Consider the following 144179-nt stretch of genomic DNA (forward strand, 5'->3'; position numbering starts at 1 on the left):
TTGTGGCAGCCTCTTAGATACTGGAACACTGTTATTATGTCACCCCTAGTCCTTTTCATATTTGACTTAATCAATTGCAAAGTGATCAGCTGTTTTGTAGCTTGAGAGAAAATTGCATTGAATTAGCTTATGGACAACTGTTTTAGAGCCAACATCTCAGAAAAATTTAAACGTAACAAAATAAAGGCCTGACTTGAATTCTATTGACATCAGGGCTAGGAGGAAGAGGCCTCTACTTGTGATTCTAAAGCACCATGTAAAAACAGCTTACAGTATCATTTTCTATTTTGTGCTGTTTAATTGGGACATACTCTATTTTCCTCTGCAGTATATCAAAAATTGGAAAATAATATAAATACTAGATAATGAAGCTAGGTACTTTACTGGCATTCAAACAAATCCATAGGAAAAGCACTTCTGTGTAACATCCTGAAGATCACAACAATATTCCTCCATCAACATATTAACAACATGAATACATGGCAATGAAAGTAGTGTAGAATATGTTATATACTTAAACATATTCCCACTCCTTCATAATCTCTTCCATTAGTTGCTGCATGGACATTTGCTGCTTCCTTTTTACCAATTTTAGAGTAGCAGACAAGCTATTCTCAATGCCTGGGAGTACAGTATTATATCAAGTCTCTTCCACAGACACAGATATATTGAAATGAAATGTTTATTAGTTGTGTAAAGCAAAAGGGTCACCATTTTTACTAAAAGAATGAAAGTCACAATAGATGTTTATCACACCTTTAACTAGGTGTACTTTTAACTGGCTGGATACTGCAGTGGGGAGGCAGGTATAATAAAGGAAGAGTTATATGGTGATACAGATTTCAGTAGAGAAAGGGGAAATTATTCAATTAGAAATATTGGGACAAAAATTCCAACTATGAAAACGGAACAAACACATTTAGGGGAACACTACTGTACAGGAAAGGTAGCAACTGTAGAAAAACAAAGATTTGAGTGCAGTCCAACACAACAATTGTGTTCCCATGTCTCCCAATTTTCCACACTCAGTTTACTAGTCCACTTTGACTGCTACTTTTCAAAGTTTGATTTTGAACTCTGTAGGCTGCACAGTAGCAGAAGTCCCCGAGGATTTGAAGAGTGCCTTCAAGATGGTGTCAGGATCCACTTCAGCTGGAGGATTTGAAGATGTTCCTGTGCTTGTCCGACGTGGTTCAATTTCTTTCTTCACTGAAGGAGTGTCACTTAATCGACTAGTTACAAGAAATAACATTATATTTAGTCTCCTGACAGAATGTAGACTCAATCAATAGTATTTATTTTTTTATATAATGGAAGAAAAAAGAGGAACAATATTAGAAATGCTAAAAGCTCCAACATTGAGTCATAATCGGAAATGAAATGGTTGCTATCAATTATAATGCTGAACTCAAATAGTTTTTATATTTTCAGGCTGATAACTTATCAGCAAAATTTATTTACATCTTACATTTATATTCTGTCCTTAAAGATCTTTAATTTTATGAACGTAATACACTTACAGCAAAATAGGCTGGTCTGATGTGATGACATTTCCATTAATGAAAAGATTACATTTCATTGGTTGTCCTAGTGAGAAAAAAACATAACATCAAAAAGATGCAATGCTTTAAAGTATTACTATTAGAATCGTTGCTAAGGTTGCACAAATTCTGGAAAATCATAATCTGGATCATATTCATTCTTTCACTTTTTCCTCACTTTATATTCAGTGTCAGAAGCATTGCTTCCATGATTTTTCTCCTCTTGATAAATAAAAAGAAAATTAAGAATTTAGAAATTTAGAAAATTAAGAAAATTTGAGAAATTTGAGAAATTTCTGTTAATTTGAGAAATTCCAACTGCAAAAATCTGTATTCTAAAATCCTAGTAAAATAGAAATCTTTTTTATTGTTTGATTCTTTGCTTTCCTGAAAATGTTTGAAGTATTTTGCAACAAAGCAAGAAAAAAGAAAGAAAAGCTCAACCTTTCATATGAGGTTCATGCTCACCATCCAAACATCTGTTGTTGTATTTCTTATATGCAGTGATGGCATCTTCCTTTTTCACAAACACAACTTCAGCCATCCCGGGGTTCACTAGACGAGCTCGCTTTAGGGCACCACACACACAGAACAATTCCTGAGGAAAAAGTTGTTGTTTTGGAATAAAGAATATAGTATTGCCATAGCTTTAAACAAGACAGGATAGCAGCAAGATACTAGATTTAGATACTACCTAATGCATGTCTCTTCCAGTTTTTGCATTTATGAAGTCTTGTTATCAGTAAATTAAATTTGTGGTAACAAAACATCTAGTAGTGAAGAGTTTCTGCATAATAGCAAATAAAAAGGTCTATGAGTGAGATACTAGAGCATTGCCTGCATGTTATAAATGTTCTAGATTCCTTAGATTTTGAAACTACTGTATACTTATATAGTGTCAAGCTTACAACAAACTGAAGAATTCTAGGCTTTTGTACTTCAGTGTCACACAAATAAAGCTTTTCTTGGAACTATTACATTCCTTCTGGTGTTTAAATCATTGTACACTTGAAATATCTAAGGGATGAAGGAGACCAAGTTAAGTAGGTTACTAGTCAGCTTTTGATAAAAAGTTCTAGTTTTTCAAAAACATGTCCCTTATTACACTGTTTAATGGAAACATTCAGAAAACAGGCTACAGGCACTCCTTGACTTATGACTGTTTATTTAACAACATTTCAAAGTCACAACAACCTTGAAAAAAGTGATTTATGACCTATCCTCACACTTATGACAGTTGCATCAACCTCAAAGTACATGATCACAATTTGGGTGCTTGGCAACCATGTTGCACATACAACCAGTTGCAGCATCATGTGATCATATGACTGCGATTTGTGACTTTCCTTGCCAGTAATAAGCATCAATAAGCATCGACTTATTATCAACAATAAGCATCAACTGGGGAATCTGGATTTGCTTAATAACCACAGGATTTGCTTAATGACCATGTGATTTGCTTAACCATGGTACAAATGGTCATAAAATTGGGTCCAATCACATGGTGATTTGAATTATGACAGCACCAATCTATAATGGAAATTCTGGTCCCAACTGTATTTATAAGTCAAAAATTATCTGTACTCTCAGACTTGAAAAACATACAATACTCACAACAATATCCTCTTCTGTAACACGGGGGTGTAAATTATTCACAGTCATCTTAGTACCCTCTAAAGGACTAAAGGCTGGCTATAATAAAAATAAGGTAAACATCAGCAATAAATAGAGGAAACATCAGTGATGTAATAATGCACAGAAGCAAAGTGAAAAACTAAAGTCTACAGTTAAATTTCTACAATTTCAGAATGCAGGTAGTACTTAATTTACAACCATTTGTTTAGTGACCGAAGTTAAGACGGCATTGAAAAAAGTGATGTATGACTTTTTTCACATGTTCATTGTAGCATCCCCATGGTCACATGATCAGAATTCAGATGTTTGATCATTGGCACGTATTTATGACAGGTGCAGTGCCCTGGAGTCATGTGATGACCTTTTGTGACCTTCTGACAAGCAAAGTCAATGGGGAAGCAAGGTTCACTTAATAACCATGTTACTAACTGAAGAACTGCGATGATTAAGTGATTCACTTAACAATTTTGGCAAAAAGGTCATAAAATGGGACAAAATTCAGTTAATAACCATCTTGCTTAACAACAGCATTTTTGGGATCAATTGTGGTAGTAAGTTGAGGACTACCTGTATTACCCCTAATATCCAACCACCATATAAAGCATATTCAGTCAGCAAAAAGTTATATTGGATTCCACAAATAGCTCATGTTATATATAATTTTACACTTTGGTTGGGGTGGGGGAGAGCCCATTCATAATTGTGAACCACACAGTTATCAGTGGCATAAAGGAAACTGCCATGTCAAAAAATGGAGCAAGACAAAAACTAAATGCAATTTAATTTAATTTAATTTAAACACAATTCAGCATAATTAATATAGTTCTCTGGAATTCTCTAGGAACAGTACCCTGGAGGTGCTTTGGTGACCTCATGTTTGCATCTGTATTTGGGAAAAGGACATAATATATCTGTTCACCTTGTTTTAGACTAAAATTAATTTTAATTTTTTTTTACAATTCTATGGACAGCAAACAAAGACTCCAAACCTTCAACTCACCTCAACCACTGTAGGCTCTTTAGGAGGTTCCTCCTTGGTCACTAAGGTTCTAGACATGTTTGTGAGGGTCTTTGTTCGGATGGGGGAAGACGGAACTGGGGGAGCTGTATATGCATCATTCTGGACAACTTTTGTAAGAGGGACTGTCTTTGACAGAGAAAACTTGTTGCCACTGTGTCCAGCCTAAACAAACAAAACATAAAAAATTAGAAATGCCAGAAGCAATTACTTTTCTTCCAAACACCAAAAGCCAAATAGTATTACATAGCAAGATCTCTCCTGTCAGACAATTTAGCTGCAGGAACAAACTCATGTGGCCAAAAATGGATGAAAGGATGAGATAATCTACCCCCTGGTATCATATTTTGATCTTTGAATTTGATTCTTTCCTCTGGTGTCCTGTAGTTATTCTTACCATTTTATTGTTATTCTTTTATTTGTTTTAATTCTGTTATTTTAATCTTAATATGTAAGCCATCTAGAATTACATCAGCACTTGAGGTGGCATACAAGTAGGTAGGAAGATAGAATAGTAAGCAAACAAAATGACTTAAGTACAGATCACTAATTTTGGTTGAAACCCACAGCCTATTATTTATCACAATAATTCCTTTAAGGCAACCAATACTACTACGGTATAAGTAGGTTTTTTAAAACTATAGCTTCTTTTACCCTGAACAGAATTAAGTGACACATGACTAGTTAGATTGACCATGGACACTGAGACTTCCTTTCATGCTTTTGCTTAACTTTTGAAGGACCTTTGACCATATTTCATAAAATATGATTCTTAAGGTAAATAATTAAAGCATTTGTAGTCTAGTTCAGCAAACAATGATGACTTCCTTTCTGCGCTTTTAACTGATAAAGAGATAAAAATGAAGCAAAATTTTTTAGAGATCATTCTGTAATTGACTAGCAACATACCTTCCATTGTCTTATCAAAATATATTGACTGGGCTCCTGCATGATATTAACTTATAATATAGTTTATTAGTGGCTTTGCACAATGCATGAATCTCAACATGATCAATCATTTATAATATGCACCTTTTCATCATAATAATATGGACTTTCAAGACAACATCAGAAATTATATCCCAGAACTGTGGGATATAGGCCAAGCCTAATTTTTGGGGTGGGGATAAATATACGCCCTCCCCCGAAAATAAGCCCTCCAGCAAGCGCGGCTGTTTTTGCCATGGTTTACGGCCACTTCTGCAGCAGGAGGCCAAGTGATGCGCCCCATGTGCCTTGTGGCGGCCTTCCGAAGGGTACTGTAGCAGCAGCTATCCACAATTTGTTTACCCTTATTTCATCCCGATTGTACTGGGCCACATGGGTCAGGACGAAATAAGGGTTAACAAATTGTGGATAGCTGCTGCTATGGTACCCTTCGGAAGGCTGGCGCGAGGCGCGAGTCTCCTGCTGCAGAAGTAGCTGCGCCCAAGGAGTGCTTTTGGGAGAGAAGGCAAAAGGGAAGCGATCCCTTGCAAACTCCCGCCCTACTCCCGCCTCTCCACCGGGCGACTCCCAGCAGCCCCAAACGCCCAAAGTCCGTGCCTGCCTGGCTCCTTTTTCCACAGTGCCCGGCTCTTTATTGAGGGGGATGAGGGAGAAGCAAGAGGCATGGGGCGAGACAGGGCTCGCTCTTCTTGCCGTCTCTTCTCCCACTCTCATTGGGCATGGCAGGGCTTCCTGTCCCTGCCCAAATTGGATGCAATTTGGGGATGGCAAGTGGGGAGGGATGGGGCTGGGGAGACATGAAATGTGTCTTACCTGCCTTGTAGCTCTGTCGCATGCCTTGCCGTTGTCTGGAGGCAAACACGTTGTAGGGTAAAAGAAACCTCGCGAGTTCAATCAAACTTCTCAAACTCGCGAGAAGTTTGGTTTTACCCTACAATGTGTTTTCCTGCAGACAACGGTGAGACACGCGACAGAGCTACAAGGCAAGTAAGACGCGCGTCTCTTGTCTCCGTGGCCCCACCCCTCCCCACCTGCCATCCCCAAATTGCATCCAATTTGGGTGGGGGGGGAAGCTCTGCCATGCCTGGCGAGAGGGGGAGAAGAGATGGCAAGAAGAGTGAGCCCTGTCTCACTCCATGCCTCTCGCTTCTCCCCCGCTCTACCTGCCATCCCCCTCGAAAAAGAGACAGCGGGAAAGAGCAGAAGCCAGGCTGCTATTACCATTGGGGTGTGTGGAGCACTCTTTCCTGTCTTGCAGCTCCGTCGCGTGTCTCGCCGTTGTCTGCAGGCAAACATATAGGATAAAAAAAAACCTCGCAAGTTCAATCAAACTTCTTGAACTCGCGAGAAATTTGGTTTTACCCTACGTGTTTGCCTGCAGACAACAGCAAGACACGCGACAGAGCTGCAAGGCATATAAGATGTGCATCTCGCGTCTCCCCGGCCCCACATGCCACCCCCCTCAATAAAGAGCCAGGTGCTCTGGAAAAGGGAGCTGGGCGGGCGCAGGATTTTGGTGTCTGGGACTGCCGGGGTTTGCCCGGCAGAGAGGTGGGAGCGGGGCGGGAGTTTGCAGGCGAGGGGGATGGATGGATGGATGGGAAGCGGGCAAATGCCCAGCGAACAGCTGACGAGCGACTGTGTTGTGCTGCTACAGCAGCGCAACACAGCAGAAGCCATGAGGTGGCCACACTCGCTGTCTCCTGTACCCCCAAAATAATAAGACCCCCCCCGATAATAAGGCCAAGCCCTTATTTTGGGGTTCAAAAAAATATAAGTCAGGGTCTTATTTTTGGGGATTTTGATTTTAACAATGGAGACTGACAAAACTAGGTGTGGCGTAGTTAACAAAGACAGGAAGCTGATGCACTACGCTTGGATCAGACATTTTAAAAGTTTTAAAGGGACATACAGAAATTCTTTACTTTGAACTGATGAACCTTGAAATAGAGCACTTTGGACAGAGAAGAAAAGGAAGAAAAGGAAGAATTAAAGTGGATAAATTTAAATGTGACTAACTGAAATGTAAAGTTTAAAAGCCTATGTATATATATGATAAAGTTTAAAAGCCTAAGTATATATGATTTTTGGATAAAAACAGGAAGGGTTGTGAAATAATAAAAATAGAAAATAAGAGGTGGCTATTAAAATAGTGGATGATATCAAGGGGATAAAAATAATGAAGAATATATTTTGAGGCAGGAAAATTTTAAGAAAATGTACTGTTTGATGTAATACGTTTTAATTTTAATTTGCAAACAAATGTTAAACTGACGAATAAGGATTGATTGAACAAAATACAAGATACACAGATGTTAGTGATTAGTCTTGAATTAAGGCAATACAAGTTGGAAATGATGACTATTATGAAATATACTGAGATTTAAATTGAAAGAGCAGGATGGAAAAATGATATAAACAGATAATTATATTACAGTTAAAATGTGTGGGATGGATACCAACTAGATAAGAGTTTGAGACTCGGTGGAAATACGTTGGAAATTAATTCAAAATGCTGGAAACAGCCATACAAATAGGAGGAGAGTTGGAGGAGACTATGCTGGTAATCAGCCAAACAATGGAGGGAGTCAAGGAGGAGACTATGCTGGAAATCAGACCATAAAATGCTGGAAACAGCCAAACAAATAGGAGGAGAGATGGAGGAGACTATGCTGGAAATCAGCCAAACAATGGAGGGAGTTAAGGAGGAGACTATGCTGGAAATCAGCCCACAAAATGCTGGAAACAGTCAAACAAATAGGAGGAGAGCTGGAGGAGATTGAGGAACTATTCTAAAATCAACTAAATAGTTCGTGTTTAACAAGCTGAAAGACAGTTAAATATTAGAGGGAGATATAGTGGAAAATATATTAGAAATTGGAGTAAATAAAATATGCCTTTGAGAGAAACCTGTGTAATATGTAAACTGGGAGAAAAAAAATCTAAAGTAAACTGATTTGAGGATAAGGGTCAAAGGATTAAAATTAGATAAAATATTGTTTTATAAAATATAATAAAAATGGAGTGGTATTGAATTGAAACTAAGAATAAATGGTGATAAAATTGTAAGGTAAACACTTAACAAGAGGTTAGAATATTATAAAAATTATTTTGATATGGTTTATATAAGATATAAGGTAAAGAACAATAAAGATATATTTAGAATTGTTAAGCAGATGTAAAAATGAGTGAAACTGAATTTGAAACTAATTTTGGATAGATATAATGGATTTATATAGATGAAAATGTGAAATTTGAGGTAAAATTGGTTTTTTCTTAAGTTTTGAATTTCTTTTTTATCTTCTTTTTTTTTCTTTTTTTGTTTATTTATAAAAGATGTAATGGAAATTGTGAATTGAGCTTGTGAAAGGAATGTAAGCGTGGTAACCATCTATGACCGGATCAAGATTTTTGCTCTTGAAAGTTATGTTTTTATGTTTAAATTTGAAAAAATAAATAAAAGACAGGGTCTTATTTTTGGGGAAACACAGTATCTTTCACCAGAATGATGAAAAATAGATGTAGTTTGCAATACAATGGAATCTGGACAGATTTCAATTACTAGCTACTGTATTTTTCGGAGTATAAGACGTACCAGAGTATAAGACGCACCTTAGTTTTTGGGGAGGAAAATAAGAAAAAAGCTGACTGGCAGGTGTGGAATAACCCCAATCAGCTGTTCCCAGAGGTGAATTTTAGCAACAGGTTCCTTGGTTGTGAGCTCTGTGCCTTGCTTTTTTTTTGCTTTTTTTTCTGCCTCTGAAACTTCTGAAACTCTGTTTCAGAAAAAACATTTTTTCCTGCCTCTGAAAGTCTCCAAAACAGAGCTTCAGAAAAAAAGCCTCTGAAGCTCTGTTCAGGGGCTTTTTTTCTGAAGGTTCGTTTCTGATGCTTTTTTCAGCCTCTGAAACCTCCGTTTGAGAAGCTGGATGGGGCTACATTCGGAGTATAAGATGCACCCAGATTTTCACTCCCTTTTTTTGGGGAAAAAGGTGCGTCTTATACTCTGAAAAATACGGTAGTTCAAAAGATGAAGAGAGAAATTAATGCCACATTAATTCTATGAGGCTCTACATCTGCCACAGATATAGGTAATTGTCATCTTGTCCTAGAATAGGTGCAAAAAAATGTACAAATTTGAAAGCTGGAATGAGAATGTTCATCCAATATGAATAGAGAGAAAGCATATTTATCGTACATAGGTACAAAGGCAGAAAAGAAAGATGATTACAAAATGCAGATCCTTACTGCATTGTTCAGGAAGCTGTCAGTTGCTGTGATTTTCATCTGTTTGTTGGGAAAGGGAGATACAGTTTCATCATCATCCTCTGTATCGTATAGGCACTAAAACAGAAAATAAATGGATATAATTTTTATAATGGAAATAATTAACTGAATATTTCACATTATAGCTGCAAAATGGATATCTTAAAGAGACAGGATTGTGTTGAAGTAACAACTAACTGCAACAAGTAAGCTGTTATGGACTTTAATTCTACTTCTAGCTATCAAGAATATGCATGTAGTGATCTTTTTAAACTTATACTGTATACGTTAGGGCACAAATTAATCAACCAATTTTTCTGAGTATAATACTTGTCAGAGGTGAAACAGACATGGAGATATCATAATTCTGAAGAAATTTTTGCCGCATATGAAGGCTATTTTAATACACAAATATAAACTTTTCCGTGCATGTATTGCTTACTTACTGAAATGCTTCAAAACTGTTTGATCAGGTAATATCCAAAACTATTTAGAAACCCAGGAAAGCGTGACAATACTTACAGTGAAACAGAAGATGACTCATTTATGCTATAATTCACATTTTAAATGACAAACTGATTATTGTATTAATTGGACTTTTACATTTATGATGTGTAGTTTCTGAAATGGAGATAGGTCATGGAAGAGGAGTGTTTATGAACAGGATTGGAACCCCAATGTGGGCAGGGGAGCAACCTTTTTTCTTCTATTGATTACAAGAAACATTTCATAATTAATATATTGCTCTTACAGATGATTTGCGCTTTCCATTCAATGAAAATAATGTTGAAGGCTGAGCTGCTTCTTACTGTTTTTCCCTTACTATGGTTGCTATGCAACAGTCTGTTCTACATAGTATCCTAAATTCTCAAAAACGAAGGCTTACATTCTCAAAAACAAGTATATTAAATGCAAAGGTATTTATTTACTTGTGGTCAATTCTTTTCAATACTTAACTAAGCATTATTTTGTGAAATGATAGCAGGTAAGCCAAAGAGTAGCTGAGTCAATATCTTCCATTATCTCTTGGCCATTAAGTATCATAATAGTGAAGAATGGCAATATTTAAGAGTCTGATTGAGGCAGTATGGAAAAACTAACTGAATTAGCAGAAGTTATCTTGCTTATATGTTGCAAGCCTTAGGAAAATACAGAGAACTTGCTAAATGTAACTATGAGCTTAATGACCTATGTGCTAGATAATTCCTGTAAAGGAACATATTGCAAGAAGTGTCTACCAAAGATAACAGATGGTGTAAGATAATACCCTACCCACATATGGGAGATGTAGTAAGATAACCAATTATGAAAACTTCTCCTTTCTATGTTATGTTTTGCTCTGATATAACTAGATAAAAGTAACGCCTCAGGTGGGGCTGGGGTTGCAAAATGTATAAAAATCACACCTTGGGCGTAGCCCGGGGTTCAGGATTTGACATGTTAATGCTCTGAACCTTTGCGCAAATTAACCTGTTTCTCCAGTGATGGGATTCAAGTAATTTAACAACCGGTTCTCTGCCCTAATGATTTCTTCCAGCAACCAGTTTGCCAAACTGCTCAGAAAGTTAACAACCGGTTCTCCCGAAGTGGTGCGAACTGGCTGAATCCCACCACTGGCCCTCTCCAACCCTTCGTGGTCTTGTGTCCTGAATTGGTAACAGGATTTGCTGCAACATATGGTACTTATAGCCAACCCCTATCCCAGGGAACTCTGGGCAAGAAATATTTCAGTGTGGAAGTTATCATACAGAAAGCTTGTCATTTCACCCATATCCCATCAATCTCATGAAGAGAGGGAACTTTTGCCAGACCTCTTGATGAGTCGATTGGAGCAGAAGATTTGGCTCTGCTGAGCCATTTCCTGATGTGTCCTAACACTGCAAAACTAAAGATACCATACAGCTGAGATGCACAGATCTATACAGAATAACTCCAAAGCAGATGCTTCCAATGATTTGTCAACATTGTACACGTAGTAGCAAAATGTATAAAAATAGGTTGAACTGATAGTTACGTAAAGACACGCACCTGTTTGTGAGTATGATTATTCACAATGTTGACCTTCATACCTGCAGAATGAGCATGTGATGGAATTGTAGCTTTCTGCTGTTATTGGGGTAGGAGAAGAGGAAAAAGATAAAATCAGCAAAGGATATATCAACTTCTGGAGTTAATTCAAGGAAGATTACAAAAATGTGAATTGTTAATTCTTTAGTGCTTCTAATAACAGACCAATTACTTCTTTACCAAATTTTTGAAGCATTATTAAAATGCATTATTCTACTATCTCCTCCACTAACTGTAATAAAAGGCTTTTAAATGTGATCTAGAAATTAAGCAAATAATGTTGTACTATTAAAAAGGAAAGCATAATTGCAGCAATTGCTTTGTCCCATAATTGTGTTCTGCTTCCAAACTTTTTGTAAAGGTTCCCAGAGAAGGCTCAATGCTTTATAGAATCATTACCCCAGCTTTCTCTGACTTTTATTCAGATATTTGGAATCAGCCTGGTTTCATTTGTGAGATATGATAACAAAACTCTGGAAAAATCACTGTACATTTTACTTCTAACTCAATGGTATCAGACTGATTATTAAAAATAATTGCTTGGTTTTTAAAACAAATTCTACAGTCAGAACTCAATTTATTTACCATGATCTATCAGCCTCTGTGGAGCAGGCTGTTGCTTCTGCGCTAAAATGGAACTTAAAAAGCAATTTGTTTGACTCCACATTTTTAAGTTGATAATTTCTGGATTACAAGTGAACAAAGAAGGAAGAATTAGATGACATTTTAACATGTTGTAGAGTGCCCTAAGCTTGATTATCTGGCACAGAGACAAAGAAGATTGGGATGCTTCTAGCATAAAACTGGAGAAGAAAGACACAAGTGCTAAACTAATCCCTTCTTCTGCTGATAGCAGGTGAGATGGCATGATACCTCTGGGAAGTTAAGATACCTCTCCAAGCATTTCGATATGTATGTATATGCATATGCTATCAGCTCTGTGTACAATATACCACAGTTTCTCTGGGAAAACTGAAAATTACTGAACAATATAGCTTGTGAGCCAGATGGCAGGCTGATGCATTTGTTTCAACCTGCTATCTTCATGAGTAGTACAATACTCAATATTTACAGAATATCTTTTCTGCTTCAAGAGATAGTCTAGCGTCCCTTTTCTCTTTTATGGTGTGCTTAGTGAAGTAAACAGAACCATCAAGTGGCATCTTATCTCAAACTCATAAAAAAAATGCCTCATTGAGTGATAGCACCCAGGCAACCTTGGCTGGTTGTAGGAACTAAACAGAGTTGATTGTGATCAAAGTTGTCAAAGAAAAAAAATCTGGGAAATGCAAAACTATCAGCTAGGTTTTTACAAAGACATGTTACTTCCATATACTGCCAAAAAACCTGCATAGCGGCAATCACCAGAAGCCTAGTTCAACTCAAGGAATCTTAATTTTTTTTTTAAAAAAAAATAAAGCACAGCTTTGTTTACACAAGATACAACATAAATCAATGCTTTATATAAATTTTCATATAACCATAAGGGTATGAACTCGGACTTCCGGTTGGTGAATCCCAGCGAAATGGCGCTGTGACAGCGATCGCTGCTTGCAGTGCCACTTTTTTGTTGCGTTTTGGGGTCCCTTCGAGGCGTGGGAGCTTGGAGAGCTCCGCGGACGATAGCGGGGTGTCAGCAGGCAGAGCGGTGAGGAGCAAGCACTCTCTGCTGGACCGACTACCGCTGTCAAACTAACGCGGCGCGTCTGCTTTAAATGGCAGACTTGAAGCTGTGATAGCCAACAAAAGACAGGAAGCAAGAAGATTTCGGTGAAGTTGGTGCCTATTATCATTCGTATTACTCTCCCTTAAACACGCTCGGAGTGAGTTCAATTGGATTGTGCTGGCTGCGTCTGATAAGAAGGATCCTGGAAGGAATTGGCGGCGATTGTGAGGTTGGAGGAGATTGGTGGGAGATGAAATCGCAGACGTGCTGGTGAGACTGAGGACATTTTTAGAAAGGGAGACGGAGCCTTCAGTGGATTGGATTGATACTTTGTTTCGAGCAAACAAACTTTGGAAAGTTAAGAGTGTGGAATAGACAAATTGAATAAAGGAACTGGATTTTGGAAGTGCGGTAGCTGTCAGGACTAACAATAAGATTGTCTCGAGCTGAGAGACTGAGGAGCACTTGGGGAAGATAACGTGGCTGATGAAATCTGAATGACAATGCAAATGGAGAGTGATTGAACTTAAGAGCAACGCGAAGCAGATCACACAGCAAAGCGTGCCTGCTGCATCATTGTAAAAGAATTTTTTTTTATATTTTTTGGTTGCTTTTCCCTTCTGCTCTTTTATGACTGAGAGAAGTTATTGAGCAATTAATCAACTAATCAATTAATTAATCAACGAGTTGGGCAAATAACAACAACAAGGAAAAAAAACATTAGAAAATTTATATATCTATAAGTATATATCTATATTAATATTATATATATTACATATTCCATTTTAGATAATCTAAATTAATTGTGAACTTATTTAAAATTTATTAAGTACTTTTTAGATTTTTTATTAAGGAATTTATATACGCTATAATCTTTTATATTCTATAATTGGATTTTTCCCTTTCTTCTTCTCCTTTCTTCTTTCAATTATTGATTCTTAATTTTGATTAGCTCTTTATAACTTAAAATATTGAATATTGAATATTGAGATTGCATAATTAATTATTTATATGTGTACTTAGATTGCTCAAGAGATATTAGAAAGTCACCAGTGCTTAAGTGTTAAATAAGAGTAGGTAAAGATAATTTGCTTAAGTAGTGGTAGCAGGTGAGAGGGTTATCTTAGTTCAAATTAGTTTAATTATTAATTGATCAATAAGCGACTTATTACAAGATAGGTTTGTGCAATAGATAAAAATTTGAATTATTGATTTATTGTATTACTAAACAATATTGAATAGTGGAACGGAAGGGAACGATTTAATATAAATTCATTTGATAGAGGCAGTTAAATATTGGTGGATGACAATTTGGAAAAACATTGAAAATATAATAAGAAAACAGAAAAAGATATTAAAAGAGATGAGCTTCTCATCCACGGTGACAAAAACAGGAAAGAAAACATCCTCAAATCCCACGATCACAACGACATCACCTGCTACACAGAAATTGACTGAAGGTTTCTCTAAAATGGAGAAATCAGGAATGCTACCCACAATGCAAGCAATGCAATCAACATTGACAGCAATACAGGACACGATGATTATGTTACAAGAAAAAATGTCTAGTAATCATACTGAATTGAAGACAGATATTAGGGCATTAGATCAAAAAATGATTGGTATACAGGAATCGATACAAACTAATACACAGAAGATTAAAAAGATGGAAGTTAAAATGGAACAACAGGAAAAAAATTTAGATACGGTTGACCAAAAACTGATGGAACAGAACAGGGAATTGGCAGACTCAATTACCCAATTGGAAATGGATCGAGCCTCCTTCTATCTCCGTTTCCAAAACATTGCGGAAGATAAGGAAGAAGATCTGTGCCAGGTGATGGCAGAATTAATTGCTGGGGTGTTGCAACAAGATAAATTGGATATTATAAAGGAAATTGACGAGGCGTACAGGGTCCAGACAAATTATGCACGAAGAAACAAATTGCCAAGGGAGGTGCATATAAGATTCGCAAGGAAGAAGGTAAAGGATAGTCTCTATAGTGTGGCAAGAGATGAGCCAATCATGTATAAGGGAAAGGAGGTGATCATACTTAAACAAATCCCAAGGAGGGTAAGGGAGATAAGGAGAGATTATAGGTTTTTGGCTACTCAATTAAACAAAAGGAATATTCTCTTCAGGTGGATCTTACCAGAAGGCATGTGGATCACATGGCAAGGGAATAAAGTTAAGATAGATAGCTTAGTAGCAGCTCAAGAGTTCCTGGATCAATTACGAGCGTCTGAAGAGGATCAAAGTAGTAAAGAGGAGTTAGAGGTGGAAACATCGAAAGAAGAAGTAACCCAGCAGATAAGAGAGAAAGAAGGGATATCGAAGGAAAAGGAGGAGGAAGATAAGGATAGTAAGGAGACAAAGAAAGACCAAAGTCCACAAAGAGTCACACGTGCCAAGAAGTATTAGGATAGTATACAAAAATTAAGAGATGGATGATTGGAAATTGATATCGGTTAACGTAAATGGCCTAAACGATAACAAAAAGAGGAAATTTTTTTTTACAAAATTAGCTAAACAAAATATGGATATAGTGTGTCTTCAAGAGGTCCATATTAAAAAGGAAAATCAAAAATATTTGGAATATAAGAAATTGGGGAATCTTTATGCATCCCTAGCTGATAAAAAGAAAAGGGGAGTAGCATTGTACATCAAGAAGGAAATAAAAGCCGAACTAAAATATGCAGACCCGAAGGGAAGGGTATTAATGGTGGAAGTTAAAAGAGGCAACTGTCCAATCTTATTAATAGCAATTTATGCCCCGAATGAAAACCTAGGAGACTTTTATAAAAAATTAGGAGAGAGATTAAGCATGATGGATAAGAGCAAGATTTGCATAATTGGCGATTTTAATGGGGTAATAGATTCAAATAGAGATTATAAGGGGACCAAAGGTAAAAAGAAAAAGAGGAAAAATTTACCAAAACCATTCTTTGATATGGTAGAAGAATTCAATCTAGTGGATATTTGGCGGGTTCTGCACCCATATCAGAGGCAGTATACATATTATTCTAATCCTAAGAAATCTTGGTCTAGGATTGATATGATGTGGATAAGCAGAGATATAGGGTTAGATATTAAGTCAACAGAAATCATGCCCAACATTTGGGCAGACCATAATCCATTAGAGGTTAAATGGGAATGTACGCACAAGAGAAGAAATACAAGATGGAGATTAAATAATCAATTTCTAAAGGACAAGCAAAATGTTGAGAAAGTAAAAAAAGAATTAAATTTATTTTTTGAAGTAAATGAAAAGCAGGCAACATCTCGAAGTATCATATGGGATACAATGAAAGCGTACGTAAGAGGACTAGCAATATCGTATAGTGCACACAGGAATAAGGAAAGAAGAGAGAGGCAGAAGGCACTGATAGAAGAATTAGGGAAAGCCGAGAGGGAACTACAACATAAACCAGATAATAAGGATGTTAAAGAAAATTGGATGGTTATACGGCACAAATTAAACGTAATAGACCAAGAGGAATTGGCGTACAAAATGAAACGAACCAAACAATATTATTTTGAAAATGCAAACAAACCGGGCAGGTGGCTGTCCTATAGGTTAAAAAAAGAAAAAGAGAAAGGCATAATTCATCAATTGGAAGACCCGGAAGGCCACCTCAACAATAAACAGGAAGATAAATTGGAGATTGCCCGAGAGTATTATGCGGCTCTGTATGCGGAAGAACAAATTCCTAATGAAAAGGTGGTCCAATACTTGTCAAAAGAAAGTCTTCCAAAAATCGGGGAAGAGGATAAAGAAATACTTAATAAAGAAATAACGATGACAGAATTAAGAATGGTAATATCAAAACTTAAAAAGAATAAATCCCCAGGCCCAGATGGACTTCCAGGGGAATTTTATAAAAATTCGGATTTGGGAGAAATTTTGTTACCAAAGTTGTTAGAAATTTATAATGAGGCCCTAACAGAATCCAAAATTCCAGAATCATGGAGAGAGGCGTATATTACTCTCCTCCAAAAAGAAGGAGAAGACCCAAAATTAATTAAAAATTACAGACCGATATCCCTCCTGAATACGGACTACAAAATCTATATGGGTATTTTAGCAGGAAGGCTAAAAATAATTTTGAATAAATTAATACACAGTGACCAAAATGGATTCCTCCCTGGGAGGCAAATCAGGAATAATACAAGGATGATAATAGACATATTGGAATACTATGAGGAACACCCGAACAAAGAAATGGCATTGGTCTTTGTCGACGCCCAAAAGGCATTTGACAATCTTAATTGGCAATTTATGAAACAACAAATTATCCAAATGGAATTCGGATCAAATTTTGTCAATACGATATCCACAATCTATCAAAAACAAAAGGCTAATATATTACTGAATGGAGAACTAACTAAGGCTTTTCAAATTAGAAAAGGGGTCCGACAAGGGTGCCCTCTATCCCCACTTCTATTTATCTTAGCACTAGAAGTATTCTTGAGAAAGATTAGGAACAATAATGAAATAAAGGGTCTGACAATCAGAAAAGAGATATATAAGACACAGGCATTTGCAGATGATGTGGTATTAATCATGGAAGAACCATTAGAATCAGGCACTAAAATTCTGGAAGAATTGGGCAATTACGGGGAGGTAGCAGGCCTTAAATTAAATAAATCCAAAACTAAATTATTAACAAAAAATATGACGGAGGCAAGGAAAAAAGTACTGGAAGAAACAATGGAGATCCAAATCGCCAAGAAGGTAAAATACCTGGGGGTCTGGATTTCATCAAGGTGCTCGGCCCTCAGAGAGGATAATTATTTACCATTGATTAGAAATATTAAACAGGATCTGGAAAAGTGGGGAAGACTACAGATATCATTATTAGGCAGAATCGCGGCAATAAAAATGAGCATATTACCCAAGTTATTGTATCTATTCCGAACGGTCCCTGTTAAATTAGATAAAAAATTCTTTCTGGAGCTCAATAGCATCATCAGGAAATTTATTTGGGAGGGAAAGAAACCAAGGATAGCGATTAGGAATTTACAGGACAAGAAGGAAAGAGGGGGTTTCGGATTACCTAAATGGGAGTTATATCAAAAAGCTGCAAACCTAGTATGGCTGAAAGAATGGGCAACCCTAAGAAATAAAAGACTGTTAACTCTAGAAGGGTATGATCTCCAGAAGGGGTGGCATGCATATCTCTGGGATACTGGGAAGAAGATAAAAACTTACTTCCATAGACATAAAATAAGGGAGATCTTGATACAAATATGGGGAGAGATGAGACAGAAGCACTATAGGAAAATTCCGAGATGGCTTTCCACCATGGAGGCTATAATATATCCAAATGTATTAGAAATGGGTAAAACGTTCAGATACAATGAATTATTAGATGGGGGAGGGAACCTTAAAACAAGGGAAGAATTGATGGAACAAGGTATTTCTATAGACTGGTGGCCATATAACCAAATTAAATCCAGATATAAAAAAGATAAGGAGGAATTCGGCATTGAAATGAGCATAAATGGATTTGATAAGATATGGATGGGTACGGACGACAAAATTTTAGCTAAATTATATAATTATTTATTGGAGTATGATATGGCAGAGAAAGTAGTTAAAGAACCGATGTTAGCATGGGCCAAAAATATAGGACAGAATATAAATTTGAACGAATGGGATTCAATATGGAATAACAACCTTAAAATGACAAAGGCGACGGCTTATAAGGAAAACCAATACAAGCTGTTTTATAGATGGCATATGGCCCCAGCCAGGATAGCGAAGATCTACCCCAATTCGAGCCCTAAATGTTGGAAATGTGACCATCAGCAGGGTACTTTTTATCATTGCTGGTGGACATGTAATCAGGCACAAAAATTCTGGAGGATGATATGGGTATGGATTAGAGAAATAATAAAAGAAAATTTTGATTTTGACCCAAAAGCTTTTCTCCTGGGAATTTTGAAAACTGAATATGCAAAAAAGAAAAAGTATTTAATTATACATATTCTGACAGCCGCTAGAATTTCCTTTGCCCAGTATTGGAAAGAAAAACAAATACCACCTCAAGAACATGTTATTGGAAAAATATTGGAGTGCGCCGAAATGAACAAATTGACTTCAGAAATTAATGACAGAGAAGATTCAGAATTTTATAGCGTGTGGGACATGTGGTACGAATGGATGGGGGAAAGAAATAAAGAAGGTAATAGAGATTAAATTTTAACTAATTAACAAAATCTATATGAATAGTATTAGATTTAGTCTTAGGGAGTTGAGCACTATTATTTTTAAATGTTTGAAATTAAATCTAGCTCCAAGAAACAATATCAACAAAAGACAAGCAATAATGTATGCAGATGTATATATGTATATAACTGCACCAATGAACCGAAAATGTACCGATTGTATTACTATATGTTATAATAAAATCAAATTCAAAAAAAAAAAAAAAAGGGTATGAACTCGATGCTCTCTAGATATTGCTCATACTGTCTTGATAAGAATTAACCCTATACAGCACCAATTTGTTCCTCTTGCTGAAATTTATACAAGAGGATAACACAGCAGAGATTACAAATTTGTCATATAAATAATGCAGTTCTATATAATTCATATTAAGTTCTTAGATATAGATAAAATACACTGCTCAAAAAAATAAAGGGAACACAAGCAGAAGACATCCGAGATCTGAATGAATGAAATAGCCTTATTAAATACTTTGTTCGTTACATATAGTAGTTTTGTGTTCCCTTTAGTTGTTTGAGCAGTGTATAAACTACTGTATGTAAAGAACAAAGTATTTAATAAGGCTATTTCATTCATTCAGATCTCGGATGTCTTCTGCTTGTGTTCCCTTTATTTTTTTGAGCAGTATAAATATCTATATCTATTATAAACTTAACTGCGGTAGTATTCCCCATACACTTGGAACACTGCATTAAGAAAAATATTATTTTACTATAGTGAATTGACTCTGAAAGAGGAAGTTCCTCATATTTGATCTGGAGAAAAGTTGTCTTACATGCATTGATTTCTCCTATTATTACAAAAATGTTGTCACTTTATGTTCAGAATATTGGAGAATGTCATCCTCACTCATCTGTTAAGAAAACAACCTCCTCAACAGTTGACGCAGATGCAATTTACAAAATACTGATGTCCTGGTCTTAAGTAGTTGAGAGATAAATCGGGATCTCATCTAAAAGCAATCCACTGCTGAGGCTTCTGTGATCTTATTTTATTCTTTTTTAATAAATCTGGAGCTGTTTCAGTCTGGCTTCAAGACAGGGTATAGTACAGAGAGTGTTGGACACACTTGCTGATGACCTCTGGCAGAACCAAGATAGGAGTGGCGTCTCCGTCCTTGTGCTCCTTAATCTCTCAGTAGCTTTTGAATTTGTTGGCCATAGTATCCTTCTGGACTGTGGGGATCAGAAGTGGGAGGCACTGGGCTCCAGTCATTCACTCCTTCTTCAGGCTGGTTCTAATTGGGGGGCAGAGGGGGGATGCCTTATGGTTCAATAATCCCCTTCCTCCTGTTCAACATTCCCCATCTGCTACCAGTTCAGGGTGCAATTATTTATTTGAACCCCAAATGGCACAGGTGAAGTTGTCAAAGTCTTGACTCCTTGTCTGGAGACTGTCTGGCTCTGAATGGGACAGAATAGACTTTGACTCAATCCTAATAGATTGAGTAGTTGTGGCGGTTTGGACTCTCTAAGTCAGGGGTCTGCAATCTTAAACATACAAAGAGCCATTTGGACCTGTTTCCCACAGAAAACAAAACACCGGGAGCCACAAAACCTGGGTGGGCGTGACCAACTCATGATGTCACTCACTCCCACCCAGCCACATGACCCTCCCCAGCCACGCCTACCAAGGTTTTGTGGCTCCCGGTATTTTCTTTTCTGTGGGAAACAGGTATCTCTCTCCCTCTCATCTCTCTCTTTCTCCCTGTGTCTCTCTCATATCTCTTTCTCCCTCTCTTTCTCTTTCTCTCTCTCATCTCTCTCTCTCTCTCACATGTGTGTGTGTGTGTGCACGCGCGTTCCCTCTTGAACCATTTCCAAAAACAGGTGAGGGTTGTTGTCTTTTTCCCTGATGTTGTTCTTTCTTCTTCTTTGGGTGCTTTTTACCATATGATTTAAATCAAGAGTCATTTCAGGTTCCCAGATAAATGAAGCTCTTTCATCCCCCTGCTATGGCTTCTTGTCAGCTGAACCCATCACTGGTTGCCCCGCCCTTCACCCTCCCCTCCCAGTCACTCCTTGCCTGCCCTTAGAAGGTAAGGGCGGCGGCGGCGGCGGATGGAGACTTGCTCCATATTCCAGAGTGGGAGAGAAGCGCCCCTGTACTTGTCTCTTCTTCCGGCCCTTGTTGGTGCTGCATGCACCTCGGTCGCTCGGGGAGACGCACAACTTTCTCTCTGCCCCGAGACATTGGCCCTTGGATGGAGATATACTTTCCCAGTCAAAACTAGTAGGCAACTTAGGGGTTCTTGTGAAATTGCAGCTACTGCTCAAAGAGCAGGAAGCAGTTGTGGCCAGGAGGTCCGATGCACAAGCACATCTTGTATGCCAGTTGTGTCCTTTCCTTGATTAGGAGACCCTTCAGACAATCATTCATGCCCTGGTTTCCTCAAGCTTTGATTACTGCAATATGTTTTATGTGGGGTTGTCCCTGGGACCAAATGGAAGCTATAGATGGTTCAAAATGCAGTGGCACAAGCAGTAATAAGTGCATCTTGATGTACCCATGTGACACCATTGCAAGCAAGCTGCATTGGCTGTCAGTTGGCTTGAGAATGCAATTCAAGGCTCTGTTATTAATAGTAAATCCCTGTATGGCAAAAGTCCTGGATACCTAGATGACTATTATCTTCAATAATTTCTACCTGCCAAGTATCTCCAGTAGAATGGGTGCACTCCAGGTCCCCTCCATTAAATTTTGCCATGTTGTGGGATCTAGGAAGTGTGCCATTTCTATGGTGGCCTCCACAGTCTGGAATAGCATCCACCCAGAGATAAGGAATTATTTCTTGTAGAGTTGCACAAAGGATTGACAACCTGGCTCTGGTCCCTGGATTTATGTTTGCCATTGTTTAATAGCCCCCTATTTTGTTTTGTGGGTTAGCAATGTTTCAGTTTGAGCTGCCTATTAATTTTGTTTCTCATTTTTTTGTTTTATATACCAGCCAAGTCTACTGGAGTTGGATGGCCAATAAATTTGAATGAATGAATGAATGAATGAATGAATGAATGAATGAATGAAATCTTGTTATAAAGAATTGTGAGAGTTGAAATGAACTGTCAAGAGTTTGACATAAATTGCATTGTTACTTTTGCCAATATTTTTCTTTGAAAAGCATAGTCATTTCTCCTGAAACCAGAAAAAAAAAGTGAATTAGCAATAACTTACTTGTATTGTTTTTGTGATCTTTACAGCAGGAGATACTGTTTCCACAATGGTGTTCATGGTGGCTGCAACTGGCGCACTTCTTTTCAAACTAATTTTCTCTCTAGCATCAATAACTTTGGTCACCTTTTCTACACTCTGTTGTTTTCGGGAATTTAGCATCTCTCGGGCATCTTGAACTTTCCCTTTGATTTTGAACCTTGCGTCTTTCTGAAGCAGTTTCTCCCTGGCATCTTTCACACCAATTTTGTGCCTAGCATCAGTAATGCCAATCTTTTGACGTGCATCAAATGTCTGCTGAAAACCGACACTGGGTGATGATCTGTTTAAAAAGGTTTGTTGGTTTCCAATTCGAGATCTAATGCCTCCAAAGACTGGCCTCATGTTCAATCTGAAAGAGAAATGCCACAGATTAACTAAAGCTTTTCAATTAAAAAAACCAACACACAAATACTTCCAATTCATCATAGGAGGTTTGAATCGATAACAGATTTATAGTTCTTAATGAAAACGTACCATGTTGGTTTTGCCCATAATTCCAAGAAGTCTCTGAAACTGGTTTACAGTGTAAATGATATAGCCTATGTGCATCTTTTCCAGAGATGCACTTTTTAGATCAGAGGTCTTCAAACTTGGCAGCTTTAAGACTTGTGGACTTCAACTCCCAGAATTCTCCAGCCAGCTATGCTTAGCTGTGCTGGCTGGAGAATTCTGGGAGTTGAAGTCCACAAGTCTTAAAGCTGCCAAGTTTGAAGACCTCTGTTGTAGATAATATGACAGTAAAATGTTTTCAGACACCTCTACACACTTTTTGCATTACATAGAACCAAGAGCCCCAGTACACCAAAAAAAAAAAAAAAACAACCCCAGAACAAAACAAAACGGAAGAAAATCAGGTCATTCTGCAGGATTTAAAGATGGGGATAAGGGAAGCCACTTCTTGAGACGGGGGGAGGGCGGGACTGCTGGATACACTGGGGCTGGCGGGGACCCTTGAAAAGCTTCCTACTCAGCCCTCACCTACAGCATGTTGCTTCTGCTCCCCGCGTCCCGTGCCTTCCTGCCACCCGACACCCCCGCACTGCTCACAGTGGGTCAACAGAACCGAACTCTCTAGGAGGTTACGACTGACAAAACGATAAGCCAATCAGAAGACAGGATGTCGTTCTGGGCGGGCCTTCTCTCCCGGACACAGGACGGATCTTTTCTGCGTGCTACGATGGGGAGCGGGCCGCCAGGTTCCATCCTCGTAGTTTCTCTGCAGACTAATGGTTCTTTCCACTCACCTCCCTTTTGTATTGACACTGACGCCGCGCTTCTTGATCAGTTCATCCAAAGATAAATCCGCCATATTTTCTTTAGGCCCGGAGAAAAGTCGCAGCGACCGACTCCCGGACATGAGATGTAACTACTTCCGGTCTCACGCTTACACCCGTTTGTCTCAGCTTCTCGCGGCTTTAGACAAATCACGCGTAATAAAGAATTGGAGATTTTGCGGAGGCTACTTTCCCATAACCCAAAGCGACAAAAGTTTAATTTGCATGTATGAAATGAGATATTAGATGCATATTTTTTCCAGATTATAAAATATTTTTCTTATATTAGCGAGCCGGTGGTTACATAATAGAAATTTAAATGGTTAGAGTCGTTTTTATTTTGTCTTATACAGTTCACCCTCATGTCGAATAACTCTGTTGTCAATCACCTTTCCTCCGCTAGCTGAAAACAGTATGCCTTAAACTTATGAGTAAGGAAAATAACGATTCGGGGTGACGCCCGAGTCCTCACTAACAATGTGAGAGGAATTTTTGAGCGGGTACAGGTCGGCCCTGAGGTGACCCGCCTACTTAGCGGGATGCCTGGGTGTTCTGATCTGCCCGAAAGTCTATTGTGAAAATATTAAGAGAAAATGAATTTTGTGGTTGCCCCTGTTTGGTACGTTGTCTGTAGTTTGGAACTTACCTAGTTCTGCGTATTGATTCATTTTTGAACGTACGTTGCCAACCTCTCCCGTCCTTCGTCCCAACTTAAATCCTACATCAACCCACCTATTTTCTGCATTTGAAGAAAATGTATGCCTTTTAATAATATTTTAGCTGAAAGATACTATCCGTGCTCCTCCTCGTTTGCCACCATGGCTCACCGACAATGAGATTTCCTAGTGTTTCAAGGATATCCTGGAGAAGATATTGGGTACGGTAAGTGGTCTGGTATGGGGCACGGTAAGTGGTAGGAATTGGAACATGAAAAACATTTACCATTCTTTACTGTATACTGTCAGTAATAAATATATGAGCCCAGTTGAAGTTATTTATCCATCTATTTTTTACAATAATAGTGTATAATATGTACACTTAACATTCAACAAGCCAGGACTCCTAATTTTTCACTGCTTAACATATACCGTATTTTAGCAAAATTCAGTTCACATCAATTCTTTACCAATTCTCTCTCATCTACTATTTAAAAAGTCTCCATGGGGTTCAACAGAAAATAAATCTTCATAATTAATTTGAGAGGGATTCATATTTTGTATTTTTTTGACTGTATTGATACCTAAAACAGCATAGAACCTCAAGTGTTAGAATTATGTCAGTTTTGCTACTATAACTAACTACTATAATCCCCCCAAAGGGTTTTCTTTGCTCATAAGTAGTAAATCAATTTTTCCATATTTTAGGATACCCTTAAGTCTATATGCTGCACCCCATACACCTACAACTCATGCTTCACCTTTTATGAGTGTTAAACCAACAGTTCATTTGAACAAAGCACAAGCACTAACAGAAATAGATTTGGAAAATGAAAGGACATTGATCAGAAAATTAACATGTTCTTCAAAATTTAACTTTTAAAAAATGAATTCAGTGAAATTGAATTCAGCAAACTATGACTTAAAGACTTCAAATCAGCAGATAAATATGAGGATGAAAGTTCATTCTCCAAGCTTGCGGGTTGGTTTCCAAATGTTTGCTTACCAGGTAAGTAACATCTTCAGTGGAGTTTAGGAGATGTCCGTGTGATGGGTCAAGTGTGGTGTGTCATGTGAGAGTCTTATGTCAGGTCAGGTATGAGTCATCAGTCTTGTGATGGGGAGGTTACATCTGGTGAGAGTCATTAGGAGGTATAATGCTTGGTTGAGGGTTGGTGCATCTGGTTGGCTTTGCAGTTGATTTGGATTCTGAGGGGTTCATAGGCTAGTTATAGATCAATGTGTCTGTTGATGAAATTGTTTGTGGAGTGCCAGACTTCAATGAACTCACAAGTGTGGCAGGTGGTAGCGTGGCCAATTATTTTTGTATTACTCCAATTAAACTGGTGCTGGTGTGGGTGGAGATTAAGGATTTGAGATCATGGCATTTAACTGCCAGCCGGTGTTCATGGATCGTGGTTTTTAATTGATGTGACATTTATCCCACATAGAATTGGTTGCAATTAGTTGATTTTGTAGATTACATTGTTTCTTCTGTATCTTGTCTTTGGTTCTGGATAATTCCTGGTGGAGTGTGGCTGTGGGTTTGTGGGCTATTGCTATTCCTAGGGGTTGGAGAATTCTGGCTGTTATTTCTTGACACCTTTTGTGTATGGTAGGGTTAGTTTTTGTGTGGTGGTTGGCTGTGTAGCGTATTGTGGTTTGGGTGCTGTGTGTCAGAATATGAAGTTTTTTGGATAGCTGTTACAGAGAAAGACATCAGTCATTTCTCTTCCGCTTTTCTTAAGTGTTGTGGTGCTGCAGTGTGTCCTGGCCCTTCTGAAAAGGGTCTGGACACAGCTTTTTTTGTGTGCAGTGGGGTGGTTGCTTGAAAAGCTGAAGATCTGGTCTGTATTCATCGGTTTGCGCTAGACAATTCTCTGTTGTCTCATATCCTTATGTTGATGTCTAGGAATGGGAGTCTGTTATCTATTTTCTCTTTGCATGTGAATTTGATCCCAGGGAATGTTATCGATAGGTGGTATGTTTCTTCAATTTGGGATCGTTTGATAACGAATGCAGCGTGTCCCGAATTTTGGTTGGATAGTGGTAGAGCTATGGATTCAAACTGTTGCAGGATTGCTTCTGCTATTAGGCCTGATATCTGTGATCCTATCAGGGTACCTTGTAATTGCTTATAGATTTTCCCGTTGAGGCATAGCTCCAAGTTTCCTGATAGTTTCTGTGGACATGGAGTGTTCTGTGGTGTCATCATCTTTTTGGATATGGTGTTTAGTGAGTAGGTGGTGTATGGTTTGTTTAGCCAGATCAATGTCAATCGAGAAGAGCGGTGATGTCGAAGGAAACCATTTCTTTCTTATTGATCTTGGTGTGCTTGATGCACTATTCTGGGGAGTTTGAGTGGGTTGAGTCGTTGACCAGGTGTCTAAGTTTCCTCTGTAGGGTTCTTGCTACATCGTATGTCAATGTTCCAGGGAGAGACACAATTGGGCCTGAGGGGATCCCATTCTTGTGTATTTTGGGGAGTCTGTAGAACCTGGGTGTGGAGTCTTGTGGTTGCATATGCTTTCTTTCTAGTGGTGTTAGCCATTTTTTTTTCTTAGGGTGTCTTTTATTTTGTTCTCTGTTTTGTTGTATCATTGTGGATTATTTGGTAGGTGTTGGTTTTGTTTAGATGGTTTTCAGCCTTGCTGATGTCAGTTTTGTCCATTACTGCCTTTGTCTGCTGGTAGGACAATGCTTTCGTCTTGTTTCAGTGTCTTTAGTGCTCTTTTCCTTTTGGATGTGTTTTGTCTGTTGTACTGCACGTTGGGGATGATGTTTTGTCTGACGTCTTGTGTTTCTTGGTCCAGGTGGTGTGTCTTTGGAATGGATTTAAATGGGGTCAGCATCTTTGTGGTTGAAACTGAGGCCTTGTGTAAGGATAGTCTTTTCATTGTCACAGACAACAGATAGAACACTGACCCTGACATCCCCTAAACTCCACTGAAGATGTTATCTAACCTGGTAACAAAACGTTCAGAAACCAACCCACAAGCTCAGAGAACCTTCCCCTAATCCTACACCCGAGCTATAGATATTCACCGTATTGTGGAGATATTTAGATCATTTCCTGCTATTGGAAAAAGTAGTTTGTAGTTTTTGTCCAATATATAAAATCGGAATCATATAATTCTGCAGAATTACAAAAGCAAAGATGTTGAAAGGAAAACAAACAAGCAAGAGCCTTGGTAGTACAGTGGTCTAAGGCACCCTGTTATTAAGCTGATTATTAAGACCAGCTGCCTGCAATTACTGCAGGTTCGAATCTCGCCAAGGCTCGAGGTTGACTCAGCCTTCCATCCTTTCTAAGGTAGGTAAATTGAGGACCCAGTTGTGGGGGCAATAAACTGACTTTGTATAAATATACAAAAGAATGAAGGCTATTGCTTAGCACATTGTAAGCCGCCCTGAGTCTCCGGAGAAGGGCGGCATATAAATCAAATTAAAAAATAAAAATAAAAATGGAATGTTGACTGACATGAAAAACTGCAATGAAAACTTGTCTAAGGAGTTAAAAGAGTTCATCCTGACACCTCTAAGGGAAGGCTATAAGGCGAGGCTAAAGAACATCAACATTACTATTATTTAGAAGCTATTCTAAAACATTTTCTGAGATTTTGAATAAAAAAAAAACTATTCGATTGTTATTTTAAGTCTTTTTGTATTTATGCAGTCCTTTTAAGCTTTCCAAACTTCAGCCATTCTATAAAAAAGCTACATGATACATGATTTCAAAATCTACTGAAGTCAGGAATTGTTTAACTATATGAAAAATACTTTTGACATGCAGCTAATTCAAGCAGTGATTATTGAAACACTCCAAAAATAGATTATTTTACATTTCCCTGTTACATTTTCCTCTCTAAGGTAACATGAAGCATATCCTGAAGGCAAATTGTTGTGAAAATGAATAGATTTTTCTCATTTTTTAATAGTAGAGTTATGATCAGTCAAGGAAACTGAATGGTAGAATATTTAGAAAAAGATATTGCTGTATATAGTATGAATTTGCTTTCACTAGTAGTGAAGATCACCCAAAAGTTCTTTTTCAAACTTTCAAAAATTATAAGAATGTGCAATATGAGGCTATCAAAACCTATTTTGGAATAATGTTTGTATATTTCCAGAAGAGCATTTCAAACCTAACATATGAAATTATGAATGTAATATGCAAATTATGTGTTCCTAATATATAGAAACTGTCTAATTCATTAATATGTATCTTGTATATGGTCAAATTTAGCTTACATCTTAAATACAACTTATCCAAACAAAATACTGATATCATTTGCTACCTACTAAATTCAGAAAACAATTTAAACAAAAAAAGGAGCACTCAATTATTAATTGAACCAAATATCAATCCGTTTAAGGAATTCGTTTTAGAGTTGTTAAATACTCTGATATATAGTCACTACACAAATTTTTAAAAGAACTTTTAAATAGATAAGACTAAAAAAAAAGTAATTGTCATGAGTTAAGAAGCTGAACTACCATCACCAGATCAGAATAAAATATTTTTGGAAGGATGTGATGAAAAAGTCTTATCTTTTCCTATTAATTCTACAAAATGATACCTTTTACCCAATTTATATTGTTACTGAAAAGTTAAATGTTTTACAAGCTCATTTTCAACAGCAATAATATATTGGATGTATTAGTTTGTAAAACATTTTTTTAAAGAGAAAATCTATTATTTGATATTATATACACATTTAGACAATGCTGGGTTGTGTAAATTTTGAAATAAGTGCAAGGCACTATATTCTGAGGAAGGGTATGTATCTGTTACTGAAAATAAATTTTTATATCTACATTGAAAAAATTCCAAGTGCATATACTTTCACTTTGTAAATTTAAAACGCCACAATAGCCCTGATTAACATATTAGTTAACTATTAGATTGATCAACTAAGCATCATTTGACAATAATGAATTTTGTACTTGTCATTTCAAAGAATTTTAAAAACAAAATTTGTTAGGATTAGTTAATCATCTAAGGACAGCAAGGAAAGAACAAGGTTAGTTTGTGGGTTTCACTGATATACAGTTGCAAGAAAAAGTATGTGAACCCCTTGGGATTACGTGGAATTTTGCATGAATTGGTCATAAAATGTGCTCTGAACTTCATCTAAGTCACAACAATAGAAAAACACAGTCTGCTTAAAATAATACTACACAAACATTAGATGTTGCCATGGTTTAATGGAACATAACATGTAAACATTCACAGTACAGGGAGGAAAAAGTATGTGAGCCCCTAGCCTAATGACTTCTCCAAGAGCTAATTGGAGCCAGGAGTGAGCCAACCTTGATGCCCATCAGTGTGATGATATTGGATGTGTTGTTGATAGCTGTCCTGCCCTTTAAAAACACACACCTGTTTTGGGTTTACTGGTTTCAAGAAGCACTGTCTGATGTGAACCATGCCTCGCAGAAAAAAGCTCTCAGAAGATCTACGATCAAGAATTGTTGACTTGCATGAAGCTGGAAAGGGTTACAAAAGTATCTCCAAAAGCCTTGATGTTCATGTGTCCACGGTAAGACAGACTGTCTACAAATGGAGACAGTTTAGCACTGTTGCTACTCTCCCTAGGCGTGGTCGTCCTGTAAAAATGACTGCAAGAGCACAGTGCAGAATGCTTCATGAGGTAAAGAAGAATCCTACAGTGTCAGCTAAAGACCTACAGAAATCTCTGGCACATGCTAACATTTTTGTTGACACATCCACAATAAGGAAAACATTAAACAAGAATGGAGTACATGGGAGGACACCACGGAGGAAGCCATTGCTGTCCAAAAAAAATATTGCAGCACATTTGAAGTTTGCAAAAGAGCATCTGGATGTTCCACAGCACTACTGGCAAAATATACTGTGGACAGATGAAACCAAAATTGAGTTGTTTGGGAAGAACACACAACACTATGTGTGGAGAAAAAAAGGCACAGCACACCAACATCAAAATCTCATCCCCACTGTAAAACATGGCGGAGGGAGCATTGTGGTTTGGGGCTGCTTTGCTGCCTCAGGGCCTGGACGGATTGTTGTCATTGATGAGAAAATGAATTCCAGAGTTTATCAAGACATTTTGCAGGAAAACGTACGACCATCTGTCCTCCAACTGAAGCTCCGCAGAAGATGGGTGATGCAACAGGACAATGACCCAAAGCATACAAGTAATTCAACAAAAAAATGGCTTCAACAGCACAGAATACGCCTTCTGGAGTGGCCCAGTCAAAGTCCTGACCTCAACCCGATTGAAATGCTGTGGCATGACCTTAAGAGAGCGATTCACACCAGACATCCCAAGAATATTGCTACACTGAAACAGTTTTGTGAAGAGGAGTGGTCCAAAATTACTCCAGATCGTTGTGCAGGTCTGATCTGCAACTACAGGAAACATTTGGTTGAGGTTATTGCTGCCAAAGGAGGGTCAACCAGTTATTAAGTCCAAAGGTTCACATACTTTTTCCTCCCTGCACTGTGAATTGTTTACATGCTATGTTCAATTAAACCATGGCAACATCTAATGTTTGTGTAGTATTATTTTAAGCAGACTGTGTTTTTCTATTGTTGTGACTTAGATGAAATTCAGAGCACATTTTATGACCAATTCATGCAAAACTCCACGTAATCCCAAGGGGTTCACATACTTTTTCTTGCAACTGTAGTTTTGCTTAACTTTGAGGAAAAGGTTCATCATTACAAAAGCTATTAAATCATAAAAAAAGGATCTGAAGCAGTTTCAGCTCCGGATCCAGATATTAAATTTTGTGACAAATTAATGGAAGGTATTTATACATACTTGGGTTGTTGATGATATATATTTATGCAATGTTATCTTTGATAATAAATTTTTCTACTCTGTCTAAAATGTCTGTTGGAGTGTCAGTGTACAATTCAGTTGTTAAAACTTACCTCCTCAAAGAAAGCTGTATTCCATATGTATAGAAATATGAATTACATAAAGTATTTTAGACTTAGTCTGTGTTTCACAATTTTTTCAGTAAACTCATAAACAATATGTATGAAACATTGCCTTTCAAATAAATACGAGAACAGATTTTCAGATTTAATTGAAAAAAGTATCGATGTGAGAAGCATGCACTTCAATTGTTAAGAGGGAGTGGGAACACACAGCTATTTCACTGGACAAAAATTATTTTTTTGCTTACTTTATTATTTTTTGCTGTTTACAATTAGGGATGTGCAGTTAACACACCACAAGGAAAAAAAAAACAGAAAAATCATTTTGAAAGAAAAAACAAATATACTGAACATAGACCAATTAAATTGTACAAAGACATGGGACTGGCTTTGATTTCAAAGTTTCAAAAAAAATTTTTAAAGGATGAAATGCAACAGCTGTTTGACTTCCAAGTCTAAATAGGCACTGTAAAAATAAAATTTAAAAGTTGTCATTTTCTTCAGCACATGTCCCCAACCTAAACATTGCCAAACATGTTCAGTTCTCAAGAAGGAACTGAGAACTCAATCTTCTGGTGGTAATAAAAGCCTGGAACCCACTCAACCTCTTTAAAAATGATTCAGTGCTGCTGTTTGACAGAATAAAACTAGAAGAGCTTATAAAGGTTTGAAAGCATCCAAAGCAAAGAGCACACTATAGTTTTGTTTACTATAACCTGTATTGGAGAAGAAAACATTTAAATCTATTATGTTGGTACATAAACCCGGTATCTTGAAGATAGATCATTGAAAATATGTCTTACAAGTTTACTGGAGGAGAAGAAAAAAGGGAACTGCTTCACTTATCATCAATTGAATTATCAATGGAAACGGATCAATTCAGACTTCATTATAACCATGTTTATACACTGTACATCTATCCTAGATGGATAAACATTGGAATTGCTCACTGGTGTCCCTTTTAATAACTGTAAACTAAACCACAGTATGCAACTTCATAGGAAGGTAAAGGATCAAGTGAATGTACAGCCAGTTATATCTCTCCTGCTTCACGCTCCTCTGAGCTTCTCCTGTCTTCTGATCGACCATTTGCACTTTCATAAGATCGCTTCCTTTCTTTGCAGTTTCGATCTCTTGGAGATTTTTCTCTGGGGCAACTTTCTTTGTCACGTGATGTTCTGTTATGATCTCTGGTTCGTTCTTGATCTCTGGAAGATCTTTCTTTTGATGATCTGAAGAAAAAAATAATGCATCTGAAAATGTACATTACTTTCATTTGATTTTAACTGTTCATTAAGCCTACCAGAGCATAAAACAGCACAATTATCATTGTGTATCATTTCCAAAATTGGAATAGAAAGAACACAGAGCCTAACATAATTAGAAAAAATATTAAACTGAAATCACTAATTTTATTTTTCAAGAGTGTAAAAGTTGAAAAAGTCAAATGAATGCTATCCAGTATATTTTTCTTATAGTAATTAAAATATTTACGGATACTGTTTAAAGTGTCACTAATGTACAGAATGCTTCAGCTACTAGAAATGATGCAGATCCGCAATGCCACAGACTCAATTTACATGTACAGTGAGGGAAAAATGTACTTGATCTCCTGCTGATTTTGTACGTTTGCCCATTGACAAAGAAATGATCAGTCTGTAATTGTAATGGTAGGTATATTTTAACAAAGAGAGACAGAATAACAATAAAAAAATCCAGAAAAACGCATTTCAAAAAAGTTATAAATTGATTTGCATTTTAATGAGTGAAATAAGTATTTCACTCTATCAATCAGCAAGATTTCTGGTTCCCAGGTGTCTTTTATACAGGTAACGAGCTGAGATTAGGAGCACTCTCTTAAAGGGAGTGCTCCTAATCTCATCTTGTTACCGGTCCACAGAAGCAAGCAGTGAATCAGTTTCTAAACTCTCCACCATAGCCAAGACCAAAGAGCTGTGCAAGGATGTCAGGAATAAGATTGTAGACCTACAAAGGCTGGAATGGGCTACAAGACTATCGCCAAGCAGCTTGGTGAGAAGTTGACAACAGTTGGTGCGATTATTCGCAAATGGAAGAAACTTATCTTGTGGAGATTCAATTATCACGAGAAAGGTGAGGAATCAGCCAAGAACTACATGGAAAGATCTTGTCAATGATCTCAAGGCAGCTGGGACCACAGTCACCAAGAAAACAATTGGTAACACACTACGCCATGAAGGACAGAAATCCTACAGCATCCGCAAGGTCCTCCTCCTCAAGGAAGCACATGTACAGGCCCATCTGATGTTTGCCAATGAACATCTGAATGATTCAGAGGAGAACTGGATGAAGTGTTGTGGTCAGATGAGACCAAAATCGAGTTCTTTGGCATCAACTCAACTCGCCGTTTGGAGGAGGAGGAATGCTGCCTATGACCCCAAGAACACCATCCCCACCGTCAAACATTATGCTTTGGGGTTTTGTTTCTGCTAAGGGGACAAGACAACTTCACCACATCAAAGGGACGATGGATGGGGCCACCGTCATATCTGGGGTGAGAACCTTCTTTCCTCAGCCAGGGCATTGAAAATGAGTCGTGGATGGGTATTCCAGCATGACAATGACCCAAAACACACAGCCAAGGCAACAAAGGAGTGGCTCAAGAAGAAGCACATTAAGGTTCTGGAGTGGCCTAGCCAGTCTCCAGCCTTAATCCCATAGAAAATCCGTGGAGGGAGATGAAGGTTCGAGCTGCCAAATGTCAACCTTTAAACCTTAATGACTTGGAGAGGATCTGCAGAGGAGTGGGAGAAAATTCCTCCTGAGATGTGTGCAAACATGGTGGCCAACTATAAAAAATATCTGACCTCTGTGATTGTCACCAAGGGTTTTGCCACCAAGTACTAAGTCATATTTTGTGAAGGGGTCAAATACTTATTTCACTCATTAAAATGCAAATCAATTTATAACTTTTTTGAAATGTGTTTTTCTGGATTTTTTTTGTTGTTATTCTGTCTCTCACTGTTAAAATAAACCTACCATTAAAATTACAGACTGATCATTTGTTTGTCAGTGGGCAAACATACAATCAGTAGGGAATCGAATACTTTTTCCTCTCACTGTAAGTAACATACTTATAAAAGTTAAAGCTGAACATGGAGATCAGACCTGGAATTTTGACTAATTGAATAAACGGGCAAAAAAATCAAAAGAAAAAATTAGTTTTGAAATGTAATTTCAAGGAAGACTGAATGCTGAAAAAATACCTAGGAGTTGATGAATTCACCTGAGACTGGCTTGTAAACAGAAATTAACCACAATCACATAGCCAAATTTAATTCTATCAATTTCTGGTAATACTGCAATTTATTTCTGTAGCTTTGAAGACCTTAGTTTGTAAAGTTACTACTTTAGGTATTTAACTTTATTGCCTACTTTAATTAGGTAAATTAAGCCTAAACACATACTGAATATAAACTGATATAGCACATGTAAGTGAATTGAAATTATTCAAGACTGAACAAAAAGTCCCAAAGTGGAATATAAACTAAAAAATTAAATTAAAAAATGTTACAAACCAAATCATGCCACCGTGTTTTCCCCGAAAATAAGACATGCCCCGAAAATAAGGCCAAACCTGATTTTTGGGCAAGTGTAAATATACGCCTCCCCCCAAAATAAGCCCTAGTGAAGGGGTGGGTGTGGCTAGCACAGGAGATAGCCCTTCCCTTCCCCGGTCACCTCAGGGCTTCTCGACCCCTTAATTGGATCAGCTGAGCTGCTCCAACTGCCATTCATGAAACAACTGATTCGTGTTGCTGCTCAGGCTGGCGCCTCCAACAAGCGTGGCTGCATTTGCAGCCAATTGCGGCTGCAAAAGAAGCCGGAGGCCAAGCAACACACCCCACAGGCCTCGCACCCTCCTTACCTAATGGTGACAGTCACAGCAGGCAATTCCATCCACGGAACAGCTGCCTTATGGGTGCCGCTCCGGCCGGCGCCTCCAGCAAGAGTGGCTGCTTTTGCCATCAATTGCGGCCAGTTCTGCAACAAGAGGCCAAGCGATGTGCCCCATGTGCCTTGTGCTGGACTTCCGAAGGGTACTGTAGCAGCAGCTATCCACAACTTTTTTACCCTTATTTTGTCCTGACCATACTGGGTCACGTGGGTCGGGATGAAATAAGGGTCAAAAAATTGTGGATAGCTGCTGCTACAGTACCCTTCGGAAGGCCAGCGCAAGGCGCAAGTCTTCTGCTGCACAAATGGCTCCGCCAGAGGAGCAGAGAAGACAAAGGGAGAGAAGGCAAAGGGGAAGCGATCGCTTGCAAACTCCCACCCCGCTCCCACCTCTCTACCAGGCAATCCTGGCAGCCCCAGACGCCCAAAGCCCGCGCGGCTCCCTTTTCCACAGTGCCCGGTTCTTTATCAAGGGGGATGGCAGGTGGGGTGTGGGAGAAGCGAGACGCATGGAACGAGACAGGGCTCGCTCCTCTTGCCATCTCTTCTCCCCCTCTTGCCGGGCATGGCAGGGCTTCCTACCCCTGCCCAAATTGGATGCAATTTGGGGGTGGCAGGTGGGGAGGGGTGGGGCGACGTGAGGTGTGTCTTACCTGCCTTGCAGCTCCGTCGCATGTCTTGCCGTTGTCTGCAGGCAAACACCTTGCAGGGATGGCGGGAGCGGGGCAGAAGTTTGCAGGTGAGGGGGATGGATGGATGGGAGACAGGCGAGTGCCAAGAACGCTGAGGATATTCCCACCTTTGTGTGCCCCACCAAACAGCTGACAAGTGGCTGTGTTGCGCTGCCACAGCAGCACAACACAGCAGCAGCCATGAGGTGCCCACGCTCGCTGCCTCCTGCACTCCCAAAATAATAAGACCCCCCTGATATTTCAAAAAAAAAAAAAAAAAAAAAAAAAAAAAATTAGACAGGGTCTTATTTTTGGGGAAACACAGTAGGAAATTGAAATTTAGGCTACACTCTTATATTGACTTTTTAATATTGTTTTTGAATTTATTGATGTTATTGGTGTTCCCTTCCAAGTTGATAAATGTAGAATTTTATATTAAACTCTTAAAAAAGAACTTGCTGCAAATATCTCCAGAATTCCATTTCAGTCAATAGCTATTTTTGATTTATGTCTGTTTAACAGCTGTTCAAAGTTACAATGGCCTTGGAAAAAGGGACTTACACCATGTACTTCCATTTAAGGCTGTTGTACCACCCTTTGGCCATCTAATTACAATTCAGCAGTTGGACAATCTGTGTTTATGACTCGTTGCATCCTTTGGGTCACATCATTGCGATTTGCTACCTTTTTTGCTAATTTCCAGCCCCACCCCCAAAAAAATCATTTGGGAAGCCAGATTTGCTTAATGACCATGTGATTTGTTTAACGACTGTTGTAAAAACTGTTGTAAAATCGGGTCCAACTCAATTTATGGCTGCACAACTTTTACCAGTCTCAACTGTGATCTTAAGTCAATGATTACCTGTATTCTATTCAGTTTCTCATGTTCTTCCAAAATGACCTAGTTTTTTTTATTGACAAGTGAGAATGTAATTTCTCACTGACTTATTAGAGTAGGGGTAGGAATGAATTTGTCTCCTGAGATTTCTTCCCACTTCTGCAAACCTTGTCAATCTTCCAAACATGCTGATATTTCCTTGTTTAATTATAGCTACCCTAAGTTTGCACCTGAGTTGACTATAATTAAAAGCTTTTGAAGTACACTGTTCCAATGTACCTATAATAAACAAAATGGAAAAAAAACCCTCAGCTACTGTTGAAGATAGGTTGATGGCTTAAGTGTAATCTTTTCTGTTCAAAAGCTAACAAAATGCCAACTACTCATTAAAATATTACCTTTTTTTGGAATTGGGTTCTCTGCTTCTGTCTCTGGAGCTCTGCCTGCTCCTTTGGTGACTGCGACTGCGGCTGCGACTAGTAGAACGAGACCTATGACGATGTCGCTTTTCACGGGACCTGGAACGGGTTCTTTTCTTTCGTTCACGGGAGGATGACCGAGATCGATGTCTACGGCGATCTCGGGATCTAGATCTGAATAATTTTTTTTTTTACAGTGGATGAGAAGAAATCCTTAATAATTCAATTAACCCCTAACAATTCTATTAGGCCAGTCATAAAAGGAAAATACCTTATTGGAACAATTTCTTTTGCCAAGATTTTGAAAAGTTTGGAGACTGCTGGAGTGCTTTATATGAAATAAGGAGTTGTTTAATATTAAAGTTTAAAAGTCTTGAAGTTTAATTAACGGTGGTTGATTAAAAACAAATAAAAACAACACTCTTGTTACATGCCACTGGCAAGACCGTGGCAGGCATACCCTAGTATTAAGCAGACACATCACTGAGGAATTTCTAACTTAAAATAAGTCACAAGGAAATTGAAATAGAACACTTTAGATCTAGATATAAACAAATTTTCAATAGTTTAAAAACAGTAATCAGTTCAATCAAATAGCAGGTGACAGCAGCTAACTAATTTTGGGTGATCTTGTACAAACGAAGAGTTAGCCCTAGGTAGCACTTGGAGGAAAGACCATTAGGTTATAAGCAAAACCTGCACATTTTAAAAAAAATTCTCAAACGCAGCAGTAGCAAACCAATTCTATTCTATTACCAAGAAAAAATACATGAAACATACACTCTGTGCACAATTATTAGCCAAGCTGTATTTTTGAGGATTAATTTTATTATTGAACAACTACAGTGTTCTTGGTCAATCCAAAATGTTAATAAAGCTCAAACCTGAATATTTAAAAAAGTAAAAGTGAGGTTATGGCTTTCTTAGGAGAATATCTATGTGTGCACAATTATTGGGCAACTATTAGCATGCAGAATTATTATGAACCTAAATGAAAAATGAAAATTTTCCCATTTCACTCATTTTCATCTGTTAAAGTGAGAATAATAAACAAACAACTCAAAATTTACAAATAAACATTTGACAGTTCAAAAAACAAAAAACAAAAACAAAAACTAATCAGTGACCAATATAGCAACTCTTCTTTTCAATAACAGTCACAAGCCTTCCATTCATGGAGTCTGTCAGTTTCTTGATCTGTTGACGATCGACTTTTTGTGCAGCAGCAACCAGTCTCCCAGACATTGTTCAGAGAGGTGCACTTTTTCTTCACCGTAAATCTCCCATTTAGGAAGGGCCCACAAGTTCTCAATAGGTTCAGGTCAGATGAGGAAGGGGGGGCAGGACATATTTTTCATCTTTAAGACCTTTACTAGCTAGCAGTGGAGTGCGTGCAGTGGAGTATTTCGATGCATGCGATGGAGCATTGTCCTGCATAAAAATCATGGTGGTCTTGAAAGATGCAGACTTTCCTGTACCACTGCTTGAAGAAAGTGTCTTCTAAAACTGGCAGTAGGTTTGGGAGTTGATTTTAAGTCCATCTTCAACCCGAAAAAGTCCAACTAGCTCATCTTTAATAATACCAGCCCATACCAGTACCCCTCCTCCACCTTGCTGGTGTCTGATTCGAAGTGGAGCTCTGTGCCCATTACTGATCCAGTCACAGGCTCACCCATCTGGTCCATCAAGTATCATTCTCATCTCATCACTCCATAAAACCTTTGAAAAATCTGTCTTCAGATATTTCTTGGCCCAGTCTTGCTGTTTCAACTTAAGTGTCTTGTTCAGTGATGGTCGGGTTTCAGCCTTCCTCACTTTGGCCGTGTCTCTGAGCACTGAGCACCTTGTACTTCTGGGCACTCCAGTTCTGGAATATGACAGCACTGGAGGATAATGGATTCCTGGTAGCTTCACATTTGATTCTTCTGAAAATCTTTGGCAGTTATTGTGTGCCTTTTTTTCTCAACATGAGTCTTGTGACCCTGTTAACTATTTGCAACAAAACGTTTGATGGCTGTGTGATCACGCCCCAATATCTTAGCAATTTCAGGAGTGCCGCATCCCTCTGAAAGACTTTTTACAATTTTTGACTTTTCAATGTCAGTTAAATCTCTTTTTTAGCCCATTTTACCTGAGGAAAAGAAGCTGCCTAATAATTATGCAGACCTTGATATAACGTGTTAATCTCCTTAGGCCACACCCTCCCTCATTACACATCACCTGATATGCTTATGCCAACTAAGCATTCAGGTTTATACAGCTTGGAGGTGGAAAATATGCATAAAAATGATGATATAGTCAAAATACTCACTTGCCTAATAAATGTGCACAGGGTGTACATGCATATAGGAGGAGTCAAATGTGAGTCTAAGTAGTTTCGGTGGGGTCTTTCGTGCTCTCTGAATTTGGTAGGGTTTTTTGCAGATGTTTCATTACCACAATGAGCTAATTAATACAATGAGTGCTGATGATGTTACCTAATTTGGTAATGAAAGGTTTGCAAGAAAACTACTAAGCTCAGAGAGACCAAGGACCTCCAATTCAACCCTGATCTTCAAATATTTTCTTCTATTGCTAAGAAATCTATATCTTCTGTTTTAAACCTCAAGAAATGTTACCTACTACCTTATCAAAATCTTTAAAACTCAGCATTGTTAACTGTTATTGTACCTACAGTTAACTAAAGTATTTGCTTTTAAACCTTTGGAAAAGGTAATCTTGTGTAGTATCATAAAAGTAAACATATTCTATTTTTATTATGGCTATTTTCAGGGTGGATTTGATTTAAATCAACTCGATTTAAATCACAATTTAAATCACTAGTAAAAAGGCTTGATTTAAATCAACTCAATTTAAATCATAATTTTTAAAGAACAACTGTCATCTCTGTCCCGCAGTGGCTCCTCTGACTCGCTGTTGACTCACCGACAGTCCCAATATTGCAGAATATACAACCTCATGCTACATAATTAAGCTCCATTTCATGCTGAATAAACTAAATTATTAATGTATCTTAAATAGAAAACTATCTTTAGATAGATTTTTACTCCAAAAGCATTTTATTAAAATAAATTTAATAAAAATAAAAAAATCTGATTTAAATAAAAAAAAATCAAATTTAAATGTTTTTTAATTTAAAAAAAAAAATCATCAATTTTTATCCACCCTGGCTATTTTCATATCTTCAATAAACCCAGTGATACTACTTCTAAAAAAACACATGGCTCCAGAAATAGATTTCAGAGATAGATTTTTAAACTTTTTTAGAAGACTAATACTTGGGGGGTGGGAGCCTTGGATTGAGATTTGCATCTGGAAGCTCAAGCAGAAATTTTGATAGAGCCTTTCAGCCATCAAGTTGGTATGTCAGTATTATCCATTCCTGGTGGCATCAGACCTGGCTCCAATAAAAATTGCCTCAGTTACATTCAGCCAGAATTGCTCAACTTGATGCTATCTTTGGGGTCTTCAAAAACTATGGAGCAATAAGAATACTACTGAGCACTCTCTTGCTGGACTATAATTCACTAGTACATTACAGCTAATGGTATGACACCAATTACTATTTTGCTTCTAGGTCCAATTCATAATGCTGTGTATGACCTTTAATGAGTAGATTATGGACTCCATGAAATCTAACACGGTGACAATCTCTATCTTCCTGGAGACAAAGAAATGGCTTTCTTAGTGGCTGGACCAATAAGGCACTTCTAGTTCAGGAAGATGAACTGGCACTCCCTCTAGTGGCATTTCATTTTTAGGTAGGCATTTATATTCACAGGCAATGTGAATTTTAGACAATCTGCACCTGCCTATTTTGTAAGTTTTATTAGATTTATTTAAAATCTCCCCTGACTTAAATAATTGTCTCAAGTATTTACTGTATGTCGTATAATTATAGTACAAAAAAATCACAATGGGTTTGCTTTAAGGAAAACCTTTCTTAATGTTTGTTAGATATAACTGCTTATATTCACAGAGAAAAAAAGACCATCCTACCTTTTGGGGTTCTTGCTGTGAGAACGAGATCTAAAAATAAAGAAAAAATATGTACATTATTTCAGGATTGATATATGTATTTAATATTTATTTGTATTTTTATCAAATTTAGAAATTGTCCCTCTCCCTCACAAAACAATATCAACATACAGGTAGTCCTCAACCTACAAGTCTCTTAGCGACCGTTCAGAATTACAACAGACACCCCAACAGGTACTTATGTCCCAGTTCCAAAGTTATACCTGCGGCAGCACCCCTATAGTCATTTGCCCTTATGACTGACTGCAGAGATGCTACAGCACCCCAACTATTCCTCAACCATCGTGCCTCACTGGGTCCCCGCAGGCACTGGGCCTGCTTTGCCACCCCACTGGGCTCCACACACTCCTCCCCACCCTGGTCACTATTTGCTTACTTATCTTTCAAAGATATACACAGCTCAGGAAGTCGGGATAGAAAAGGAGGTCAGGCTTCTCTGTTGCTGGGCCACATGGCATAATCAAAGAGAAGCCCTGCCATCACTTTTCATCACTAGTCTTGGCTCCCCCAGGATTAGCTAGGCTAGCACTGCTAATACTGGGAGAGCTAAGGCTAGTGCTACTGAGGAGAAAAATTGCTGGCTTTCCTCTATCACTTTTCTTAGTTCCCCCAGTATTAGCATAAAATTAGCGTAGCTAATGCTAGGGAGTTAAAACTGTATAGCCATGCAGGATTTCTTCTCTTTGATTATGCGACATGGCCCAGCAATAGAATGGCCTATCCTCTTTCCCTATCATGACTTCCTGAGCTCTGAGGATATTTGAAATATAAATGTGCAATTGTAATGGAGTGGGGTAGGGAGGAGGTCCATAGGGTTATGGTGATCTTTGGGAGGCGTGATGTAGATGGGCTTGTGGCTGCATTAGGCTTCTCAGGGTCATTCCCATCTGAGGCACTCCATGCTCTACTTCACAACCCGTATGTTCATTTAACAAATAAATTGGGCAGAGCAGGGATGGAAGGGAGGATCATTAATGAGGCCTTCCTGACTTTCAACCATAATGGGCAGGCTCCATTACCATCGTAACTCGAAGAGTATCTCTATTTTAATGTTAATATTAAAAGGTAACTCAGACAAATAAAAATTTTTCCATGGGAAAATAAACCCCTAGATTTTCTTTATCTAATTACAACTATCATATCAATCTGGTTTTCAAATTTATTGGTTGGCATTTAGCATTTTTAAATGGAATTTAAGTGACTAAGTTGAAAAGCCATTATGTGGACAAGTTATTATTTCTTCCTTTAGATACATGGCAAAGGCATGATTCCATGTTTACCTATTTACCTATTGTATTTCTTGTAAGGAATATTTGGAAATTGATAGGACATATATTCATTCTTATTCACATGATAAATATATGCACAGCGATAATTCCAGTTTGAAAATTACAACTAATTTTTCTGAAGGAGCAGATAATTAATTAACTAATTAATTAATTAACATTAATTAATTAACATTAATAATTATTTACTTCATTTAAGTTAATGCAAAAAAAATTAGATTGTTCATAACTTCAAAATAGAAATATTTATTCAAATCATTTCTTTTCACAATTTGGTGCAGGCACATTAGTATGATCAGAAATTCTACTATCAGCATTTACATGTATTTTAGATTATTCTAAATTTATTGACTAATCTAGAATGGACTGTTTTAAATCTATAGACAATTACAAAGAATATCACTAGTGTGGAGGTTAGCCGTTCCCAAAAAAATCTGTAGTCAGAATATCCTGTATTAGCAAATTAATGGCTTAATGGTCTTAAAGAGTATTTTATAATTTTAAAAGAAGATTAATTCAAGAAACCCTTTCATTTTATTGGTTACTTCAGAGAACATTTAAAAAAAATACTTGTTAACCTCAGAATTAGGAAATGTAAAATGAACAAATATAATCAGTCCAAGATTATGCAGCTGGGGTACTGCTCTCTTTCCAAAGTAAAATATTTTTTTTTGCTGTATTCCATGCTTGATTAGTATACAATACAGAATCACAATCATATCTCAGCTTTTGAGAGTTAAGACAATATCCATAAACTCCGTTTTCCCCAAACATTCCTATGGAACAAGTTAGGCTAGGAAAGAGTGACAGTGAGCATGGATTTGAACCTAGCATCATTGATGCAAATTCTGCATCTTAACCACTACACTACATTGGCTGTTTTACTCCTCTTAAAACTATGTTAACAAATCTATGGACATTAAACCAAAACAAGACAATAATGGGACCCCTCCATCATTCTCTGCTTATGAACTGGTTGGGTAATGATATAATGAAAGATTGAACAATGGTATTCCAAGAGGCCACATTTTAATGCTGTTTATAATAGCTGAGTTGCTTCCTATATATATTATATATTCTTGCTCTTTTTTCTTTCCCTTTTTGTTTTGTCTTTCATTTTGAATATTAAAGCAATAAAAATAAATCCAGAAATCACACACTAATGAAAACATTCAAAAGTCTATGTGCATATTTTACTTCATCAAAGCAAAACATTTTGCATTCCAAAGGTGAAGTACATAGGGAATATATCAATCTAATATTTAATTTCAGTTTTATTTTTAGCAGCAGCTTGAAGCTGTGGGATCAATGTATACTTATGCAGGACTCTTTATAAAAGCAAAGTCAAAGAACAGAGTGTTAGTACGACATAAGAACTAATAAGAGTTCCACCTTCTTAACTTCTCTCTTTCTTCTTTCTCCCTTTCTTCTCTCCGCTTTAAACGTTCCTGATTTCGTTTCTCCTGTTTGTCAGCCACAATTCTCTGAAATCATTTTCAAAATAAAGATCAGAAATTTCAAATATTGAAATATTATATAAACCAGGTCTTAAGCCCTTTAGAACTGGGCCGTGAAGTGGCGGATGAGCACATGCGCGCACTCCACTTGTGCAAGTGGCAGGAAGTGCACATGCACGCTCCATTTGTGCAAGCGGCATGTCTGCTTGCCTGCTGCTTGTGCAAATAGGGCTGAATGCACTTGCTCGCTGTTCATGCAGAACCATCCCCTCTCTCTCCCCCTGGCCGGTCCGCAAAGCCAGAAAGATTAGGGAACTCTGATATAAACCATTAAGAATATATATGTATAAGACAAAGTTACTTTTTCTCACACATTGGCAGCATTATTCTAATCTGATAGCACTGCAGGTTACATATTATCATATAGGAATATGTAGGGAACATGTATACTGTCTCAATATTATTGCCAATTACTTTACCATCTTTTTTATACCATCTCTTTTAACTGAACTCACACTCACATAACAAAAAGAGCAAATTAATTTTGGTCCATTGTTACCAAAAATTAAAATCTTAATCACAGAGAATAGCTAAAAGCAGCAGGAAAATAAATGACTATAAATAAAATTGTTAATAATGTCAAAGTCAGGCTATAAAACAACATAATTCTTTCATAAACATATACTAATAGTTTTGCTAGATCAAGGTAGGGTCATCTTAATCCAGCATTTTGTTTCACATTATGGACTCTGGGGTGCTCAGAGGCAATAGATGGGCTAGATATACCCTTCCAATCTTCTGCTACTAAGTTTGATTTGAATGATAAGAGAGCTTATGATAATACAAGTTGTATTTTGGGTACATTTACTCTTTTAATCTTTGTAAGGATTATAATCTGCTCAGAACCTCCCCTTTAGCAACTCAAGATGGTATATAGTATTCCCCTTTCCCCTTACAACTGTTTGAAATTCATTATTGGGAATGGGCTTGAAGGTCTGGTCCTAAATTCAATATTCAAGCTCTTTAATTCCACTTCTTGGCTCATGGACATTTAACACAGGGCACACTCTTTAGAGATGTCCAAAATGTTCAAATTTTGAAATAGGACATTTTGCACTCAAATACAGTATTTAAGGGACGCGGTGCCTCAGTGGCTAAGATGCTGACCTTGTTGATCAGAAGGTCGGCAGTTCAGCGGTTCGAATCCCTAGTGCCATGTAACGGAGTGAGCTCCCGTTACTTGTCCCAGCTTCTGCCACCTAGCAGTTCGAAAGCACATAAAAATGCAAGTAGAAAAATAGGGACCACTTTGGTGGGAAGGTAACAGTACTCCGTGCGTCTTCGGCGTTTAGTCATGCCACCCCATGACCACAGACATGTCTTCGGACAGCGCTAGCTCTTCAGCTTAGAAACAGAGATGAGCACCGCCCCTAGAGCTGGAAACGACTAGCACGCACGTGCGGGGGAATCTTTACCTTTACAATATTTAGAGTGTGATATCTTTCCTAAACAATGTCCTTGTTAAAAATACTGGTATGAATTTTTTTAAATATAAAATGTTATTAAAAATTACAGCTATAAAGATAAAAATAGTTTTTTAAAAAATAAATGAATAAAAAATAGAAAGTGCAGAAAAGAAAATATTGTGAAGAAATATTTTAAAAATGACTCCTCCTTTCCTTACAAGTATAAGCAAATTTAGTAACTTATCATTTTTTCTTAAAATGCAATAAACAATCTCTTCTTCCACAACCCATCTCCTATCTATAAACAAATTCTTAAAGCCTCCCCATTTTAGTCCTCATCAGCATAAGTGCATTAAGGGTCACCAGAGATAACAATGTATCTGTTTAACTTTGATCAAATAAACCAAGTTCGTATTCCTACTTTTTAATAATTTTGATCTTTATCCTCTTAAATAGTGTCTTGGAATTTTTAAAATTTTTTCTTTGTCCCTTCTCAAAAAAATCCTGTTTTAACAAGCTTTAACAAGCCTAGGAAAATTATTCAGGTCACTCTTTTGATTTGTTATTTATATATCCCTTTTAATTATTAACACATCAGTTAGTTTGTTTTATATCTACAATGTAGCATTTTTTCTATATCATTCTTGTAGCCTGTCATTTTAAAATCTGATTTTAGATCAGAATCAATCTTGTCAGGTAAAACTTGTTCCTCTTTCATAACATCTTTTAGACATAGTCTATCCATTGAGGTAGACACTCTTAAAATTTACTTCTAGATACAGTATTCAAAAATATTGTATCTAAGGTTAAAATATTTTGCTTCATTGTAAGTCAAATTTAAGGGTTCTTCTCCTTTAATTGTCATCTTTTTTTCTTTCCGATTCCTTCTAACATCCAACTTTCAAATTCTCATCCTATCATGCTTTTTAAAGAATTTAAAACAAAAGCATTTTCCCATGGGACTTATAATTAATTCCAAAATCTTATTCTAAACCCATCTGGACCTACAGTCCATTTGTAGCTTTCCAAAATCAAAGTTCTAATCACCCTTTACTGCTTATTCTTAAACTTGTGTTTAAGACTTAATTTAAGAATTGAAGGAAACTCAATCAGTGTTGTAAAAACTTGTTAATCTAAAGCAGGGGTGTCAAACTGAAGGCCTGCGGACCAAATCCAGCCTGCGAGGTGGTTAGATCCCATAGGGCCATCCTGGAAACAGGTAAAGATTGACCTGCAGCACCTCGGTCTGGCCCAGGCTGACTGGGCACTGATCTGCTTGGCGTCCCTGGGGAATGTGTTCTGAGTGCTTCGTTTCACCCAGGATGCCAGCCCTCGCGTGCTCACTGCCTCCTACGTACACGGCCAGGGGGAGGCACTAAGATGGCGCTGCAGATCTAAGATTGGCCATGGGCTGGCCCTGATAGCTGCCACCAGGTTGTAATTCAGCGCCCCACTCACAGGCCTTTTACTGGGACCATCCCACCCTCGCATAGGAAAGCCACGCTGCCAATCTCTCTGCCTGCCCTCATCCCTTCCTGAGGTGCAGAGGAAGGAAGGAGATGGCAAGGAGACGGAATGGGAACTTTAGGCTCATGGGGTTTCTGCCTGCCAGGTGTGATGGGTGATAGGTGATCGCCGGGGAATGCGGCAGGCGAGTGGCTGTGGAATGCGGCTTCTGGCATTGCGGGGGGGGGGGGAGGGCGCACAGAACTGCCCTCTCAGCATCAGGTGTAGAGGCAACGGAGGGGAGGGTGGACAAAAAGGATGTATGAGGAGAATGCGCTCTATGCGTGGACCAAAGGCAAGACCTGTGAGGGGGACAACAACCCATGAGGCGGTAATGACAGTAGCCAGAGGTGCAGGGGAGAGTCACGTGGCATGGGATGGAGCAGGCATGTCTGGTGGTCTGCATCACGTGCCTCCCCCCACTCTGCTGGATCCCCATTAGCGCCATGGCTGCCCATGCCCAGCCAGGATGCTGGGCCTGGGTAGTCATGGCACTGATAGGGATCCAGTTTTCCCCACTTGTGGTGGCCGCCTTTTGTTGCTGGGCCTGGGCATGCTCTACCACCTCTACTCGGGCTTTCTAGCTGGCCGCTTTGCCTCCTTCGTGCTTCTTCCCCATTCACATTCCTCTCAAAAAACACCTATCCATTAATTCTCCTGTTCGTTTGCCCTGGTCAGAGTCTCCCAAACTCTTTCTCTTCATTATAAAGGTGTTGACTTAGATTGTAATTTTGGCTGAAGAATGTGACTCCAGCTATTAGTTAATCATTTTATCAGTAACTCAAGTGTATCTGCAAGCCTATGCTCCCAGATCCTATGCTTAGCAAGTTGGCAAACACCTGGGCAGAAAAAAAAACCAAATATATCATCATTCAATTGCCAAACACTCTCTTAACAGTCACTATCAAACTCCAAAAACTTTCCAGCTTGTACCTGTTTGTACTTACACCTCAGTGGTGTAGGGTTCTGATGACTCCCACAGTGTTCCTGGACTGTGCAGTACACATTAAGGAAGACAGAAACCTTAACAGTGAAGTTTATAGAAACCCCCACCCCCACACACAGATTAATATTTACACATTTTGATTCTCATCACCCATTGGAGCACAAAATGGAAGTCATCAGAACCCTACACCATTGAACTGAAGGCCTGCCTACCAGCAGAGATGGGAAAGAAAAAGAACTAAAATACATCAAAGAAGTCCTCAGAGATTCTTAGTCATCCAGGTCATGGTTGTCCCAAAGGTGCTTTTTCAGGAGGCAACTGGACTCAAAGAAAAAAAGAAAGAAAATCCAGTTGCCTTCTGAAAAAGCACCTTTGGGACAACCATGACCTGGATGACTGAGAATCTCTACAGACTTTTAGCTATACAATTTGGGATGAACACCCTTGGAATGGTGAGGGAGTACGAATGGATTTCCAGAGAAAAAAATTGCAGACTACAGAAGCACTATTTAGGTGATCCTGAGGACACAGATAAACCTCCAAGTGCTTCAACTACCCTCTAAAAGGATGCAAATGACCAGCTGTCTGCAAGGAATATAAATCCTTCCATTCCCCTCCATCCAATCAGAGCTGAAGAAGCTTCATGGATGAGAAGTGAAATGTCTTTTTTAAAAAAATCCACCAGAAAGTCAAGTTGCCTCTTGAAAAAGCACCTTTGGGACAACCATAATCTGGATGACTGAGAATCTCCAGACATTTTGGAACTACACTTCTACACCTCTGGTTTAGTCACTTAAATACAAATTTAAGTTAACTTCTTGTTTGAAAGGCAGTAAAGGACTATTTATACTATTTTTTTGAGGAAGCTCCTCTTTCTCAGCTTCATCATATTAATTTCAAGTGTGGTATCAACAGGACATTACTGAAGTAGTCTGATAATTAACAGTTCACAACAGTTGGAAAAGAGTAATATATACTTACCCTTAGTTCTTCAAGCTTTTCTCTTATTTCAATAAAACCCAAGTGCAGCTTTCCTCCAAAATGATCAGCAAGCCGCCTGTCATTGTCATGTAAGCCAAGATAGGCTGAGCATACTTCACAGACTCGTAGCTTTTGCTGCTGGAAACTGGAAGCAGGCATGGAGTTCCGGTACACTTCCTAGAAGATGCATCATAATGTCTCTTAAGCTATGAACAACTTACATTCTTAGTAAGTACAGAATCAACAATAGCTGATTAATTTGGTTCTTTGTATGTGTTGTGTGCTAGTTTTCCTGATTAAAATGAAACAAACAGAAGATATTATAAGAGTAATAACTGCTATCTGTAAATAAGCAAAATTCTTCATCTGCACTATTTTCTTCACTCTCTCTTTTAAAAAAATGTATTTCCCAATGAAACAATATTTTGTGGCAAATGAAAACCACTGAGTATGTTCCATCCTTTTATGAATGTTTTAATCCTTCTGGTACTAAGGAACTTTGCTCAGGGATATAACTAGTGATAGTTTACCAGAATCAGATTAAGGAAATATTTTGACATATAAAGGGATTCTTTTCTCTATGTGCCAGGCTTCATAAAGGGAAAGAAGTAGCACAAGTTCATTGTGCCTAGTATAAATTGAGATAAGCCACAAATAAAATAATGTTAAACAATTGGTGTGTATTTACTGAAATGTTGAGAACAATGAATATAGTTTATATATTCTTTTAACTATCAACTCCATGAATAAGAATTTGTCTTTCCAGGACTAACTGAAAAAATATACTTTTGTACATAATCAAATTACCTCTGCTTCTCTTTTCTTTGCTCTTGCTTTCTCTACTTCATCCATTACTTTCTGAGACTCTTCCACATTTCCATCAGCTCCAAGTTGTTCAACTTTAGCAAGCAGTTTTCCAATTTCCTCATTTAATTCATGGACTCGTTCAGCCTTTCAGAGAGAAAAGCAATATTTACATTTGCTAATATTATTAATGTTCACTATGTAGAAGCCACATCAATATAAAGCAATAAGAAACTGCACAATGAAGTGCTTCTGTTCAGCTAGCCATTCCCTTTTCTAGGGTACACTGGCATATTATGCTATGAATGCTCTATGCAGATTTGAACAATAATAAATAGAAATGTTTATATAGGTTGCTTATAGTATTTGAATGTGAAAAAGGAGCAACATTTCAAAATTTTCAACACTGAGAATGAACTAATATTCAATAAATATGGGAAATGTTTCATTTCCACTCAGATTATCTTTACAGACAAAAGTGTTCTTCATACCACTAAGGCAGAGATGGATAATTAATGTCCTTCAAAAGTTCAAACTTAAAAAGCCCCAGCCAACCACTCCAGTAGCAATGGACTGTGAGAGTTGTAGTTTCAAGGTACTACAGGCAGGCAAAAAGAAGCAACATTCAATTGGCATTTTGCATTCACTGCTCCTCTTCAATATATCCCATTTTTAATTCAATTCAGACCCTTGTAATGCACAAATATGTACGTATTGTACGCACTCTTACACAAAACTAAAAATCAAAACAACCAAATCTTTGCTCAGCTAAAAAATCTGTGCGTAGTTTTGTGCATTTTGTCTTTTGTTACCCACTAATTTGATATAAAACGGGACTTCCAAAATTCTTTTATATAAATGCTATATATAAAATCAAGTTAGAAGTCCTTAGGGAAAGCCGTGTAGTGAGTGAATATTAAGTACTTACTTTGGCTGCCACTTCAGCACTGATCTCTTCTTGAGTTTCAGCCAGTCTTTTCTTTGCCACTTCTGTTCTCCTATCACAGTCAGCAATGAATGATTGCAGGTGATCCATTGCCTAACATATAAATCAGAAAAGTATCATACCGACTAGAAATAAGCACGTTTTCAGAATGCAAAAGTTAACTGTAGAACTAAATATTAAATGTATAAATTGCTGGTTTAATTATACAATACTTTTCTGGAAGATTGTAAAACAAATAAAATTGAGACCATCATTACATGAATTCTTATTTTCACGGTAATCACACTGACACTTGTATTCACAAATATTCAATCAAACAGATGAGAACAATCATTTTGAGGATTGAGCTGCATATATCACTGATTTAGAACTGGCAAGTTAACAGAAATTAAAATAAAACTAAAATGAGAATGAAGATTCCACATCTCAAAGATTCAAGTTATTCAAATATCCTAAGAAATTAGCTATAATTTAATTATGGTTTCAGAAAATCTACTATAAAAATCCGAAGGCTCTGTATTCAATGTTTCAATTTCCCCGCCCCTCTCTCTGTGTGTAAAATCTTTATTAAAAGGGATTCTGGGTGGCTTTTTATTGTAGAAAAGGTTTGTGATTTTTATTGTGCAATCTATTGGCCTTAGTGTGTGCTCCACTTTTGTCCTTATTTAGAAGATAAATGGGACAGTGTAACTACCCTGTGTCACTAGGAAAATGCATGCCTTCTTCAAAGTACTAAGATCATGTGCAAGTATGAAGCCCTTTACACTTTAATTTCAAATGAAACCCCTTTCTCGCTTCAAATAATTGCACACTTTACTAATAACTGTCAGAAATTTTATATTAATTTTATATGAAATATTTTACAATAATGCACAATTTGACCAGATTGTTTTTTATCAGGGCAACCTGTTCTACTCAAATATGGGACATACTGCTTCAGCTTTAGCCTTTCAGCCCCAATCCAGGAGCCTTCGCAGGCAGTCGCTTCAAGTTGTCTGTAAATATAAATTTAACACAAAAAATAGTTTGTCGCAAAAGCAACTGCCTGAGAAGACTCCTGGATTGGGGCTGAAAGGCGAAAGAAGTATGCTGTCCCATATTTGGGTAGACCAGGTTGCCATGATAAAAAACAATCTCTCCCCTAGTATAGCCGACAAGATAAGGAGAGCCCATAGTTTAGAGGTTAATATATCTACCTAACATGTAAGTAGCCTGGGTTCGAATCCCAGAAGGGTATGGCTAGCTGACGAGAGCTAAATAGCTTGAAATAGATCTATACTAATCTCCCTTTATTTCATTGTCGGTAAATATAAATTTAACACAATTTGACCAGATGTTAGCACTACCAATTCTCTTTCCATTCTTTATAATATAAAGATAATTTGGTGATAAAACATACATCAAGTTCAAAGAAAAAGTCTTGCTCTTTTGATGCAATTTCATAATCTGCTCTTAATGCCAAATCATGCACCTTCAGACATTCTCCAAGATCCATCCTCTGAAACACAAGACAAAAGGACAATTTTATAAAGAAATACTAAATGGATACAAATTATATTCTTATTTCAATATTCAAATAGTGTATCTATTGTTTAATATGATTTAAATTACTACACAAATTTTGTTTAAAAGTGATCAGTCACATCATTAAATGTCCCCAGGTCTCAGTGACACCATACTGCAGTAGATCAATACACTTAAATAAGAAATACAGTACTCTTAGCAGAAATTCTTCTTCCTGGGAAGAAAGAGCTTTCCCTTCAGTTCTTGCATACTTTCCCTTATAAGCTAGTGTGCTTAACAAATCAAGTTACAAACCAAGTTATTTAATTTTTTTATATAGTGTGGAAACATACATAACACCCATTGTATTATTTTTTTTCAATTTTAGATGTGGATTGCCATTGTCTTCTTTGTAGGGCTGAAACAGAGTGACTGGGTCTGTGAACTAGAACTCACAAGCCTGGTGTTTTAAATACTACACCAAACTGGTTCACTATTGTATTACTTTTAAGTCCCATCAAAAACAAGGTTTGAATATATGTCCTTTCATAAGAACAAATGATGCTTGATTCTTTACTTGCCCTTTTTGAAATATCATCTATATCTGCTCAAGGAGTGGTAGAATCTCCTTGCTGGATGGGTGGAGAAGAGTGACAGAAAATCCCATTCTCTGAGATGTCCTGAATTAGAATGGGGTAGAGTACTTTGTTTTAAGCATCTATGGGCTTATACATGTAGTCCTTGACTTACAACCATTTGTTTGATTACCGCTCAAAGTTACAATGGCACTGAAAAAAGTGACATATGATCATTTTTCACACTTAATTGCTATTTATAGCATCCCCACAGTTATATGATCGAAATTTGGGCACTTGGCAACCAGCATATATTTATGACAATTGCACTGTCCTGGGGTCATGTAATAATCATTTGTAACCTTCCCAACTGGTTTCTAACAAGCAAATCCAGATTCGCTTAATAACTGCATGATTCATTTAAAAACGGCAGTGATTTGCTTAACAACTATAATAAAAAAGATAGTAAAGTGGGGTAAAACTCACTTAACAACAGCCTCACTTAGCAATGGAAATTTTGGGCTCAATGGTGGTTGTAAGTCGAGGACTATCTGTAAAATTATAAAGTAAATTATAAAACAAAAACATTAATACATAAAGAAATAAATCATTGGGCTAGGATGGAGCTTGAGCCAGGAGGCTGTTTGGTCTGGAGCCTGATGGAAAGGATGGTTTGTTTTTATGTCTGTTTTTACCATTTGGGATCATTGTTTGAGAGGGGCAACCATGTATGTTGTATAAATAAATAAATAAAATTATTACAAAGGTTTAGAGTTTAAAGTGGCTGGTACCATAACTTGGACAGGGAAGAAATGAAATACAAATTTTATATTTTATAATATAATTTAAAACCTATATGCAGATTAGTTCTCATAAAAATATACGAAGCAATTATTTATTATTATTTATTAAGTTTGTATGCCACTTCTCTCACCAATAAGGTAATTTTGGGTGGCTAAATAAACCACAGATGAAACACTCTGAATTTCTCTTTTTTCTTTCAAAACGCTCTTTAGCAACTAAGTTGCCTGATCCTTCTTCCACTGTACTTTTTGCCTGGGGATTCCTAGTTATTCTGAATTTTTTATTGGGTTCCCATTATTCCCCACCATCAGTTTCTTTCCTTCCTTGGTTTACTAAATAAAACCACCAAAGTTTTGCCTACTTTTCTAGCTCTAATGTAAGTAGGAGAATATAGACAGTACTACTCGGCAGGTAAAGTGTGGACAAGAAAAAAGATAAAGAAAGTGAAAGATCCAAGTCCAAAGAGACAATTTAGAGATATAAATTCTATTTTACTTGTAATCATTTGCAAAAAGTTCTTGCACAAGAAAACTGGTTGACAATTTTTAGCACTGTCCATAATAAAAATATTACAAATAATTAAATTCTCAACTTTCACTAGCCAGTCTAATGTTATACGGATATCAAAAAGTGCATGATATACAGATATACACTCCAATATACAGATTTAAAAATGAAGACTTTTGATATGAACTGCATTAAAGAATGTACACTTTAAAAATGCCTTATGATAAAATGATTCTATGTGAAAGACTACCTTCAATATTTATGGTTATCAGTAATATCATAATCAAAATATTCAAGTCCAGTGAACAACTCTTTTATGAGAAATTAAGACTGGTAAAAGGATAGAGAAATCTGTTTTGATTAATTTTTTAAATATATATAAAGTTTATTGTCATTGTACGTATATACAGAGAATACCCATACAACGAAATTCACATAATACCCAGAGACCAAGCCCAACACACATTGATTAATTGAGAGTCAATTTAGCGGTTAAAGTGTTGGACTAGGAAGTAGAGACCCAGGTTCCAGTCAACTGTCAGCCACAGAAGGTCACTAGGTGACTTTGGGTCAGTTACTTTCTCTCAGCCTAAGAGAGGTGGGGAAAAATAAGATAGAGGATATAACTTCAAATAATAATAACGATGCACAATAAGTGCTTTTCACTTTATTCATGTCAGAAGCATCTTCAAATTATGGACATATACCATTCAATACTGAGCAACTAAACTATGTGTAAATTAGGTCATAAAGATGTAGCACATATGAAAAGTACTGAAAATAAATAGGATTAAAACTAGATGATGTTCATCCAGTATTAGGCCACATTGACAGCATTTTCTCTCACCAGCATTAATCTACCTCTGTGCATGTTGAAGAACATTGTATACACTGTAGCATATGTAAGATGGATTGTTCTCCACATTCACAAAAATGTATAGCGAAGCTCCATTTTCTTAGATTGTCCTTTGATCTTCCTACCCTAGCAATCTCCAGACAGGCCAAGGTTGTTCTTGACTGGGCAGCAGACAGTCATGTGGTTATGCCCAGTTGCCTGATAGCTGCTTCTCTAGTGGTGCACTATTGGTTGCCTGGTACACTCTTCTCTATTTTTTAAAATCTCTGCTTAACTTCTATGCCTAGTACCTTATTTTTTTTTTATCTTGCCTTTATTTTTGGTCAACTCAAGCAGTGTACATATTAATATTCTAAACTTCCCCAACATAGTGAAATGGGTTGGGCTGAGTGAGTGAGTGTATGACTTATCTTAAGTCACCTAGCCAGCTTTAAAGGCCTAAGTTAGGACTAAAACCTATGGTACCCTGGTTACTACATCAAACTACCTCTCAAGTCACTTTCCCTCAACCGAATTTAATCATATGATGAGAGCTGTAGAGGAAAAATAAGAGAAGGGAGCACTATGTAAGACTGCAGACATAAGAGCTCTTTGGAAGGGTTTTCCCCCCAATAATACACTTAAGTTCTGAGGTGTTTTGACCTTCATTAAATCTTATTATGTCAGAGGTGATCAATGCCAAATAAATAAAAATAAAACCTTATAGTTATTGTTTTGCAAATCTATCCATGTTTCCTCATATGTCATTATTTGTCCCCCCCCCCCCATTGTGACACTATTTATCTCTGTGTCTTGATAAGGGCAGCTGTGTAAATGCAGCCAATTCTAGCATATAATGAACTCTTCAGAATGGATCTAGATACCAGCAAACCACAGTTTAGGCAATCTAGATCAGGGGTCGGCAACCTTAAACATTCAAAGAGCACTTGGACCCGTTTCTTACAGAAAAAAAACACACTGGGAGCCCCAAAACCTGGGTGGGCATGGCCAACTCGATGTCACTCACTCCCACCCAGTCACATGACCCCTTAGCCATGCCTACCCAGCTACAAAACCATTCTCTATCTCTCCCCCTCTCCCTCCCTTTCTGTATCTCTGTCTGTCCCTCTCCCTCTTCCCCTCTCTCCTCTCGTGTCTCTCTCCCTCTGTATCTCCCTCTCTCCCCCTCTCTCACCTCATCTCTGTGGATCACTTTGTACGTGTCACTCTATGGCTCTCTCTCTCTCTCCCCCCCCTTCAGGCGACCGTCCTCCCCCTCCCCCGTAATTCCCTGGTCGGATGCGACTTCTCTCCTGCACTAATGCTCTGGCCATCGCCCACCCCCAGCAGCTCTTCAGCCAAGCGCAGAGGGAGAGAAAGAGAGAGAGATAACACGCATGTGTCTTTCCTGAGGGAGTAACTTTAACTCTGTTGAGGCAATTGAAAAGTTCATGTGGATGTATAATATTTGCGTATTAGGAAATCATGTGAATTGGCAAAGCAATATGTTACTCTTATACAACATAAATAGTAATTACCTTGGGGATTTCTATTGCAATTTCAAAGTGAGGAGTTTCCATTCCTGTCCCATCACTGGTTGGCCGTGCCCCTCTTATTTCTTTTTTGGACTCCAGCCCGAAGTGGCAGGAAGCGAAGGCTGCCTTCCGTGCAAATGTGGCGTGAAGGCAGGTACAGGGCAGTTTCGCTCCTGCACTCTCCGGTGACTCTCCTCCCCCTCCTCCTCTCAGGATGCCCGGGCTGGCTGTGGCTGAGCTTTGGCACTCGCTTAAGGAGGGTCTCCCTGCACATGCGCACACTCCTGGCTTAGCTATAGCCAGCCAGGGGGTTACAAGAGGAGGAGGGGGGAGAGGAAAGTGCAGGAGCGAAGCTGCCCTGTACCTGTCTTTACGCCACATTTGCGTGTAAGGCAGCCTTCGCTTCCTGCCACTTTGGTCTGGAGTCCAAAAAAGAAATGAGGGGCGGGACCAACCAGTGATGGGACAGGGAGCCATGGCAGAGGGCCCAAAGAGCCGCTTGTGGCTCCGGAGTTGCTGACCCCTGATCTAGATCTATTCTGAAGAGTTCATTACATGCTAGAACTGTTATCAACACCATGGAAGAGTATGCTAAAAATTCCCTTGCCAGTAGTCACATTTTATGAATAGATTTTAATATATGCAGAAATGTTTAGGCTATAGACAAGAAAATTTATATACAGTGCTATAAATCAGATGCATGAGAGTGCCAACAGGCTAGAAGCTAGTAGACTAAATTCAAGACTTCAGACTTTTTTCAGTCCTAGGAAGCAAGCTATGGCCAAGAAAACTTCAGGGAATTGTTCAGACAGTTTCCAGGAGTCAATATTGGCTCAGAGGCATATCTCTCCCCCTCTTTATAGATTAAATAAAATACACAATACATTTTCTTCACTTCATTTTGCTTTCTCTTCTCCTTGCACGCCAGTGTGACACAAAATATTTCTGCATTTATAACTTCTATTTCTATAGCTATAACTTTTGATGTACTTCATTATAAGAAAATGCATGTCTTCCTAAACAAAAAACAACTAATCCCAAATGTTTCCTAAATATTAAACTCTAATTCTATCCTAACATAAAATGCAAATATCAGTTTAGTACTTTAAATAGAAGTGGTAATATAGTATTTATTACCACCACAATAATACATACTAAACAAATTTATGAAATGCTATGCATTTGGTTTTAAATCAATATAATTCCAGCTATCATTCTCTGAAGGTAGACCTTCAATATCTTCTCAAGTGAATTTGTTCAAGGACAGTACTTTTCAAGTATTAGAAATCCGAAGAAATGAACAACAACAACAAAAAGGTTTCTAGAGAAAGGATGGTGAAAGGCAACATCATCAAAATATGCAGAGGGAACAAAAAATGCCAAATCTACAGATATTTCCCTCACATTGTGAATAAAAAGTAACGATCATAAAAGGTCTTCATTTCAATGCCCCCAGAAATATATTTTGTTCTAAGCTTTTTAACCATTTTAAATCAATGAGAACAAGTTAACAATAATTAGGATATCTCACTGACTTCAGCAGAACTGTAGCATTACCAATTTAATCTAGATTCAGCATTCACTTTGTTCAGATCCAGTGTTGTGTTATTAAGATCTAGACTGAAAAGATATGGACCTAAGTCCTTTTACACACTTGGAAATTCACTGTGTGCAATCAAGCCACTCGTTCTCACAGCAGAACTACCTTAGTGGGCTATTGCTATAGGCAGATTGTCACCCTAAAACCTTCCTGAGCTTTGTAGGATACTAATCTAATCAATTAATCAATAAAAGCTTGAGGCTGGCAAAAAAAGATAAAGCAACAGAACCTTAAAGATACTGAATACAGTTTTAGTAAAAGCAGACTTAAAATTAGAGCCACAAGCAGTAAAAAAGCACAGGTTCTGGATGGTCTTTGGAAAAAAGTTATATATTAACGAAGACTTGAATACTTGCAATTCAGGACTCATATAAATCTGGAGAGCTGTTAAGTTATGGTTTAGCCAAAAAAAAAAAAAAAAAAAAATTAAATTGTAGTATGTTTCATGGTGATAAACCTATTCTATCTTGCTGTAAATCTTTAAATATTCTGTATTTAAAGGCAAATTTCATCTCTGTGCATTTTTATATGCTAACTGGTTAAATAATTGGAAAATAATACATTATAGCATTATGGATTCCTTAGCAGTTAATTAACAAGTTTCCAAATACATGAATTAAAATTTAATTTGTTATTTATTTTCCTACTTTTTTGGGAGATATAAAATAATTTTATTCACATACTTAGTATTTTTCTTAAACAAAGTTAAAACTGAATTTGTTTTTCAGTTCTGTATAACAGTGGACTTCTAAGACCAGCAAAAGCTAATCATATTCATAGAAATTATTCTATATCCCCCAATTCAGTTACTTTGAAAATACTGAGTTAGACTTTTATAATAAAATTTGTCAAAGAAGAACATTCCATGCATCACTTGCAAAAGTATAAAAATAAATAGCCCAGAGACAGCCAAATAGCAATTTGAAGAACAAAACATTCCTTGGAACAATTTTATCAGGTGCCATTGAAATCAAACTATGTGCAATGTTTCTTACAAGTTATACCATAGGCAACTGTTTTCCAGTTTTTTGTTTTAATATGAAGTACTATATTTTGTGGACTATAAGATGCACCTAAATTTAGAAGAGGAAAACAACAAAAAAAAGTTTTTGGCTTCCACTTGCCTCATTTTTGGCCCTTTTTTCAGCTCTTTTCCAGCCTTTTTTCTGCTCGTTTTTGAGGCTTTTTTTTGGGCCCATTTTTTTCAGAAAAAAGCTGGAAAAAGCCTGCAGAGGCCAAAAAATGGCTAGCGGGTGGGCGGGGCTTTGGCAATATTCGGTCTATAAGACGCACAGACATTTTCACCCCTTTTTGGGAGACAAAAAAGTGCGAAAAATATGGTATTTAAATTATGAATTCAATAAGCTATGACACATGCAAAATATTCCATTACTATATGAGTTCTACCGCTAATAAGTCTGGTCAATTTTAAATCATTGGCTTGCATTGTGATAAACAATTTTATCCCAAATATGAATTAATTATATTAATTTATTATTAAATATAATTAGTATTAATTATATTTAACTCAAAGAATATAAATGAACAAATATACAAAAGGCAATTCTCGATGTCTTCAATTCTCAGGTTCAGACTTTAAATCTGCTTTTTTATTCAAAGTTATGATGTTTTCTAGCAGAAGGGAACAGAAGGGAGTAATTAAAGAATACCTGTTGCAAAGGAAGCTGATAATTGAAAGATGGACAAACAAAATAACAGTACATGAAAAACAGAAAAATATCTTTCAATGGAAGATTTGCATGAAAAATAATAGGTTTCTAATTTGGTGAAAAATCAAATATATTGTATTTACCAGATTAACTGAATTCTGGACAACAGTCCAGATAATTTTCTATACTAATATTTAGAATTTATATTATTGGAGTAGTAAAAACTGGTATTTGTTGATGCATCCTGGTTTTGTTTTTGTTAAATGCTTCATATTTATTTTTATTTCCAATTTCAGCATAAAAATAATGCCTAACATACTGTTATTTTATTAAGCAATCTGGATTCAAAGCAAAAAAGTTATGCAGGACTTACGTCGGTTCTCAGGTCACACTCGTCACAAACTCTTAAAAAGCAGAGTCCTTTTCTGGGTTTGGGCAACAGCTATTACACTATCTCAGAAAAATCTGTTTTTGATTTACTTTGCTACTATGTCTGATATGCATGCCCATATTTGTGCCCTATCCCAATTTCCTTTTTTAATCTAGATTGCTGCAAATCCCTGTACCTTAATTTTATAATGTAAATAAACAATCAAAAATAAGATGAATTAGTTTGAGTACTTCTGCAGAGATAAATATATATTTTAACTTATAATTTAATATTTATGGCTGTAATATTTATGAATATAGAATACGCACTGTTCCTGAGAGGACATCATGAGGGCAACAGTTGAGAAGATGACTTTTGCATACTCTGTCATCACTGAATTTAATTCGCTGACGTGTAGTATCCCCTGCAACATAGAAATATACATTTCCGATTAGAGAATCATGTAATATTGAATAAAGCATTCATACTTTTCATATATTTCACTTTTGTTCAAAAGAATATTCTGCTTTTCACAAAAAGAAAAATATTAAGACTATCATTTCAACCTCCGCAATGGATACATGTTTCTAACTCTACACTGGGTGAAAATTCATTGCTTCTAAAACAAATTATGAGAGGCATAAATTAATATTGCTAGTAAAATTGTTTATATTAGTATCAACAGCCTTCAAAACATTTATACTATATTTTCTGATGTTTACTGAATTCCCGCTGTTAATTCTTCAAGATCTAATCAGTAGCATTGATCCATTTACTTCAGGCAGGGGCAACACATACTTAAATTAAAAAAACCCAAACCCTGTACTATATCACTGGGAAAACAATGCCTGCAAACAGCATTATTCAAGAGCTGAAATCCTCTATTTGACAATATAACATCTTAAAGATAAATTGAAACTTTTACAAACTTTTATAAACCCCAAAGCATCAACCTGTTTACCACATATGGAAATTGAATTTCAAGTTTAATATCACATCTGTGAACAAGGTTGGAAAAGTTTTATCCAAATGACATGCAAAACACTGGCTACTGATTTATTGCAGGTTTTTTCCCCTAAGACAGGGGTCTACAACCTTAAACATTCAAAGAGCCATTTGGACCAGTTTCCCACAGAAAACACTGGGAGCCACAAAACCTGGGTGGGCATGGCCAACTCAACATCACTCCCACCCAGTCACATGACCACCACCCAGCCATGTCTAACCGGGTTTTGTGGCTCCGGGTGGGAAATGGGTCTCTCTGTCTCCCCCCCCTCATTTTTCTCTTCCCCCCTCCCTTTCTTTTCTTTCTTTCCTTTTTTCTCTCCCCTTCTCTCGTTTCCCTCTTTTCCCCCTCATTCTCTCCCTCCAGCTCCCTCATTTCTGTGTCCCTCTCCCGCTCTCCCTTCTTTCTCTCTCTCTCCTCTTTTTCCTCTCTCATTGTCTCCCTCCATCATTTTCTCATTTCTCTCTCTTTTTCCCCTTTTCCTTCTCTCATCTATCTCTTTCCCTCCCTCTCTTCCCCCCCTCTTTCTCTCTGTCTCTCTCTCGTGTATGTGTGTGTATGTTCCCTCTTGAACCATTTCCAAAATGAGGCGAGAGTTGGGTTTTTTTTTTTTTTTTTTTTGCTGATATTGTTTCTTCTTCTTTGGGTGCTTTTTACCATATGATTTAAATCAAGAGTCATTTCAGGTTCCCAGATAAATGAAGCTCTTTCGTCCCCCTGCTGTGGCTTCCTGCCGGCTGGCTGGCCCCGCTCTCCCAATCACTCCTCACATAGTCTGAGAAGGTAAGGGTGATGGTAGGGATGGAGACTCGCTCCATATTCCAGAGCGGGAGGGAAGTGCCCCTATACTTGCTTCTCATCTCGCAGGCACTTCCTCTGGTGCTTCTTGGTGCTGCACGCACCTCAGTTGCTCGGGGAGACGTGCAACTTTTGCTCCGCCCCGAGACACTGGCCCGGCTGATGCTCCACGTCGTAATAGGCTCCAGGAGGAGGAGGGGACACCATCTCCCCCATTCTGAAGCATGCAAAATTTAAGTGTGTTGTGCAAGATGCTGCAAGAACAGTGAGCAGGTGATGGTGGTGGCAAGAGCAGTGGCATCAGCCACAGCCAGGCTGGGCCAGTGCTCTAGACTTGCAACTTGCTCTCACCGCCTCCATCGCCTGCTCACTGCTGCTATCACAGCACCTTGCGCAACACACTTAAATTTTGCGTGCTTCACAATGGGGGAGACGGCGCCCCCTCCTCTTTCTGGAGCCCATTACAACGCGGAGCATCGGCCGCAGCCGGGCCAGTGACTCGGGGCAGAGCGAAAGTCAAGGTGCGCACAGCACCAAGAAGCGCCAGAGGAAGCGCCCGCGAGATGAGAGGCAAATACAGGGGCGCTTCCCTCCTACTCTGGAATATGGAGCGAGTCCATCCCTGCTGTCGCCCTTACCTTCTTAGGCCACGCGAGGAGTGACTGGGAGGGGAGGGCGAGGGGCGGGGCCAGCCAGCCAGCAAGGAGCCACAGCAGGGGGACGAAAGAGCTGCATGCGGCTCGGGAGCTGCACGTTGCTGATACCCACCCTAAGACAATGGACAATACTCGGTCTCAGATTTGAAAAAGATAATTCCATAAAATGTATTTTCAGTCTAAAGATGCAGAACCAGATAGAATCCTTGTATTTCCAGGGTTTTTAAAAATGGATTTTAAATTATGATTATATAAAATGAAAACCTACTGGTGAATTACTGAAGCAGAATATCACTGCTGGGAAAAAAGAGTTTTGAAACTTTATCCCAACATTATTCATTTCAAAAAGGAAAAAGGTTTAAAATAAAAAAATGTAGCCACTACCCTATTCTCATAAACTTGGAAGAATTTAAGCCTATGCAACAATTCTACACCAGCCTATTATGCAATTCCAGAACGACTATTTGCCCTAAAAAAGAACTATGATGTAACATTTTCAGATGGGCTGTACTCTGCTCAAGTATTTGTTTCTGATATCAATGTTTATGAAGATTAGTCAAATAAGCAATTCAAGCTTCAGAGTAGTTCAACAATAGGTTTTCAGAAGCTGGGTTTTTAGATTTAGTAATTTTATACTAATGAAAATTTAGAATTGTCTTTAAAATCCACACCTACTACTGCAGAAAATGAGGAACTGGGATATTTTCCCACCAGTTTTCCTCTCTTTTTAAAGACACAAATTGTTGGTTCCACATTAACACATCTGAAAAGTTAGCAATAACTCACGGCTCGGCGAATGCGGGGCCTTTCTGACACTCCCTTGCAGAATGAAGTAGGCAGGCATAGATACATTGAACCTTTATAAATAAAACAAGGGGCTATATTGTTCAGTTTGTATATAATAAACTCTGCCAGCATTTTAATTACAGTGTCTAGAAATACATTGTGAAGGTAAAGAGTAATAGGAAACCTGAAATATTTGTGCTTGATAGCAACAATGTTTGTATTCAAGGGAGATTTTGTTAGGAAAAGTTACCTAAATTATAGCTGGAAAAATATTTTGATTACTAGGCCCCTATGTTCTGTTTATCTTCCGCTTTAAGCACCTAGGAATTTGCTTAAAAATGTTATCCCAGTACCTAGAATTTCAAATATATTTCCAGCCTTGCTTAAAACGCTTTTCATTTTAAAAACCCATTCGTTTCCAGATAAAACTTATCTCAAAATATACTTGCATGGATTATCAATTTTTAAACATTTTAAAACGCAAATTTTGAAATACAGATTGTTCGTCAACATTGAATAGCAATGGTAACTGAAAGAAAAGTGGGAAGTAGCATTTTCTTTTTACTGTTGTATATTCTATGTGATCAGGGTATTCTTACAATTGTTACAATGAATGTATACAAACAAGTTTAGTGTTCTTTAGAAACAGTAGGTTCCTTTAAAAAGTATGTCTGGCCCAAACCATATTTCGCTACTTCATAAATACGGAAGCAATTATATACTAGTTGCATCTTATTTTTAAAAAAATCCTATGAAGTCAATTCCTATATTACCTTTTAATTTGCAACATAATTTCATGATAACAATTAGCTGCCTAAAGCATATGTTCGCCACCAAACGATAATTTAGAGGAATCTGGAAATACTAATCAAATTTCATGTTTATTACCAATACATATAAGTAAATATTAAATCTGACCACAATACATACATGTAACTACATATTCTTCTAGAGAAATAGAATAAAATTGTGCATATTTTTTCAGGTAACATTCTATTGTTGTAAGCATTCAATTATTTGAATACATATTTCATTTTGATAATCAGTCCCATATAAACTATTATTTTCTTCCCATCTCACTTACTACTGGTATAATTACCGTATTTTTCGCACTATAATACGCACCCCCCCCCAAAAAGTGGGTGGAAATGCTGTGCGTCTTATAGAGTGAATATTGTGGCGGGGGGAGGGGTTGATGCGCCTTCCACTGCTGCCGCTGTTCGCAGCCGCTGTGGAACGCTGGAGCCTTCACTGCTGAGCAGGGTGGATAAAAATCAATGATTTTTTAAAAAAAATAAAAAAAATGGATTTTTTTGATTTAAATCGAATTTTTTTATTTAAATCAGATTTTTTTGATTTTTATTGAATTTATTTTAATAAAAAACTTTTGGGGTAAAAATCTATCGTAAGATAGTTTTCTATTTAAGATACATAAATAATTTAGTTTATTCAGCATAAAATGGAGCTTAGTTATGTAGCACAAGGCTGTATATTCTGCAACACTGGGACTATCGGTAAGTCAACAGCGGGTCAAAGGAGTAGCAGAGATGACAGTTGCTCTTTAAAAATTATGATTTAAATCGAGCTGATTTTTACTAGTGATTTAAATCATGATTTAAATCGACTCGATTTAAATCAAATCCACCCTGCTGCTGAGCAGCTGATTGGCGGTTGGATTGGCATCTCAGAATACTGCCGATCAGCTGTTCTAGGAGGCGGGGATCACCGCCACCTAGAACAGCTGATTGGTGGTATTCCAGGAGGCTGAACCAACCACCGATCAGCTGCTTGGCAGCAAAGGCTCCAGTGTTCCCCGGTAGGCGCAGCAGCTCAGCTCAGTTGATCGGTGGTGGACTGAACCAGGTGCTGGGGCTGCGATAACGTGCTGAAGCTGACCAGGCTGTTTGCTGCAAGGACGCTAGCCAGATGAATACTGGATGGATGCTGGGAGGCAAAGGCAGATTTCCCCCCCTTGTTTTCCTCCTCTAAAGCTAATGTGCGTCTTATAGTCTGGTGCATCTTATTAGTGCGAAAAATACAGTACCCCAGTAACATTACTGATATTCCTACTGTACTATTACTGAAATCTTCTTTAGCTTATACAGATCCTGATTGTATCTTATCACGAAAACAAGTTTGTTACAATGATGCAAAAAAATAACACATCAGAATGCATCAACATGAATCAATCTACATGTAATTACACTGTAATATTTTAATCTGCTACCCCTATTACAGATAGTGTAAGAAGCATGTCCACAAAGACCACATGCAGATCAACACGTAACTCTTTCAATAATTATTGATTGAGGCTTCTCTGTTTGTGGAGCAGCAATAATCTAAAGAATTATATATATATATATATATATAAATTTGATTTATATGCCGCCCTTGGCCCATAATATCCATACAAAACTTTTGAAGATCGGGATTTCCCCCATTGAAGCTTTCATTTTAGGCCCTGATGCTGCCAAATTGTTGATTTTTCAACGGCTGGACGACATTGATAGACAATTAAATCTGGCAAATGGATCGGGAACATGCTCACCGTTTTCCCTTGGTATTGTTCCCTTGCCTCACCCTCCGCCTTATCTCTCCGCGTTACACTCTATCAAACATAGGCTCGCATTTATGAAGGTACGATTTAATGTGATCCCCTCGAATGTCCTCGACAGTAGGCTTTCGGGGGGAGTAAAATCTATCTATTGTACATGTGATGGCCGATCCCCGAAATCTCTGTTCCACATTACATTCGTATGTCCCCACTACCGAGACATAAGATCAAGATTAATTTCTCCTATTTCCCAGATTCCCTGGTTCACCTGATCTGTTCAGCCTTTATTTCCTACTCCAGGACACAGACCCCAATATAACTCCAAAGGTGGCAAAAAATTTTGCTGCAGTCGTGGCTGAAAAAAAACGAGGGAAGAGACGGGTAACCCCTACGGCAGAAGATCACTAGTATTGACAGTACGGATTGTATCTGTGAAAAACAGGAAAACCCCATTATCTGAGGCAGTAGATGGTGTACTGTCACATGATCTATCTATATTTGTAAAATATACTCCCCTCCTATGTGTATTTTAATTTGGTCTCTGACCGCAATAAAAAGCTTACTTACTTACTTACTATATGCCGCCCTTCTCCGGAGACTCAGGGCGGTTTACAATGCGTTAAGCAATAGCCTTCATACTTTTGTATATTTATACAAAATCAGCTTATTGCCCGCAGAATCTGTCCTCATTTTACCTACCTTAGAAAGGATGGAAGGCTGAGTCAACCTTGAGCCTGGTGAGATTTGAACTTGCAGTAATTGCAGGCAGCAGATGTAAGTGGATGTTAATAAGAGTGCTTTAGTCTGTTGAGCCAACAGAGCTCCCTGATAGCTGTCCAGATTACTGCTACCCTACCATGGATAAAGGAAACATGACTCCTTCCCCGTGTGTGTGTGTGTGTGTGTGTGTGTGTGTGAATCAAATAGCCTTTAATTCTTGTTGGAACTACACTTAAATGATTACTTGCATAACCAATTATACAAATCCCTCAAATTCCTACTTCAGCAGAAGCTATGTTTCAAAACAGTAGGACATAAAATATTACAGAAAGCATCAATTGTTTAAAAATAAATAACCAATTACACACATGATAACTTTTTATATCTGATGAACAAGAACATTTTTCTGTTAGCATAATTGTGCATGCAACACTGTGCACAGAATAACAAGTAGATAGAATCAGACTATGTGTGTAGTGGGAAGATTACACTTGGCATTTACTTATTCAGATATTAAAACTTGTTTAGCCACTTTGAATATTTTTATTACAAAACTATGCTAAACTAAATATTATTAAATAAATAATCACTCAAAAGTGCTCTTGGTAATTGATCATACCAATACCAATACTGCATTTAAAAACCAGTCCTTTCAACACAAAATAATTTCTCTTTTCTTTAATCAAGGATAAAAATAAAAAGATAAAATACATATTTCACTTCATTTACTATTGCTTGAAAGTCTGGGAAATTGCTATGCTTAAAAATAAATACAAACGAAAGCATGTTTTAAAAACTCTACAATGAAGGAATATCTAATCTTCCTTTTCTAGTGTTTTTTTTAAATAATGTGTATTCTACCAATTACCTTCATTTAAACAAATCATTATGGATAGGAACATTGAATCATAAATGTTTGTATTAGTCTTTAGAACTGCATATGTGGAAATATACGTCTACAGGTATGTTTACTCCTTTTAAATCTTTTTCTTTGTTTTTGAAAGATTATTTTCTGACTGTTCTGAAAATATGATTCTGCTAATGATCTCCCAGCCACGCTTACCCATGTTTTGTGGCTCCTAGTGTTTTCTGTAGGAAACAAGTTGATATCTCTCTCTCTCTCTCCCATTTCTGTTTTTCTCTGTTTTTCCTCTCCCTCCCTCTCCCTTCTTTCTTTCTCTCCCCCTTCTCTCTCATTTATTTCCCTCTGTTCCTTCTCTTTCTCTCCCTCTTTCTTTCTCCCTCATTTCCCTTTTTCCTCTCTCATTCTCTCCCTCTATCATTTTCTCATTTCTTTCTTTTTCTTTTCTCGCTCTCATTTCTTTCTCTCCATCTCATTTGTTTTCATTCTTTCTTTTCCCCTTCTTTTGTTTCCCTTTTTCCGCATTCATTCTCTCCCTCCAGCTCTCTCATTTCTCTTCCCCTCCCTCAATTTTCTTTTTCCTCTCATTCTCTCCCTCCATCATTCTCATTTCTCTCCCCCTTTCTCTGTCTCTTTTCTTTCTTTCTCTCCCTCTCATTTCTATTTTTCTATTTTTCCTCTCCCTTCTTCTTTCTGTTTCCTTCTCTCTCATTTGTTTCCCTTTCTTTCATTCTCCCTTCAGCTCTCTCATTTCTTTCTCCCACTCTTCCCCTTCTCTCTGTTTCTCTCTTTACCCTCTCTCATTCTCTCCCTCCATCATTTTCTCATCTCTGTCTTTCTCCCCTTTTCTCTCTCGCGCATGCACCCATGCACAAGCGGGATACCCTCCTGGTTTGGCGGTAGCTCCTCCTCCCGTTGCTGCCACTGCGCACTCAGGTGAGTAGCTCGCCGTGTTACACTGTCGGAGATCTTCCCTCCCTGCATTCCCTACTTCCTGAGCTGACATGAAGGGGACCGTGGCTGGTGCTGAGCTGTCCGCGAATTACGCAGAATCACAAAAAGCAGCCTGTTGAGGGCAGTGCAGAGAAAACACAGGGGCAGTTTAGCTGCCCGGCTCTGCAGAGAGGCTCATGCCATTTCGTGGAGGAGAGCAGGTTGCACGACCAGGTCGGGCCAGTGTCTCAACCGGAGAGCAGGTTGTGCGATTGGGTCGGCAGGGAGCCGCAGGAAAGGGGTCAAAGAACCACATGTGGCTGTGGAGCCGTGAGTTGCCGACACCCAGCTTAGTAGATATAAGCATATCAGCTGGTGTATTGAGAGAGGGTGTGGCCTAAGGAGATCAACACCCTATATCAAGGTGTGCATAATTATTCGTCAGGTTCTTTTCCTCAGACAAAATGGGCCAAAAAAGAGATTTAACTGACTGAAAAGTCAAAAATAGTAGTCTTTCAGAGGGATGCAGCACTCTTGAAATTGCTAAGATTTTGGGGCGTGATCACACAACCATCAAATGTTTTATTGCAAATAGACAACAGGGTTGCAAGAAACGTGTTGAGAAGAAAAGATGCACATTAATTGCCAAAGATTTGAGAAGAATCAAACATGAAGCTAGCAAGAACCCATTATCCTCCAGTGCTGTCATATTCCAGAACTGCAACCTACCTAGAGTGCCCAGAAGTACAAGATGTTCAGTGCTCAGAGACATGGCCAAGGTAAGGAAGGCTGAATCCTGACCATCACTGAATAAGATACGTAAGTTAAAATGGCAAGACTGGACCAAGAAATATCCGAAGACAGATTTTTCAAAGGTTTTATGGACTGATGAGATGAGAGTGATTCTTGATGGACCAGTTGGATGGGCCCGTGGCTGGATCAGTAACAGACACAGAGCTCCACTTCGACTCAAGACACCAGCAAGGTGGAGGTGCGGTACTGTTATGGGCTGGTATTATTAAAGATAAGCTAGTTGGACCTTTTCGGGTTGAAGATGGACTCAAAATCAACTCCCAAACCTTAATCTGAAACAGGAGATTTATGGTGAAGGAAAACAGTAAACCTCTCTGAACAGTGTCTGGGAGGCTATGGTTGCTGCTGCACAAAAAATTGATCATCAACAGATCAAGAAACTGACAAGACTCCATGAATGGAAGGCTTATAACTGTTACTGAAAAGAAGGGTGGGTATATTGGTCACTGATTTTTTTTTTTTGAAATGTCAGAAATGTTTATTTGTACATTTTGAGTTGTTTATTATTCTCGCTTTACCAGATGCAAATGAGTGAAATGCGCAAATTTTCATTTTTCATTTAGTTTCATAATAATTCTGCACACTATTAGTTGCCCAATAATTGTGCGCACATATTCATCTAAGAAATCCAAAACCTCACTTTTACTTCCTTAAATATTCAGGCTTGAGGTTTATTAACATTTTGGATTGACTGAGAGCACTGTAGTTGTTCAATAATAAAATTAATCCTCCAAAATATGACTTGCCTAATAATTGTGCACACAGTGTACTGTCATAAACATAGATAAGATAAAATGAGTAAGAGTGCATATAGGCTCTTAAACATTTCAATAGTCATCTGTTAAATTGTGTACTTAGAACTGTACTGTATACTAGGAAAACATTTTGTAAAAACCAAAAAAGTTCATTTGACATGAACTTTGAAACTACTCAAATGCTGACTCAATAATAAAGGACTCCCAGAACCTCCTATTTCATTTTAAAGAGTTGTTTTATGTTGGTCTAAATCAGTACTGTAGCTTCCAGTCTGTGGTCTGCGGAGCACTGGGGGGGGGGGGTCCGTGAAGAAATGTTATGATTTAAATCTTGAGTTAAGTTTTGGGGGTCCATGGCCATGGGCTGTGGCCACCAAAGGTATTTAAAGGGGGCCCGTGGTGAAGAAAAGGTTGAGAATCATCGGTCTAAATCATAAAAAACTCTTACACTTGAACTAATTCTCACATGATGACTTCCTCATTCTATGTATTCAAACATACTTAACTAAGTTATATAAGTAGAATTCTTGCACAGAATTAGAAAACCATATATAGAAGATATTTATCATCTACCTAGAAATCCTACACTTTTAAAGCTAATTCCAAGATTTGAATACTAGCTCACTTCCTCCTGCCTTTTAATTCAATAGTCATATAGCTTACTCATTTCAGTGCCCTGAAGATTCCTGACAATGATTTTTAAAACTGCTTTTTCTGATGTGCAAATCAGAGATTCCTGTCTTGCCATCTTCAATCCTTAAACCATTTCCCTCAGTGATAGATCCTTTCAGATCATTATGGGGGACAATGTTAGCAATTTAAGAAGACTCAACAATTGCCTTCTACAAGGTTCTGTACAGGCACCTACACTGTTCAATCTTTGTATCTCAGATATGCCAGCTACAAGGGGATGTAAATTTGGATATACAGATAACCTGGGCCTAGCAGCGCAAGATAAAAACTTGGAAGTTTTGGACTGCCTCCTCTCTTGAGGATCTGAAGTCCCTGGAAAAATTCTTTGCTGACTGGAGACTCATATCCAGTGTCAGCAAAACAGCGTCCACCTGTTTCCATCTCAACAACAACCTCGCCAATGCCACCCCAAAGGCCTATCTGAATAACAATTTACTCCCTTTTGATCCTCACCCCAAATACCTCAGAGTAACTTTGGATCAGACTCTCTCCTACAAGAACACCTAGAGAACATGTCTGCTAAAATCAATACCAGGAACAACTTACTCCAGAAACTAAGAGGATCAAGATGGGGAGCCTCAGCCTCTACTCTCAGAATATCAGCACTAGGGTTAGTCTATTCCACAGCTGAATACTGCGCCCCTATTTGGCTTAATAGCTGCCACACTGGCAAAATCGATGCTAAACTAAATGATACAATGAGGATTGTAAGTGGTTGCATAAAATCTATTCCTATCCCACAGAGAGGGCTCGCAATCTGGGAGTCCTCCTGGATATGCAGCTGTCCTTGGAGGAACATCTGACGGCTGTAACCAGGAGGACCTTTTGTCAGGTTCGCCTGATTCGCCAGTTGCGGCCCTTTCTTGATCGGGATTCCCTGTGCACAGTCACTCACGCCCTTGTCACCTCTCGCCTTGACTACTGCAATGCTCTCTACATGGGGCTCCCCTTGAGGAGCACCCGGAGGCTCCAGCTGGTCCAGAACGCAGCAGCGTGGGTAGTGACGGGAGCAGCATGGCGCTCCCATGTAACACCGCTCCTGCGCGAGCTGCACTGGCTCCCGGTGATCTTCCGGGTGCGCTTCAAGGTGTTGGTTATCACCTTCAAAGCGCTCCATGGCATAGGGCCTAGCTATCTTCGAGACCGCCTGCTGCTACCGACGACCTCCCATCGACCCGTGCGCTCCCACAGAGAGGGCCTCCTCAGGGTGCCATCAGCCAGACAGTGTAGGCTGGTGACCCCCAGGGGGAGGGCCTCCTCTGTGGGGGCACCTACCCTCTGGAATCAGCTCCCCCCAGAGATAAGGAGAATCCAGGACCTCAGTGCCTTCCGTCGTGCCCTTAAAACCCATTTTTTCAAGCAAGCCGGGCTGGCTTAAGATGAAATTTTTAATTGTTTTTAAATGTTTTAAATGTTTTAATTGGTAATGAGTTTTAATTGGGCCAAATTTATATATCTTTTAATTGTTTTTTAATATTTGTCCTGCATGTTTTTTTAATTTTGGCTGTACACCGCCCTTAGTCCTCAGGGAGAAGGGCGGTATAGAAATTCAATAATAAATAAATAAATAAATAAATAAATAAATAAATAAATTTGCTGGCTCCCCGTCTTGAGCCACATTGCACCGCCAGGTCTACGAAGGTACGAAGCCTTAGTGAAGGAGTACAACAAATTTTTGAGAAACCCACTTCTTCCTGTGCACGCTTATCTTCCTCATCTATCAATTGGCAGGCTTAAATCCAGGAAGCCCTCTCTGGCACTTGCTCAACAGCTGTCTAACAACTTTAACATCAACACACAGTGGAAAGCTAAATGGACTGCTAAACCTACCCTCTTTTCAAGCAAGCCATTTCCATCTCAGAAACAGAACTGCTAACAGATGCCAGAGCCAGAATGGGTGGTCAGGAGGTTTGATTTATGAAACACTGCAAATGGAATTATCAAAGGAGAAAGAAAGGGGAAAAAACTTATCTTATATTGATATTTCTTCCAACAAATATTTCACAATATCCTTCTGTGAAATGCAAAGTACATTCTATCTGGAAGTCTTTCTTCTACTCGTCTATAGGATAGAGAGAAGTGTGTTCAGTGCATGTAAGTTGTAAACAAAGGGCTACTGAATGGAAAAGTAAAAATACTAGAAATGTTTCAGTAAAATCTAGCATCCAGCTTTAAATTGTCAGATGATTATCATATATAGAAAAAAAAATGACAGAAAGCCTGATTTGATTTCTAGCTGATTGGGAGACCTTCCTGGCAATGACAGTTAGGAGGACATTTGTAGAAGCCTTGGACAACTCAACTGATTCTTCAGGAGGCTCTGAACAGTTTATATTTCTTGGAGAAAAAGGAGGGCATTTGGGAGGAGGAAGGGATGGGATACATTAGTAGCAAGTGTAGGAAATAACCACATATGGGCTTAAATTACCATGTACAAAATAATTAATAGTTAATTCAATCATAGGTAAAATAGCAAATAATTGCTGAGAGTTCATATACCAATGAAGATACTATTCTGAGATGGCATGTATCCTGTTTCTCCAACTGTGGATGATGAAAACAGGGCAAGGAAAGCTATATATTCAAAAATGAAATACAGCCTTTCAAAAACAAAGAGTATCATGTGAATCAATTACTATTGAATAAGCAAACTGTATTGGGAGAGAAGTGGAGGCAGATACATGGAGTGAAATGGCCTATTTTAAGAAAAAAAGTGCAAAAGGAGACATTTAATGATGATACATTATTGAGTTCCTCTGAGCCCTTGTAGATTGGAACAAAATTACCAAAAAAAATGTTTAGAGTCATACGTTCCCAAAACATACCCCTTCACCTTAAATATAACACAGGGTTGATACTTTGGAAGTTGCCATCTTAATGGAACACTCATGTATGATCAGAATTTCCACAATTTAACCATAGAACTCAAAGTATCAGCAGTTTTATTGGGCAGATAGATTTTTGATGGTGTCCAGCTGCACTAGTTGCAAGTTCTACAATCTTGGGTTGTTCTGTATTAGAAGAGAGGGTCCTGATTTTGCATCTCCTCTGGTCATCACTCTTATAGATTGTATACAAGAATGGCCAAGAGAAAATTGCCAGGTCTTAGAGATGTACAGCTCACACTAAATACAAGTAGTAAAGTTGCCCAGATTCCCATGAAACCTATCAGACAGCAAAGTGACTGTTCAGTGTTGGAAGGGCAGCAGTTACAAACCTTGAACCATCTGCTTGGGCAATTTCTATCACATATGTTAGGCTACATGGTTCATTATGTGTGTGGCATTGGCACCCTGATCCAGTTAATGGGAGTACAAGAAAATTTGTAGCAGTTGTTTAATATACAGGAGATGCTCCAAACCAGTAAGAATAAAAAGCAGAGGTGATTTCCTACCTGATAAATTAATTATTCCACATTCCAAAAGGATATAAATAGGAAGCTATGCATACTAGAAATTCTCCATCTATTACCATCTAGAAGTCCTATCTTTCTGAATATGTAAAGTTCCAAGGTCTGAATCCTAGCTCTCATCTTCCCTCTTCTTTCAGTCAATGGCATGATGGCTCTTGATTTCACAGCTTTAAAAGTCTTCTGTCATCTGTCTCTCTTTTACAAAATATCTTTCTTGGGAATGAATCAGATTCCTATTTTGCCAACTGCACCCTTCTATGAATGATTTTAAAAAACACTTCTAAGCAAAACACAATGCTGGAGATCACTGTATTTTACTTACGTCAAAAGTTATGATCATTTTATCTGTGTTAGTGTGCAATCACACAGATAAAATGATCATAATGTAATAGTAAATCAAAACAGAAAAACAATCTACCATGCATTCAAAAAGAATGGTTTATTACTGTATTTCCCAAGGGAAAAACTCATTAATCTGTGTAAGCAGATTCATATGTGAGAAATTTCTTAAGATTAGTCTATAGACAGAACAAATTTTAAGCTTATTTTCTATACATACATTTTATGCAACATTTCCCCTTTTTTCACTACACTGCTTCATAATGTGTTCACAAAGGGACTAAAATATTTATTGCAGAAACTGCTTTAAATACCACTCAGAAATAAATGGCTCATCACAACACATACCTGTTTGTCAAAGTAAACTCAGTAAACAAAGTAAAAATAATTCATTTGTCAAGAAATGAATGTGTATGTGTGACACACACACACACAAAATCACACTGCTTAAAATAAGCCACCAGAAATATTTTAATATCAGGGATAGGAATTAACTTGAAATGATGGTTTGGGTCAGATTTCCAGTATCAAAATATGTGTGCAGTAGTAGCAACAAGCTGAGCGCCTTTTTCCTTTCTTCTAATCAGGCAAGTCTGCTGACGAACAATAGAAAGGGCACAATTTCACATTTCTGTGCTAATGAAGACTAGATCCTTTTGCAAGAATAGTATGAGCTTACCCTTGTCACACTCCTAATGCCCTGGAAACAAATATATTAATCTTTCCGTTACCGAATACACAACTCTTTCTCCCGTTTCCTGAAACGAATCGTACACCCAAACCTTCCCGTTATCTTAGTGCCGAAACCCGGCCTCTAGTCCCTCACCCTTGTCTGAGGCCCGTCCCTAATGGAGAGAGGAAAAGAAAATCGAGACACAAGCCCTGCCAATCACCACTCGGGGCCTTTCTGTTTTTCCGTCAATATCCCTCAGGGAGGTTTCCCCAGCTTGACTAGTAAGCAGCACTTCTTACCGTCACGGGAGGTGCCCATGAGTTGGTCCAGCATCGCGCGCATCTGAGCCTGTGCCGACATCCTGAAAATGCGCGGGGCCCGAGTGGGCCGGCCAAATCCGTATAAACCCCGCCCACAGCGGCCTAGAAGATAATCGAACCTGACGCTGCGGTCGTTTCTCTCAGAGGCCGCCTAAGGCGGAAGCAGGATTCTTTTTTTTTTTCTCTCTCTCGCTGAGCTCGGGGTAGTTACAATGGCGCGTGCACCTTCCGTTCTTGTCGAAAAGGAACAGAAACCGCCTCGCGCCCGGCGTTACCTCACGACCGCGACTACCCCGCGCGCCCGACCTCTCCACGCTTGCCTCCAGTGGCGTACGCGCGCTGCCTGGAAGTAACGGACATCCGTGCGCGTGCGCTTGTCTCCCGCCTATACTTACTATTAGTTTCCTTCTGATTGGCTAACCTGGAAACTGAATCAGGCAGGAACGTCGGCCTTTCTGCCTTTGCTGATTGGGTTGACGAGTTCGTTGTTCCTTTAGATTCGCATAGGAGCTGATTGGTGGCTCAGTGTGGTCTCTTTTTGTGACGTAGTTCTTTTCATTTGGATCGCAACGCAGCGCGAGCCTTTCATTTGTTTATGTCGGAAGTAAAAAAATTCTTCTGGTAATACTAAATAACTTTATTTGTGGGTCTATTTACTAAATTTATCAAAAGAGAAAATATAAGCAGAAGCAGGGATAAATGTTATTCCAAAATCCATGGTATTGGATTTTGTTATTCCGTGGTATTCCAAAATCTTGTGTTCTCCATAGAAACCTATAGATTTATTGTATGATTATTGAATAAGCTTTCACAGGTCACAGTCCACTTCAGATGCACATATAGATAGTTCTCGACTTACAACAGTTCATTTAATGACTGTTCAAAGTTATAACAGCACCGAAAAAAGGGACTTATGACCATTTTTCACATGACCGTTGCAATAGCCACGTGGTCACATGATCAAAGTTCAAATGCATGGCAACTAACTCATATTTATGATGATTGCAGTGTCCCAGGATCATGTGATCACCTTTTGTGACCTGACAAACAAAGTCAATGGGGAAGCCATATTCACTTAACAGCCATGTTACTAAGTTAATAACTGCAGTGATTCATTTAACAACTGTGACAAGAAAGGTAAAATGGAACAAAACTCATTTAACAAATGTCTCATTTAGCAACAGAAATTTTGGACTTAATTGTAGTCATAAAAGTCGAGGACTAACTGTAGTCCTGACACACAGACACACACAATGGTCCTGGGAAGAGAAGAAGTATGAAAGGCAATGAGAAGCAGAACTGCCTATAATTAATTACTACAAGTAGATCTCAATTAATGAATGAATCCCACAAAATGGGATTATTCACATTATTCAAAGTTACATTTCTGTGGAAAATATGGTAACTGATTCCAGCTTGATGGAAGAGGCAAAATATTTAAACATTCATTTTATATTAGTTATAGTAAAGGATAAAAAGAATTGAATTCAATTGTATGTATAGCAAAGTCACAGAACAATTATAGAAAGCAAAATAAAAACTAAGAATTATAAATATAATTTCTAAAAGCTTACACTGACAAAAAAATCTTTTATTGTCTCAAAATATTTTAGTAGAATGAACTACTGTTTTTCTTTAAATCTTTATACATATTCTGATAGATGTATTCTGATATTCTGATAGAGTGTTTTATCCACACCTAACTTGCATATTTCAGTTGAGATTAGGGTCAACATAATTTTTTGCTTCTTGAGCTCTGCAGCTCAAAAGATATTTTCACTTTCTGTGACAGTGCATTTCACTTCCACAGAACTATTTTCCAAGGACTAAGTCATCCTTTTCTCGGTTTTGCATACACAAAATTAGTGTCTAAATGCATTGTACCTGTGTTAGCCTCAATTATTTATGTGCTAGTTTCACATTGACTGAGAAACTGAGTTGCATTAAATGTGACCTGATATCATTTACAATTTGCATTACATTGAATACTGAATCATTTAAACTCACACCATAATCACAAGTTATCTACATTAATAAAGAAGTAAATAATGTATTAGGCTTTCAGAAAACTTAAGAGCTGGATTTTTTATTTGCAAATTTGTCCAATTATAGTCAATACTGTATCTAGATATTTGGACAGCATGAAATAAAAACAAACTGATTTAAAACTATGATAAAAAAAATCAAACCATGTCTCACTTATTAAGACACAGATTGAAACTGTGATTGTAAAGTTGAAAGGTGAGGAATTATAAACAAAATCAAAACCTATTGAGCTATCTTGAAAGTGAGAAAAATAAAGTAGCTATAAAACTGGGTAACAAAAGACATAAGAACAAGTTATAGGAAGGAGTTACGTTAAAATACAATTGATTTTAGCTAGCAGTCAACACCTGGTAGCTTTTGCATGATGATACATAAAAATTACCAAGATTATATTATAGGGAGATTGGAGTGAGAGTAATCGATGCAAACTTGGTTTGGATAGGCAGCCTTAAAACATGAGAAAATCAAGGCATTGCAAATCCATCTATATGTTATTAAAACTCTTATTCCTTTAACCTGTAATAGGGTGAAACAGTGCAGCATAGGACAACTTTTTGAACCAAGGTACCTGAAATGGGCTAACTTCCAAAATCCAGGTGCCAAGACTCATATGGAACTAAGATTTTATAGTTTTTATAAAACATTATATGAAAAAAAATCATAAGTTATGACATAATACAAAATGTCGTAAAACATTTCCTATGCTGTTGTTTCAATATGCTATATAGTTCAACATGTTTTTTTCAAGGCAGATACATGTATAAAAGTATCACAACTTTTCCAGTAAAGCAGTTCATTAAAAGCTCTGTCATAGTTGAAGGCATGATAAAAAAATATCACTGAAAGGATGATCCAAGGAGTCATGAGTTGTCCAGTCCGTATCCTACTAAAACACTGCCCTTTAACTATATGTATTTTTTAACAGTTCATCACAGGGCAACAATTTTTGAACCTCAACTGGACTAATTTACAGAAAGCATCCAAAATCTGGAACCAGTAACTCCTGTGGAATTGAAATGTGGCAAATTTTATAAAATGTTTTGACATAATATAAATTATCACAAAATATTTCTTGTGGTCAGTTCTTGGTGTTTGACTATGCTATAGTTCCAGGATGGCAAACCTGTGGCACACGGAGCCATTTCGCCTGGCATGCGTGGCATCACCCTTTCCTCTTCCGGGTTTCTGGCGCGCATGTGCGCGCAACGATCAGCTGGCCTTTTTGTGCGCTGCAGTGCCGGAAACTGGAAGAGGTGGTCTTCCATTTTCCTGCGTGAGCATGCGCGCTGGCCAGCTGATCATCACGAGCACATGTGCGCCAGAAACCCAGAAGACAATCTGGCCAGCACGCATGCGCCAGAAACCGCAAGTTCATTTTCAGGTGTGTGCATGTTCTATTGGCAGCTCCTCTTCCGGGTTGCAGCCCAGACATGCAAAGCGTGCGTGCTCCCTTTTCAGCACTCGGTGCCAAAAAGGTTCTACATGACTACTATAGTTTAACATGGGTTATTTTTAAGGCAGATAGATCTTTGAATATCTCCCTGAATTGAAGGTAGTATGTTAGAAGCTTTGCTATTGTTGAAGGCATTGAGGAGTGTGGTAAGGAAATAGCTCTGAAATGATCCAACTAGTGACAATTTGTTTAGTGTCTGTATAAAATGAACTGGAAAGACTATATTCAGTGGATTCCAAGTTGCCTATCATTGCAAGAGCAACTTTTCTTCTTCCATAGAAAAATTAAATACTAGAAATTTTCCTGTACTGCATAGACACAGTTACATTGATTAATGTGATAAAAATGGTTTGCAGAAAATCTTTTGAATTCTAGGTTAGGTATTTCATGATGAAATTGACTTTGATAATTCTCTTAATCATAATGTACTTTTCATTATACATAAACATTAATTATCCACAATCCGTGGATAATGTAAGTTAAGTGGTTCAAGCTAGTTTTGCATGACAAGTGGTATATACTCTATCTGCAAAGGCACTAAATGATTGTCAATAATAAATCAGATGGTGATACAGCTGAGGTGACAAAAATGTGGCAAGTCAGATGGTAATCAGAGAACCCTGGTGCTATGTTCAGGGTTCTCTGATCTTTTCTGTGATACTATTTCATAGCAAGATTTTTGTTGTTAAAATACTGCACTTATTAAGATATAGACCTCAGTTAATAACATCCGTTGAGACTGGAATTGCTGTTGCTAAGCATTGTGGTTTGTAAAGTGCAATGTCATATGATCATGTAGTTTAGCAACAGCAATTCCAACATACCTAATTGCCATTGTTAAGTGAATCATTGGCTCTCCCATTGACTTTGCTTGTTAGAAGCCAGCAAATAAGGTTGCAAATGGTGACTTTGGAATGCTGCATGTTGTAATTGTGAGCCTGGTAGTGAGTGCCCAAATCACTATCAAATGATTGTGGAGACATTCTAATGGCTGAATTTAACGGATTGAACAGTTACTGAATGAGTGGTGTAGTGTCCCAATCCTGGAAAATTATCTTGCTAAAGGAATCCAAGAATTCAGAACAAGTGCTGTGCTATATATTATATTGCAGTGATGGCTAACCTTTTTGCCATCGCGTGCCAAAAGCAGGGGGAGCATGGGAGGGGGGTCGCGTGCATGTGTGCCCACACTCATAATTCAATGTGCCTCGCCCACATGCATGCGCGCACGACCATGTTCCCCATGCTTTTGGCATGTGATGGCACAGTGGGCACAGTTGGCCCGTTTTTCACCCTCCCCAGGTTCCAGAGGCTTTTTTGGAGCCTGGGGAGGGCAAAAACGGACTTCCTCACCTCCCCGGAGGCCCTCTGGATGCCGGAAACAGCCTGTTTGCTGACTTCCAGTGGGACCAGAACGCCCAAAAATCAGCTGGCCAGCGCATGTATGTGCACTGGAGCTGAGCTTGAGCAACGCTCGTGTGCCCACCAATATGGCTCCACGTGCCACCTGTGGCACGCGTGCCATAGGTTCACCATCACGGTTATATTGTATATGAAACATAGACACTATATCAAGCTAGAAATGTCTGTATGGCATACACACATTTTTATTTAAACAGACCATTTTGAAAAAAAATACAGCTCAAAAATTCTTATGAAATAGTTAAATCACATTTATGGTTCCCATCCCTTTCCTCCAGGCTGTTGTGGTAGTTTAAATCCTACAAGTCCTGCCATTACGTCTAGTGATCGTTCTCCTTTGCAATGATATTCCTTATGTAGTACTAAGTGTTCCCGGATACTGTGCAAAAGACAGAGATAAGTAGCAGCCTGAAAATGTAAGTCATGCTGGGCTTTGCAGAGTTTTTCACTGGTTACCTGGAGTCAGAGAAAAGACATAAGAAACGGTATTGTTTGAGTCTAATTTTCAATTCAGATAAAATACATTTTTAGCTTACAGTAACTTGAGGCAATATGTGTGTGTCCAGTAAAGCTGCCAAAATGTTCACTTACATTTTTATTCATTTTTTCATATAATCCTATCCTAAGGAATAACACAATCTTACCTTGTACATAGACTTTCCCCATGTGCTCTGCATTATAATTTCATGTCTATGGAGATTCTCAGTCATCCAGGTCATGGTTGTCCCGAAGGTGCTTTTTCAAGAGGCAACTGGACTTTCTGGTTTTTCTTTGAAGACGTTTTTCAAAGACAACTTCAAAGAAAAACTAGAAAGTACAGCTGCCTCTTGAAAAAGCATCTTTGGGACATTATAATTTCATGTGACCAAGATGGGAGGTAAGGTTTAAAAAAAACAACCCTTCCAAATTGCCTGAAATAAGCCTTTCTCAGCAGCTTTTTCCACTCCTGCAGTGTAACGTTCCACATGTCAGAACTCCATAATTGCAACTCCTCTGCCTACAGCACAGTCCTCATTCCATTTGCTATGGCCCACAGCTGCCATTCTGTATTGCAGGGGTCTCCAAACCAGGCAGCTTTCAGGCTGGGTGGGGGATTCTGGAAGCTGAAGTCCACAAGTCTTTAAAGTTGCCATATTTGGAGAGGCCGCTGTATTGCATTATGTTCAAACGATGCAATGCGTTTAATATCTTGAAATTCACATCGAACACAATGGGGCGGGGGAGCAGAAGAGAACGTATAGCAAGTCTTTTCATGAAATGGCTTGAAACCTCTTCACAAAAACTTGCTATCGTACGCTGTAATAATTTAGCTTTAACAGTATCATGAATCAGTACAAAATTATCATTTTAGTTAACATTTGCATAAAAGCCCAGGTGCCTAGTTTTAGGATCACCACAGCTTCGCCAGTCCCCAAAACAGAACTTCTAAAGCTTAGAGCAGTGTTTCTCAACCTTGGAAGCTTGAAGATGGGTGGACTTCAACTCCCAGAATCCCCCAGCCAGCGCTGCTGGCTGGGGGATTCTGGGAGTTGAAGTCCATCCATCTTCAAGCTACCAAGGTTGAGAAACACTGGCTTAGAGGAAAACGCCATATTTCAAGACAAAAGAAGCAAGCCGTTATTAACGCAAAGCTCGGGCAGATTTCGAGTATCAGCACCGGAATATACATACCCGATGGCAGCGGAAAGCTTCCTTCAAGTAACGATATGCTGCCTTGTTTCGGTAAGAGACATCGCTCCCTCCTAAAGCATAACGGAGCTCCTTCGATAAACCACGGAAAGTGCGAAGAGGCGACCCGAGAGACGCCATTTTGCTTCCGCTATTGGAATGTAATATCCAGCCAATCAGAGAGCCCCTCTTTCACCCAACGCCCAATCAAAAAGGTCTGGCAGCTTACGAGACCAACGGGGCCTTTCCTGATCGTGTTATTTTCACCTTCAGTTTCGGAGCATCCTTCTAGAAGCGCAATATTTGAGCGGGACGCGAGCATCTCAGGCACGATAATCTTCTGTTCCTGATGTATTGTAACATAGTTGCTATCAGTCCAGGTATCGGAGCTTCATCTCATCCATTAGTCAGGAATAATGATATAATGGAAAGCATGAAATAATTAGAATATATCGACGGATTTCAGACCCGTTTGAAAGCAGCAGGAAGGCAAGCAAAGCTTTGAGCCTTTTCTTTCAAAGCAATTCCCTGCTTTATTTGGTCCTTGAAAGGGTTCGTGTCGGCCCATTAGAAGAGCTTTCCGCGACCCGCTACTCTGGAAGTCGTATTTTAGCTGAATCTGCGGGGGCCGTAAGTGGTTCCTAACATGCCTAAAAGCGAGATTTCAGCAAAAGATTAATATATACTATCTTGTTGATAGACATTTAATAGGGAGACTATTCCCTTAAAACGGCCAACGAAATACATTTTATACTGAGCTAATTATATTCAGTGCTCCAATTAGCCAAAATGTATTTTTTAAAAATATTTTTCTTGCTCTATTAATTAAAAGAAGGAAGTCTTCACAGAGCATTGTTTTTAGTGAGCCCCAGCATTAGTTACTGTCTGGGCTCCGCTATGATTTGTACTTTTGCATTCTGAAGCAGGATTTTATTGTGGATCAGCAATTTCCTAGGAGGGGAAAAAAAAACGGACATAAGATCAAAACACACAAACCACCCCAGATGGGACTCGAACCCACAATCCCTGGCTTAGGAGGCCAATGCCTTATCCATTAGGCCACTGGGGCTACCACAAGCCAACTTCTTCCAATCATCTAGTTAACATCACAATCTTTCGTATATTAGTCCCACCCCTTCCGATCATGTTAGATATTCATGGCTAGTAGCGCTCAATGCTTTAAACTTCCGAAATCAAGTCATAGATGTTTATGCAGTGCACGGTACACCGCAAGAGTAAGACCCATATGAAACTGGATTCAAAAGCTTTCTACCAAACCACCTGCATTACTTTGACAGTGGATATTAGAGCAAAACATTAACTTGTCAATTTTGTTCAGGTACCGATTTGCATATAAGTAGGAATAGATGTTCGAGGACGAATTGTAATAGAATGTTTATTTCTTTGTTTCATTTATAAATGGATTTTAGAAATGTCCTTATATTTGCTGCATTTGAACATTTCTCAGGTATCACCAACACTTTCCTAGGCATGGTGTAGCCTATCTTCTGTCCAGGTTTTCAACATTTGGCGTACTCTATATGTATTATTAGTTATTAATCCCACCTTTTTATATTTAATTGAATAGGCGAACATATCTAATATTCCAGCTATTTTCTCCATAATAACCCTGTGAGATGAGTTAGATTGAGAAAATGACTATAATCAATTTTTCCTCTTCCTGATATTTCCCCCCCCCCCAATTTATGTATTGGTCCATAATTCATATTATTAAATAGTAAGAGTAAAAAAACAATAAGAGCCAGAAGTTTAAATTCATTCTTCCAGTTAAGACTGCAAAAAGGTAGTGATACAAATTATGCTATATCCTATAGCCAAGCATTACTGTCCTTCAGTCACAGTGCACACTAGTTATGGTTCTTTATAAATTTAATGAAAGATTAGTGCCTTCTCTAGCTTTCTTTCTCCTCTAATGCAGCATTTCCAGCTGGAAAAAACACCACCAATTGCTCTTCATAATGTATGGCAGAGCAGAACTGGGAGACCCTGAATATATATGCGCAAGATTTGAAACCAAAAGTTTAATTCTTAGTGAAATGTGTAAATCAACATAGAGGTTTTGGCACACAAATGCTAGGCCTTCAAAGGACTGAAATTTTCTTGTTCAAAAATCATCTGCCTGACAGAGTGGTGGGGCAGGGAATGACGTAAAGTGGCATGAGAGCAAACTGACAAAATTCCTCTTTCTCATCCCTACAGATGGTTTTTTTTTTTTTTCCCAGGGGAATGTTGGTCTGGAAGATGCCATCTGAGAAATTGGTCTAACAGAATTGAGCTTGCAGACAACTGACAGATCTCCTATATCTTACTGACCTGTGAATCATTTAGCAACCAACATGAACAGAAAGCAGGATGCTCCCAGAGTGCAATGTATTGAAAAATATCTGGAAAAAGTAATAGAACAACTGTATTATTTTCACTTTATAATCAAATTATTTTCTAGGCTAAGGCAAGAACCTTTTCAGTGTTTCACAGCTTCTGCACGAGTTGGTTAAGAAGTTAACTGATAAGTGAAGAATGTCCAAGTGGTCAGCATGCAAATCTGACCAGAGGAATGCCAAGTCATGCTAAAGTGGTCAGCCTGCAAATTTTTGCCAGAGGAATGCCAGTCATGCTAAAGAGTGACATTCTTGTATCCTAAACTATCTTGACTGGGTGTCTGTGCGTGAAATATTTTAAAGCAACTGAAAATCTGTAATGCACTTATTTGCTATACAAGCAGCAATAAAATGCGCTGGAATGTTACTTACTATCAGGCTAAATTGACCAAACTGCCAGTAACTTTCTGAGATTTTTTTATTTTATGGGACTGCTAAATTTTTGTTTAAAGACCAGATATTTTCTTCTTCCAGAAGACTAGTACCCGATGGAAATATGGAGCCCATGCATTGCCTAACTAGTACTTTCTAGTAAAGCAATAGGCAAGCAGATGTCTCTGTAAAGCCAAATATATGGTGTTGCTTACAGCCAAAGCCAAAATGGCCAGAGTGCAGTCTCTGCAATTGCAGAAGAGAGGGAATGATCACAGAAGCCTCAAGTGGTCAACAGGGAGTTGGGAAAAGATGAGAAACACTTTAACAGTGGAGCAGCTAAAGAGAACTTTGGGTTGCCTCTAGAGGAGGAGTTTCCAACCTTGGCAACTTTAAGACTCTGGAAGTTGAAGTCCACAAGTCTTAAAAGTTTCCAAGGTTGGAGACCCCTGTTCTAGAGTGGGCTGGAGATGAGAGAGAGATGGCATTATGAAATCCTTCCTGTTAAAAATAGGTTACCTATTTGGTTAACAGCTATGGAGAGTCACAAGAGTGTGAACCAATTGGTAGATTGGCTGTATTTAAAATTATGGCTCTTCCAAAATAAATACTCATTTTAAAACATTGTGGACATTTTTGATAATATAAATTGGTAAAAATTTTAAGACCCCAGAATCTTTTATTCAGTTATTTAATATGCCCTCGGATCCTGACATTTAATAACTACAGTATCTTACTTTATAAACTCAAGCAGCATTGAATACATCAGATGATTTCTTAAATACAGGAGAATCCTATAAAACATTAGATATATAGGGAAATGTCAAGAGCCTTGATAGTACAGTGGTCTACGCACCCTGTTATTAACACAGCTGCCTGCAATTGCTGGTTCGAATCTCTCCAAGGCTCAAGGTTGACTCAGCCTTCCATCCTTTCTAAGGTAGGTGAAATGAGGACCCAGTTTGTGGGGGCAATAAGCTGACTTTGTATAAAATATACAAAAGTATGAAGGCTATTGCTTAATGCATTGTAAGCCGCCCTGAGTCTCCGGAGAAGGGCGGCATATAAATCAAATTAAAAAAAAAAAGTTTATTAAAAATCTGTCATTTATGTTTTATCCTTCACACAGGATATCTCTAAACACTGTTTTTGGTTATACTGCCTCTCAGTCTAAGAGTAAATATTGCCTCTTCCAGTTATCTATTCCTACACTCTTAGCAAAGAATCTGTTCTTTTTTTCTTGAGAGGTGCTGTGAGAAACCTTTTTGGCTAACATTAGAAGCTACAAGACATAGATTTGTTTGTTCCCACTTACCTATTTTCCACTATATCCATGGTCAATTCATTAGTCATCATATAGGCTGTGGCTCATTTTTTTTTCTGTTGTTTTGGTTATTTTAGAAACAAATTATATTAATTTCTGCTGTAGAATTATTTAATTACATTTTTGAAAAATAAGCATGTCTGTTTTCTAGGTATCTTGCACATTACCAAATTAAGATATGCAAAAGAGTTTATAATAACATATATCAACCACACAATGTGTATGTACATTCCTCTTTATTTAATACAGCACAGACACATGTCACATACAAAAGAAAAACACTCATGAAACTCCTGCCACATTTAAAGACAGGAACATCTACTCTCAGTTTGAACACTCAAACTGATCACTTCTGATCAAATATCTGCTAATTAACTATAGATGGATTCTCAGATGAAGTCTCCAGCCAAAAGAATAATCCACACCCTGTTTGAAAAAGTGAAATTGAGATAGTAATTCCTGGATTATAGAAGCAGGAAAACCACTGAAGAAAAATCACTCTTCTAGAAAACTCAACCCATGAGTTTTTGGAGCAAATATTTGCTATTCACCATTTGAGTTTTCAGGCCCATGATATGATAAAATGTACTAAGAGGAAAGCATTTGTTTCCCAGTTAATTTAACTGTATTTTGAAACTGGAAAGGACCTGAATATACATTCAGAAATGGCATAGGCTTTTTGTGGCAGCAGCTTCCCCTTTTCTGTACTCCAGTTTTACATGGAAAGTAAGCAGGCACCAGGTCTTCTGATAAAGAGCCTAACATACTTTAAAACAGATATTTATAAAAAGGAGAATTGAAAGGGTTATTTACAAAATTCATGGCTGGTGCAGTACATCTTTTAAGACACACTATGTTACAATCTTTCAGGTCCTGAGATTATTATGGAAAAAATAATTCAAATATTGTGTTTGGAATCATTGAAATAGGAGAAAAAGATCAATTTATTCTTTCAAATTTTTCAGGTTGGTAGAACACATTTCTGTAAAAACTAAGCCAAAAAGCAGTTGGCACAAGTAACTAAATCATGTGTATAATTATACAAGCCCTCTTATTGAGAGTAGCTACATATTTGTTGCATGGAAAACATGTCACAAGGAAGACAAATATTCTTCTCACATGGCTCAAACCTTCCACTAATTTTAGAAATACTCAGGTTCAGAGAGCCAAGCTATAAACAGAACAGAATAACTGCTTCAGATATGTTTCCCAGGCATGGATAATTATAGCACCAACAACTTGATAAAAATAGGTACTTTAAATAAGTCATTAGGAAATCTATAACCATGTTCCACAAGTATCAGTGGATCAATTTTGTCAATCATGATGTCTCCTTGTTTTGTATGGCTAACCAGGTATTTTAAAAGCTTTCTTGCTGAATATTGAGAAAGTATTCAGAAATATTGTTTCCATCAGGAGGAAAATACTAAAATAGAATTTCTAGATTTATTTAACTTGAAAGCTGCACTATTGTTAGAATCAATTTATGAAAAGCATGTTCTTTTCTAGAATGACAAGTTCAGCTCAATGTTTCATATTTATAATCACATCAATGTCCAACTGCAGAATTTATCTTACAGCTTAGAAAATCCTAACATATTTTTAATTTTAAATTGTGATACTTAGGTACTGAATATGATTAAAACATGTTTGATGACGGATGCAATATGTAACACTGCTCAGCAATTTAAATTAAATTTATTTTAAGTAAATGTACTTGACTGAAAATACATACAAAAAAGAGCACCAGTTTCCACAACATGATGTTTAATCCTCTGGATTCTTCAATCCACTGCTGAAAGGTGCCAAAGGAGAAAGATATTCAGATCACTTCTCTAAAGAAGGATCTATGTGAATGGAGATCTAATTAACTAATTGTCCTCTCTTTGTACAGGTGAAATCTACTTACAGATTTACTAATTTCAAATGGGAGATTGTTTTTTATCTGCATTTTTGATTATAGTCAGTAAAAGGATATCACCATCAGATTTTAAAAACCTAGTCTCTCAGAACCCTATCATTGTAGTGAAAATGTTCCTGCTATTTAAAATTTAATTTCACTTTTACAAAAATATTTTCATAATACACACATTCAAAAAGCTTTGTCATGTTTCTTTGGGTAGATATTAACAACAGCCGGGGGGAAATATCTGTAATACTAAACATGGAATTTTGTAATAAGCAAATTTACTGACTACTAAAATCAAACTAAAGCATTACAGAGAAAGGCAGTGCTGAAAATAAAATGCTACTGTACCACTCTGTACCATCTCTAAGGTCTGAGAGCCTTACCTACAATTTTTACTTTTAAATTAGCTGACTTTTCTCAACTATTCCAATATGTGACGGGACAATCAAATATTTTCCCTTTTACCACACCACATTAAAATGTCTAATGTATTATAAAAGGTAAAATTTTATAACACAAAGTGTACATTACTTATATTGTTTCAGGGGCACTGCAAAGATTAAAGAATTATAATTGGGATACAAAGCTCCAGAAATGTGTTTGTTACATAGAAGAAAGATATTTCATTGAACAAAAATTGCTCCAGATGAAACTGATGAGAATCCTAGTTTTCTGACATGGCTGAACAAAATATAATTCAATTAGAAGAAACAATTGGTAATTATGTAAATATAGAGATGGATTCAGATTTAGATATCTGCAAGAGGGCTGGCAGAAGATTCTTCTAGGTCAGGGGTGTCAAACTTTCGACGACACATTGTTGTCACATGACATATTGCAATCTTCCCCCCTTCGCTAAACCGGGGGTGGGAGTGGCCACCATGGGACGCATCTGGCCCATGGGCCACAAGTTTGACACCCCTGTTCTAGGTCATCAGGTATCCCTTCCTCAGCTCTCCATATTACAGTTTAACCTGATCTATATTATTTCTGGTATCTGAAATGATTGTTATGGAGGCATTCACTTCTGCCAGTCATTTTCCAGGTGCTTAAGCCTAGATCAAGTTCATATCTAAATGGATTATTCTAGGTGATTTCTTCAAGTGTTAACACAAGTTTCTCCAACTTCTAAAGATTGTTAAAAGGTATATAAAAAAACCCTAAGCAATAGTGTCCTGAGAAATACATTCAGAAAATAATTCTTAAAAATAGGAACAAATGGTTCAAAGTTGTAAAAACTCAATTTTGAAAACCAAATATCTAGTTTACAATAAACTTCAGCATGACAACTGATCCCTTTCTTCCTAGTAAGAATTTCCTTGCTATAAGGAAGTTTCTTTAGACTCTTGCAGGAAATTCAACCTTCTCTCTTATCTGTCACTGCAATTAGAAACATGTTAACTAATTACATAAAATACTTTATATTCCTTAATCATACCAAATTACTTTATCTGAACAAAAGATAGTTCTTTAATTTTTAGCAGTATTCAATGTTATTCGAGTATTCAACCATCCATTCAGAATTTATTTGAAATAGAATGCAACTTATATTTGTTTTAAAGATCAGTAAAACCTTAGTAATAATATACGGTAGTTTTAAAAAGTTAAAAGTTTTACAAATACAATAAAAAAATAGAATGTATGATTACTTATTTTGATTGGTGGGTTGCATTCTTACATTTGTCACAGATCTTGGCAACAGATTTGGTAAAAAAAACAGTGAAATCTTGCTGTGATTTTTTTTGTTTAAAAGTATACTGCTATTCTTCAAATTAGCCAATTTGTTACTTAAAGCAAAATTTTGTTTTATAATATATCTAAAGATATGTATCTGAGCAATGCAAAGAGGCTCTCACTGTATTTGGTGCATGGAAAACTAAAATTTTAATTTAGAAGATGAAATCACTGTCACCATCAACAGGCAGCTTCTTAGGGTGAAGCAATAGGCTTCTTAGGCATCAGAGGCCATATGAAAATATTTTTATTGCAGAAATATAAAATATTTTATTGTCTACTAGTATGTAACCATTCAAATATAAATTATTTATAACATTTTTAATGTGAAGAAATATTCTGCTCTTTCTCTGTCACAGGGAAAAATGTCAAATTTTAGAATGGCTGGTTTAACATTATGATTATTAGACTGGTATTTTAAATTACAATCTGAAACTCCAGTGGAAATGGCTTAGTGTACTACAAACCACTTCATTATAGTTGCTCAAATACACTGTTTATAAATTGTGCCAAAGTTCATTTTCAGAAGTAAACATTAATACTACAAAAAACAGATTCAACATAAGGAAAATAGTGCTGTGTGCAAAGAACAAGCACGTAAGAATGACAGTTATGCAACAGCAGTTATAACATTACATATACTGAACACTAATTACAGAAGGGTTATTTTAACAACATAAAGTCATTTGGACAGGATCAAGGACTTTCCAAATATCTCCAAACACTTTAGGACCTCTGAATATACTTTATGGGGATAAGAGGGAACAAAAAGAAAAGGCACTTAACCAAAAGCCTGAATCAAGTAAGTTGGAGGAGTAACTCCATTTAGAGATAGAACTAAAGTATATATATAAAAAAATCTAAAGGTCATACAATTATAATTGCATAAACATTTTATGATATCTATTTATTACTCTAATCTTGGTGTTAAGTTTTTGGAAAATAAAAAGTGTTCTGTGACCTCCAACATAACAAGTTATGTAAATAGTTAGGTAAAAAAACTTTCCAAAATTTAACATGATTTTTTTCCTGCACTACTATTCTGAAAAGTTCAAAAATAACAGTAATAATTATCATTTGTCAACATTCCAAAAAACTAACATCCTAATTTTTTTTCTGGGCAAACAGTTCTAAAAATCACTGTGTAAACTAGATTTAAATGTATTTATAAATATAATCAAAAATATTTTAATGAATGTAGCAGCAAACATAGTAAATAACTGAGTCCTAACAAACTATCATCTGATTATGATTCAATGTCATAATGGTAGCTTGGGATGGTAGTTTGGGATTTGAGAATTATTTTATTATCAACTGCTTTGGATCAAATGGAGAGGCTAAATGGAGGTTAGATTAGTCAGCTAAGAGTTTGAAGAAGTATACCATGATTACCTGCCTCATTCATAGCCTACTGAATAAATTAAACCCTATTTTCATGGAAACAGATGTCAAACCCACAGCACCCACACCTGAGATTTTGACTCAACATTCCCATCTGTCTTGCTAGAGACAAGACAATATGAAAGGCTGAAAAAGGAATGATTTTAAGCCATCAAATATTATCTTGGGGATGAAAGTATGCATTGTTAAGACAGTTCTTTGTTCATTGTTTATATCATTTCTCCATACTTCATAAAGATCCAAGATAACCTACGGAATTGCTAACTGTCCCCATTGGACAATAAAGACATAATTTAAATGATTCTGAAATTCAAAACCTGTATGTCAAAATTATTGCTTATATTTGAGGCTCAGTGTAAGATCACTATTTTAGCCCTAACCCTCAAAACAATTTAAATTCAGAAACGAAAACTTTACCTTTTATTGCTTGTGAATACTGAACAGATTTAACATAAGAGCTATTTAACTCTCCAAATACATTTTAAGACAAACTAGGCTGTTAAAAACATCTAAATTAAAAATTGCTGTGCAGGAAGTATATATTTCTTGCATTGTAATAGTGCTGATATTATATCTGCTCTTTTCAGTTCTGATTATCTTCTTTATGTCCTTATGTCCATTGTAGAGAAACTCACGGAGTTATCACTTAGATTTATTCTGATCATAAAAATCTTATTTTATTGAGATCTCAGGAGCAATTGTCTTCTATCACTTCTTTCACGGCATTATGTCTCCAGATACTCCAGTTTGCTATTAAGCTGAAAAGCTGAACACTCTTCATATGTTTAGCAAAACAAAGAGGTCCCAATTGCATGCCATGTAATAAGAATCATAAACTCAAATCAATTAATGTGCTTTCATTAAATTCTACATAAGAAATATTGAAGAGCAATAAGAAAGCCACTTGTGTTATTTGGTTTTATGAGAACATTTTCACTCTTTTAACATAAACATAAACCGTTTTCTGCCACCAAATATTTTGCTTTGAATTTATGGAAAAACATAATCAGAAACATATAACTCCTACTAATTCTATTCTGTACTGTATTATTTCTAAGGGGCAAATGTGTGGAATTGAAAGGTAAATCTATATTTTAAAATGTTTTACCTTTCACACTTTCTATCATTCTGTATAAGAGATAACTAAATCTAAAAGTTACTAACTACTTAATATTTAGTTTTCATAATGTAATATGGAATGTCAGGCTCTTATTATGCCTCTTGTTTTAAGAGAATTTCATTTTTATGATATTTTAAAACCATTGTTTCAAATATAATTTTTTAAATTTTAAATCTTTTCTTCCAAATGTATTTTTTTTATTTATATGTGCATGTGTGTGTACATGTTTAAATACACAGATCTGAAGTTGCCAAAAGGAAACAACTTAGATAACAGTAAGTCTCAGTAAGAACTGTATATTTGGCTATTTGTAGGATATGCTCATGGAGAACATTTTGCTTACCTTTGAAATGAAGGTAAATCAATCAAGAGAATAAAATTAACCAATTAATATTGAAGGGAGAAGAAAGAAAAGCTTTGCAGATGCAAAAAACATTCTGAACTTTGTAGTTTCTTCTACCAAACTATCAGTTATCTTTTTAAAAAGCCCTTTGTTTACCTTGTATCAAGATTGATTTGACTCTATTTTTAATCCATATTTTGTGCAAGTTTGTAAAAAAATTAATAGGGTCAACCCAACATTCAGTTACTATGTTTATATTATATATTATTTAAATATACACATTTTACAAATATGATAAGTAGTAATCTGAATCAGTAAGATTAGCTACCTGGCTTTGTAAGATGAAATAACATATATTTGTAAACTTGGTAACTAAATACATGTCTGTCACAAAACAGCAGAAGAGTTATCTTGGCCACCAAACAGTATAACTATATGCACATAAGAAATAGAATTCTATAAGAAGCTATAGATATTACTGAGTTTCATACTGTAGAAATTAATGCTGCTCAATAGATACAGCTAGTTGTCTTTTTTAAATGTGGTTTCCCTTTAGAGCAGCACAAGGGATTGCAGTTGGAATTAAATAAGCCTCCAGCAAAACATGCTGGCATATGTACATATTTCTTCTGGATGATGACCATATCGCTAGGAATATTTAAAAAATCAACTCTTACTAAAAAATAAAATATCAGATTTAAATTATAGAAAAGGCTTTAGTTTGGGGATTAAACTATGATTTTTAGATCTGACCTCCACTGAAACGTTTACAACATAATGTGACATTGTTTTGACTTTTTCTCCCAGAATTACATCCTGAAATACATTTCTTCTGCATTAATTAATGAGTGCAATACAAAGCAGTTCCTACATTTCTTTCCTAGACTCTTAACATAATGGTTTCAAAATCAAAGCCAGCCTACAGGTTGTATGTTCAAGCAACAACAAATCAAGTATCTCCCATTTTAGCAGATTTAAAGAATACTGGGAATAAGAATGTTAAAGCCAAAACAGAAGGCACCTCAACTATACTCTTTGGAGAGAGCTTTGAACAGTTCTGATAAAAGGTCTTACTTAAAAGCTGTAAGAAATCAATACAGCACATATCTTCTCAAAGCTAATAGAAGAGGAAGAATCCAAAACTATCTTCACAAAGGAGAGAAACGGAATATTTCTACATTCTATCAATATATGAAAAATAAGGCAACTCTGAAATGGTTCAGCAAATCTAAAAGTGATAAAATAAACCTTCCATCAAAGGTATTGAAAACAAAGCTATGCTATGATAAAGCCAATTCATGCTAATCTTATATCTGAAATTTTGATACTAAAAGGAAGATTTTAAGTTCCACTGAAATGTGATTACAAAACACTCACCATTTTTTAAATCTTTATCTGAAATAGAAAAATCTCTGTCCTGATCAGTTACAGTATCTAGGGAAAATATTACCCAAAGCAAATTTTGTATAATCTTCAGGCTCTTCAAAGAGCAAACAAGCAGCCTTGATTTTGGGTAGAGAAAATGCAGACTTCCTTTTATGCTGATATAAAACACTTTTTCTCCTCTATACTTCCACCTTATTCAAACTTGCAGAGAATGTTTCTAACTGCTATAGCTTGAAGACTTTCCTGAAGCCTCCACATGGCTGAACAGGATGGATGGCCTTACTTGCATGGTGGATACAGATGTCTACTTTAGTTTCCTTTTATAGTTCCTTTATCAGACATCAGCCTGCAAAAAGGTTTGGGTTGCTGTAGGTTTGACAACTGAACCTGTTTGGCCAACCCTTTCTGAGATAATTGGGATAAAAGGCTTTGAGAACTGTCCTAAAAACAAAATCAAACTATGAATTATTTTATAAGAACACTTTCCTCCTTTTTCTTCTCTCTTTGATCAAGTATTTTTGTTTTTGTCCTCACCACAGTGCTTAGGATCAGAATATGTAAACATTGACAGAAACAGCAGCTCTGTGTCCATGTAAGCACTTTCCCAACTGGTCATTCTCCATCAGCAAAGTAGAACCACGTTTACTCCCTTATTTAGCAGGACATCACTGGGTTTTCCTCTGTAACTTAGCATCCACTTTGCTTTGGCCATCTAGAATTGAGGATGAAAAAGAGAAAGCAATTCATAAAAGAGAAATGATGATTTATTAATTTTTCTATCACTGCAATCATATGATCCTTGGTGGTACACAAAATATAGAAAATCAATATCCTTGGTTAAAAAAAGTCTGAAGTATAAACAAGCAAACACATAGATAGCCACAATCAATCAACAGTCAAGCTAAATTGAAGAAACATTTAAAAGATCCCATGATAGTATCATCTTAATAGTTAATTTAATTTACTTTTGAATACTAAAGTGAATCTAGCTTTCATGGGAAGCCTATTTCATAATATGGAGGTCATGAAAGAGAAACAACTTCTAGCTGCAATCCCCGCAACTTTATAAAAATAAAGAATCGCAAGCAATTTTTCCCAGAATGTACATATTATGTAGGCCAACTCTATCTGGAGGAAGTGTTTATTGAGGTAACTTGATGCCAAGCCAAGTTAAGCTTTATAGATAAAAAAGCTTAAATTTTTTATTAATTAAATTAAATTGTACCTAGAAAGTTACAGGAAATTAAACCAGGGACCACAGCACAGGTACAATGTGTTGCTGACTTCCACTGCCAGTTAACAGGCAGATTGCTGCCTTTTTCAAAGTGATTTTTAGAGGCAGTCTCATGTAAAGTGCTTGTCTGTTCTATAAAGTAGATCAGGCTCAAACATTAATGTCAAGCAAGAATTACTCTTACTGTAACAGATGCAGTAAAAAAAAAATCTTGCAAATCTGATCTGCTTCCTCCTCCCCTCTAGCTCTGTGAGAACTAGAGAGGATTTTTTTCTCACATTACTTTCTTCACCTGAGCTCAAGACCCTTTTATCTGATCATTGCCTTCCTAGTATCTCTTCCTCCTGACCTTCGAGGCATTTGGCACACTGCAGTCCCTGTTTCTCACCCGTGAATCCAAGAGAACCCCTGAGTCACAGACTTGCTCTTCCTCAAAGCCAGTGTTATGTCTCCAAGAAACAGCCATGTGGGTGAAAGTCTTGATTAAAAAAATAGCAACTATTTCTTGGTTGAGTTCAAACACCTAGAAAAGGCTTCAATCATACCGTATTGCTAACACAGCCCAGGATGGTGATGTATAATTGGGTATAATCATCTCCCAGCACTTTCAAGTAGGCATTAAAGAACAGAGAGAACTGAACCCTGGAGCATGTAAAATGGGATAAAAATAAATAAATAGGTATGGAAGTATGAGTTTTATATTTGTTAATTAATATTATTTTAGGGCTGTGTTTGGAAACTTTGTGGACAATAGGATTGGAAAAGTCATTGCTTTTTGGACTTGCCTATGATTAAAATGAGGGATTGTGGGATGAAGAGATTTTATATGTTAATTAAGCGGAGGTGAAGTGATATTGAAACCATTTATACTTGTCTTGATTCTTTTTCTTTTATCTGTCTTTTCTTTTTTGCCTACTCAGCATGGTCATAACAACCTTCCTTAAGAATGAATTTAAAATTAGTATACACAAAAATCAAAGTATTCAACACTTACAAAAAGACTTGTTCATGCTAGGCTATAATGTATGGGTTTTTAAAAAACTGACTAGTCATTGTCACTGTATACTATGGTTTGGGGTTTACTTTATAAGTGAGTTAGACCACTATGATTTGTTTCACAAATCAGGGTAACAACAAACCATGATTTAGTGCAATATATGACCCCCCAACCCATATAAATCACCCTAGCATCTGACTGCAGAAGCAGTACCATTAAATTCAATAGTCTTGAACTTTGATCCTTTTTAATCATGTTTCAACAGAATGTTTTTTCTTAGAACTGATCAGGCAATTACCAAAGGCTACACCGTATTTCATATTCTCTCCCAGTAATGACAAGAAGGATGAGATACACCTGAATGGGGGGGAAATTAAGGCTTAACCCAAGTGGAGAATTATGTCTGTAACAAAATTGTTGAATAGTACTTTCTCCCATGCTTTGGGCATATTTCATGGAAAACATGTTAGAATTGGAAGGGTTTATTCGAGTAACTGAATCCAATCTCCTGTTCAAGTCAAATTAGAGCATCTCTAAGAGATTCACATTGAGTAAAGGGAATCCCGCCATGGTTCTGAGAAAGTTGTTGCATTGTGAAAACTGGTCTTAAGAAATTTTTATCACTGTAGAAACTATACTGTGAGACAGCTGGTTTCTCTTTAAAAAAGTGAAAAAATATATTTTCTTACCTGAATAAGCTTGCTGTAAATGAGCAGGCAGAGATGTATGAGACAGTGCTGCTGAATGCTGAGCTCCTGACTGTAAACCCTTCAATAAATCTGACATGGTACACAAAAGGAAAAAAAACAACAACCCAGATATAATCATAAAATTAACATGGTCATAGTTTTTTGTGCCTCTCTGTAGACAGCAAGTTTAGTTATTTAATGGTGCAGTACTAAAGTTTGGGATTTAAAAATTCAAGTGGATGACTTTAAGCAATTACTATCTTGCCAGTCCAAAACTACAAGATTGGTCACTTTGATGATGTCAATTGAATTGAACAAAAATACAAGTTCTTTAGAGTCAAAATATATGTACAAGAAGCAAAATAAGGAGCAATAGCATCACATCAGCGAGATGCAGATTGTAGAAAAGATTATGAATTATTTCAAATGTACAAGTTAAGCTTAGATAATTAGAGAGGATAGGTATACTAGCAAAATATGATCTGAAGAATTTACAAGTAAAAATAAGTTTTTACTTATTTAATTTATAGGCCGCCTATTTCACTGTTACAGTGACTCTTGTCAGCTTACAATATAATAAAAAGTTAAAAAAGATTTCAAAATGATTAAAATTAAGAGGATTAAAGAAGAATCTAAAACTAAGAGGATGGGCAACATGGGGGTAGGGATCTTCTTTATATCCATCAGCCACTCCCAATGTAGTATGCCTCTATCAGGGACTCAGGACAGCTGGTAGCGCCTGGTTTTAAGGCTCTTCCAGAAGGCCAGGAGTATGGGAGTGGATTTCATCTCCAGCGGTGTAGTGTTCACCTACTTCACACCTAATGCACAGTATAAAACTAAACACTGAGAAGGAAACACACACAAACAGAAAAGTGGATAAAATTTAATGAATGAATGAATGCCTTCAAACTATAGATTTGTTTGAAAGCAGATGTTTACTAAAAACAAGAATCAATCAAATAGTCCTGGACCAATAAAGGTTGTCTTCTTCCCTACTGCAATGATCTGCAACTAGAAACTAGTATGCTTCAGCAGTAATTCAAGCAGTTGTTAGAAAAGAAATTGGTGATGTCGAGGTAAATAGAAAACAACTATGGATAAGATGGATAGATAGAATCAAAGAAATTACAGAATGAATTTGGAAGAACTACAAGTTATTAAACAGTAGTCACAATAGAGAGCATTTATCCATATAGTCACAAATAGCTGAAACTGACTTGGTGGTACCTAATTATAGGCTTGCTCCAAAGATAAATTGCCTGTTAGCATAAAGGTTGAATATGGACTTTGTTGTCTTCAAAAGAGTGGCCTGTGTCTTTTAAATGCAGATGGACTGCTGAATCTAGTCCTGATGTGTTGTGCATGGCACAACATAGGAGAACAAAACACATCAAGACTAGATTCAGCAGTCCATCTGCATTTAAAAGACACAGGCCACTCTTTTGAAGACAACAAAGTCCATATTTTGAACAGAGTGGATCGCTGGTTTGAAAGAGGGATTATGTCAAAATTGAACAGCCCTCTCTCAACAGAGGGGGAGGGATACGACATCATCTCTCTCCAATCTCACACAGTCCTTTCAATAATTCCAAGAAGCCTCCACACCCATTTGCATCACTCAGGTGACCCTGATGATTCATAAACCTCCAGGTGACCTTAAAGACCTGCTAAAAGAATGCAAATGATCAGCTGTCTTCAAGCAGTATAAATCCTTCCATTCCCTGCCATCCAGCTTCAGAGCTGAAGCTGAACGTCGTCAAAGAAAAACCAAACAATCCAGTTGACGCTTGAAAAAGCACTTTTGGGATACTCATAGTCATGCACTTGTGCAGTCAACCCAATCATCTAGTCAAGACATCTAATACCTTCTAACAGCCACATCATAACTGAGACAATTAAGCCACCAAGAGAATGAGAAATAATTATAGGCATAAACAACAAACTAATTTCCCAACAAATGCAGAAAATTCAAAGAATTTGCCATTGATAAAGAAGAATTAACTGAAAAATAGTAAAAAAAAAAAAAAAAAACCAACAATAACAACAGTTTTACTTACTCTGAGTTATACTATGGTGGAAAGCTGCTGAGGTAGATCCCGAGGTGGCTGTCACTCCAGCCGTGTCTGTTCCAAAGCTAAGAAGCTCCAATGGAAACTGAAAAGGCATAGTCACTGGAACAAGACTCCCCAGCATCCCAAAAGGAGTCAATGGAGTAGATGTCACATTCTGACTGGTTACAGACAATGGTGATGCCATGAGAGTCAAAGGTGAAGCATTTGCCAGTAATGATGCACCTGTTGTTGACTACATAGATAGATGTTATTTTAAAAATGTTTTAAAGGTTTTTGGAAGCAACTCAAAGCATACTAAAGGTATTTAAGTATTATTTTCTCTCACATTCATTAGAAACAATATTTTATAGGAAAGCTTATTCATTTCTTACTTAATTCATGATATAATTTAAGTGATAGCAAATGTTGGTCGGCTCTTTTTTCTTGCGATAAATATAACTGACAGTGCAAATGTAAAAAGTAAGTTTGGTGAGGTGGCAACCACTGGTTCCCTAGCTAGACAGAAATATTACATAATCATAGTTCAGCTGCCACTTAAGGCCATCAAAACCACAGCAAGCATTGCTTTGGAAAATTGGAAGAAAAAGCTCTGGAACACAGGCTTATAAAATGTTGGCTTCTTTGCTCCACGTAGCATAAATCTGTAAAAAAAAGTCTTTATTCTTCTCCATAATAAAGATTACACGTGCTTTTTTGTGAGAGTTATATACCAGGTAAGGCTTATTACTGAATAAGGGACTGTTTCTGGAAAGTTACAATTACCACCATTTCATGGTATAAAGTCTAACTCTTTTTACTTCTATCACTGAAAGCTAGTCTGGTGTAGTGGTTAAGGCAACAGGCTAGAAATTGGGAGACCATAAATTCTAGTCATCAGACCATCACATACCATGTTAAATACCATGTCATTCATATGTGTTGTGGCAGAAAGCAGCTGAAAGAAGGCCATTATCTCCATGGAGACTATGAAATCCTGAGTAGAACTGGAGCCAACTTTCAAGGCACTGGAACTGAAATCACCCAGCAAAGTAAGTCTGGAAAATTCCAGTACCAACTACCTTGCAGTCATAGCTGCTGTGATATCTAAACGTGGCCTGAACAATATACCTATCTGTACCTAACAAGATTTCTGATCTACCAAAAATGGATGTGAACATATTGCAATTTGGCCTGGCATTAATTAGCAATAGTTGGATAACAAGGTCACTAGCAGTGCTGTATTCAGAACCCAGGAAGGTGACAGAGGTACTTGGAGTGGGACCAAACTGCCCTTCCTTTAACAGTTAGTGCCCTCTCTCCTGTAAAGTAGCTGATTCCTGTGAAAATTACTTCCTCTGCCTATAAAACCCCCTGATGTTTTATTGCCTCCACCAACATTTTAAAGAAGTATGTGCAAACTTACTTATGTAATAGACTGAGTGATAAAAACAGTTGTGAACAGATGTTGACAATCATGGTTGGTAGTTAAGATGGTAGGGTTGTGTGTTTCTGACAATCCCACTAAGTAAGTTAGACAGTAGGGATGCCAGATTATAGGTTAGATTATAGTGCCTATAGATTTAGGATTTTACTGCTGTGTAAGTATTTTATTTTCATACGTAAATAAATAAAACATGTTATATGTAGCTTGTATTATTTTCATGTAGTTTTGATTATTGATACTTTTTTAAAATTAATTTTTTACTGTGGTTGGATTGTGGCCTGCTTAGAAGCATGTTATAAATCTTTCTCATTTTGTTGTTTGTTTAGTTCCAAAGGTAGAAGCCCAACCACACATAAAAAAGGGTCATATGGAATTAAAATCCCATTCTTGCTCCTCCACCCCACATATACTCACCAACTATAATAAACAATGATCCTTAATCTATTAGCTTTCATCTGAACCTTTCTCCCACAATACTCTGCTCTCACTGTGGTTATGAGCTAAAGTCTTCTCCCTTTGGGCTCTTACCCTAGGAGCAGCTTTCCAAAGGAGGACTGTTGAAAGCTACACTTATTTATTTTTCACACTTATATAACCACCCATCTCATAATCAATGACTCTGGGAAGTGTACAACAAAGTCAAAAACATATATACAAATTACCGGTAATAATATTATTAACATTAAAAACTTTAAAATTATAGAAAGCACAAAACTAAAACAGAATTTAAAAAACATGTGTTAATTACACAGGAGTCATCTCAGTATTTCTCCAGTCTCCTGAGGCCTGCTGATCCAATCTGGTCTTGAGGAACCTCCAGAAAGTTAAAAGGGTTGAGGTCACTTTGGTGTATCAGTTCTCCCACAACAGCAGCCAACAGAGCACCTAGTAGCTTAATCTTCCCCTTTGCTCAGCTGATGAGCAATCCTAACTTTTTCTATCAGGAAAAATAGCTCTCTACATGAAGTCCACAGTTACTGGTTTTTGAACTCAGCAACAATTTGGTACGTCTGAAGAAAGCATATTTTTACCAAAATTAAACTGTGAGGGGTGTACAATTTGATTTGCATGAAAAAGGTAAGTCATGCATATTAATCTGCCTTTCATTGTCAAAATGTATCTTCAGGATTCATTCAAGATCCTCAAGATGGCGCCACTGATGGCAGCCTTGGTGAAATGCTCTCTTGTGTTTTCGATATTCTCATTTTTCAAAAATGAGTTTCTGAACATCAGACAACTTTCTAAGAATATTCTTCCTCTGGTTTCTCCCGTCTCTGCAAACGCAGAAAGAAGTTATGTGGATATTATGATCAGAGAAGCAACAGTTCTCTTCCATGGCTGGAGAATATAAAGGAACTGAAAAAGAGGAAGCATGCTGGTGTGAGACTGAGGAGGGGGGCTTAGGATTCCACTCCCATTGCTTCATCTAACAAATCTACATTCAATAATGAATGTAGGTTTGTCAATGGATGAACTTCTCCCTCTAAATAGGAACCCTAATTTTTCTAATTTAGCCATTTTCTGCTTTACAGAAACTTGGCTCAGTGAGACTATCAAGAACAGAACAGAACAGAACAGAACAAAACAAAACAGTTTATTCGCCAAGTATGATTAGACACACAAGGAATTCATCTCCAGTGCAAAAGTTCTCTGTGTACATGCAAAGCAACAGAGTACTAATAATCATAATAATAATACCAGTAAGAGGTAGTAGTAAAGAAAACGGGAAGGATAATAATACTACTACTACAGCCATACAACATGGGTATATATCCTTAGACAAAAGACAGTGCTGTGGGAATTAGGTGTTCAGCAGAGGGAAATAAGGGGAAAAACTGTCCCTGTGTCTAGTTGTTTTGGTATGCAATGCGTCCCGAGGAGTGGAGTTGAAACAGTTTATGTCCAGGATGTGAGGGAAGGAGCTGAAACACAAGGTTTTAGATTCAAAGGGCAGATTAGGTTACAGAAACATCCAGTAAAAAAGGAGGGGGAATCTGCTTCTATGCTAATATCTGCTGATGTAATAATGTCACAGTACTAAAGAAATTTTGCAGTGTGGATATAGAGACACTATTCATCAATTGTAAACCTTTTTATGCTCCACGTGAGTTTTCTTCATTCATCTTGATTGGGGTTTAAATGACTATAGGCTGGTTGCTCTGACATCTGTAGTTATGAAGACCTATGAGAGGTTAGCACTAACCTACCTGAAAGTCATCACGGATCCACTGTTAGACCCTTTGCAATTTGCCTACTGAGCAAATACAGTATATCTGCAGATGATGGAACTGCACTACAATATGGCACTACACTACATCTTGATCTTCTCGCTTTATACCAATGACTGCATTTCTAGGGATTCCTCTGTTAAAATACTGAAATTTGCAGATGATACAACAATCACTCAGCTCATTTGAGACAATGATGGGTCTGCATATAGATGGGAATGGGCCCTGTGGTGAAGCTAGAACAATCTGGAGTTGAACATGCTTAAAACTGTAGAGATGAGAATGGATTTTAGGAGTAGCCCTTCTATTCTACCACCTCTTACTACAGGGGTCTCCAACCTTTTTGGTTCTGCAACCAGCTTTGACAGCAGGGTAGAATGGTTTCATGCACACATCTAAATCCCATGCATGTGCAAATGAAGCTTTGCATGCTCGCCCGCCACTTTGGCGGCCCAATTCCCAACTAGCCTGGTAGCAGGCCACAGCCCAGGGGTTGGGGACCCCTGTCTTACTATATTCAACACCACAATATCAGCAGAGAGTCCTTCAAGTTTTGGGGTCCTATAATCTCCCAGGATGTGAAATGGACACTTAACACTAGAACCACCATTAGAAAGGCACAACAAAGGATCAACCCAGGAAGTTCAGACTGCCCCAGAAGCTGTTGATATAGTTTTGCAGAGGGATTATTGAATCTATTATATGTATTTTGATAACTGTCCAGTTTGGTACAGCAACCAAACAGGACAGGTACAGATTCCAAATGATACTTAGGACTACAGAAAGAACAATTGCAACCAGACTGCCTTCCATAGAAGATCTGTATAATCAGCAGGTCAGGAGGAGGGCTGAGAATTATCTACAGACCACTCACATCTTGGACATAAATTGTTTGAACTCCTCCCCTCAAGGACACTGCAATAGGGCATTGCATACCAAGACAACTAGACACGAAGACAGTTTTTTCCCTTGTGCCATCACTTCTGTTCTATTCTCACCATTTTGAGAATAAATAGAATAGAATAGAATGGAATAGAATAAATAGAATAAAATGTGAATTTTACAGTGGCCTTCAGATTGGTTAATGAGCCACTAATCTTCAAGAAATTATGAACCACATTTCTCATAGGGTTTTTTTTGGGGGGGGGGGCAGCTTTAATTCTGCATCTAGAAGATTTATTGATTTACTTGAAGGATCCTGCTCTCTACCCTGATCAAGTGCATCGAGGTCTTGGACTCATAAATGCAGTCCCTCTGCTAAGCTAGAAAAATGCACCTTTGAATTTCTAATGTTGGACTATTTTATCATGTAAGCTAGAATATTTCTTACCTTATGACCCTCCAATCTCCATTCTCCACCCAGAAAACGTCAGTGCCCCTTCCTTGATATCTAGCTAGTCCTAAGTCTCAGACTCCTAAGGGCAGAACAGAAAGTCTTTCCTTGACTGATCAAATTCAGCAAAAACAGGGTTCATAAGTGCAGGGTTAGATAGACAACCTTCAGGGAACCCCTTGTTCTCCGCTTTTTGGGGGCATGGGAGAACTGTAACCAAAGTCACATGAGAAATTCCACAGCTAAGAGTAGATTAGAATTTAAGTGCTCAGTGACTGCCAACACTTTAACCACAAAGCTCTTCTTTGGGTCAACACATGCCTTCTGTCCTCCCATGGGCTGGAAGAGAGTTATGAAATATCCCCTTTGACTGTGAGAAGTAGAAAGAAAACTTAGCAAATCTTGGATAAACAAAGAGAAGGTGTTTTGATTCCTATATAGATTCAATCTAGTCTGCAATGGAAAAGCTACTTTAGCCAAGTTATGAGTCTTTTTTCAAGAAACAAGACATGAATAATCAGTTACTATGTGATGAACTGAGATGTCCAGCTGAATGAATGGGGGGGGGGGAATGCAAGCATTTAAAAGAGGGAATCTTGACAGTTGCAACTAAAGAAGAAATGGAAATTCTACTTCCCTTTTAGCTAAACTCATAGGATAGAAGGAGCGACTGGAAATCTCGTATACTTCAAGTGTTAAAGAAACAGAAGATGGGCACAATACCTTCCAGCCATTCATGATCAAGAAAGGGTTTCACTTCGGGGGAATAGGAAGAAGAAAATAGAGAGGATCTGTCATAAGGGCTGAAAAAGAGAGAGAGCTACAAATAAAAATATTTCACCTATGTCCAAATATCCATGAACTCAGAAGGCAGGAGGAAAAAGTCTAGCGTTTAAATTCTAGAGTACACACCTATATAAAGGCTTTGATTTGTTGTATACGCTAACATATTTAATTCTTATCTACAATATTCTACTTTAACTGTCATACCTGAGAGTCTTCTGCCAAGTTTAGTCGATTGCTAAAGGGTTAAGTGTCTGGAGACCTGACATTTATTGCTCTGTCCTGATATAAAGCTTGACTGCAATTATGCTAAATATTGTTATTCAACAAAGGTGCTTACTTTAGGAAAGGTTGGCCAACTAAGTATAACATTTTTGTGAAGGCAGTGGCAATCCATAATATTGCCAAAAAAGTTGCATGGATGTTATTTAAGTTTGACTCAAGTTTGACTCAAGAGTGTTTTTATTTTCACTCAAAACTCAAATACCCTATTTACACACACAAAGAAGAACGCATACATCCCTTTAAAAGGCCCCCAAAACATAAAAAGGAAAAATATCAAAAAGTGTTAGGTTGAAGTGGAGGAATAGCTCTAAGAAAATGAATGAAAGTGAAACAAAGATAAGGAAACTAGATAGGAATGAGGTTAGAAGTGGTTAACTAGATAGGGAAGGAAAGTAAAGAAAGAAAAACTCAGTTTAAACATCACAAAAAAGTGATAGGTTTACCACCCATACAACTTTTCTCAAGCAGCTGTAATTTTCAAGGGATTAGGATTATTCTGTAAATAAAGTAATTCATCCATCTAAATTATTGCATTCAATTTTTTTTGCTTTTCTAGTAATTTGCTCTGCAGAGTGTTTATAACAGTCACAGTAAAAAGTCTTAAGATACAAATAAATATACTAGAAATTAATTTTTGTCTTTATGTATTAAATCCTAGAGTGTCAGTTATTGTAAAATACTGAACATAAAGTTGTTTTATAATAAATTCCATCTTCTAGTAACTATAGGAATTCATATTGGTAAACACAACCCTGTTTTCTATTTACAAGAAATCCTTTGTGGTAGTTTTTTTGCCTTAATGTTATATACAAACTCAGTCACCCATTATGGGCCACTGTTATGTATGAACCTGGCCATTGTAACTTGTTTAACAAACTATATCTTAAATGTGTAACTGCATCAAAACAGAAATCTAGGGTTCAATATTTTTTTTCCTTGAAGTAAATCCTATTACACTGAGTGGACTTATTTCTAAACCCATACACATTTGCATTCATTACTACAATTCACAATTTAATAGTTAATATGTACAGTATATTATATCTTAAATTCAGCTTCAGATTCAGTACATACCTGTACACTGGCTGGTATAACTGTAGACCCTGAGGCAGAAGATGGTCTATGTGGAGTTGATAACTGTTTAGTAGCACCCTGTGCTCCACTTCCTGCTGCTCCAGAGGGATTAGTTCTACTAGCCCCACTTGCATTTAAGCTGCTTCCCCTATTGATAGGTACATTCAATCCAACTCCACTCATGTTATTTTTGCCAGCAGTTGCAGAGGCAGAGGAACTGGATAATTTAGAAGGAGCTTGAGGATTCTTTGCTGGTTGAAAGCCTGAGGTTCGGTTAGAGGAAAGTAAATTAATTGTGGAAGATTGTCGGTTGACACTTACTCCACTGGACTGTTTATGAAGGGAATTGTTGTTGTTGGAGTGACTGTTCTGGGATACTAGTGTACTTGGACTGGAAGAACTAGATGATGACATGGGCTTGATTGTAGAGGTGGACTTAGATGAGGGCAGTTTAAGGGATGTAGTAGGTTTGGATGTTACAGAAGGCTTGGGCGCTGAAGGTTTGGGAGAGACAGCTGGTTTAGGAGAGGGAACCATGGAGAAAGGAGGCTTGAAACCCTGGGCAGAAACATGTGATACCATGGCCTTGGCCAAATAATTACTAGAGGTAGAGGTGCAGGATGTTGTCCGAGACACAAGTGGGTGAACCATTTGGGAACTCCCAGAGGTGGCATTAGACAAAGGAAGGCGGTATACTACTGGTTTATCTGAAGTCTTGGTTACTGGGGAAGAACAGGAAAGTTTGGGATTGCTACTTAATTTTACCACAGGATTGGTTTGAGATTTACTAATAGTAACTTGCAGAGGAGACACATATTTTTGTTGGGCAGTGGGCTGCTGGTGAACTTTTGCCACTTGTACTGTTGAGGGACCACAGCTTTGGACTTCTGAGGAGGTTACAAGCATAACTGTATCCTTTGGCCTTTGTGAAGTAGGAGAAGCTGTAGCTTGTCCTTTGCAGGAGGAAGAAATATGGGTCTGGGAAGAAGCAGCTTGTATTTGACTTGACCGCTGTAATCCTTGCTGCAGAAGCTTGGCTGGCAATGGTTCCAAGGAAACCTTGGGATTTTGAATTGAAGATCCAGCAATAAGGCCTGAAGAGATACCAGTCTGAAGCAAATCCTGGGATTTCTTTGGTACTGGTCCTGTGTGTCCAGCTATAAGACTTGATGAATGTTGTGTTTGAACAGCCTCTATCTTTTTTGAGGATGACAGAGGTAATTTGCTCATTATGCTTGCTAACTTCTCTTCTCTTAGCCCGGCCCGAGGTCTTGAAGCAGATGTGTCTACAGGGGACACAACAGAAGAACTCTTGACCCCATTATTAATAGCAGCCAGAGCATCAGAAACAGAATCCAGTGAAGGCGGATTAAATGACAGATCTTCATCCAGTGAGTCATCTAGGCAAATTGTCTCTGGAGCTGGAATAAAGCTGGTTACAGCATTCATAGGTGTGCTAGTACTTGAAGCAGGAACACAAGCTGAAGTAAAAGGGGGACATGCTCTCTGCTCCTTCTTTGGACTAGAGTCCTAGTGTAAAAAGAAAGTGAGAAAAATGAATTTGTTTTTGAATTCTGCTAACACGGATGATGTTACCTAGTTTGTGTAATAAACATCTGCAAGAAAACCATCAAGCTCAAAGAGTACCACAATTCCTTATTTCAAACCCTGAGCTACAAATATTCTCCTTTATTGGAAACAGCTCTTTATAAAACAAAGAATTCTGTGGAGAGAAGAAGAAAAAAGAAAACAGCACAATATATTTTAAAATCTGTTTGTCAGTGAGATCTGTTGGATATGCCTTATTCCAAAGTAGAAAAATCTTTCTTTGTCAGGCAAAAAGCAAATCTTAAAAAAAAAAAGTTAAAGCAAGTATATGACTTGATCAGTCTGAGCTGATTTTATTTCAATGATAATAATGATTCGCATTTTTTATATTATACATATACAGTTTTCATGTTATTTACATCGAATATCCATTAAAATAAAATAGCAAGGGAGAAAATTGAAGACCAAATGGCATGCAAATAGCAACAAATGACATTTTACTTTAGGTATACCCAATATTCTAAATCTGGTATGTGTGTGTATGTTAAAATTTAAAATTATTAGATGCTCAAGGGAAGTTAAAAACAAACCAAGAGTTAAAACAACAAGGAATAGATATAGACTGGTGGCCATACCTGCAAATTCAGGCAAGATATAAAAAGGATCTAGAAAAATATGGCTTCTACAAGGAGCAACAAGAGCTCGATAAAATTATACAGGGACAGAGGAAAATAACAAAATCCCAAAACATCTGGACACCAGTTGAACACCATTGGCACTGACAAAATCACCATCAACTAACTGCGGAAGGCAGCTTTATGTAGAGCAGTTTGCATACTGAGACAATATCTGTAGCATCATCAAACAACATCCGCACCCAGGTTCTTGGGAAGAACTTGATAAGTAGAAAAAAAGGCCAAATCCAGTATAAATATCTGGCTGACTGTGTGATTTGGAATCAATTAATGTGTAATCATATTCATAAAGGCAGGGGAAACTGTTGGAGATACAGCTTAATAATGAAGATTTTATAAAGGCAGTAGCACCAGAAGGCCAGAAATATTTGGGAATTTTCAAAGCTTCCAATTTATTACAGAATCAAGTCAAAGAAAATATTTCTACCAATGTTTCAAATGAGTTTGGAAAATTTTGAAATCAAAATTAAATGATGGAAACATTAAAAACAATATCTGGGTAGTCCCTGCTATTCAATATACAGCAGAAATAGCTGACTGGACCCAGATGGAACTTGATAACTTGGCTTGGAAGACAAGAAAATTAATGAAAATGCACCACACCTCAAAAGTGAAATTAATCAACTTGTGTTTGCCAAGAGAGGGGTAGAGGACATTAAAGGTAAAACAAACTGTGGAGGAAGAAAAGCCTGACCTAAATGACTATATTAAGAAAAACCAAGAACTCTTGCTTGCTTGCACTTGTGTCAGAAGCACTGAGGCATTTCCAGGTTGAAAGGTTTAACTGGTAGCATCACTGTTGTCTGGGGGATGTCCAGTTGGGAGCTCCTTTCATGTCCTCCAGCAGGAGCTGGAGTGAAGAATGAGAGCTCAACCCTGCCCTGACTGCACTCAGGTCTCGAACACGGGCTTGTTAACCTCCATCCCTCCATCCTAATCATGCGAGCCATCATGCTCCTAAGAACTCTTGCTGAAGGTAGTCACTCAAAGAAAGCTTCTTGAAAACAACAATGATGAAGGCTGAATATAGAAAAGAAACACTGAAAACCAATTTGTTAATTGGAATGGCCACTGCATGGCCAATATGTAAAGAATATAGAAGGAAATTGTGACCAAAAACCCAAATTGGCTAAGATGAGCAGTGTTAAAGAAAGAAACCAAGGGCTTTATTTTACTGGCTCAAAAACAAGCTTTGACAATTAATTGCAAGATGTCAAAATTTCATCATGTAACAAACAGCAGCAAATATTGCCCTGTAGTAAAAAGGTGAAATAATTGACCATTTGGTTGCAGCAAAATTTCACAAAGTGACTTCTGACTGAGTTGTCAGAATTATTTATTGGAAGCTTTTGCCAGAGGTGTGGACTGGACTTGACTGTAGTAAAAACAACTACGACCATCAAGTTGAGAAAGTTCTGGAAAATGAATGAGTTAAGTTCTTGTGTGTCTTTAAGATCCAAACAGACAGGCATCTTGTTCATAACATCCCTATATAAAAGTTTCTGAAAAGATTTAGGAAAAACAATTGGAAAAAACTACAAAATACCAGGACTTGCAGATTGAATTTGAAAGCTTATGGAAAAAGAAATCCGTTGTTATACTGTGATTGGAGCCCTTGGAGAAATACCTAAAGGGTTTTCTCAATATCTGGAAATATAGAATTTATCAATCTAAATATTCTAATTTTACAAAAAAAATCACTTTTATTGGAACTGCTTGTATTCTTAGACGGTACCTTAATAATTTTTAGGTCATTGGTTAGGACTTGGAATTATTAAGTTTTCATAGTCTTAGACTGTGAATCTAAGCATAGATTACTTCAACATAATTTATTATTATTGGTCCTTGGGAAGAACGTGAAAAGAACTGGAAGCTGTGTTTTCATATTGTTGTGAACAGATAATAACTAATAGAAAATCACAAAGCTATAAATACTCTGGTAGAGTTGATTACTGTACAGCTATGGAAAGGACTCAATAGGTGAATAAAAATGCCAAATCCTATCCAAACATCATAATAATTTATTATTCTTGTATTCTACCCAATTACCAATGACTCTGGGTGGCCCACAGAATCAAGCAAAACAGTTACAATAAAATACTTCATTGAAATGCTGCTTTATTTAGTATATCTCAGAGTATTATTTCTTTATTTATTAATAATTAATTACTTACCTTTCCTTTGGGTTTAGGTGCCAGAATCACCTTCTTCTTTGCCCTGAAGAGGACAGTGCAAAGATAATTATAAGAGTATCTGTAATTTTTACTCAAGCACTAGGTCCAATTGAAAATTTACTGCTATAATTTTATTGCTAGATAGAAAGATAATTAAATCTAGAATATGCACATTTAAACAGCATGTGAAACAACTTATTTAAATTCAGGATTTTTAGCAGGTGACTCTTGCTGAAGTACTGCCACTTTGAACAACAACATTATACCAGATTACACCCAGAATTATTTTCAAATAAATTGGAAGTGCTTCTGAGAATAAGACAAAACAATCTTCAGGGGAAACAGTACATGCCCTGGAGATTAATAGCCTTTCCTAAAAAGTTATTCCATAGTTTCAATGATATTATTGGGAATATTCAAATAGGTAAGCTAAGTCTTTCACAGAACGACTACTTTCCTGGATTTTGAGTAATTACAGCATGAAGGAGAGCAAACCATTAGAGAGGAACTTTATATGTCTGTTTTTCATATAATCCAACTCTACAGCAGCACCCCCTTTCACAAATATAACTGGGTGTAAGAATATGCATAATTATCTAGAAGCAATTGTTTGAAATACAGTATCATGTGGTGTGTGGAAATCCTCAGACAAGTGTGTCTTTATGATTTTTAAAATGTAAAAAAAAATCAGTATTAATTTCTTACAACTGAATAGCAATGTTATATGTTTAATATTAAATGATTAGCTAACTACTTGCTCTAGAAGTTGTTTTCATATTTTAAAGCATAATTTCATATAATGTTTAAGGAAATGTATTGCATACCTCCTGTTTGTAAAATTCATATTTTAGAAATGTCAAGAATAAGCCATAATACATTAGAATGCTGAATTTCTATTACCAATGGAATAACAACCCGAACAATAATAACCGCTGTAATAAACATAAATTATTAAGACAATCACGATTAAAGAATTGCAGATAAACAGGAAAAGTATATATATTGAGATTATACTCACGGAGCAGATGTGAGATGATTATGAACACTTCGGCTTTCTTTAAAGAGCATCCTGTAGAGAGACATATGGAGAAGAAATAATTGTAATTTATCAAATTTATCAATTATTTCTCAAAAATTATTTCATGAACTCATTTATGTGTATACCTGCTTGGCACAAGAAGGCTGCTGAAGACAAATATACTCAAAAATTACAATTTGATAGCCCTCTGCAATATAGGCTACAGCAGGGGGCTGCAGCAAGCAAACCATAAAAACAATCACTTATAAATATCTTAATGAAGGATCATCTACAGATGACAAACAATAATTAAATCAGATGATATAAAACCGACTGCAATATAAAAATTATTAAATTTGTCTTTATTAATTTGTTACATCTGTATGTCATCCCAAAGATTCTGTGAAGCTCAATTACATAAATCCAATCACAACTATAAAAAAAAACCAAAATGGCAACATAATTAATAAAATTACAAACAGTGAAATCTTTTTATATCTGCAAAACAGTGATTATATCAAATGTTCCCTCAATAACTATAAGTCTGATCCAAAGTTGGCGGATCTTCTTCCACAAGGCTACTATTTTTGAAATCTCTTACTCTAGTTACACATTAAGTTACTACACAATACAATTCAACATTTAAGAGCCCAAAGATGCCTGCCTTGCATATTATTTTAAGAGTTCAATTATTATCAAACAATCCTGTAAGTTTCATATCCTCTCAACCAAAATTTCCTTCTCAGTTTGAAAATTTTGAGTAGCAGATATTAGCACCCATCTCCTCACAAAGGAGTATTCAGCTGCAGTGAGTCAAACATCAAACAGTTCAAGCTTTTTGTGTTGAATCATGCAATACAACTTGCCCAATCAATTTTTGTAATTTTGCAAATTTCTAGAGTGACCTAAGAAACCATGCTTGTCACTTCAGCATTGCTATGAAGGCCAATATTGTAACTGTTTAATCAAGATCAATCTCTGAAAAATATTAATCAATGAAAAATATCTGTACACTTGTTGAGAAGCAGAGGAACATCTCACAAAATCTCTGTCTGAGCAGCAAAAATAGTAAATATACCGCAAGATTATTTATTATTTTATATATTTACAATTATTTGTATGTTACCCACTTGAACAATTCATTTGAAAAGCACTGCCCTAGAATATCATTAATTAATGTCACTGGTTTTAATTACTATAAATTTAAGTACCATGTTTCCCGGAAAATAAGACCCTATCTTATATTTTTTGTACCCTGAAATTAATGCTTGACCTTATTGCCATGCTCTCAAAAGCCCGACTGGGCTTATTATAGGGGACGTCTTATTTGGGGGAAACAGGGTATTGCAGAATCTTCCCAAAAGTAGGTATGGCAAAACAGTAATATTTAACCATGGTTTGTAAAGGGATTCAAATCCTAAACTGCAATACAAGGGCAGATGTGAATGGATTGCGACGACACACTGACTCTTGTTTGGATTACTGTAAAATGATATAAGGCACCATATATGACATATATTTAGTTTTTTCTGTAAAAAAGTACTGAACCACAAATAGCAACTAGCTTTAAAGAACATAAATACTGATAGAAGGCCTAATGATACCAGTCTTAGGATGGAAGTAATAGAGAAATGACTAATGCTTCATTCTTGATGATTAAATAATATATCTTCAAAATTCTATTTTCTATTGTTCCATCTAACTCTGATCCGTAAAACAGTTTTCTCTCATTATCAAAAGTACGTAATGGATAATCACAAATATTATTTTTTGAAATGTTAGGCATGTTGTTTAATAAATCAACCCTTGGGCATAAGAAATAGCTTTGAAGATTCTACCATAAATACCATGATTTAAGTCTGTTCCTTGACATACTGCTTTTGTGTTTTTTCTTTACATCACACATATAACCAGAAAGCAGGGTGGATAAAAATCAATGTTTTTTTTAAAAAAGTCAAAAAAATCAGATTTTTTTATTTAAATTGGATTTTTTTTATTTAAATCGGATTTTTTTGATTTAAATCAGATTTTTTAAAATAAAATGCTTTTTGAGGAAAATATATTACCATCCAAAGGTTATTCCATCATGAAATAAAGATTAGTTTTTTAATTATGTAGAATAAGGCTATATATGTTTAATTTTTTTGGTAAATAAATTCCATTAATCCATTCACAATGTCATGCTCTTCCAGAGGTTTTTGTAAAATTATTGGGCAGTTTCTCTGCCTACAAGATATTATCACCGATGCTTGGTTTACTTTTGCAGTTCTCAAAACTGAATTTGACTCAGCAGAGATCACATGCCTCTTCTTCACAGCAAAAATGTTATAACATGAACAGAGTTGAGAAAAAGACCTTAATCCTATTGTTCTACAAACCTATGAATACAGAATCAACCCCTTCAGTGCTAAGTTTCAAGAAGTTCAGTGAATAGAATAGAAACAATATTTTTCTGATTGTTTGGAGTGGAATAGATCTGCACAAGAAGAAAGTGAAACTAAGTGTGAGGAGGAAGGGGCAAGCAGACAAGCAGTACAAAATGAAAGTGAAACTTTCTGAGCACAATACTGCACAGCCACAGACAGACAAGTCTTTGGATCTTTTTGTGTGTATGACCTGAGGTTTATCACATTCTTTCCTTGGAGGAAAAAACCTATAATGGCAGCAGGCCGTAAAAGAGACCCAGTTTGGCAATATTTTAATGAAGTTCCTTTACCTATCGGTAAGGCAGGCATGTGTGCAAACTGCAAACACTGCAACAAAGAAATGCAAGGCCTGGTGGCCCGAATGAGGTAACATTTTTTTTTTTTTTTTAAATTTGATTTATATGCCGCCCTTCTCCGGAGACTCAGGGTGGCTTACAATGCGTTAAGCAATAGCCTTCATTCTTTTGTATATTTTATACAAAGTCAGCTTATTGCCCCCACAAACTGGGTCCTCATTTCACCTACCTTAGAAAGGATGGAAGGCTGAGTCAACCTTGAGCCTTGGAGAGATTCGAACCAGCAGAAATTGCAGGCAGCTGTGTTAATAACAGGGTGCACTAAACCACTGTACTATCAAGACTCTACATGAGAAGTGCTGTGATGAAGATGACCAAAGAAACACATTTGAACAGGCAGGATCTTCAGGTTGGTAAACATTTTTATTGAATCATATTTCTAAAGACTGCCTTGAACTGTCATGTTTGAGCAAAATTATATTTCTTATTATTACTGCATGTTACTGTCATTTGGTACAGTTATGAAGAAAAACAAATATTCCTTTTGGGGCAGTGCTGTGTATAATAAGCAGAAATTGTATAAACAATAAAATAACAGCGCTGACATTTTTGTTTAGGGAAATTCATGGATTCTGGAAACTATCCCCCTTCAAGATCACCATCCTCCTGTTCTACAGTTTCAGAGTTATCCATTCAGGATAGTGCTTCATTAGCATCATCATCATCAGACACCCACAGCCACATATCACTATCACCTAAAAGAAAGAAAAAACCCTTCCCTCCTGGAACCACCATAGATAAGTTTGTGATAAAAACTAGCAGATTAGAAAAAGAGTTAATTGATGAAAAAATTGCCCAGTTTGTTTATGCAACGAACTCTTCTTTCCGTCTGACTGAGAACCCACATTTCATTAATATGGTTCAGTCACTGAGACCAGGATACAGTCCACCCAGCAGAGCAGATGTTGCACGGAAACTGCTGGATAAAGTGTATGACAGAGAAATGGAGCAATGTGCAACAGCTCTGGAGGGTAGAATTGTTAACCTAAGTATTGATGGGTGGAGTAATGTCCACAATGATCCTATTGTATGTGCTTGTATAACAACAGAAGAAGGGAAAGTCTTCCTTGCACAAACAATTGATACGTCAGGATATGCACACACAGCAGAATACTTACAAGAAGTGGCAGTAAAAGCTATAATAACATGTGAACAAAAATTCAAATGTCTAGTACGCAGTTTGGTCACAGACAATGCGGCAAATGTATCCAAGATGAGAAGAAATTTAGAAGAGCAGGAAGGGAATACAAAGCTAATAACATATGGTTGCAGTGCTCATTTGCTGCACCTCTTAGCCAAAGACTTAAGTGTTCCAGAAATAAAGACTAATGTTGTTGAAATTGCTAAATACTTCCGTAACAATCATTTTGCTGTAGCAGCTCTGAAAAGGATGGGTGGAACCAAGCTAACGCTCCCACAAGATGTTAGATGGAACTCTGTGGTGGACTGTTTTGAGCAGTATATCAAGAACTGGCCTATTCTGGTGACAGTTTGTGAAGAAAATTGAGATAAAATAGATGGCACTGTCACGGCCAAAATCCTCAACATTGGGCTTAAGAGAAATGTTGAACATATGCTGAGCATCCTGAAACCCATCTCTGAAGCTTTAAACAAAATACAGAAAAATAACTGTTTTATTGCTGATGCTGTTGAAATTTGGAAGGAACTGAGTGAACACTTAAAAACAGAACTACACATGGACAGAATTAAATTACAAGCATTAAAAAAATGAATGGGACAAGTACTGTCTCCAGCTCATTTTTTGGCAAATATTGTCAATATCCAGTATCAGGGTCAAAATTTAAGTGCTGAGGAAGAGGAGTTAGCTATGACATGGGTATCCAGCAATCATCCATCTGTAATGCCAACTATAATAAACTTCAAAACTAAGGGGGAACCATTCAAGAAATATATGTTTGCTGAAGATATTTTAAAGAAAGTCACACCAGTGAACTGGTGGAAGTCACTTAAGCACTTGGATTTAGATACGGTTCAAGTAATGATTTCACTTTTAACAGCAGTAGCTTCTTCTGCAGGTGTTGAAAGAATATTCTCTTCCTTTGGACTCATTCATTCTAAATTGAGAAATCGTTTGGGACCCGATAAAGCAGGAAAGCTTGTTTTTCTTTTCCAGATTATGAACAAAGAAGAAGATGAAGATGACGAGTGAGCTACAGAGAACAGTATTTAAGTTTTTCATGTGTAGGCTGGGCTGACAGTCTAAGTTTCTTAAAATATATATATTTTGTTTAGCCAGATTAGTTAACAAACATGGATGTTTGTTTAAGCAAATAACATATGCTGTAATGTTATTGTTTCAGTTGAATAAATCTATTTAAATTGTTATTATTAAGGTAATGATTATTTTTCTCCTTCCTAAGTACAACAGAAAAGTTGTCCAAATATGAATGATTAACCTATTAAACTGGGGATAAAAAAACTAATATGAAAAGTTGTTATTCTAAAAATCTTCATCTACTTGCATATTAAAGTTATACCAGCAAGAATTAGTCTATGTAGAAAACTATGATTTAAATCAAGCCTTACTGACTAGTGATTTAAATCGTGATTTAAATCAGTTTGATTTAAATCAAATCCACCCTGCCAGAAAGTGCAGCCAAAGCTATTATGCTCCTATTCCAAACCATACAACTGAAAATTGTCATTTTTTCAGCACATCTGAAGGCCTCAAAGAGCATTCATAGTAAGATTCTTCTAATACGGTCAGCTCAGAATTCCATGGCCATGACTCTATCCCAAATTGTCATTTAGTTAATAGGGTGTTATCCTCACTTTATTTTCAGTTCTGGGCCAAGGGGGCAATTAGGGGAGTCACAATTCCCTGCTATTATATTCAGGCCATCAGGCCAGAAATTGCATTTCAAGGCATCATTCCCCCTTATCAGTTTGTGGGACATCAAGTTGGTCTGCTCTTCAAGCCTTATCAAATTTGATGAATTCCTAAATGGTCTGGATTTTCCAGAACCCACAGCTGTCAATCCCATTGAAGCCCCTATTGATCTAAAGATCAATGGAGAAACAAAATAGGCCAGTGCCATCATTACTCCAGTTTTATAGAATCTCAAAGGAGTAAGACACCAAGGGGTCTGATTCAACAAGTTGTCAGCCTGAGGAGTTGCCAAACAATCAATTGAGACTAATCTTGGCAGATAATATGCAGGAGTAGAGCTTATTGGATGATTTGGAAAGCTGAGCAACGCAGCTCCTTTAGAAGCAGTCACAAATGCCTATAAATGAGCCACACTTGCATCTGGGTCAATGAAGAACGATCACCAGGTTGGCCTCTTTGCTGAGAACTCACCAAACTTGGATCTGATTTTTTATGTCCTTTGATCCAAATCTGTCTCCTGAATCTTAGCTCCTTGTCCTGAACTGGCTCAGTAACCTCCCTGGCATTTGACTCTTAGAACTGTTGTAGATAAGGTGTTTCTGAACCCATGTTAAGTTTTTAGTCTGGACTAAACTTTATAGCTGCCTGGCTCTCAGGCAAGACCCCGCTCTCTTGTATATATTTCTGAAGGATGCATGTACTTGCACATTTGGCTCTCAGCCTATCTTAGTGCTTGATTGTTAGCTACTCATTAGCAAAGGATTTGTAAATGAAGGCAGTTTGTATAGTCTCACTTTGAAACATGACATTATTTTGTTTCAGTGCTATCACATCTACAATTGTACATAAACTATTAGATCCCCTGTCAAATTGTATATTTCATTGAAGTTGATACAACTTCTATATGGTACAAAATTAAATACAACTTTCTGCAAATTTGAAATTACACACTATTTATGTACACTTACTTACAAATTCCCCCATTCAATGAAAAGAGACTGGAAATTTCAGCAAGACAATGATCTGAAAGACATCTTAACAATGAAGAAAAGGACAGGAGAGGAGAGGAGAGAAGAGAACAGGTGTTGAAATGGCTTTGAGAGTCCTTATCCTTGGATGTTATTGAAAATATGTGCAGTTTAGGATGTTATTGAAAATATGTGCAAATAGGTGGCATAAAAATAGAAATTTCTAAATCAGGCAACAGTGAAGCCAGTGACTTTAAAATATGAATGATTATGTGTAAACACAGAAGAGGCGACGTATTGGTTAATATCATCCTGAGGATTGTGGCAGATCTCTGCATGGCCGTAATCTGGGGACGTGAAACGAGCCTTAAACTGATGGATTTGAATTATCCATTTTGGAATTTCTTTTTGTGTTGATAAACATATTATATTATCTTGAATCACAAGGCAAGAGAATTATGCTGGGGCATGCAGAAGATCGGGTTGTTACCCACTACGATGATGGGAATTAATAATCCTGATGAAACCCACAATTATTACTCTATGGAATATAATTATAATGTCACTCGGGTGGTTGTTTTTACTTTTATATATATAAGAAGATATTTACTACTGATGGGGGCAGATATGATTGAAGATCCTGAATAAACTGTTGCACCAGCAAGCTATGTTACCCGATTATGGATGTTGGTTCTACCAATCCAGTGGAAAGACCTCAAAGAAGATACTATATAGATTATAAATTTAAAGTCATTGTCTTTTCTTTTTTTTTATTTAGATATAATGGAAAATATAGACACATATTTTTAAGTAGTGTGGGCAGTGAATCAAAGATATTAAGAAATGTTGTGTATGGTAATTTTGCATGATAGTGGGTGAATAAGCTAGTTAGTAGATTGATTAGTCTAAGAAAAGGGATTTTTAAGTGATATATTTAGGGGAGTGGAGGAAATGGATAGAGTGGAATAAATGTTAAACTAGATTTTATGGGGAAGGCCGCTTTGAAATGTTATAGTAATATAAATAGAAGATTAAATGTTAAAGTAGGACTTATCGTATAGTTTTAAAGTGGAGAAGTTATTCTATAATGTCATAGTATAATGTCTTTTTTTTTCCTTTCTTTTCTCTTTTCTGAAATGTATGGATAAAGGGGGATGTTATAATATTAATAATATTTTTAGTAAGTAAAGGTCAATATCTAGAGGAGGGAGTAAGTAATCTGTTATGAATTAGGTTTTTTTTTTGTTATGAAGAAGTCACAGGGGGGGATGGGTGGGGAGGGGGGGTTAGGGAGGGGGAGGGAGAGGGGGAAAAAAAGGGGGGAAAATTTGTATTTGAAAACTTTTTCAATAAAAAAAAAAAAAGAAAATATGTGCAGTTTTCAAACAAGTAGCATATGCAAGGGGAAAAATATTCAAAATCAAGAGTAGAAAGAATTGGATCGGGGTGCCTAAGTCTTACCAGAATTTCAGTGCGGGGTATTAAAATATTGGTTTTTGTTTGCACTAATGCTATCTAGTTCATAGACTCACAGCTGTTAAAATTCAACAGAATAAGCAATACAAATAAAAACACCACATTATGATAGCTAACTAATTTGGCAACCTTCACATCATTGGCACACAAATGCTCTGTGGAAGAAAAAGACCCTTAACAACCTTTTAAAAGGAGGAAGTTATGAGGAAGGAAGCCAACTAGCAATCAATGCTGCAACTGTTAACACATAAGTATAATATTGCTAACTTCAATTAGCAGATAGGCTAGCACATCTTGGATCAGCTGAAGCTTAAGTTTGTTTTCAAAGGCAGTCCCTTATAGAATATATTACACAAAGTAGCAATACACAAGGTTATAAGGGCATGAATCACTGTTACCAGGCTTCCCAGTCTAAAAAGGCCTGCTAGTGCACTAATCAGTCGGAGCAACCACATACACTATCCTTCTTTCTCTTCATATGCTGACTGGAACCACTCACTTAGGAAAAAATGGAATCACTACCAAGCAGTGCTCCAAGCACTAATTTTATAGGCAGTTAGAAATATACCATATCCAGAGGTATTTGGTTATGACTATTGAGAAGTTTAACAAAACATTCTCTCTCCATCCATGTCTCAACAGAGGTACTCTACTGGGGTGACCAGCACCATTTCCAAACCACACTCATGCCTGAAGCCTGAAAGTAAAGTGGAAAAATCTGTTTTTCTAGGACTGTCTGTAACTGATGCCTCACCACCTTCACCAAACACTTGCCTAAGAAAAGAAGAGTGGCAATAAGGCCAAGGAAACCCAGATACAGGAGTAAGATAACTCTCAAAATATCCAAGTGGAGTTCTATTCCTAGTGAATGCAAGCAATTTTACCTGCAAAACAACTGTAAACAAATCACAATAGTCTGCAAAAGACCTCCCTCCAATTCACCCTAAAAGGAAAAGGGTAATCTTGGGCACAGCCACTGAAATCAGAATTAAGAGTGAAGAAATAACTCCAGTTCATCACTCTTAATTTTGTAATATATTCCTCAATATGGGTATCAACTATCATCAATCACATATTTTCTTCATTGTTTTAATTGTTGCTCTACCTGTGTCTTTACCTCCTGTAGCTCCCCCATAAATCAAGTAACCCTTTGTGAGGAAGGAGAGGCTGCTTAAGGGCAATCACTTCCAACACTCACATTGGCTCCATGTTCCTGAGATTGGCAAGGCCCATGGCAGAACTGATTGCAAGGTTGCTTGGAAATTAGCCACGCATCCTCAGAAAAGTCTGAGAATTTGTTAATATTTGGGGTAATATATTTTAACTGATTTACCAACCATGTAGAGATCAGTTGAGTGGATAATGCATTTCTTAGATAGAAAATAGTATGAAAATGATAAGTAAAGACAATGTTCTCCATACTCAGATTACATTCTATCAGTTCTGAGGTAAACACCGGGTTTAATGTGTGGCCATCTATTTGCAAGCTGGACCCAAAATCTGGAATAAATCTGTGGTCCCTACAGAAGAGATGAATTCTCTACAGATGATTCTTCTGTAGAAAATAGAGATTGCAGTCTAGGGAATTTTACCACCAAACTGCCCAAAAATCCAGAAGCTTGGGCAGACATATGCAGGTCACTGAAGCAGATGGTACAGAAAGGGCACTTATCCTTTCCCTAAAGCCCAATGTATCATACAGATATTCACCTGGCCAGCTCTGAGGAAGTGCTTCTGGTCACTGCCAACTTTTACAAACAGTTACAACTCTACCTCCTCCCCAATTGCTATATCGACGCTACTGGAGCAGCTAGAAACCTGGCAGGAAAATCTCAAACAGGCTTACATCTCCATGTAAATCAGATCTCTGTGATGTAAACCACATTTGCAGGTTCAGCCATACAGATCTAGCATTGACTGAGAGTCTGGCATGAAACTGTAACATGAAACTGTGGCATCCAGCAATCCAGCCATCCACTATGAAAAGAATGTATGGATAAATGTATGTTGAATGCTTTGTTAATAAGCTAGTGATAGTAACAGATTGTTTGATAATATAAATGTGTACATCTATATGCAGATAGTGCTGCACTGTTGGCTGAAAAAGTAAATTATTTGCAAAAGTAAATTGAGAATTATTTTTATAGATACTGTATGACACAACGTGATGGAATGTAAATGGCCCTGAGAAAGGGGAAGGGATCAACAATGTATTAAGAGAGGGAGAGGTTTTAGAAAAGACTATTCAGTCTTGGAAAAGAAAGCATGAGAAAGAAATTCAAAATAATCCCACTTTGATTTTGTTTGGTATAAGATTTATTTGCTTTCAGGATTGTTATCGTACCCTGGCACAATATAGCATTCCTGAAACCAAAGCTGCTCCTCTTTTTTTTATTTTGTCTACCTCAAAGCATTGACAACAATCTTGTCTTTCAGCAGAGGCATCAAAACTTGCCTTCAAGACCTGGAATATGACAACAGATCCTTGAGGCAACTTGTCTGCACAACAAGAGGCCGAGGCATTATTGCAGCATCAACACCAGCTACATATAGAAATAACGAATCTGCACAGTGCCATGATACAGTGAGCACAGCATCTGGGACAAAGCTTACCTCAGCTGGGAGTGGCCCCACAAGTTGCCCCACAGCCACTGTTACTTTGATCTCCTGGGAAGTCTGCTGGAGAAGTTCAGTGGGGCACAGGATCAATTCCTGACTTTCACTATTCAATGTGAATTATTCATGGTGAAGAGACCAGTAGAATTTCCAACTGATCGGAGTAAAGTAGCCTTCGTTCTCAGCCTGTTGAAGGAAGGAGCAGCCTGATGGGCAATTCCGCTCATTGAGAGCAATGATGCAGTCTTAGATAACTACCAGAATTTCATGCAAAGATTTAGAGCTGCTTTTGATATTGCGGCCAGAAGAGACATCACAAATTGAGAGAAGTACAAGCTGAAGCAAGGAAACAATCAGGTTCATGAGCATGTAGTTGATTTTTAGTTGTATGTCAGAGATGTATACTGGAATTATTTTGCCTTGATTAACCAGTTTTGGGTTTTCTGATAAACTGAAAATAAACCAGTTTTCTGATAAACTGAAGAATGGATTAGTAAAACAGGGCACTTCAGAAAATTTAGAAGAGCAATTTCAGTATTACATGCTGATTGGCAGAGAGCAGAAGGAATTGAAGCATAAAGAGTACAATGGAGACATTTTTACAGACTTTCATAATCTCTATCCCTCCACCACCACCCTGTTGTTTCCTCAAACTCCAACCGTGCCACCTGTATAAATAGGAACAGTGAGGAGATCTATCTCTGGCAGCAGAGATACAAAGAAAGTGAACCCTTGCTTTGTGTTTTTATTAGGGAGCTCCAGTACAACTAGCTACGGTTTATACTGCTAAAGTTCCATACTCTGAGTTGACTATAAAAAGTCATACTTACGGAAATGTGTGTCACCTCACAAGTAAATACCTGAATTAGTCCAGAGCCTCATCTTTGGGAAACTTTGTAAACTACCTTCCAAACATTTGACAGGGCCCCTCAACAATTAAGAAGAGCTCTGAAGACCAACAGCAGGCAAGTGAATGTTATTATCCCTGTTAGTCTTCTTACCCACAAAGCTCCAGAAATACAACTTTCAGCTCTTTTGGATTAGGTGTAATTATTAATTTCATGGATAATTCTATAGTGTATCATTTTGACTTACCTAGTTGCTAGAAAGGTCAATGCTAATGGAAACGACTGACAGTCAACCTCTTTGGGTTGGTCCCATTTTGCAACACACAATCCCACAATAAATTATGCAGTGTTCTTTCTACTATATACCACAGCTTTTTTATATCCTTATACCAATGGGCAAAGATTGGCTATAAACTCACAAACCAGATATCCACTGGGAACAAGATCAATTTTTCTTTTCTCTTAAAAGTTTTAACACCATTTGCAGAAAATATGCTCTTCCCGCTTCTCATAAGATGGCATGTTGAGTGCCAGGGGGATTTGTTTCTCCTGCCAATGAACAGCTGATTTTGCTGCCAAAACGGGTTCTTTGGCAGTCCTTCCTAGATCTGAATGGGAGCACCTAGGAAAGACCCAAAATGAATCTTGAATGATTGTAGACCCTCCTGGGAAGAGGAATCTTGAGGATTGCAATTTCCAGTAGGAGCAGTCAGAGAGTTGGGTCTCCCTTTTTCTTCTCAGCTGATCGGTTTTTTAAGCACGCCTGGGTTTTACCTGCATGATTTGTATTTTCTTTTTTAGCTTGATTTTTCTTTTAAAAGTTAATAGATTGGTTGAATACTGATTCACTTTAACCTCTTGTTGGATTGAACGTGAATTCTTTAATATTTTTTCATGTTTCACTCTGTTATCTGAATTACTTTCGCTTTCTCCGTATCGATGGAGATTTTCTGGATAGTTAAAGTGATCCGTTTGCATTTACGTTTGTATCAGATTTTCACTGCAGGGATTTCACACTTTCTTAACTTTTAAAAAGCTCTGGTCTTAAATTTTTTAATGCTTCATGGAAATTTTCTTTTTCCCCCATCCTTCTTTATTGTGAGAAATATTATCTCAATGTTCTATATGGATGTCTAACTCCCCTGTCCTGGAAAGTCTAGCAAAATGTCTGGTTGTGAGTGCCCAGGTATAGGACTATATTAAAATACAAACAATGTACCAACTTAAAGCCCTCTGGGAAGCCTTCGAAAACAGAATGCTTTTTAATCTATAAATTCAGATTGAAAACTTTGGTAAAAAGTTTGACAAAGTAACAGAATTTTAAATCAACCTAAGGAGGATATCCAAACACAAGCAACTGTAGCCAAACCAAGCTCACAACTGGAAGGATTGGAATCTAAATTGCTATTGGCAGTTTTAACTGAAAAAGAACTCAGTTTGGAAACTGCAGGTTTTTCTGGAGAGGCTGATTGGGATATGGATTTTACAGATTTGGGATTAACGGAATCAATGAGTGATGAACGGGACTTTCTTAAGAAGATTGATCATGATTGGGGAATCAATTTACTAAATTTAACTGGAAAATTATTTGGATTGGACATTTTTGGAAAATGGATTGACAACAGATGATTAGGTGGAATAAGACACAATTGTTGGGATATTTTCAACCAAAATCTTAAAAAGAAGTTTTATTATTAAGAATCAAACAAGGGTATTTGATTCGGGACAGATTAGAGATAATGACAATGGTGACTATACGCTTTCTACAAATTAAATACAATAACAGATTGCTAACAGAACTCTGAATTTTAACTTTGCTGTTGGTTCATCTGTTAACTATTTTGCCTCTTTATATAGTATTGTGTTTCCCAAAAAATAAGACCCTGTCTTATATTTTTTTGAACCCTGAAATAAGCGCTTGGCCTTATTGCTATGTGCTCAAAAGCCCGATTGGGCTTTCGGGGGATGTTTTATTTTGGGAGAAACAGGGTAGATAGATGACAGGTCAAACTGGCTGCAAATACAGGTTTTGGGTTTGCTTCGCAAGGGGGAGAATTAATATTGAGAATTAATAAAAATCCAATATATTTATCATTATTCAATTAGGGGGATAATATATGTGTGTGTGTTTGTCTTTTTTGATGCACTTTTTTCTTTTCTAATGTTTTGTCTATGTTTTTTTTTGTAAAAAAAAATTCTTTTTTTTTTGAAGTTTGCATTTTACCTTAATTTTCCAAATAAAATAAAATGTATTCAAAAAAATGCTCTTCCCCTTCTTTCTCCAATCTTCTCTACATATGGAACTTCTCGTATAATAAAAAAATACACAGTTTTTGTGGATTTTTAAGTAAAAGAAATAAAACATCTTTCCCTGCCCCAAGTACAATATTGCACAATCAACATACTGCCTGAAAAGCCTATATCCCACCAATATCCCATGTCAAGAGTCACATCAGAATTGAAGATAACATGATGGACAGTTCTTTTGCCTACTAGGATCAATCAATGGTAAATGAAGCAGCAATCAAAAAATACACTGCAGGCTAGCACCAGCAGAAGAGCAGCCAGCCATGAAGGCCTTGAAAAATATATTCAAATTCCACAATGTGTCTATACCATGGATGTCAAATTGGTGGCCTGTGAGCTGGATGCGTCACGCGCAGGCCACGCCCACCCCAGCTCCACAAATAAACATTGTGATACATCACGTGATGGCAACAAGACACGGCGAGTTTGACACCCATTGTCTATAGCTACAAAAATCGAAATCATGCAAGCCATGGTATTCCCTATGATGCTTAATGGAAGTGAAAGTTGGACTTTAAAGAAGCAGATATAAAGAGTAATGATGCCTTTGAACTTTGGTGTTGGAGAAGACTCTTGAGAATATTGTGGACAGTCAAGAAAATAAACCAATGGATTTTTTTTTTTTTTTAATTTGATTTATATGCCGCCCTTCTCTGGAGACTCAGGGCGGCTTACAATGCGTTAAGCAATAGCCTTCATACTTTTGTATATTTTTATACAAAGTCAGCTTATTGCCCCCACAAACTGGGTCCTCATTGCTGAACAAATCAACCCGTTGTTCTCACACAAGGCACAATTGGCCAAGGGTATCCTACACATGGTCCTCAATTTATGAGAGTAATTGAGCCTGGAATTATAGTCATAAATCATACAGTGTCATGGTGGTTGCTTCCCTGAATGTGAGTTCAGAGAAGAGTGAGTGAGTCAGCAGAGGAAAGCAGAGGAAAGCTGAATGTTTTGGGGCTTGGAGAGTGCTAGCCTGGCAGAGCAGTCTCAGCTGGGTTGATTGGTCGAATGGCAGGCTGAGGCTGAGCGAGGCGAGCCACAGCTGCAGCAAGTTGGCCAGGAAGCTCCAGACAAGGACCAGGAGCAACTGCTGCCCATTAGCAATGAGAAGGAGGTGGAGTCCACACACCCTCCTGATCTAAGGACAGGCACAATGTCAGTCATCTAGATTACTTGTGAGCAGGCAACCTCGCCTCTCATGAAGGGCTGTACCAGTGTTGCGTACTTAATCTCGCCCTGAACACTTGTGTTGCTGGAGCAACGTGCCCAGTTCCATGCCTTGTGCTTGTGCCAAGTGTCCTGACCTGTTTGAATCGCGGATTGCTTTCCTGAACTTCGTGTGTGCCCATTGGACTGGGTTACCCAGTGACTCTTCTGCTGAGTTTAGAATCCGGACCTGTGTAACAGGAGTGCTTTCCGAGGACCTGTTTGAGAGTGGTGTAGAACTCTTGCTGTACGTGCATGTGTGTGTAGGGAGCAGGGCGGCATAAAAAGGTCATAAAATCAGGTGGTCAATGGTCAATTGGTCTGACCACCTGATTTTATGACCTTTTTTGCTGCTGTCGTTAAGTGAGTGCTGCAGTTGTTAAACAAGTCAGTTTTATCCATTGGACTTCTTTGCTGGAAATTGGGAACCACAAACTAGCAAAATTGCCAAAAATCACTGCCATATGACCATGGGACACTGCAAACAATTGTAAATGCAAAGTGACTGACAAGAGCCCAAAATGAGATCATGTGACTATGGTAAAGATTGCGGCAATGGAACTTTGAAATGGGTTGCTAAATAGCTCTGAGGAAGTCCATCATATCTTTGAATGGTTGCTAAGTGACCATCATTAAGCAAGGACTACCTGTACTTTGGACACCTAATAGGAAGAGCCAGCTCGCTGGGAAATGTGAAGGAAAGGAAAAAAGAGGAGTAGCATGATTGATGGGCTTAGTTATGGTGGTGATCAATGTATCACTGGGAGACTTGAAGAAACAAGAGATAGAAAATCTATGTGATTGCTAGGAGTTGAAAATACTTGATGACATATAATCAATCAATCAGTGAAGGTGGCAAAAATAGTAATAGATAATAAATCAAAGGCAGTATATTTTCATCTCAGTTCTCCACAACATGAAGTCATATGTGCTCTACCTGACAACTCTGAAGAGGGAGGGAGGGTAAAATTGATGCTTTAGATAGAAATCTACATAGTCAGGGGTGGGGAAATGCCTCTTTATTTCAAATAAGATGACATTTCCAGAATCTGATAATCCTCATTCTAGTTTATTGAAGAAACTTGTTGAGGGCTCAGCCAAACATGTATATACTATTTTTTAGAGATCCTGAAAAACCCTCATTGAGGTGCTGGATGACTGCAGAAAAACAAATATTCTATCTATCATCAAAAGGAATTAAAGGACCCCAAAATCAGACCAATAAGTGTAACAGTGAAAACCAATTTGATGTAGTGGTTAAGGTATCATGTTAGAAACTGGAAGACCATGAATTATATTCCTGTCTGGGGCATTAAGGCAACTGAGTGACCTTGGGTCAATTACTCTCTCTCAATCCTAGGATGCAGGCAATGAAAGACCATTTCGAAGAAAACTGCAGGGACTTGTCCAGGCAGTTGCCAGGAGTCAACATTGACTCAAAGGAACATGCAAACACACATACATAAAATATGCCCAGGAAGATTCTACACCAGGCATCCTCAAACTAATCCAGCCCGCATGGGATCATGAGGCTGCCCTGCCTACATTGCCCCGCCCACCCTCCGGCCCCCACCCTTCAGCTGAGCGCAGGCTTTACCTTCATGAGCCCTGCAGGCTGGAACTGGAAGCTAAAGCCAATATTTTTGGCCGGCAGAGTGATACTGGTCCCATTTTTTGCCTCCACAGCCTCCAGAAGCACTCTGCCGGCCAAAAATGTGATGCACGGAGGCCTCCCAGGGCCTCCACGCAGCCAGCAGAGTGCTGGAGGACTGGATTTTTTTTTTAAATCAAGTTTTATTGGTCCCCCCCCCCCCCACATTCACCCACATTTTTTTTAACAGAGTATTGGCCATATTTTATCTGTGCTGAGGATTGGATTGAAGGGCTGCCTGCTCGCCCACCCGCCGACTGGACTAGCCAGGAAGTGCCATGTCCCCTGGCCGCGGGCTGGATGCAGGGCCCGAGGCAGAGGGGAGGGCAAGCGGGCAGTCGTCAGGGGAGAGTGCTGTGCTGTTTAGTAGCTCCAGCAGCTATAACACAAACATTCATGCTGCCTTGAGTCTTCAAGTTTCAAGTAACAAGAGATGTATTACTTTTGGGGGGACAGCAGGATTGCCCTGCCTCTCCGCCAGCCAACTGGTCTTTGGTGCGCAGCTCATCGGCCTCCAGACGTCAGATTCCCACCACCCAGCACCAGTTCAGGGGTTCCTTCCCCTCCAGGGGACAGAGAGGGACAGAGACAGAGAGGAAGGAAGGAAGGAGAGAGAGAGAGAGAGAGACAAGAGACAAACAGACAGACAGACAGAGAGAGAGAAAGAGAGGGAGGAAGGAAGGAAGGAAGGAAGGAAGGAAGGAAGGAAGGAAGGAAGGAGAGAGAGACAAGAGACAGAGAGAGAGAAACTTGTTGACTGTAAGCTCCTTGGGGCTGAGAAGAATTGTTGCAAAACTGGGTTTCCTAAAGTGGACCACCAGACTCCTAAACAACTTAAAAAACGATATAGTAAAAAGAAAAGTCAACCAAAAGAGCAACATGTAAACAAAAGTAAATAAAATATCCCCAGGAGCAAAACAAATTAAAGTATAATTTGTGTGTATTGTTTAATGGACTGCGAAATTGGCCATGCTGACCCAGTCACATGACCACCTAACCATGCCCACCCAGTTGGTCTGCCCCCCAACAGTCTGAGAGAGCGTGAATTGGCCCCCTATTTAAAAAGTTTGAGGACCTTGTTCTACACTTTCTAAATGAAGGAAACATTTGTAAAATTAATTGATGTTTCAAAACTAGGATCTTGAAACATTACAACAAACTGAATGCAAGTTAGTAATGTGATATGAACGCAAAAGGGAGTGGATAATATCATTTTAAGCTATGTCAAGAAAAGTTTAATTTACAAATTACAGAAAATAGTAATTTTATTTTATTTTGTATAGGTGAAACCCAAATATTTTTCAGTTCTGAATGCTATCCTTCGAGAAGAGTTCCAACAAACCAGAAGTAAGTTGTATAAAAAAATACACCCACACACCAATTTATGTTTTGAGAAGACTGAGCAGAGATAATATCAAAAGGATACCGAGACTTAGTCTATATTCCAAAGTATTTAACAGATTTAAATTATAGAAAGATAAACTGCTACTAAATGTTTACAAAAGTGATTGTGAGAGGATTTTAAGGTAGAAGTTGTAAAATGTCTATTAAGGATTAAGAAGAGATAGTAGCTCTAATCTGCTGGACATATTCAGTTAGAAGTTATAAAATCATTTATCAGGAATACTTTATTTGGATCCCTGCTTTAAGCAGGGTATCAGCATCTATGGCCAGAGGGGGGACTTGTATAATGGAACAATCACCCACTGACCCAAATGGCCATGTTCAACTATGTTTCTATTATCCTAATAATAGCTACTGTTACACACTTTTGTAAACTCACTATAAAGAAAAATCCCAAATTTTAGAACACTCTCGTATGTAAGCTGCTCATTCTTATCCACCCACCTCCAAGCTTTTTAAATTTCTTACCTTGACTAAAGTTTTGTGACTTGTATTTATCTTTTCCATCTAATCTCTTTCAGGCTGAAAACAGGTTTCACTTGTTATAAAGAGCCAAATATATGTCCACACTAAATATATATTAATAGTTGGTTAAAGATTGTGTTATTGTTATCTAATCACTCTTGAATAAAACTTTTGGCCAACGATTATACAACTGATTAATCAACCTTTTAAATTCAGTATTTGTAATTTCTAATCCTCAAAAGGGTTAAGATTACATGTGGATGTGTACATGTGTATACATTTGTCCCAATCAAGCTACAAACAATTGAAACAAGGCAGTAAGAAAGATTAATAATTAATACACTGAAATGTATTTGGATTGACTTTCCTGAAATAGTCAAGACAATGAAGCAAATAGAAGCTATGAAAGTTTCATAAATTGATCATAATTTGTAATAATGTTACATCAAAATGACATTTTCAATTTAAGCCACTTTAAATGTGTTCACTCTGAACACATATTCACATTGCTAGTATGCTGGTACTAGACTACCTTCATTATAAATCAAAGAACTAATCAAAATAATTATTTGGGGTACTGAATTCCTTGCACTTAATATTTTTTATATCCTAACATGCCAGTCCTTATCATACACATCATGAACATGAATAATAACAACCTGCTCTTCTTGCATAGACTGACTCTTCCCATGCACTGAAGGGAAATAAAAGGGTAATTAATTAATTATTCCTGCAATTCTTGTGATTCTAAATAATATTGTACATTAAAATAGTTGAGAAAAATTAAAGTTGCTTCAAAGTTACATGCATTTTTTAACAGATTCTGCAAGTTCCCAGTTGTTCTTGTATCAGTATTGCTCTCTACCTGTTAACAACCACTTTCAACCTTGCGCTATAATCTTTAGAATTCGTTTTTTAAAAAGCTGAAGCCCTGTTCAGGCATTACTGAAATAAATGATTCTGTTAATGTTGCTCTAGTGACACTGGCTTCCCTGCAGGAATTTAGGTTCAATACAAATGTCTGCAGAGGAGATATTATTTTAGCGCCCATTTAAGATTCTGGCTAACAAGGAAATCAACACTTAATACTGTTATGCACATAGGCTTCCTTTCATAGCCAAACAGTGTAAGTGACATTGAAGACAGGGATTATCAAGCATGCTCACATGTTAAATTCTCCATTTCAGCAACATTTAAACAGAAATATTCAGCTTTTTTCTACCATTTCTAGAAGAGGAGGTATAAAAGAACAGGTATTCTTTTGCCCATTTTCTTAAAAAAAAAAAAGCCTGTTCCTGTTCCTGTCCTAACCTTATCAGGCCACATGGTTTCTGGAGAATGAAGCTTTTTGGCTTTAAATCTTCCAAATGAGCAGCTCTGTAAGTCCATAAAAAGCCATTCAAACATAAATATTTTAGGCCTTGCTACATTTGGGCAATAGTATATACTAAAAATAGAACAGTATGACCAAAGACAGAAGTTTCTAACTTTGTTGTTATTTTAATAGCAGTTTTCCACCCAAAATTCTAAATTTAATTCTTTAGGTCTATTTTTAATGCAATTTATTATGTTCCACACTGATATAATACTACCCTCTGATTACTACAATAAATTGAATTTTTTAAAATAAAAATTTATCCGATTCTGAGACTACCATAAATTCTCCATTACTCTGGCTGATTAGGAGTTAGGTAGAATGTCGTTTTGTGTTTCAAAGCAACTGTGCATAGTTCACCATACAGCAGATCAGTTTAAAAAAATCTTTAAACTTCTTATCTATACCAAAAACAAGCTGTTATGAATTAAACAATTAAATGGATAAGTTTAAACTATTATTAAAGTTTAAAAGGATAAACACCAATAATCTTAATTTCCAGCAATATAGTAGCTTCCATAAAATTAATAAGGAGACAGAGAACATAGAGATTTCTAAGGTAAAAAAAAGAATGGATTCTAACAATCTGTCCTTGATCAGAGATCCTATGAAATGATAGAAAAGATGTCTGGAATGCTTGTGGTGAAAAACAATGTCTCCAACTTCCCCATATTAGATGGCTTCAGCCTAATCTCCAACCTCCCATTTTTATGGAGCATCGTGGAGATTATTATGGGAATCCAAGGCAAAGAATCATGGGTAAAATTAATTAGCTGGTCATTTTCAGATAGGACTTAAATCCAGGTATGGGCCAGAAACAGCAATAGGTTACCCTTACGTGTTGGACAGCAAGAGTGTAGCTGTCCTTATTCTCTTAGATCTTAGCTGGTTTTGACACTGATCATGCTAGCATCTCAGATCACCTATGGCTGTTTGGAGGCACTGAATTACAGAGGTTCATCTCATTTCCTATGTTGATGTTGACAACATTAGAGCAAAGTGACTGTCCAGCAGTCATAGTTGGAGAGGCCCAGGGCTACAATTATGGTGTTTCTCTTCAATTCATGGTTACACTTGGATCTATAGATGAAGACGTAAACCTGAATGCCTTTACCAAGACCAGCTGTGATATATTTTTGGAGTACAAAACTCTGACAACAGTCATCTTTGTCTTCATTATCTCCAGACAGAATTCATGCAATGAGCTTTACAAGGGGTTGCCCTTGAAGACTAATTGGTGTCCGACCACATTCATTGGGACATTTGATCTTGTTCAAATGTTGTGTAGCTTTCAGGCACCAAAAATTTTTTGCTCGCATTTTAAAAAGAATACCACTTTCTTACATATTTTACATTGTGAATAGCTGTATAAATACAGATTTATTTGTATTTGATGGGTAAGTCACATTTCACTCAGTGTCACATTTTGCCGCAATAGCAAGATTATTTGACTTAATGTCTTAAAAAATATGTAGGCCCACCACAAACCAGGGTTATGTGTTACTACAATTAAATGATATCAAACTAATCAACAAGATATTCCCTGGACTTCTCCCCCAAAAAACCCTCCCTTGCAATATAAAAAATGTTTATTTGTATTTAGTGGCCATCTACATTGTTAGATTTTCCAGAAAACAATGCCTTATGTTTATTTTATAATTTTAAGCACCATGGGATGCAATTAGCAAGTTCCATTTGCTGATGGCTGGATCATCTTTGCACTTTCCCAGCAATGTAACATTACCAGATTAAAAAGAAAAGAGAATAAATAGGAGGATCACGGGCATCAAGATATTACTCTAAGGCCTACAGACACTAATTTGGAAATTCTAACACTAATTAATGATTTCATATACACTATTTCAGAAAATGTATTAAAACCAGGATCTGAAAAAAGCATATACTTGAATTCTGACAAAACTTAATTGATCATATATCATAAAATCTGAATAAGAATATTTGTCTTAAATAGGTATCATACCTAGCTTGCATCCAACCTTTTGGCCAAAGAGGTTTCACCTCTGTCTCCATAAATGTCTTGAGGTAATCTTCTGCAGATTGACTTTTATTTGGCTCTAGCTCATAACAATCCAGCTTTATCTTGACAAGGTTACACAGCAAAGTCCTGTTGAAATAAACCTGGCTCAAGCATCACTTGTCAAAGTTACTCATTTACCTTTCACATTTTCTCTAAAAATAGGATTATTCAACAATAACATTTAGTTAACCATAGTATTCTGTATGATATAATGCAACTGGTTTTTCAGTTTCTTGTATTCTGGCTTATTTTTTCTATAACTTAAAACAGGCATTTCCATTTCTTGGACATTTCTTACTCAAGAACACTGCAATTACTACAGGTAGATACTAATTTTCCACAACTGAGAATTTGTTAAGTGAAACTGTATGAATTACTTAAATACAGAATTGGGTTTAAGAAATGAAGATAAGCAAATCTGCACTGGAGAAAAATTCCTTGTGTGTCTAATCACACTTGGCCAAATAAAGCATTCCATTCTATTCCCATTCCCATTCCCATTCCATTGTTGAAGAGGGAAGATGAAAATGAGTTTCTTCCTTCTCCATACCCATAAAGCTGGTGGAAAATGTAAAGCAAATACCACTGCACATTTCAGATTTCTAGCCTATAAAGCAAAATTATTTCAATTTCTTTGACATTCCTTTTAACTTCTCTTCTGATAATCCCTCACATAGGAGCTAAGACAAATCAAATACTGAGGACAGAATTTTACTGAGACACTAATTTTACAAATAAAAGCAAAGATTCTGGGACAAGAATGCCAATATAGCCAAGTGTCTAAAGCCTTATGCAGTGAAAGGAAACTACAGAGTGAATATTAGATAGCACTTAGGAACAAGTAAATTAGCAAGAAAGATGAGCTTCACATTAACCGAGATTAAAAGCCTTATTTCTGTTTTACCTCCATGCAGTTCATTTCCACTCCAGAACTGCATGCATTAGTTATTATAGATTTACATTTGTGACTATGCTCCATCCCAGGAAAAACGGTCCAAGAAATATTTTTTCCTGATAGATCTGAAATAAGTTTTATTAAACTGTGCTATGGTAACTTAGAATATCTCTAGTGGAGTATCAAACAATATAGTATCACACCTCACTGTCTCATCCCAGTGGAATTTTTTTCTTGGACCTGCAATCCTCTTTCCTGGTTTCTCGTCATCCTCCTCTTCTGAACCATTCTTGTCTCGCTCATCTTCTGCTTGCATTCTGGAGCAAAAGAGTAAGCACAGTATTGTAAAGAGTAGAAACAGAGGTAAGCTTGTTTCCCCATTGTTACATTGCCAGAGAGACTCAGATATCTACTGGTTGCTTATTTGCAATTGTCTGGCAGGAAAGATCAGGACTCTGTGTGAAAGTCTAATTAAACTGATGTATTGCTAATCATGGCTACGAATAGAATCTATTCAACAAAGGGTTAACACCTGTTTAGTGTTAGATAAGGGCCAATTCAAGGACAGTTGGATTTAGTTCACTTGTGGCCACATAGGGAGTATAGACCGATCCCTTTTTTACTCCATCCTCAGGTTCTGCCACTCCTTTTCCTATAGCAGTTGATGTTTTGGTATTCCAGATAGAAGTTGGTATTTGCAGTCCATCACCTTAAAAGTCACTGAATATCTACACATATCTTGGACACTGAAATGAGCCAATTTCCATTTAGTTCATTGCAAGAATTGTAAAAAAAACCTACCAATATGAAAGATCATGAGACAAGAAGAGTCAGTTGTATGACGGCATATAAAATAATTTAAGAATTCAGCTGTGGCAAAGCAATTTGGTCCTGTCCCACATTTACAAAACTAATAAGTGGTGCAAGATTTGTCAGAAGTTAATCTGTTTTAACTTAATTAAGTAATTAAGTTTCATACAATTACAACTTATCAGCTAGTATGTATGTCAATACAAGTCAGGAGGTACCACCTTTTCCAACTAACAAAATAGCTGTTAATCAAATTGCTTAAGTCTCTTAGTCAAAAAATACGCTATCAGCTCATTCTGATATGTTGCAACCACAGATTAATAAGAGTTTACTCCTATAATGACAAGAACATAAATGAAACTTGAAAATTTAAAAACAGGGCAATTTTAATGAGATGGTCCCTGAAGAATTTCAAATGGATTATTTGCTAGCACTAATGTATCCAGCAATTAGCTGTAGGACTAAATAAAACAATGATCACTAATAGCAGCTCTTTTCTTACATGCCAGACCCCACTTAAATTGCAACATCACTGTTTGCTGAACTTCAGGCTACAGCTTTTCTAACAGAAATTAACTGTCATCCCCACTTGTGCTAAAGATTTTTAATTACAACTCCAGTACTAGCTAGGCATGCAGGGCATGTTGGGGGGGAAAATAAAATGAAACAGATAAAATCTAGAAATAGATATCTAGGTAAATATAACCTGTCACAAGCAATAGCAATAGCTTCTGGAGCTGCTTTTGCTAAGATAGTAGACAAAAAATAGCCAAGTGAATACATGGACAGATATCAATTATCTTTTTAGGGCAAGAGACATATCCATCCCATAAATGCTCCATTATATTCCCAGAATTAATGTACTATAAAAAGGGACATATGTATATATATATATATAATATAAGCAGAAAAATAGCATTGCAAACATAATCTCCTCACATCTGGAACATCATATTTTCTAATAAAATAGGACAACTGCCCATTTATCTCCCCTCTCCCCCCATTGGCCAAAGAGCTCTGTTTGGTTTGCCTACATACTTGGCATTCTTGGCTTGACTATGTGCCTGGCAATCTTCCTGGTATTTGAATAGTTGTTCAGGCATGACACAGCTGATAGCCAACTTCAATTTTTGCAATGGTTCCTTCAAGCGATCATCCTGAGAAGATACTACCATTAAAACAGTGATGCAAGCAATGTAATACATTCACACACTGCATCTCTGAAGCTTTCTCCCTGAACAGTCTACAATGTTTTTCATTTTCTGAATTAACTTGGCTCTAAAACAATTGTATTTTTTAAAGTCTCATATTGTGAAGAATAAAGTTAATGTATATTTTTAACAATAAAAACATTATTAGTTGTTAAGAAGAGAAAAGAAAATAAAGTTTGCAGTAGACAAACCGTCTTAGGAGAAGCATAACAAATTAAATTAAACTTAGGTGATGTAAGGGGCTGTGCCTATATTGCTGTTTTCAAATCATGTTTATTCATTTATTTGAAATACGTATAGTTTAGTCATTTACAAAGGGTTACAAGCTATAAAATAGAATAAAAAAGTAAAATAATTTAAAACATCGTAGTAATGTAATTGTATGGCAGCAAGACAATTAAAAGACAAATAGACATGGTCAGGCTGCTAGGGCTAGAATTCAAGAACAAAGGTTCAGACCATGACAATGATACAAATAATGAGCAACTTGATATAGCCAGTATATCCTGTATTCAATATAAAAGAGTTTTTTTTTTCATTATTTATCTTCCATAGCCAAGATGGGATTAACTGTATTGCAAAAAAAAAACAAAACAAAACAAAACAAAACAGAGAGAGAGAGAATGTACACAGAAATCTGAAAATTTAAAAATGCAAGTGGCACCTAGAATTCATCTGATATATTTTGCTTTCTAGACACTGTCTTGGTTTCCTCCAACCTTCTAAGGATTTGGAGTATGAAATACAAAGACATTGCCTCCTGGTAAATATTTTATCCATTCATCAAACAGATATCTTCTAATTAAGAAGTGGTGCCACTCGACTCCCAATTTGTTATAGTGAGAGAGAAAGGCTCTAGTAAGAAAAAAATGAAGTTTTTTTAGGCATGCAGGGAAGCGGGAAATAAACCAATGGCCAGACTCTTCTCGACCAATATAATGGAAGTGATCTTGATGTGCTATACAAAAATTGTGTTCTTTCTCTTTTTCTTTTCTTTTCTTCTTTCTTTCTTTCTTTCTTTCTTTCTTTCTTTCTTTCTTTCTTTTTCTTTCTTTCTTTCTCTTTCTTTCTTCTTTCTTTCTTTCTTTCTTTCTTTCTTTCTTTCTTCTTTCTTTCTTTCTTTCTTTCTTTCTTTCTCTCTCTCTCTCTCTCCCTTCCTTCCTTATCCATCCATCCATCCATCCATCCATCCATCCATCCAGCCATTAAAATTCATCCTGCAATGTTCTTACCTTTTCTGGATCTTTTTAAGGTAAAAAAAGACAAAGTACTTTCCCCCCATCACTTGAAATAGACAAATAAGGTAATTTTGAAATTTATGGACCAAATTTTCCAGACCATCATGTAAGTTAAAGGAAATAAAAAAGACTTATTTTCTTGACAGTGCTTTAAAAAAAGTGTTTCTCAATTAAAATGTACATTCTTAGATCTAGCATAAAAACAAGTCAGCAAGTCCAAAAAGAATCATGGACTTGTCTAATTATGATAGTATTGCATTATGATTGGATTTTAATTTATTCACAATTGAGTCATCTTTTTTTAAAAGTCAACATTTTTAAAAGTACCACAACAATTCTTAAATACGTTTTAGATTAATAGTTACAAATCAGCAACAGATGAAAAAAGCTACTTCGGGAAAGTCTATCCAAAGGATTGCAATTTCTAATCAGTGGGGATCAGAGTCCCTCAGGAGTTGGGCGGCATAAAAATGCGACTAATAAATAAATAAATAAGTTGTATGAGAGAGCCTGGAACTAGAAATGTAACTCACAAATTAATACAAAAATAAAAATAATTCAAAATAAAACAATCATCATCAAAGAAATTATGTGATCTAGTTTACAGCACATTAAGAAGTTAGTCTATTTAAAAAACAGTGGGATACAAATCTTTTATAATCACACACACACAGATACAGACACAAACACCCTTGACATGCAGGTAATGCTTCATTCTACAGGGAACCAATTCTGACCCATCTACGATGCGTCTCGATTAAAATGTATCTTAATTGGGTAGGTTTACCTGGACATTGAGATGCAATTTCTTCAAACGTTTTATCAATGTGTCCCTATTGCATGGCACAAAAGCTTCAAGATGAGAATACACTCCATTGCGGAAAGTAGGATTCAATTCCTGTAGCTGCATCTCAATACTGTTGAACAGAAAACAAATTCACAACTAATAAGGAACACATGGACAAGACTCTTGTCTTATTGCCTATTCTCAAGCAAGTTTACATTTTTTCTATGGAAAAAAAAATCTGAGGATTGGTTGTTTTAAGGGACACCGCTTTATTTGCTGCTCTTATGTGATTAATGTCCATACCATAAACATGGCTAAACAAGTATATTATATAATTATGAATAAAAAATACAAAACCTAAATACAAGAAGTATGTTGTTATTGTTAGTCACGAAGTTGTGTCCAACCCATCGCGACCCCAAGGACGTTCCTCCAGGCCTTCCTGTCCTCTACCATCCCCTGGAGTCCGTTTAATCTCACACCAACTGCTTCAGTGACTCCATCCAGCCACCTCATTCTCTGTCATCCCTTCTTCTTTTGCCCTCAATCGTTCCCAGCATTAGCTCTTCACCAGTGAGTCTGTCCTTCTCATTAGGTGGCCAAAGTATTTGATCTTCAGGATCTGGCCTTCTATTTATTTATTATTATTATTTATTAATTCAATTTGTATGCCACCCCTCTCCGAAGACTCAGGGCGGCTCACAATGCATTTAAAATCATTATAAAAAACATTTAAAAATTAAAAACATTAAAAACATTAAAACTCATTCACACCATTCATGGCCTGATCTCTCCGGATCACAAGAGTGAGATCAGCGGCCCCAGACCTGCTGGAAAAGCCAGGTCTTCACCGCTTTTCGGAAGGCCAATAGGGTGGGGATGGTCCAGACCTCAGGAGGTAACTGGTTCCAGAGAGCTGGGGCAGCCACAGAGAAGGCCCTCCCCCGCGGGCCCGCCAGCCGGCATTGTTTAGCTGATGGGACCCAGAGGAGACCAACTCTGTGGGATCTTACCGGTCGTTGGGAGTTATGGAGTAGAAGGCGGTCTCGAAGATACCCTGTCCCTGAGTCATGTAGGGCTTTAAAGGTAATAACCAACACCTTGAATTGTGACCGGAGACCAATAGGAAGCCAGTGCAGCTCGCGGAGAATTGGTGTAATGTGGGTGTACCTAGGTGCACCCACGACAGCTCGCGCGGCTGCATTCTGGACCAACTGTAGTCTCTGAACACTTTTCAAGGGCAGCCCCATGTGGAGCGCATTGCAATAATCTAACTGTGAGGTGACAAGGGCATGAGTGACCGTGAGGAGAGCCTCCCGATCCAAGTAGGGTCGCAATTGGTGCACCAGGCGAACCTGTGCAAAGGTCCCTCTAGCCAGAGCTGTCAGATGTTGCTCTAATCTTAGCTGTGAGTCTAGGAGGACACCCAAATTGCGAACCCGTTCTGAGGGGGACAATTTCTCCCCCCCCCCCAGAACCAAGGATGGACAATCAACATAGTCTTTAGGAGGCAATACCCACAGCCACTCGGTCTTGTCTGGGTTAAGTCTGAGCCTGTTGACTCCCATCCAGACCCTCACGGCTTCCAGGCACCAGCACATCACATCCACCGCATCACTGAATTGACGCAGGGTAGAGATATACAGCTGGGTATCATCAGCGCATTGCTGATACCTCACCCCGTATCGTCAGATGATCTCACCCAGCGGCTTCATGTAATGTTAAATAGGAGGGGAGAGAGGACTGAGCCCTGAGGCACCCCGCAAACGAGGGGCCCACGGGTCGACCTCTGTCCTCCTACCAACACCGACTGTGATCGACCAGAGAGATAGGAGGAGAACCACCGTAACACGGTGCCTCCCACTCCCAGCTCCCTTAGTCATCCCAGAAGGATACCATGGTCAATGGTATCGAAAGCCGCTGAGAGGTCAAGTAGCACCAAGATGGAGGCATGACCCCCATCTCGGGCTCACCAGAGATCATCCATCAGCGTGACCAAAGCAGTTTCCGTGCTGTAGCCAGGCCTGAAGCCAGACTGAAAAGGGTCTAGATAATCTGTTTCCTCCAATGACTGCAGGAGCTGAAGTGCCACCACTTTCTCTACAACCTTTCCCACAAAGGGTAGGTTGGAGACTGGACGAAAGTTCTTTAATTCTGCTGGATCCAGGGAAGGCCTCTTGAGGAGGGGCCGTATCACCACTAAATAAGTCCTAATAAAGGCTCTTAAGAGTGTTCGGTCAGATTCGGAGTTACTGGTCCTCCAGCATCACTCTAGACGTCTCTTCTGGAGCTTTATCTCCCGGAGCTCCTTGGTAAACCAGGGAACTTTCCTGGATCCACCACCATGGAGAGGTCGCAAAGGTGCAATCCGGTCCAGTGCTCCAGATGCCGCCCTATTCCAGGCAGCCATCAGGGACTCAGCCGGACTGTGGACAAGGGAGTCAGGTATCTCCCCAAGCTCCTTCTGGAACCCTTCAGTATCCATTAGGCGCCTGGGGCGGAACCACTTAATCAGTTCCGCCTCCCTGCAATGGAGGAGTAGCGTCCTGAAGTCTAACCTCAGCAGGAAATGATCTGACCACGACAAGGGAGAAGTATCTATACCCCTTAATTCCAGATCATATCTCCACTGCCCCAAGAGAAACACCAGGTCAAGTGTGTGTCCCCCCCACCATGAGTCAGACCCTGAACTACTTGTGTCAGGTCCATGGTTGTCATGGAAGCCATGAACTCCTGAGCCGCATCTGAGGATTCGCCAAGTGACAGCAAATTGAAGTTCCTCAGTACCATAAGTGTTGTGACTCTGACCCCCGAGCCTGTCCTAACAGAGGGAGAGGACTCAGAAGGTGAAGGAGAGGATTTGGCAAGGCCTCCCTCTCCAGGACCTTCCTCTCTGGCAATGCCTCAGGTTTCCTCTGAAGGCCAAGAGATATGCCAGGAGCAAGGCACTTCAGAGCAGCTGCAGATAGAGAGCGAGGGGGATGAGTTTTGGCTGGATCCCAGACAGCGTCGGAAGGATAAGCGCGTGCAGCAGAGAAAGAGGCGTGGGCGGGCCAGAGATTGAGTTGAGTCACTGGACCACACCCCACAAGGGATAAAAGGGGGTGTGTCGGCTATTCAGGCCTTGTGACGGACAAATTGAAAAGCTCAGAAGTCATATCGTGTTTCTAGAACCCTGTTAGAATCTCTTTTTGGATTTCTTCGGACTGGACTTTGACAATTCTTTGCTTTGAAGAATTAATTTGGTGTATCGGACTGAGGAGAAAAAACCTCCCTTAGTGAGTAAAATCTCTTGGCAGGCAGTTCATGGTTCGCTGCCAAGACTGTTATCCTAAAGGAATTCCTGACTGTTTGATTCATTAACTCCTGGCTGTCTGTTTGTGTGTGTGCGTGCGACGGGGACAGAACAATAAGCCTGGGGAATTCCACCGCCAGCCCAGCTACCACTTTAGCAGCACAGGTAGGACTGCTGTAATGCAGCTGGGAGGCAGGTACGTCATCAACAAACCCAACTGAACCCCTGAGTCCAACCTCAAAAGGAGAGACTCACACCCAACAATCTCAGGGGCAGGGATCCTGCGAGGGCAAAGACACTTCCGGACAATGACTGCAACTCCTCCACCCCTTCCCTGGAGTCGCGGCTGATGCAATATCTGGAACCCGTCTGGGCACATCTCTGAGAGGGGCACACCCCCCCTCCTGGCCCAGCCAGGTCTCAGTTATGCATGCCATAATCCTGGAGGAGCCCCCTCCTCCAGGATTAAGTCCCGAATGAGGGGGGCCTTGTTAACACCACACCTGGCATTAAACAGCAGCAGCCTGAAGCCAGGGCCCTGACATCCCGAGTCACCAGGTATACGAGGTGAACCTGGTGAACCAGAACCCGAGGGGCCGGAACAAGTAATCACTTTAAGACAGCGAGTCCTAGTTCCCCAAGAGCGGCCTACCCCTCGGCTCCTGCCATATCTACCTCTCCTGGTCATAACCACAATACTCCGGCTCTCCAACACCCCAGAGATCCCCTCCCCCACCTCAGTGGCCCCCCTCCTCCCCGGCAGGCAAGTCACCCCACTCATTCCGAGCCAAGGGTCATATCTGAGCCCCCATCTGCTTCTGTTTGCACACTCAGCAGAGGGGGCTCCATTCTAAAGAGCAGTCAGGGTTGATCTCCTCTAGGACTGACCAGTTTGATCGCTTTGCAGTCCAAGGGACTGTATATCCAAGGGACGACAAGTATACTCTTCAACAAATAAACACTATTCTAATGATTTTTATGAGCTACTTTAGAAATCTACTCATTGCTCAACACATTTATTCTACTAAACTAAATATTTTTCTGAAAAACAAAATGAGCACTTACTCGAGCAAGATATTATTCATATCCTGTGTAAAGAATTTCTTTCTGCCTTCTTCATCAAAGAGCTTGGCAGCCTAGAGACAACAATAAAAATGCACTTCAGCCCAGCATTTTAATAATTTAGCAAGTTGCACTCTATTGTAATCATAGGATATTTTCAATATCTCAGGAAAGCTACTTCAGTTTGTACCAAGTATTTATTCTAGAATACCACAGGTACTTTGTTTTTCCTCACTATGTTTAATACTGGGAGATAAAATTACTATATTTAAGCACTAATATTGTTTAAATATTATTATTTAAGCAATAGTAACAATTGGCTTCATTTAAATATATTGGCATAGGACACAAAATATTTGAGATCTTCCTAGTTGTATTTTATTTTGAAAACTTCTTAAACTTTCCAATTGAATTTGAATATGCAATTAAAATTAGATTATCTATAAATTTTAAGCATTATGGTTTCTACAAAGAATAACTAGGAACTAAACATACAGAAGAACTTACTGCACATTCATATCCAACAAGGTGTTTTCTAAAACCTAAATCTCATTTTATAGATGAAATAAAAACACTATACAGCAGTGATGGTGAACCTTTTAGACACCGAGTGCCCAAACTGCACACACGCATGCCCAAACTGAAAAGCATGGACATGCACATGTGCGGACATGGGTGTACTTGCGTGGACATGCATGTGCATGCGCAGCAGAGACCCAAAGACCAACTGGCTGCCGGGAGGCGGGGTATCCCAACACCGGCCGTGCGGCAAGAGTTAAGATCTTTTTCTTTTGTGAGCTTCTGTTTCGTGTTTGCAGGGAAACAGAAGCTCACGAAAGAAATGCCACGGAGATCTGACCTGGGGCGACGGCACTCGTGCCAGGAGAGAGGGCTTTGTGTGCCACCTCTGGCACGCGTGCCATAGGTTTGCCATCACGGCTATACAGTATATAGAATAGAATAACAGAGTTGGAAGGGACGTTGGAGGTCTTCTAGTCCAACCCCCTACCCAGGCAGGAAACCCTACACCACTTCAGATAAATGGTTATCCAACATCTTCTTAAAAATTTCCAGTGTTGGAGCATTCACAACTTCTGCAGGCAAGATGTTCCACTGATTAATTGTTATAACTGTCAGGAAATTTCACCTTAGTTCTAAGTTGCTTCTCTCCTTGATTAGTTTCCACCCATTGCTTCTTGTCCTACCCTCAGGTGCTTTGGAGAATAGCTTGACTCCTTCTTCTTTGTGGCAGCCCCTGAGATATTGGAACACTGCTATCATGTCACCCGTAGTCCTT

The 144179-nt window shown here is 37.6% G+C and overlaps 3 protein-coding genes, 1 long non-coding RNA gene and 2 other non-coding genes across 14 annotated transcripts in view; 2 read left to right on the plus strand and 4 right to left on the minus strand.

Annotated features, from left to right (window-relative positions):
- Positions 1-363: 363 nt before the first annotated feature.
- On the minus strand, positions 364-23986 carry POLDIP3 (DNA polymerase delta interacting protein 3). 4 transcript variants are annotated; one of them, XM_060694595.2, is made up of 9 exons: positions 23829-23986; positions 22546-22933; positions 11437-11511; positions 9391-9486; positions 4177-4359; positions 3156-3233; positions 2010-2139; positions 1521-1587; positions 364-1232 (listed from the first exon to the last, which is right to left on the minus strand). In XM_060694595.2, exons 1-9 carry the CDS (start codon positions 23939-23941, stop codon positions 1058-1060), a joined length of 1305 nt encoding a protein of 434 aa, XP_060550578.1. In that variant the 5' UTR covers positions 23942-23986; the 3' UTR covers positions 364-1057. The 4 variants fall into 4 exon arrangements, with proteins under 4 accessions (XP_060550578.1, XP_060550577.1, XP_060550579.1 ...); XM_060694594.2 differs by having other exon boundaries at positions 11437-11514; XM_060694596.2 differs by having other exon boundaries at positions 11437-11514; positions 23563-23980.
- Positions 23987-24272: 286 nt separating this feature from the next.
- Positions 24273-24422, plus strand: LOC117655952 (U12 minor spliceosomal RNA). The gene has a single exon (XR_004588828.1). It is a non-coding gene; the product is annotated as a U12 minor spliceosomal RNA (small nuclear RNA).
- Positions 24423-32145: 7723 nt separating this feature from the next.
- LOC117655596 (putative RNA-binding protein Luc7-like 2) lies at positions 32146-82231 on the minus strand. 5 transcript variants are annotated; one of them, XM_060694598.2, is made up of 11 exons: positions 82051-82231; positions 80717-80835; positions 60468-60564; positions 52139-52237; positions 50722-50832; positions 49797-49940; positions 48990-49166; positions 44026-44117; positions 41309-41338; positions 37289-37483; positions 32146-32677 (listed from the first exon to the last, which is right to left on the minus strand). In XM_060694598.2, the coding sequence occupies exons 1-11, from the start codon at positions 82186-82188 to the stop codon at positions 32479-32481; spliced, it is 1401 nt and encodes a 466-aa protein (XP_060550581.2). In that variant the 5' UTR covers positions 82189-82231; the 3' UTR covers positions 32146-32478. The 5 variants fall into 5 exon arrangements, with proteins under 5 accessions (XP_060550581.2, XP_087729270.1, XP_034259070.1 ...); XM_087873144.1 differs by lacking the exons at positions 80717-80835; positions 82051-82231 and adding exons at positions 53304-53368; positions 75438-75716 and having other exon boundaries at positions 60468-60562; XM_034403179.3 differs by lacking the exons at positions 80717-80835; positions 82051-82231 and adding exons at positions 63385-63455; positions 75438-75716 and having other exon boundaries at positions 60468-60562.
- Positions 82232-82257: 26 nt separating this feature from the next.
- On the plus strand, positions 82258-84813 carry LOC117655598 (uncharacterized). Its single transcript, XR_004588729.3, has 2 exons — positions 82258-82427; positions 84268-84813. It is a non-coding gene; the product is annotated as an uncharacterized LOC117655598 (long non-coding RNA).
- Positions 83044-83116, minus strand: TRNAR-CCU (transfer RNA arginine (anticodon CCU)). Its single transcript has one exon. It is a non-coding gene; the product is annotated as a tRNA-Arg (tRNA).
- Positions 84814-91593: 6780 nt separating the features above from the next.
- Positions 91594-144179, minus strand: part of UBN2 (ubinuclein 2) — a 69685-nt gene continuing 17099 nt past the window's right edge. Inside the window, exons 7-17 of one of the 2 annotated variants that reach the window (XM_034403018.2) lie at positions 142886-142956; positions 138526-138655; positions 136328-136446; positions 134683-134796; positions 133528-133671; positions 111592-111642; positions 110574-110616; positions 106157-107686; positions 99016-99262; positions 96956-97045; positions 91594-94747 (exon numbers count right to left, since the gene is read on the minus strand). In XM_034403018.2, coding sequence (XP_034258909.2) covers positions 94701-94747; positions 96956-97045; positions 99016-99262; positions 106157-107686; positions 110574-110616; positions 111592-111642; positions 133528-133671; positions 134683-134796; positions 136328-136446; positions 138526-138655; positions 142886-142956 — 2586 coding nt within the window. In that variant the 3' untranslated portion in view covers positions 91594-94700. Of the gene's footprint in view, positions 94748-96955; positions 97046-99015; positions 99263-103998; positions 104097-106156; positions 107687-110573; positions 110617-111591; positions 111643-133527; positions 133672-134682; positions 134797-136327; positions 136447-138525; positions 138656-142885; positions 142957-144179 lie in introns of those variants that run through there. The other variant, XM_034403019.3, reaches the window with a different exon arrangement.

The sequence above is a fragment of the Pantherophis guttatus genome, chromosome 7 (genome assembly GCF_059756535.1).
Source record: "Pantherophis guttatus breed Tessera chromosome 7, ASM5975653v1, whole genome shotgun sequence".
Taxonomy (NCBI): domain Eukaryota; kingdom Metazoa; phylum Chordata; class Lepidosauria; order Squamata; family Colubridae; genus Pantherophis; species Pantherophis guttatus.

Coding starts and splice junctions, on each gene's coding strand:
- POLDIP3 (XM_060694594.2), bottom strand. CDS start 23,941: ATGTCCGGGAGTCGGTCGCTGCGACTTTTCTCCGGGCCTAAAGAAAAT. Junction 3,234..4,176: donor AAGAGCCTACAGTGGTTGAG/GTGAGTTGAAGG, acceptor TTTTTATTATAG/CCAGCCTTTAGTCCTTTAGA. Junction 2,140..3,155: donor TTACAGAAGAGGATATTGTT/GTGAGTATTGTA, acceptor CTTTTTCCTCAG/GAATTGTTCTGTGTGTGTGG.
- LOC117655596 (XM_060694598.2), bottom strand. CDS start 82,188: ATGGCGTCTCTCGGGTCGCCTCTTCGCACTTTCCGTGGTTTATCGAAG. Junction 49,941..50,721: donor GTGCTGAAGTGGCAGCCAAA/GTAAGTACTTAA, acceptor TCTCTCTGAAAG/GCTGAACGAGTCCATGAATT. Junction 37,484..41,308: donor CACAGCAAGAACCCCAAAAG/GTAGGATGGTCT, acceptor AAAATTATTCAG/ATCTAGATCCCGAGATCGCC.